The following is a 144,179-nucleotide window of genomic DNA, read 5'->3' as shown; positions in this document are numbered from 1 at the left end:
ATGATTGAGCCTCTAACCCACCTTTGTCCTAGCAAACCGTTGATTGACTATGTTACCGCTTTGCTCAGCCCCTTCTTATAGCGTTGCTAGTTGCAGGTGAAGATTGGAGCCGTTCCTTGTTGGAACATTTATTTACTTGTTGGGATATCATTATAAATCTGTTGCTCTCTCCATAGTACCGGAGAACGGTGTTTTAGTCATCTTGCCTATGAGGCACGGTTCGCAAGTACCAAGTGATTCATAATCAAGTGGTTCCAAAAGCCCATCAGTATGGAGTTTCTTCATGCGCTTTACACCGATATGACCTAAACGGCAGTGCCACAAATAAGTTGCACTATCATTATTAACTTTGCATCTTTTGGCTTCTACATTATGAATATGTGTATCACTATCTTCGAGATTCAACAAGAATAGACCACTCTTCAAAGGTGCATGACCATAAAAGATATTACTCATATAAATAGAACAACCATTATTCTCTGATTTAAATGAATAACCGTCTCGCATTAAACAAGATCCAGATATAATGTTCATGCTCAACGCTGGCACCAAATAACAATTATTTAGGTCTAATATTAATCCCGAAGGTAGATGTAGAGGTAGCGTGCCGACCGCGATCACATCGACTTTGGAACCGTTTCCCACGCGCATCGTCACCTCGTCCTTTGCTAGCGTCCGCTTATTCCGTAGTCCCTGTTTCGAGTTGCAAATATTAGCAACAGAACCAGTATCAAATGATGGGGAACGCAGTAATTTCGAAAATTTTCCTACGCACACGCAAGATCATGGTGATGCACAGCAACGAGAGGGGAGAGTGTTGTCTACGTACCAACGCAGACCGACTGCGGAAGCGATCACACAACATAGAGGAAGTAGTCGTACGTCTTCTTCCCGATCCGACCGATCCAAGCACCGTTACTCCGGCACCTCCGAGTTCTTAGCACACGTACAGCTCGATGATGTTCCTCGGGCTCCGATCCAGCAAAGCGTCGAGGAAGAGTTCCGTCAGCACGACGGCGTGATGACGATCTTGATGTACTACCGACGCAGGGCTTCGCCTAAGCACTGTAACGGTATGATCGAGGTGGAATTTGGTGGCAGGGGGCACCGCACACGGCTAAGGAACGATCTCAAGGATCAACTTGTGTGTCTTGGGGTGCCCCTTGCCCCCGTATATAAAGGTTGGAGGAGGGGGAGCTGGCCGGCCAGGGAGAGGAGGCGCAGGGGAGTCCTACTCCCACCGGGAGTAGGACTCCTCCCTCCAATCCTAATCCTATTAGGACTCCCGGAGGGAAAAGGAGAGAGAAGGGGGGCCGGCCCCCTATCCTAGTCCTACTAGGACTTGGGGAAAGGGGGGAGGCGCCGGCCAGCTTGTGGGCTTCCCTTTTTCTCTTTTCCACTAAAGCCCAATAGGCCCATTAGTCTCCCGAGGGGTTCTGGTAACCCTCCCGGTATTCCGGTAAAATCCCGATTTCACCCGGAACACTTCCTATGTCCAAACATAGGCTTCCAATATATCAATCTTTACGTCTCGACCATTTCGAGACTCCTCGTCATGTCCGTGATCTCATCCGGGACTCCGAACAACCTTCGGTACATCAAAATGCATAAACTCATAATAACTGTCATCGTAACGTTAAGCGTGCGGACCCTACGGTTCGAGAACAATGTAGACATGACCGAGACACGTCTCCGGTCAATAACCAATAGCGGGACCTGGATGCCCATATTGGCTCCTACATATTCTACGAAGATCTTTATCGGTCAGACCGCATAACAACATACGTTGTTCCCTTTGTCATCGGTATGTTACTTGCCCGAGATTCGATCGTCGGTATCCAATACCTAGTTCAATCTCGTTACCGGCAAGTCTCTTTACTCGTTCCATAATACATCATCTCACAACTAACATATTAGTTGCAGTGCTTGCAAGGCTTATGTGATGTGCATTACCGAGAGGGCCCAGAGATACCTCTCCGACAATCGGAGTGACAAACCCTAATCTCGAAATACGCCAACCCAACATCTACCATTGGAGACACCTGTAGTACTCCTTTATAATCACCCAGTTACGTTGTGACGTTTGGTAGTACCCAAAGTGTTCCTCCGGTAAACGGGAGTTGCATAATCTCATAGTTATAGGAACATGTATAAGTCATGAAGAAAGCAATAGCAACATACTAAACGATCGGGTGCTAAGCTAATGGGATGGGTCATGTCAATCAGATCATTCAACTAATGATGTGACCTCGTTAATCAAATAACAACTCTTTTGTCCATGGTTAGGAAACATAACCATCTTTGATTAACGAGCTAGTCAAGTAGAGGCATACTAGTGACACTCTGTTGGTTTATGTATTCACACATGTATTATGTTTCCGGTTAATACAATTCTAGCATGAATAATAAACATTTATCATGATATAAGGAAATAAATAATAACTTTATTATTGCCTCTAGGGCATATTTCCTTCAGTCTCCCACTTGCACTAGAGTCAATAATCTAGTTCACATCGCCATGTGATTTAACATCAATAGTTCACATCGCCATGTGATTAACACCCATAGTTCACATCGTTATGTGACCAACACTCAAAGGGTTTACTAGAGTCAGTAATCTAGTTCACAACTCTATGTGATCAATACCCAAAGAGTACTAAGGTGTGATCATGTTTTGCTTGTGAGATAATTTTAGTCAACGGGTCTGTCACATTCAGATCCGTAAGTATTTTGCAAAATTCTTTGTCTATAATGCTCTGCACGGAGCTACTCTAGCTAATTGCTCCCACTTTCAATATGTATCTAGACCGAGACTTAGAGTCATCTAGATTAGTGTCAAAACTTGCATCGGCGTAACCCTTTACGACGAACCTTTTTATCACGTCCATAATCGAGAAACATATCCTTATTTCACTAAGGATAATTCTGACCGCTGTCCAGTGATCTACTCCTAGATCACTATTGTACTCCCTTGCCAAATCAGTGCAGGGTATACAATAGATCTGGTATACAGCATGACATACTTTATAGAACCTATGGCCAAGGCATAGGGAATGACTTTCATTCTCTTTCTATCTTCTGCCGTGGTCGGGCTTTGAGTCTTACTCAACTTCACACCTTATAATACAGGCAAGAACTCTTTCTTTGACTGCTCCATTTTGAACTACTTCAAAATCTTTGTCAAGGTATGTACTCATTGAAAGAACTTATCAAGCGTCTTGATCTATCTCTATAGATCTTGAAGCTCAATATGTAAGCAGCTCCACCGAAGTCTTTCTTTGAAAAACTCCTTTCAAACACTCCTTTATGCTTTACAGAATAATTCTACATTATTTCCGATCAACAATATATCATTCACATATACTTATCAGAAATGTTGTAGTGCTCCCACTCACTTTCTTGTAAATACAGGCTTCACCGCAAGTCTGTATAAAACTATATGGTTTGATCAACTTATCAAAGCGTATATTCCAACTCCGAGATGCTTGCACCAGTCCACAGTTGGATCGCTGGTGCTTGCATATTTTGTTAGCACCTTTTGGATTGACAGAACCTTCTAGTTGCATCACATACAACTCTTCTTTAATAAATCCATTAAGGAATGTAGTTTTGTTTATCCATTTGCCAGATTTCATAAAATGCGGCAATTGCTAACATGATTCGGACAGACTTAAGCATAGATACGAGTGAGAAAAACTCATCATAGTCAACACCTTGAACTTGTCGAAAACTTTTGCGATAATTCTAGCTTTGTAGATAGTAACACTACTATCAGCGTCCGTCTTCCTCTTGAAGATCCATTTATTTTCTATGGCTTGCCGATCATCGGGCAAATCCATCAAAGTCCATACTTTGTTCTCATACATGGATCATATCTCAGATTTCATGGCCTCAAACCATTTCGCGGAATCTGGGCTCATCATCGCTTCCTCATAGTTCGTAGGTTCATCATGATCTAGTAGCATGACTTCCAGAGAAGGATTACCGTACCACTCTGGCGTGGATCTTACTCTGGTTTACCTACAAGGTTCGGTAGTAACTTGATCTGAAGTTACATGATCATCATCATTAGCTTCCTCACTAATTGGTGTAGGTGTCACAGAAACAGTTTTCTGTGATGTACTACTTTCCAATAAGGGAGCAGGTATAGTTACCTCGTCAAGTTCTACTTTCCTCCCACTCACTTCTTTCGAGAGAAACTCCTTCTCCAGAAAGTTTCCGAATTTAGCAACAAAAAGTCTTGCCTTCGGATCTGTGATAGAAGGTGTATCCAATAGTTTCCTTTGGATATCCTATGAAGACGCACTTCTCCGATTTGAGTTTGAGCTTATCAGGATGAAACTTTTTCATATAAGCATCGCAACCCCAAATTTTAAGAAACGACAACTTTGGTTTCTCGCCAAACCATAGTTCATAAGGCGTCGTCTCGACGGATTTAGATGGTGCCCTATTTAACGTGAATGCAGCTGTCTCTAATGCATAACCCCAAAATGATAGTGGTAGATCGGTAAGATACATCATAGATTGCACTATATCCAATAAAGTACGGTTATGACGTTAGGACACACCATTATACTGTGGTGTTCCATGTGGCATGATTTTGTGAAACTATTCCACATTGTTTTAATTGAAGACCAAACTCGTAACTCAAATATTTTACCTCTACGATCATATCGTAGAAACTTTTATTTTTCTTGTCACGATGATTTTCCACTTCACTCTGAAATTCTTTGAACTTTTCAAATGTTTCAGACTTATGTTTCATCAAGTAGATATACTCATATCTGCTCAAATCGTCTGTGAAGATCAGAAAATAATGATACCTGTCGCGAGCCTCAATATTCATCGGACCACATACATCAGTATGTATGATTTCCAACAAATCTGTTGCTCGCTCCATTGTTCCGAAGAACGGAGTTTTAGTCATCTTGCCCAATAGGCATGGTTCGCAAGCATCAAGTGATTCATAATCAAGTGATTTCGAAAGCCCATCAGCAAGGAGTTTCTTCATGCTTTTACACCGATATGACCTAAACAGCAGTGCCACAAATAAGTTGCACTATCATTATTAACTTTGCATCTTTTGGTTTCAATATTATGAATATGTGTATTACTATGATCGAGATCCAGCGAACTATTTTCATTGGGTGTGTAACCATATAAGGTTTTATTCATGTAAGCAGAACAACAATTTATTCTCTTACTTAAATGAATAACCGTATTACAATAAACATGATCAAATCATATTCATGCTCAACGCAAACACCAAATAACACTTATTTAAGTTCAACACTAATCCCCAAAGTATAGGGAGTGTGCGATGATGATCATATCAATCTTGGAACCACTTCCAGCACACATCGCCACTTCACCCTTAACTAGTCTCTGTTTATTCTGCAACTCCCGTTTCGAGTTACTACTCTTAGCAACTGAACTAGTATCAAATACTGAGGGTTTGCTATAAACACTAGTAAAGTACACATCAATAACATGTATATCAAATATACTTATGTTCACTTTGCCATCCTTCTTATCCGCCAATCCCTTGGGGTAGTTCCGCTTCCAGTAACCAGTCCCTTTGCAGTAGAAGCACTTTGTCTCAGGCTTAGGACCAGACTTGGGCTTCTTCACATGAGTAGCAACTTGCTTGCCGTTCTTTTGAAGTTCCCCTTCTTCCCTTTGCCCTTTTCTTGAAACTAGTGGTCTTGTCAACCATCAACACTTGATGTTTTTCTTGATTTCTACCTTCGTTGATTTCAGCATCACGAAGAGCTTGGGAGTTGTTTCCGTTATCCCTTGCATATTATAGTTCATCACGAAGTTCTACTAACTTAGTGATGATGACTAGAGAATTCTGTCAATCACTATCTTATCTGGAAGATTAACTCCCACTTGATTCAAGCGATTGTAGTACCCAGACAATCTGAGCACATGCTCACTAGTTGAGCGATTTTCCTCCATCTTTTAGCTATAGAACTTGCTGGAGACTTCATGTCTCTCAACTCGGGTATTTGCTTGAAATATTAACTTCAACTCCTGGAACATCTCATATGGTCCATGACGTTCAAAACGTCTTTGAAGTCCCGATTCTAAGCCGTTAAGCATGGTGCACTAAACTATCAAGTAGTCATCATATTGAGCTAGCCAAACATTTCATAACGTCTGCATCTGCTCCTGCAATAGGTCTGTCACCTAGCGGTGCATCAAGGACATAATTCTTCTGTGCAGCAATGAGGATAAACCTCAGATCACGGATCCAATCCGCATCATTGCTACTAACATCTTTCAACACAATTTTCTCTAGGAACATATCAAAATAAACACAGGGAAGCAACAACGCGAGCTATTGATCTACAACATGATTTGCAAAATACTACCAGGACTAAGTTCATGATAAATTTAAGTTCAATTTAATCATATTACTTAAGAACTCCCACTTAGATAGACATCCCTCTAATCCTCTAAGTGATCACGTGATCCAAATCAACTAAACCATAACCGATCATCACGTGAGATGGAGTAGTTTTCAATGGTGAACATCGTTATGTTGATCATATCTACTATATGATTCACGCTCGACCTTTCGGTCTCCGTGTTCCGAGGCCATATCTGTATATGCTTGGCTCGTCAAGTATAACCTGAGTATTCTGCGTGTGCAACTGTTTTGCACCCGTTGTATTTGGACGTAGAGCTTATCACACCCGATCATCACGTGGTGTCTGGGCACGACGAACTTTGGCAATGGTGCATACTCAGGGAGAACACTTCTTGATAATTTTAGCGAGAGATCATCTTATAATGCTACCGTCAATCAAAGCAAGATAAGATGCATAAAAGGATAAACATCACATGCAATCAATATAAGTGATATGATATGGCCATCATCATCTTGTGCTTGTGATCTCCATCTCCGAAGCACCGTCATGATCACCATCGTCACCGGCGCGACACCTTGATCTCCATCGTAGCATCGTTGTCGTCTCGCCAATCTTATGCTTCCACGACTATCACTACCGCTTAGTAATAAAGTAAAGCATTACATCGCGATTGCATTGCATACAATAAAGCGACAACCATATGGCTCCTGCCAGTTGCCGATAACTCGGTTACAAAACATGATCATCTCATACAATAAAATCAGCATCATGCCTTGACCATATCACATCACAACATACCCTGCAAAAACAAGTTAGACGTCCTCTACTTTGTTGTTGCAAGTTTTACGTGGCTGCTACGGGCTTAAGTAAGAACTCATCTCACCTACGCATCAAAACCACAACGATAGTTCGTTAAATAGACTCCGTTTTAACCTTCTCAAGAACCGGGCATAGTCACACTTGGTTCAACTAAAGTTGGAGAGGCAGTCTTCCGCAAGCCATCTGTGTGCAAAGCACGTCGAGGGAACCGGTCTCGCGTAAGAGTACGCGTAAGGTTGGTCCGGATCGTCTCACCCAACAATACCGCCGAACCAAAGTATGACATGCTGGTAGGCAGTATGACTTGTATCGCCCACAACTCACTTGTGTTCTACTCGTGCATATAACATCAAACCATAAAACCTAGGCTCTGATACCACTGATGGGGAACGCAGTAATTTCGAAAATTTTCCTACGCACACGCAAGATCATGGTGATGCACAGCAACGAGAGGGGAGAGTGTTGTCTACGTACCAACGCAGACTGACTGCGGAAGCGATCACACAACATAGAGGAAGTAGTCGTACGTCTTCTTCCCGATCCGACCGATCCAAGCACCGTTACTCCGGCACCTCCGAGTTCTTAGCACACGTACAGCTCGATGACGTTCCTCGGGCTCCGATCCAGCAAAGCATCGAGGAAGAGTTCCGTCAGCACGACGGCGTGATGACGATCTTGATGTACTACCGACGCAGGGCTTCGCCTAAGCACTGTAACGGTATGATCGAGGTGGAATTTGGTGGCAGGGGGCACCGCACACGGCTAAGGAACGATCTCAAGGATCAACTTGTGTGTCTTGGGGTGCCCCTTGCCCCCGTATATAAAGGTTGGAGGAGGGGGAGCTGGCCGGCCAGGGAGAGGAGGCGCAGGGGAGTCCTACTCCCGGAGGGAAAAGGAGAGAGAAGGGGGGCCGGCCCCCTATCCTAGTCCTACTAGGACTTGGGGAAAGGGGGGAGGCGCCGGCCAGCTTGTGGGCTTCCCTTTTTCTCTTTTCCACTAAAGCCCAATAGGCCCATTAGTGTCCCGGGGGGTTCTGGTAACCCTCCCGGTATTCCGGTAAAATCCCGATTTCACCCGGAACACTTCCTATGTCCAAACATAGGCTTCCAATATATCAATCTTTACGTCTCGACCATTTCGAGACTCCTCGTCATGTCCGTGATCTCATCCGGGACTCCGAACAACCTTCGGTACATCAAAATGCATAAACTCATAATAACTGTCATCGTAACGTTAAGCGTGCGGACCCTACGGTTCGAGAACAATGTAGACATGACCGAGACACGTCTCCGGTCAATAACCAATAGCGGGACCTGGATGCCCATATTGGCTCCTACATATTCTACGAAGATCTTTATCGGTCAGACCGCATAACAACATACGTTGTTCCCTTTGTCATCGGTATGTTACTTGCCCGAGATTCGATCGTCGGTATCCAATACCTAATTCAATCTCGTTACCGGCAAGTCTCTTTACTCGTTCCGTAATACATCATCTCACAACTAACATATTAGTTGCAGTGCTTGCAAGGCTTATGTGATGTGCATTACCGAGAGGGCCCAGAGATACCTCTCCGACAATCGGAGTGACAAACCCTAATCTCGAAATACGCCAACCCAACATCTACCATTGGAGACACCTGTAGTACTCCTTTATAATCACCCAGTTACGTTGTGACGTTTGGTAGTACCCAAAGTGTTCCTCCGGTAAACGGGAGTTGCATAATCTCATAGTTATAGGAACATGTATAAGTCATGAAGAAAGCAATAGCAACATACTAAACGATCGGGTGCTAAGCTAATGGGATGGGTCATGTCAATCAGATCATTCAACTAATGATGTGACCTCGTTAATCAAATAACAACTCTTTTGTCCATGGTTAGGAAACATAACCATCTTTGATTAACGAGCTAGTCAAGTAGAGGCATACTAGTGACACTCTGTTGGTTTATGTATTCACACATGTATTATGTTTTCGGTTAATACAATTCTAGCATGAATAATAAACATTTATCATGATATAAGGAAATAAATAATAACTTTATTATTGCCTCTAGGGCATATTTCCTTCAGTCTCCCACTTGCACTAGAGTCAATAATCTAGATTACACTGTAATGATTCTAACACCCATGGAGCCTTGGTGCTGATCATGTTTTGCTCGTGGAAGAGGCTTAGTCAACGGGTCTGCAACGTTCAGATCCGTATGTATCTTGCAAATCTCTATGTCTCCCACCTGGACTAAATCCCGGATGGAGTTGAAGCGTCTCTTGATGTGTTTGGTCTTTTTGTGAAATCTGGATTCCTTTGCCAAGGCAATTGCACCAGTATTGTCACAGAAGATTTTCATTGGACCCGATGCACTAGGTATGACACCTAGATCGGATATGAACTCCTTCATCCAGACTCCTTCGTTTGCTGCTTCCGAAGCAGCTATGTACTCCGCTTCACATGTAGATCCCGCTACGACGCTTTGTTTAGAACTGCACCAACTGACAGCTCCACCGTTTAAAGTAAACACGTATCCGGTTTGCGATTTAGAATCGTCCGGATCAGTGTCAAAGCTTGCATCATCGTAACCTCTTACGGTGAGCTCTTTGTCACCTCCATATACGAGAAACATATCCTTAGTCCTTTTCAGGTATTTTAGGATGTTCTTGACCGCTGTCCAGTGATCCATTCCTGGATTACTTTGGTACCTCCCTGCTAAACTTATAGCAAGGCACACATCAGGTCTGGTACACAGCATTGCATACATGATAGAGCCTATGGCTGAAGCATAGGGAACATCTTTCATTTTCTCTCTATCTTCTGCAGTGGTCGGGCATTGAGTCTGACTCAACTTCACACCTTGTAACACAGGCAAGAACCCTTTCTTTGCTTGATCCATTTTGAACTTCTTCAAAATCTTGTCAAGGTATGTGCTTTGTGAAAGTCCAATTAAGCGTTTTGATCTATCTCTATAGATCTTTATGCCTAATATGTAAGCAGCTTCCCCGAGGTATTTCATCGAAAAACTTTTATTCAAGTATCCCTTTATGCTATCCAGAAATTCTATATCATTTCCAATCAGCAATATGTCATCCACATATAATATTAGAAATGCTACAGAGCTCCCACTCACTTTCTTGTAAATACAGGCTTCTCCAAAAGTCTGTATAAAGCCAAATGCTTTGATCACACTATCAAAGCGTTTATTCCAACTCCGAGATGCTTGCACCAGTCCATAAATGGATCGCTGGAGTTTGCATACTTTGTTAGCTCCCTTTGGATCGACAAAACCTTCTGGTTGTATCATATACAACTCTTCTTCCAGAAATCCATTCAGGAATGCAGTTTTGACATCCATCTGCCATATTTCATAATCATAAAATGCGGCAATTGCTAACATAATTCTGACGGACTTAAGCATCGCTACGGGTGAGAAGGTCTCATCGTAGTCAACTCCTTGAACTTGTCGAAAACCTTTCGCGACAAGTCGAGCTTTATAGACAGTAATATTACCGTCAGCGTCAGTCTTTTTCTTGAAGATCCATTTATTCTCAATTGCTTGCCGATCATCGGGCAAGTCAACCAAAGTCCATACTTTGTTTTCATACATGGATCCCATCTCAGATTTCATGGCCTCAAGCCACTTTGCGGAATCTGGGCTCACCATCGCTTCTTCATAGTTCGTAGGTTCATCATGATCTAGCATCATGACTTCCAGAACTGGATTACCGTACCACTCTGGTGCGGATCTCACTCTGGTTGATCTACGTGGTTCAGTAGTATCTTGTTCTGAAGCTTCATGATCATCATCATTAGCTTCCTCACTGATTGGTATAGGTGTCGCAGAAACAGTTTTCTGTGATGTACTATTTTCCAATAAGGAGCAGGTACAGTTACCTCGTCAAGTTCTACTTTCCTCCCACTCACTTCTTTCGAGAGAAACTCCTTCTCTAGAAAGTTTCCGAATTTAGCAACAAAAGTCTTGCCTTCGGATCTGTGATAGAAGGTGTATCCAATAGTTTCCTTTGGATATCCTATGAAGACACATTTCTCCGATTTGGGTTCGAGCTTATCAGGTTGAAGCTTTTTCACATAAGCATCGCAGCCCCAAACTTTAAGAAACGACAACTTTGGTTTCTTGCCAAACCATAGTTCATAAGGTGTCGTCTCAACGGATTTTGATGGTGCCCTGTTTAACGTGAATGCGGCCGTCTCTAAAGCATAACCCCAAAACGATAGCGGTAAATCAGTAAGAGACATCATAGATCGCACCATATCTAGTAAAGTACGATTACGACGTTCGGACACACCATTACGTTGTGGTGTTCCGGGTGGCGTGAGTTGCGAAACTATTCCACAATTTTTCAAATGTACACCAAACTCGTAACTCAAATATTCTCCTCCACGATCAGATCGTAGAAACTTTATTTTCTTGTTACGATGATTTTCAACCTCACTCTGAAATTCTTTGAACTTTTCAAATGTTTCAGACTTATGTTTCATTAAGTAGATATACCCATATCTGCTTAAATCATCTGTGAAGGTGAGAAAATAACGATATCCGCCACGAGCCTCAATATTCATCGGACCACATACATCGGTATGTATGATTTCCAATAAATCTGTTGCTCTCTCCATAGTACCGGAGAACGGTGTTTTAGTCATCTTGCCTATGAGGCACGGTTCGCAAGTACCAAGTGATTCATAATCAAGTGGTTCCAAAAGCCCATCAGTATGGAGTTTCTTCATGCGCTTTACACCGATATGACCTAAACGGCAGTGCCACAAATAAGTTGCACTATCATTATTAACTTTGCATCTTTTGGCTTCTACATTATGAATATGTGTATCACTATCTTCGAGATTCAACAAGAATAGACCACTCTTCAAAGGTGCATGACCATAAAAGATATTACTCATATAAATAGAACAACCATTATTCTCTGATTTAAATGAATAACCGTCTCGCATTAAACAAGATCCAGATATAATGTTCATGCTCAACGCTGGCACCAAATAACAATTATTTAGGTCTAATATTAATCCCGAAGGTAGATGTAGAGGTAGCGTGCCGACCGCGATCACATCGACTTTGGAACCGTTTCCCACGCGCATCGTCACCTCGTCCTTTGCTAGCGTCCGCTTATTCCGTAGTCCCTGTTTCGAGTTGCAAATATTAGCAACAGAACCAGTATCAAATACCCAGGTGCTACTGCGAGCTCTAGTAAGGTACACATCAATAACATGTATATCACATATACCTTTGCTCACTTTGCCATCCTTCTTATCCGCCAAATACTTGGGGCAGTTCCGCTTCCAGTGACCAGTCTGCTTGCAGTAGAAGCACTCAGTTTCAGGCTTAGGTCCAGACTTGGGTTTCTTCTCCTGAGCAGCAACTTGCTTGCTGTTCTTCTTGAAGTTTCCCTTCTTCTTCCCTTTGCCCTTTTTCTTGAAACTAGTGGTTTTGCTAACCATCAACACTTGATGCTCCTTCTTGATTTCTACCTCCGCAGCTTTCAGCATTGCGAAGAGCTCGGGAATAGTCTTGTTCATCCCTTGCATATTATAGTTCATCACGAAGCTCTTGTAGCTTGGTGGCAGTGATTGGAGAATTCTGTCAATGACGCAGTCATCTGGAAGATTAACTCCCATCTGAATCAAGTGATTATTATACCCAGACATTTTGAGTATATGCTCACTGACAGAACTGTTCTCCTCCATCTTGCAGCTATAGAACTTATTGGAGACTTCATATCTCTCAATTCGGGCATTTGCTTGAAATATTAACTTCAACTCCTGGAACATCTCATATGCTCCATGACGTTCAAAACGTCGTTGAAGTCCCGATTCTAAGCCGTAAAGCATGGCACACTGAACTATCGAGTAGTCATCAGCTTTGCTCTGCCAGACGTTCATAACATCTGGCGTTGCTCCAGCAGCAGGCCTGTCACCCAGCGGTGCTTCCAGGACGTAATTCTTCTGTGCAGCAATGAGGATGATCCTCAGGTTACGGACCCAGTCCGTGTAATTGCTACCATCATCTTTCAACTTTGCTTTCTCAAGGAACGCATTAAAATTCAACGGAACAATAGCACGAGCCATCTATCTACAATCAACATAAACAAGCAAGATACTATCAGGTACTAAGTTCATGATAAGTTTAAGTTCAGTTAATCAAATTACTTAGGAACTCCCACTTAGATAGACATCCCTCTAATCTTCTAAGTGATCACGTGATCCAAATCAACTAAACCATAACCGATCATCACGTGAGATGGAGTAGTTTTCAATGGTGAACATCGTTATGTTGATCATATCTACTATATGATTCACGCTCGACCTTTCGGTCTCCGTGTTCCGAGGCCATATCTGTATATGCTTGGCTCGTCAAGTATAACCTGAGTATTCTGCGTGTGCAACTGTTTTGCACCCGTTGTATTTGGACGTAGAGCTTATCACACCCGATCATCACGTGGTGTCTGGGCACGACGAACTTTGGCAACGGTGCATACTCAGGGAGAACACTTCTTGATAATTTTAGTGAGAGATCATCTTATAATGCTACCGTCAATCAAAGCAAGATAAGATGCATAAAAGGGATAAACATCACATGCAATCAATATAAGTGATATGATATGGCCATCATCATCTTGTGCTTGTGATCTCCATCTCCGAAGCACCGTCATGATCACCATCGTCACCGGCGCGACACCTTGATCTCCATCGTAGCATCGTTGTCGTCTCGCCAATCTTATGCTTCCACGACTATCACTACCGTTTAGTAATAAAGTAAAGCATTACATCGCGATTGCATTGCATACAATAAAGCGACAACCATATGGCTCCTGCCAGTTGCCGATAACTCGGTTACAAAACATGATCATCTCATACAATAAAATCAGCATCATGCCTTGACCATATCACATCACAACATGCCCTGCAAAAACAAGTTAGACGTCCTCTACTTTGTTGTTGCAAGTTTTACGTGGCTGCTACGGGCTTAAGTAAGAACTCATCTCACCTACGCATCAAAACCACAACGATAGTTCGTCAAATAGACTCCGTTTTAACCTTCTCAAGGACCGGGCGTAGTCACACTTGGTTCAACTAAAGTTGGAGAGACAGTCTTCCGCAAGCCATCTATGTGCAAAGCACGTCGAGGGAACCGGTCTCGCGTAAGAGTACGCGTAAGGTTGGTCCGGATCGTCTCACCCAACAATACCGCCGAACCAAAGTATGACATGCTGGTAGGCAGTATGACTTGTATCGCCCACAACTCACTTGTGTTCTACTCGTGCAAATAACATCAAACCATAAAACCTAGGCTCGGATGCCACTGTTGGGGAACGCAGTAATTTCGAAAATTTTCCTACGCACACGCAAGATCATGGTGATGCACAGCAACGAGAGGGGAGAGTGTTGTCTACGTACCAACGCAGACCGACTGCGGAAGCGATCACACAACGTAGAGGAAGTAGTCGTACGTCTTCTTTCCGATCCGACCGATCCAAGCACCGTTACTCCGGCACCTCCGAGTTCTTAGCACACGTTCAGCTCGATGACGTTCCTCGGGCTCCGATCCAGCAAAGCGTCGAGGAAGAGTTCCGTCAGCACGACGGCGTGGTGACGATCTTGATGTACTACCGACGCAGGGCTTCGCCTAAGCACTGTAACGGTATGATCGAGGTGGAATTTGGTGGCAGGGGGCACCGCACACGGCTAAGGAACGATCTCAAGGATCAACTTGTGTGTCTTGGGGTGTCCCCTGCCCCCGTATATAAAGGTTGGAGGAGGGGGGCCGGCCGGCCAGGGAGAGGGAGGCGCAGGGGGAGTCCTACTCCTACCGGGAGTAGGACTCCCCCCTCCAATCCTATTCCAATTAGGACTCTCGGGGGAAAGGAGAGAGAAGGGGGGGCCGGCCCCTTATCCTAGTCCTACTAGGACTTGGGGAAAGGGGGGGCGCCGGCCAGCTATGGGCTGCCCCTTTTCTCTTTTTCCACTAAGGCCCAATAGGCCCATTAGTCTCCCGGGGGGTTCCGGTAACCCTCCCGGTATTCCGGTAAAATCCCGATTTCACCCGGAACACTTCCTATGTCCAAACATAGGCTTCCAATATATCAATCTTTACGTCTCGACCATTTCGAGACTCCTCGTCATGTCCGTGATCTCATCCGGGACTCCGAACAACCTTCGGTACATCAAAATGCATAAACTCATAATAACTGTCATCGTAACGTTAAGCGTGCGGACCCTACGGTTCGAGAACAATGTAGACATGACCGAGACACGTCTCCGGTCAATAACCAATAGCGGGACCTGGATGCCCATATTGGCTCCTACATATTCTACGAAGATCTTTATCGGTCAGACCGCATAACAACATACGTTGTTCCCTTTGTCATCGGTATGTTACTTGCCCGAGATTCGATCGTCGGTATCCAATACCTAGTTCAATCTCGTTACCGGCAAGTCTCTTTACTCGTTCCGTAATACATCATCTCACAACTAACATATTAGTTGCAGTGCTTGCAAGGCTTATGTGATGTGCATTACCGAGAGGGCCCAGAGATACCTCTCCGACAATCGGAGTGACAAACCCTAATCTCGAAATACGCCAACCCAACATCTACCATTGGAGACACCTGTAGTACTCCTTTATAATCACCCAGTTACGTTGTGACGTTTGGTAGTACCCAAAGTGTTCCTCCGGTAAACGGGAGTTGCATAATCTCATAGTTATAGGAACATGTATAAGTCATGAAGAAAGCAATAGCAACATACTAAACGATCGGGTGCTAAGCTAATGGGATGGGTCATGTCAATCAGATCATTCAACTAATGATGTGACCTCGTTAATCAAATAACAACTCTTTGTTCATGGTTAGGAAACATAACCATCTTTGATTAACGAGCTAGTCAAGTAGAGGCATACTAGTGACACTCTGTTGGTCTATGTATTCACACATGTATTATGTTTCCGGTTAATACAATTCTAGCATGAATAATAAACATTTATCATGATATAAGGAAATAAATAATAACTTTATTATTGCCTCTAGGGCATATTTCCTTCAGTTGCCGTGATGGCCTCTTCTCGGCGGAGTCTGGGAAGTGGACACGGTGTTGGAGTTATGTTTGCGCAGGTTGCTCTCCAGTTTCCCGCTCGTGCTTTGCCTCCTCTTCTCGCTCTCTTTTGCGAATAAGTTAGCCACCATATATGCTAGTCGCTTGCTGCAGCTCCACTTACATTACCCCTTTCCTACCTATTAAGCTTAAATAGTCTTGATCGCGAGGGTGCGAGATTGCTGAGTCCCTGTGGCTCACAGATTACTATTACACCAGATGTAGGGACAGATGATACAGCTCCAGATGGCGCGCTTGAGCTCAAGTGGGAGTACGACGAGGACTCTCAGCGTTACTATGTGTCTTTTCCTGATGATCAGTAGTGGTGCCCAGTCGGGTTAGATTCAGGGCCTTGTCGCATGTTGGGGGTCTTTTCTATTTTGGCGCCGTAGTCGGGCCATGAGTGATTTGTATGATGGATGTTATTTATGTACTTTGATGTGACGTGGCGAGTGTAAGCCAACTATGTTCATCCCCTTTATATTATTTATGTACATGGGATGTGTGATGATTTCCCGACTTGCGACATTGCTTTCAATGCGGCTATGCCTCTAAGTCGTGCCTCGACACGTGGGAGATATAGCCGCATCGAGGGTGTTACAGGAAGGCACCTCCTAGGTGCCTTGGGGAGGATGGACTCCTCCCTGGCCGCACCCTTCCTTGGAGGAAGGGCCAAGGCTGCGCCCCCCCCCCCTCTCCCTTGGCCTTATATATAGTGGGGGGAAGGGAGGGCAGCCGGACCAAAGCCCTGGCGCCTCCCTCTCCTTCCCGTGACACATCTCCCTCCTCGTCTCTTGCGATGCTTGGCGAAGCCCTGCTGTAGTACCACGCTCCTCCACCCCCACCACGCCGTCGTGCTGCTGCTGGATGGAGTCTTCTTCAACCTCTCCCTCTCCCCTTGCTGGATCAAGGCATGGGAGACGTCACCGGGCTGTACGTGTATTGAACGTGGAGGTGCCGTCCGTTCGGCACTAGGATCTCCGGTGATTTGGATCACGACGAGTACGACTCCTTCAACCCCGTTCACTTGAACGCTTCCGCTTAGCGATCTACAAGGGTATGTAGATGCACTCTCCTTCCCCTCGTTGCTGGTCTCTCCATAAATAGATCTTGATGACACGTAGGAAAATTTTGAATTTCTGCTATGTTCCCCAACACATGTACAGGTGTGGAACATATGCAGGAAACCCTTATACAACGGGATAAATACAAAGGGGTACATGACTTATATTATAACTCTAACACATGTGACCTGAACCGGTCTCTAAAAACTTGCGGCTGCTATTTTCCCTTTCACTAGAACATCATCTGAGCACACATGAATGAAGATTAAGGACGTGTTCTGAACTCCTCCCGCTCCAGGCTTTTCCAACTCCGCGAGCGAAGTTAGACCGAACGTCTGAGCTCCGTGGAGTGGGCTTCGCGAAGCGCTGCGGGCCTCTAGTGCAAAATATTGAAGCAGCCTTTTGCCAGCTTCACGAACCGGAGAAGCGAGGAGTCCGGCGTATTTACAGCGAGGATGCCACCGCCAAGTCGTGAAAAACGATTCGCACAGCTCGCGTGGCTCCTGTCCCCCGCAACAACCCGCCCGCACACATCGGAATGGCTGGGAAAAGCTGCCAAGCAAGCCGAACGCATCGGAATAGCCAGATGAAGTGAGAAGTTAGCTCAAAAAGCTGGATTTGTGAAGTTTTGAGAAGCTAGACAGGTTCAGAACACGCCCTAAGAAGGACAAATGGCTGACCAATTTGTACGCACCACGTATATATAGTAAAAACTTCACTTTTCTCAGGCGCCCAAGCAACAAAATCATCATCTAGACAAGTAGATTGTTTGATTTTTCTGGATTTCAATGATATCAACAGGGAGAAAATACAAATTTATTTTGTTAAGGTCCTAATTACCATGAATATTCAGTAGCTCCGAGACCCACTTCAGACGACACCTCCCACAGGGTGTAATTAGACCTCTAGTTGGCTCGCGTGCGATCCATCGGTCTCTGCATATATGTACATCTTGGCCATTTCCAATCACCAAATAACACCTTTTTTCAGAAGCTTGAGCCCATGCACAATGGACTGCCATGTAAGCGACGGGTTGCTTGTGAAAACCGTGTCAAGTAAATGCCCATTTGGAAAATACTTAGCTTTAAACAGCCTTACACATAAACTATTAGAGAACTCAAGTACTATACCAGTCACTTATTACTTCCTCTGTTTCAAAAATATAAAATGTCGTATTATACTTTTCATCGAAAAAAGGCCAAACGTTTCCATGCTTGACCAAGTTCATATCAAAATATATCAACATCTACTGTACTAATAAATAAGTAAAATACTTCGCTTTGACCAAAACATGGCATACACAGTACCGTAGAAACGATGGCGGCACCGGTATAAAATACAATAGAGTAAATGCCATCAGAAACATATCAATTTCGATCCAACCCGGAAGATCTGATCGAAACGGAGGCAACGGCGAAAACACATTGTGGTTTGGATGCTCCATTTGAGCGTCGTGCCTTTTTGAAGTTTCCATAATTTGGTTTGTCGCTTAGGGCATGTATAATGATTGATAAAATAGTCTTATCTTAAATTTTGCATGTAATTTAGAGATGACAAAAAGGATGTCTACAATAAATTATTTATTAGTCTTATTTTCAATAACTAATTATTTTTAAAAACATAGTGAGACATATTATGCTAAGAGATCATCTTGGGCTCTTCCGGTCGGTTTGGCTGGCTCGACCCGACCCGACCCGACCCACCCATCCACCCCTTCTTCAAGCCTCCCCCGCCTCTCCCTCTGCTAGCTAGGTCTCGTCCCGTCTCGTCAGCACGCCCGCGCCGCCGCCCCCTCCCGTCGCCACCGCCGGAGTGCGACGCAACTCCTCGCTCGCCGTCTCCACAGCCCCCGGCTCGCGCGGAGGCCCGTCTCCCCCAGGTACGGCAGCCCTGACCTAGCCCGCTCGGACCGGCAGAGCAGTCGAATCTGAGCCCCGTTTCCTCTCGCCGAGGACGCCGCGGCCCAGGGCTCGATTCGGCTGCTCTGGCAGCGGATTGTAGCTCGCCCTCCCCGAGATTTTTGGGGGCGCTTCATCGGTGACGTCTGAGTAGGTACTGACAGTGCTGCTTGTGTTGCTGGCAGGTTCGCCTCTCTCGCTCGCTGCTGCGCGGTCGGAGGATCCCGCGAGGATGTCGTGGTGCACCATCGAGTCCGATCCCGGTAAGCGTGATGTCTCACAGTTTACCCTGGTTTTATTACCTAGATTAGCTGTTTGTGCTTGGATTACATGCTTCGCTAGCTCTGGCTTATCCCATCAGTGCTGTGTTTACTTGTTTGGATTGGATGGCCGGCTTTTGGGATTTGATCAATCCAGCCGTGCAGGCAATGAACTTTTAGTGTCTGCTGCACTTGTGAGAATCAGAGTAGTGGACTAGTAAGTCTGTGTGTTCGACCTTCGACGGCTACTGCTATCTGTTGGCTTCGCATTAGTGTGAAGGCCTGCTCCTCTTTTATTTTATTTTCATCATAAATTCATAACTTCACCTGAATTCGATTCGGCTAGGGATCCTTGATTCCTTACCTCCCACTGTACATAACTAGTTGGGAAGAAAGCCCCAAGTCAGTTGTGCTGCTCAGCAACAGCAAATTGTATTTCTTACGGCTTGCGGGGAATAATCGGGTGCTGAAGTGTAAATAAAACATCCACCATGCTAGTTTGAGTAAACCACTGGTTATACCAGTGCTTAAGTCGTCGTCCTTTATGGATCAATCATAGGGAGCTCTGTATCTTGTTTGTATGCTATCTTTGTTCTTTGCTCAGACTAACAGTTGGGTGCAATCTTCTTGTCACTGTTTTGAACATCACATATGCATATCTTTGATCAGAGCATATGCCTTGTAGGTGTTTTCACCGAGTTGATTCAGGAGATGCAAGTAAAAGGTGTACAGGTTAGCTTCCAGGGGTCATTGTTTTCCTTGTCTGAACATGATTTAGCTATGAAACCTGTTATCGGTTAGTTTTGATATGTAGTCATGGAATGGTGTAAAATACTTGGTTGAAATTGCTTGTTGAGATTCGCAGTTTAAGAGTCTTCTTAGTGGGTTTGCCTCTCTGTTTTAAAGAATTTATGAAAACCTGATTGAATCTGCAACGAGGAACTACCTCTACAGCTCTGTACTATGTCTGTATAATAAGCAGAGTATACACTAGTCAAGGCTTATGGTGAACTCGTACTCCTATACTAGTTGTGATGACATGGGCCTGAATTTAAAGAACAAATCCTTTATGAATAGATACACTTGAGTTTAAATAGCAGTAACTTTCTAGGATAAGAGAACCTTTTGAAGAAAATGTTGTGGGACAGTCAAATGGCTTTGGATATAATGTGAAGACACAATAATCCTGACAGTGGTTGGGTTTTATATATGCCTGTATGCCACTGTTAAACCAATGCAAAATTAAGATACAGAGCTCCCTATGATTGATCCATAAAGGACGCCTGGAGGAAATGATGAACGGCCTGTTGGATGGAGATACCAGAATAATGTTCATATGAGCCTATGATTCAATTTTTCAGTTTGATTATGCATGTAGTTTTTATTACCATAATATATGTAGCATTAGGGGATTTTATAATTTTTATGGATAGCATTGTATCTGAGGTTTCCAGTTATATTTGAAAAAGGCTCCTACAAGCTTATGCCATTTTTGGGATGTACTCCCTCCGTCCCATAATATAAGAGCGCTTTTGACACTACACTAGTGTAAAAAACGCTCTTATATTATGGGATGGAGGGAGTATCTGTTAGCTGTCTCTTACGTTGTGATGCTATTATTAAACAGGTGGAGGAGCTTTACTCTCTAGACGTGGACTCTCTTAGTCAACTACAGTGAGGATGTTTGTTGTTAGTGTCATTAATCTCTTCTCTCTGAATGTCCTTAACATATTTTTACGTTCTACTTGTCATAGGCCAGTATATGGGTTAATTTTTCTCTTCAAGTGGATGCCTGGAGGAAATGATGAACGGCCTGTTGTCAGTGACCCAAACCCAAACCTGTTCTTTGCTCGCCAGGTTAATTTCGTTTTGTCCCTGAAGCTGCCTATGTTTAGTACTTAGCATTCAGTGCTTGGTCTAATTCATCAATGTTCAGGTGATCACGAATGCATGTGCCACTCAAGCTATCCTCTCAATCCTCATGAACCGCCCAGAAATCGACATAGGTCCAGAGCTATCAAACCTGAAGGAGTTCACAGGAGCTTTCGCGCCTGACATGAAGGGCCTGGCCATCAACAACAGCGACTCCATCCGGGCTGCCCACAACAGCTTTGCAAGGCCAGAGCCATTCGTCTCCGATGAGCAGAAAGCCGCCACCAAGGACGACGAGGTCTACCACTTCATAAGCTACATACCATTCGAGGGCGTCCTGTACGAACTGGATGGGCTGAAGGAAGGGCCGATCAGCCTGGGGCAGTACCCGGGCGGGCCAGAGGACCTCGGGTGGCTGCAGATGGTGCAGCCGGTGATCCAGGAGAGGATCGAGCGCTACTCGCAGAGCGAGATCAGGTTCAACCTCATGGCCATCATAAAGAACAGGAAGGACGTGTACACTGCCGAGCTGAAGGAGCTGGAGAAGAAGAGGGAGCAGATCCTGCAGGAGCTGAGCAATGAGGCCACAGCCGCCGCAGAAAAGGAGTCCCTGAACGGCACACTGGCGGAGGTGGCGTTGGCGGTGGAGGCCGTGGGAGAGAAGATCGCGATGGAGGAGGAGAAGTTCAGGAAGTGGAAGACGGAGAACGTCCGGAGGAAGCACAACTACATCCCGTTCCTGTTCAACCTCCTCAAGGCGCTGGCGGAGAAGAAGCAGCTGACGCCGCTCGTCGAGAAGGCCCGGCAGCAGAAGGCCCCCGCCACCGCCGGCGCCAGCGCCAGCGCCAGCACGAGCTGACCGTGTCCGCTGTAGTTGGTTGGGTAGTTGAACCTGGTCATCTTTTGAGAATGCATCATGTTATCAGACACTCCTACATACAGTACCTAGTTGGCAGCTTAGAGATGTTGTTGCTGCTGAGGCTATAAACCATTTTCTGCTGAATTCTTCTTTTGCGGTGTGCTGGATTATCGATATTATTGCTGGTTAGAGCTGTAGAAGGGGTCTATTTAATCTTAAATTAAAGGAGGGTGTGGCAGGTACTTTGTCTGAAGGATATAATGGTGTTGCCTGGTATGGATGGTATGGATAACAGAGTATGATATTCTCCAACTCTTGCATCTTTGCTGTATCAATGACATGTGGGATCATGTGCCATGGTGACGTTAGCTATGTGCCGGGGTACTCGGTAGTGCGGAGCAGCAACGTTCAGTTCAGTAACGCGTAATATAGCTTTGAGCGAGTAATCTGTTTTTGTATGGTGTGTTATTGACCTGTTGCATTGTTTTGTTTGCAATGCTGACAGGTTCTCTTGTAAATTTTCTGTTGCCTTTCATAAAGAAAATGTGGTGGCCTAATTTCTTGTGCAGTTACTTTGATTCTTGAGTATCGTGTGGCTTTCAGGGATGAAAAACGCATAGATAAGTTTCCGTTGCGTATTCGGTGACCGCTACTCATACTTTGCCTACATACAGGGAACAATGTGAGCGAGGGTAAAACCACGTGTTCTCCTGTGAGTTCATAGAATAGAGCAAGAGCAATGGAGGATGCTCAAGTTTCTCAGTTCATTCTTATTATTTGTAAGGAAATAGAAGGAGCAAATATCTTCCATACCATGCTTTAGAAGCTGGTAGCCCGTCTCTTTAAAAATAACTATATGATTAATCTAAAAAACCTACATGTTACCTCACATATTATTACGAGCAACGGCAGCAGTATATTTTAACATGAATATTTAAATTATTAGTATGATAATTAAAAATTAAAGTCTATATCATTTATTGCACTTGATTATATATAGTAATAAAATATAGAACATAAGCGGCGTCAATTAAAAAATATGCAGTATAAATTCTAAAAAAACAATAGCACAACAGAATGGAACCATGTATGTTTGCATGTTGAAAAAAATAGTTTCAGTGTGAATCATCTATTTAGATCTTTAGTTATATAGAATTAAACAACCACATGTCGGCACCAGATAAATATAAATTTTTGGTGCACCGGTATTTACATTTGTATACATGTAGGAAAATATATTTTTCAACATGACGGTTGTCCGAACAAAGAATTTTGTTGTGAGGCCATTCATGAGAAACCGGGAGTCTGGAACAAAATAAAGCATAGGCCCTAGTCATGTGCCTACAAGACTCCCATTACTTTAATTTATTAACCACATGGGAGTACATTTCATCAAGAAATTACAACTTCAAAGAAGGAAAATGAACACAAAGTACTCCGTCCATTTATAAACATAAGTGCATGAGACTCTTTCTAAACATCATAGAGAACTTCGAGTGTCTCGTGAGAGGTTATGCCTTGAGATGAATGCTTTAAGCTCAATCATGAGTGTCTCAAAGATCTCTATGCCAATCTTAAGAAGAAGAATGTTGCTCGCATTTATATACACCTTAGGGAGTCTCTCATTTCACCATAAGTGTCAACTAAGGTCACTTCAAATGACCCTGATCCTACTTACAAGTCCATCAATGCGATTACTGCTATTGCCTTATCATCCATGTTGCTTCCTCAAATGTTCATGTTAGTATGAGTTCCTCTAACCGCATGTCTAGCCAAGAACTTCTTGAGAAAAGTTACGCTAGGTTAAAGGAAATCATTAGTCAATGAATCTACAAAAGTGTGGAAGGTACCAACAAGTTCAATTGGACATGACGTAAACAAGGTCAAGTCCTAATAATGAAGTGTTGGGTTTGTTCGTCAATATCATGCTAATGGTATTGCATGAGAAGCTCACTGATACCCCAAGACTTAGTTTGTACTACTAGTGAATAGATGTGATTCATTCAATTGCAAAGTACATGTGGAAATAATGTTCACACTCCTCGCGGCTACAACAATACGATCAAGTTGTACAGGGCAAATAAGAACCAACCAACTACAATCAAGGTTGAACAATTGTGATGGCACCCGAAAAGAAATGGGTTGTCTAGCACCACCCTACCACTTCGACTACTCCAACTCCACGCAAAACCCTTGTTGCTACTAGTAACAAGATAGTTTGGGTACCCAAGAAAATGTGACACATACATGTTAGTGAAATATGCCCTAGAGGCAATAATAAAGTTATTATTTTATTTCCTTATATCATGATAAATGTTTATTATTCATGCTAGAATTGTATTAACCGGAAACTTGATACATGTGTAAATACATAGACAAAATAAAGTGTCCCTAGTATTGTCTACTAGACTAGCTCGTTAATCAAAGATGGTTAAGTTTCCTGACCATAGACATGTGTTGTCATTTGATGAACGGGATCACATCATTAGAGAATGATGTGATGGACAAGACCCATTCGTTAGCTTAGCATTATGATCGTTGAGTTTTTTTTGCTATTGCTTTCTTCATGACTTATACATGTTCCTCTGACTATGAGATTATGCAACTCCCGAATACCGGAGGAACACCTTGTGTGCTATCAAACGTTACAACGTAACTGGGTGATTTTAAAGATGCTCTACAGGTGTCTCCGAAGGTGTTTGTTGGGTTGGCATAGATCGAGATTAGGATTTGTCACTCCGTGTATCAGAGAGGTATCTCTGGGCCCTCTCGGTAATGCACATCACTATAAGCCTTGCAAGCAATGTGACTAATGAGTTAGTTGCAGGATGATGCATTACGGAACGAGTAAAGAGACTTGCCAGTAACGAGATTAAACTAGGTATGATGATACTGACGATCGAATCTCGGGGAAGTAACATAACGATGACAAAGGGAATGATGTATGTTGTTATGCGGTTTGACCGATAAAGATCTTCGTAGAATATGTAGGAGCCAATATGATCATCCAGGTTCCGCTATTGGTTATTGACCGGAGATGTGTCTCGGTCATGTCTACATAGTTCTTGAACCCGTAGGGTCCGCACGCTTAACGTTCGATGATGATGTGTATTATGAGTTATGTGATTTGATGACCGAAGTTTGTCCGGAGTCCCATATGAGATCATGGACATGACGAGGAGTCTCGAAATGGTCGAGAGGTAAAGATTCATATATACGACGATGGTATTTGGACACCGGAAGGGGTTCCAGGAAACCCCCGGCAAAGATATGGGCTTAATGGGCCAAGTAAGGGAACACATCAGCCCACAAGGGGCTGGTGCGCCCCCTATAGGGCCGACCACGTGGGGCGAAAGGAAAAAAGAGAGGAGGAAAAGGAAAGTATGAAGTAGGGCTCTACTTCCTTCCCCTCCCCCCTCCTTCCTTTCCCCCTTGTCCAAATATGGTAGGGGGGCCAATTGGACTAGGGGCCTCGCGCCCTAGGCTGCCTCCCTCCCTATCCCTCCTTTATATACGTCGGCAGGGCACCCCTAGAACACACATCAATTGTTCCTAGCCATGTGTGGCGCCCCCTCCACAGTTAACACCTCAGTCATATCGTCGTAGTGCTTAGGCGAAGCCCTGCGCCGGTAACTTCATCATCACCGTCGCCACGCCGTCATGCTGACAGAACTCTTCCTCATCCTCAACTGGATCAAGAGCTCGAGATACGTCATCGTGCTGAACGTGTGCTTAACACGGAGGTGCCGTACGTTCGGTACTTGGATTGGTTGGATCATGAAGACGTTCGACTACATCAATCGCGTTACTAAACGCTTCCGCTTTCGGTCTATGAGGGTACATGGACACACTCTCCCCGCTCGTTGCTATGCTTCTCCTAGATAGATCTTCCTTGATCGTATTTTTTTTGAAATACTACGTTCCCCAATAGTTAGAGATACTCCTCCCATGACCAAAGTCTAGATGTTTTCTTTCTCACGCAAATCATGAGAAACATCATTTTGAGGAGTCCACCTAGGTCACGGCAAGAGATAAGGTAAAAACACTCTATCCATAACCTATATTTGTTGTGCACTACACCTCTAGCCTTTTGGATGTACTTTATCCTGTGGCATACACAGAGTGATATTTTGACGCATAGTCTCTTCAGTTAAGCTTAAATGATGAACTTGACCCATGAGATCCAAAGTCATTGTTTGAACAATTGGTCATAAATTAGCATGTTTAAAAATGTTTCTTTTTTGTTATTTGTTTTGATTTTACTATTCATCGTGTGTGCAATGCACTCCTGGTGTAGAAATAAATGCATGCATACATAAGATCTATTTTGTACAAACACTATTCTGCAAACCCTGTAAGCCGCCAGATGATCAGTCCTACAGCCGACGACTAACTTTGCACTCTACCAAAATTCTCTATTTTGTTTAAAATATCCAATAATAAATATCAAAACTATATATACATACTTATTCTCAACCATATATTTAATTTCTCCTTTAATATTCATTTAAAATAAAGTCTCACTGCTACCGATAATTAGTTATCTATTTCCAATTAAGCACCTTTGTACTCATGAAACTTAGATCAAAATCAACTCGGGCTTTCTCTATGGAACCACTCATTAGAATTGTTGCTGGAACACATAATCGACTTAAAAAATTAAGTTTTTACCTATACACTAATATTTTATTTAACTAATCATATTAATTTTTTCAATTAGTACAATGGTTATTTTAACTTATACGCAATGCTTGACTTTGGTTTGAAGCGGTGTGTTATTTAGACTAAACTATTTTATCTTTACAATCACAAATTATCCTTTTCAACATATGATACTAACTAATTTTGATAAATTATCTTGACTTGCTAATTTTATTGCAATAACAACTATTTAATGACATAATTAAATATATAAGAAAGTAATATTATACAATCTTAATATCATTCATGAGAAATTTAATTACACTTAATTTGAAGCATTAAGTAAAAGGAATACAATATGGTTTTTGTTCAAAACACTTGATTTATTATTCTTTTTTTGTCTAACAACAAACATCAGACCAAATACTAATTTGTGCCACTTGAATGAATACAAATATATGTTAGTATTTATGCCTATTTTAGTTTACTTAGATACCATGACAGAGATCTAGAAAGTCTATCGATGTTTCTAGAATCATGCTTTATTTTTGGGGTGCAAATAAGTAAACCAGAGAATTATCTGCATATTTGTTTTGCAGGGAGTTAGTTCTAGAATATAAAAATATATGCATGGTTTGTCCTATGACTGTTATATTGCTTGCTTACTAGTTATTCTATCGCCAAATATGTCATCCATGTTTATGGATTCACCAATTAATATGCATCACATGCATACTTTGTGTTGGGTCTTAGATGAGCATCGTTCAGCTCAACCCTCATCAAATGCATTTTTTCTTGATTTGGTACATAGCTTACATAAAATTACTCTCCCTGTACTTGATAAATTATTATAACTTGTAGTATGTATGCATGTAATTTTGTATGTTATAGGTTTTCCTTGATTTTATCCGCAGTTGCATAAGAGCATCTACAGCTGGACCTCTCAAACCCGCCTCATACGCCTGGGCAGGCCGCCCGGTCGCTGCCCGGTCACGATTTTTTAACCCAGACGGGCCTTCAAACGGTTCTCAAACGCCTAGGCTGACCGACACCCCCCATATCCAGCCCAAATATGGGGCAGATATGGGGGCGCCCGGGCGCGCCAGGGCACGCCCGCCACGTCGGACTAACGAAGGGGTCCCAGCCGGAAACGCCCTCAAACCCAGCGTTCTGATGCTCGTCTCCTCCGTCGGACCGGTGGCACCGCGTGGCGTAGCTCCGGCGGGTCGCATAGTGTATTGCCCGGCTATTTAAGTCGACCGGCGGCACCGAAACCCTACCATCCATCCACATTTTCCTCCTCCTCTCTGTCGCCGCCGCCACTTTCCACTCCGCCCGTCAGCCTAGTAGCCATGCCCCCACGCCGCCGAGTGAGGAGCGAGCCCTTTTTGACGCTGGAGCGCCGGCTCGAGCTCCTTGAGCAGATCCGGGCTAGGCGCGAAGCCTGGATCACCGTGGGGATACCTCCAGATGCGGTGGATCTGGAGGACGAGGAGGACGAGGAGGATGAGCCAGAGAAGGAGGATGTGGGGGACGCTGGCGACGGGGATCTGCAAGTGGAGTAGCAGGCCATCCTCGATTCCCTCCGATCAGAGTCGGCTGCGGAGGTTGGACTGTTGGGGAACGTAGTAATTTCAAAAAAAATCCTACGCACACGCAAGATCATGGTGATGCATAGCAACGAGAGGGGAGAGTGTTGTCTACGTACCCTCGTAGACCGAAGCGGAAGCATTGACGCAACGTAGAGGAAGTAGTCGTACGTCTTCCCGATCCGACCGATCCAAGCACCGTTACTCCGGCACCCCCAAGTTCTTAGCACACGTACAGCTCGATGACGCTCCCTGGGCTCCGATCCAGCAAAGCTTCGGGGATGAGTTCCGTCAGCACAACGGCGTGGTGACGATGATGATGTTCTACCGACGCAGGGCTTCGCCTAAGCACTACAACGATATGATCGAGGTGGAATATGGTGGCAGGGGGCACCGCACACGGCTAAGGAATGATCACGTGGATCAACTTGTGTGTTCTAGGGTGCCCCCCTACCCCCGTATATAAAGGAGCAAGGGGGAGGCCGGCTGGCCCTATGGGGCGCGCCAAGGGGAGGGGGAGTCCTCCTCCTAGTGGGAGTAGGACTCCCCTTTCCTAGTCCAACTAGGAGACTTGAGGGGGAAGGAAAGAGAGGGAGAGGGAGAGGGAAAGGGGGGCCGCCCCCCCCCTCCTAGTCCAATTCGGACTCCCCATGAGGGGGGGCGCGCCACCTCTTGGGCTGCTGCCCTCTCTCTCCCCTCAGGCCCAATAAGGCCCATTGCTTCCCCGGGGGGTTCCGGTAACCCCTCCGGCACTCCGGTTTTATCCGAAATAACCCGGAACACTTCCGGTGTCCGAATATAGCCGTCCAATATACCAATCTTTATGTCTCGACCATTTCGAAACTCCTCGTCATGTCCGTGATCACATCCGGGACTCCGAACTAACTTCGGTACATCAAAATGCATAAACTCATAATAACTGTCACCGTAACGTTAAGCGTGCGGACCCTACGGTTCGAGAACAATGTAGACATGACTGAGACGAATCTCCGGTCAATAACCAACAGCGGGACCTGGATGCCCATATTGGCTCCTACATATTCTACGAAGATCTTTATCGGTCAGACCGCATAACAACATACGTTGTTCCCTTTGTCATCGGTATGTTACTTGCCCGAGATTCGATCGTCAGTATCCAATACCTAGTTCAATCTCGTCACCGGCAAGTCTCTTTACTCGTTCCGTATTACATCATCTCTCAACTAACTCATTAGTTGTAATGCTTGCAAGGCTTATATGATGTGCATTACCGAGAGGGCCCAGAGATACCTCTCCGACAATCGGAGTTACAAATCCTAATCTCGAAATACGCCAACCCAACATCTACCTTTGGAGACACCTGTAGAGCACCTTTATAATCACCCAGTTACGTTGTGACGTTTGGTAGCACACAAAGTGTTCCTCCAGAAAACGGGAGTTGCATAATCTCATAGTTATAGGAACATGTATAAGTCATGAAGAAAGCAATAGCAACATACTAAACGATCGGGTGCTAAGCTAATGGAATGGGTCATGTCAATCAGATCATTCAACTAATGATGTGACCTCGTTAATCAAATAACAACTCTTTGTTCATGGTTAGGAAACACAACCATCTTTGATTAACGAGCTAGTCAAGTAGAGGCATACTAGTGACACTCTGTTTGTCTATGTATTCACACATGTATTATGTTTCCGGTTAATACAATTCTAGCATGAATAATAAACATTTATCATGATGTAAGGAAATAAATAATAACTTTATTATTGCCTCTAGGGCATATTTCCTTCAGTCTCCCACTTGCACTAGAGTCAATAATCTAGATTACACAGTAATGATTCTAACACCCATGGAGCCTTGGTGCTGATCATGTTTTGCTCGTGGAAGAGGCTTAGTCAACGGGTCTGCAACATTCAGATCCGTATGTATCTTGCAAATCTCTATGTCTCCCACCTGGACTAGATCCCGGATGGAATTGAAGCGTCTCTTGATGTGCTTGGTTCTCTTGTGAAATCTGGATTCCTTTGCCAAGGCAATTGCACTAGTATTGTCACAAAAGATTTTCATTGGACCCGATGCACTAGGTATGACACCTAGATCGGATATGAACTCCTTCATCCAGACTCCTTCGTTTGCTGCTTCCGAAGCAGCTATGTACTCCGCTTCACATGTAGATCCCGCCACAACGCTTTGTTTAGAACTGCACCAACTGACAGCTCCACCGTTTAATGTAAACACGTATCCGGTTTGCGATTTAGAATCGTCCGGATCAGTGTCAAAGCTTGCATCAACGTAACCGTTTACGATGAGCTCTTTGTCACCTCCATATACGAGAAACATATCCTTAGTCCTTTTCAGGTATTTCAGGATGTTCTTGACCGCTGTCTAGTGATCCACTCCTGGATTACTTTGGTACCTCCCTGCTAAACTTATAGCAAGGCACACATCAGGTCTGGTACACAACATTGCATACATGATAGAGCCTATGGCTGAAGCATAGGGAACATCTTTCATTTTCTCTCTATCTTCTGCAGTGGTCGGGCATTGAGTCTGACTCAACTTCACACCTTGTAACACAGGCAAGAACCCTTTCTTTGCTTGATCCATTTTGAACTTCTTCAAAATCTTGTCAAGGTATGTGCTTTGTGAAAGTCCAATTAATCGTCTTGATCTATCTCTATAGATCTTTATGCCTAATATGTAAGCAGCTTCACCGAGGTCTTTCATTGAAAAACTCTTATTCAAGTATCCCTTTATGCTATCCAAAAATTCTATATCATTTCCCATCAGTAATATGTCATCCACATATAATATCAGAAATGCTACAGAGATCCCACTCACTTTCTTGTAAATACAGGCTTCTCAGAAAGTCTGTACAAAACCAAATGCTTTGATCACACTATCAAAGCGTTTATTCCAACTCCGAGAGGCTTGCACCAGTCCATAAATGGATCGCCGGAGCTTGCACACTTTGTTAGCTCCCTTTGGATCGACAAAACCTTCCGGTTGCATCATATACAATTCTTCTTCCAGAAATCCATTCAGGAATGCAGTTTTGACATCCATCTGCCAAATTTCATAATCATAAAATGCGGCAATTGCTAACATGATTCAGACGGACTTAAGCATCGCTACGGGTGAGAAGGTCTCATCGTAGTCAACCCCTTGAACTTGTCGAAAACCTTTTGCAACAAGTCGAGCTTTGTAGACAGTAACATTACCGTCAGCGTCAGTCTTCTTCTTGAAGATCCATTTATTCTCAATTGCTTCCCGATCATCGGGCAAGTCAACCAAAGTCCATACTTTGTTCTCATACATGGATCCCATCTCAGATTTCATGGCTTCAAGCCATTTTGCGGAATCTGGGCTCACCATCGCTTCTTCATAGTTCGTAGGTTCATCATGATCTAGCAGCATGATTTCCAGAACAGGATTACCGTACCACTCTGGTGCGGATCTCACTCTGGTTGATCTACGAGGTTCAGTAGTATCTTGTCCTGAAGTTTCATGATCATTATCATTAGCTTCCTCACTTGCTGGTGTAGGTGTCGCAGAAATAGTTTTCTGTGATGTACTACTTTCCAATAAGGGAGCAGGTACAGTTACCTCGTCAAGTTCTACTTTCCGCCCACTCACTTCTTTCGAGAGAAACTCCTTCTCTAGAAAGGATCCATTCTTAGCAATGAATGTCTTGCCTTCGGATCTGTGATAGAAGGTGTACCCAACAGTCTTCTTTGGGTAACCTATGAAGACACATTTCTCCGATTTGGGTTCGAGCTTATCAGGTTGAAGCTTTTTCACATAAGCATCGCAGCCCCAAACTTTAAGAAACGGCAACTTTGGTTTTTTGCCAAACCATAGTTCATAAGGCGTCGTCTCAACTGATTTTGATGGTGCCCTATTTAACGTGAATGCGGCCGTCTCTAAAGCATAACCCCAAAACGATTGCGGTAAATCAGTAAGAGACATCATAGAACGCACCATATCTAGTAAAGTACGATTACTACGTTCGGACACACCATTACGCTGTAATGTTCCGGGTGGCATGAGTTGCGAAACTATTCCGCATTGTTTCAGATGTACACCAAACTCGTAACTCAAATATTCTCCTCCACGATCAGATCATAGAAACTTTATTTTCTTGTTACGATGATTTTCAACTTCACTCTGAAATTCTTTGAACTTTTCAAATGTTTCAGACTTGTGTTTCATTAAGTAGATATACCCATATCTGCTCAAATCATCCGTGAAGGTGAGAAAATAATGATATCCGCCACGAGCCTCAATATTCATCGGACCACATACATCGGTATGTATGATTTCCAACAAATCTGTTGCTCTCTCCATAGTACCGGAGAACGGTGTTTTAGTCATCTTGCCCATGAGGCACGGTTTGCAAGTACCAAGTAAATTCATAATCAAGTGGTTCCAAAAGTCCATCAGTATGGAGTTTCTTCATGCGCTTTACACCGGTATGACCTAAATGGCAGTGCCACAAATAAGTTGCACTATTATTATCAACTCTGCATCTTTTGGTTTCAACATTATGAATATGTGTATCACTACTGTCGAGATTCATCAGAAATAGACCACTTTTCAAGGGTGCATGACCATAAAAGATGTTACTCATATAAATAGAACAACCATTATTCTCTGATTTAAATGAATAACCGTCTCGCATCAAACAAGATCTAGATATAATGTTCATGCTTAACGCTGGCACCAAATAACAATTATTTAGGTCTAATACTAATCCCGAAGGTAGATATAGAGGTAGCGTGCCGACCGCGATCACATCGACTTTGGAACCGTTTCCCACGCGCATCGTCACCTCGTCCTTTGCCAGTGTTCGCCTAATCCATAGTCCCTATTTCGAGTTGCAAATATTAGCAACAGAACCAGTATCAAATACCCAGGTGCTACTGCGAGCTCTAGTAAGGTACACATCAATAACATGTATATCACATATACCTTTGTTCACCTTGCCATCCTTCTTATCCGCCAAATACTTGGGGCAGTTCCGCTTCCAGTGACCAGTCTGCTTGCAGTAGAAGCACTCAGTTTCAGGCTTAGGTCCAGACTTGGGTTTCTTCTCTTGAGCAGCAACTTGCTTGCCGTTCTTCTTGAAGTTCCCCTTCTTCTTCCCTTTGCCCTTTTTCTTGAAACTAGTGGTCTTGTTGACCATCAACACTTGATGCTCCTTTTTGATTTCTACCTCCGCAGCTTTCAGCATTGCGAAGAGCTCGGGAATAGTCTTGTTCATCCCTTGCATATTATAGTTCATCACGAAGCTCTTGTAGCTTGGTGGCAGTGATTGGAGAATTCTGTCAATGACGCAATCATCTGGAAGATTAACTCCCATCTGAATCAAGTGATTATTATACCCAGACATTTTGAGTATATGCTCACTGACAGAACTGTTCTCCTCCATCTTGCAGCTATAGAACTTATTGGAGACTTCATATCTCTCAATCCGGGCATTTGCTTGAAATATTAACTTCAACTCCTGGAACATCTCATATGCTCCATGACGTTCAAAACATCGTTGAAGTCCCGATTCTAAGCCGTAAAGCATGGCACACTGAACTATCGAGTAGTCATCAGCTTTGCTCTGCTAGACGTTCATAACATCTGGTGTTGCTCCAGCAGCAGGCCTGGCACTCAGCGGTGCTTCCAGGACGTAATTCTTCTGTGCAGCAATGAGGATAATCCTCAAGTTACGGACCCAGTCCGTGTAATTGCTACCATCATCTTTCAACTTTGCTTTCTCAAGGAACGCATTAAAATTCAACGGAACAATAGCACGGGCCATCTATCTACAATCAAACATACATAAGCAAGATACTATCAGGTACTAAGTTCATGATAAATTTAAGTTCAATTAATCATATTACTTAAGAACTCCCACTTAGATAGACATCCCTCTAATCCTCTAAGTGATCACGTGATCCAAATCAACTAAACCATAACCGATCATCACGTGAAATGGATTAGCTTTCAATGGTGAACATCATTATGTTGATCATATCTACTATATGATTCACGCTCAACCTTTCGGTCTCCGTGTTCCGAGGCCATATCTGCATATGCTAGGCTCGTCAAGTTTAACCTGAGTATTCTGCGTGTGCAAAACTGGCTTGCACCCGTTGTAGATGGACGTAGAGCTTATCACACCCGATCATCACGTGGTGTCTGGGCACGACGAACTTTGGCAATGGTGCATACTCAGGGAGAACACTTCTTGATAATTTAGTGAGAGATCATCTTATAATGGTACCGTCAATCAAAGCAAGATAAGATGCATAAAAGATAAACATCACATGCAATCAATATAAGTGATATGATATGGCCATCATCATCTTGTGCTTGTGATCTCCATCTCCGAAGCACCGTCATGATCACCATCGTCACCGGCGCGACACCTTGATCTCCATGATAGCATCGTTGTCGTCTCGCCAATCTTATGCTTCCATGACTATCGCTACCGCTTAGTGATAAAGTAAAGCATTACATCGCGATTGCATTGCATACAATAAAGCGACAACCATATGGCTCCTGCCAGTTGCCGATAACTCGGTTACAAAACATGATCATCTCATACAATAAAATTTAGCATCATGTCTTGACCATATCACATCACAACATGCCCTGCAAAAACAAGTTAGACGTCCTCTACTTTGTTGTTGCAAGTTTTACGTGGCTGCTACGGGCTTTAAGCAAGAACCAATCTTACCTATGCATCAAAAACCACAACGATAGTTTGTCAAGTTGATGCCGTTTTAACCTTCGCAAGGACCGGGCGTAGCCACACTCGGTTCAACTAAAGTTGGAGAAACTGACACCCGGCAGCCACCTGTGTGCAAAGCACGGCGGTAGAACCAGTCTCGCGTAAGCGTATGCGTAATGTCGGTCCGGGCCGCTTCATCCAACAATACCGCCGAACCAAAGTATGACATGCTGGTAGGCAGTATGACTTACACTACAAGAAATATGTCAACTTGTGACCACCACTATTGGTCACTGAATGGTCACAAATTTCCATTTTTGACCTTTTTGTGACCAAAAACATAAGGTCAAAAGCTGGCCGTCGTAAACTGACTATAGCGACCTTTCTTCTGGAATGGTCGCAACGTTTATGACCAAAATACATCCACTATGGCGTTTTGGTCACTAGCAACCTCTCCAGGCCACGTAGGCATCCAACGTGGCAATCTGACGTGGCACAAGATTCAGCCCGGTCCAATTGGGTGTTTTACATGGGCCGAGCCCATTAATTCAGCCTTTTTAATATTTATTTTTTCTGTAAGTTAAGCGGGCCAAGCCCATTTCAGCCTTTTATTTATTTTTGGGCCGGGGCCTTTTAACATTGTTTGGGCCATTATATTTTGGAGCTGGTCCCACTTGTCATCATCTCACACATTGGGCCCACTTGACAAAAATTTCAAAACTGCTCAAATTATTTTCATAAGTGGGTCCCACGAGTTAGGTTTCCATTCCACACGTTTTCAAATCGCATACATAGTCAATATTTCAGACGGAACAATACAAATATAGTTCACCAAATACAACTAAGTCGTACAAATATAGTTTACCAAATACAACTAAGTCTACCACAATCTGTACATAGTGTATTACAACCCAAATATGCCTACTATTGCAATATTACAATATTTACAGTCTATACGGCTCTTTGCTGAGTAGGGCTATACAGCTTCGAACTTCAAATTTCATAGACCTGGAGCTCCTGTAAAAGAGTGAACACATAGGCTACCAGCATTAGAGTCGCTATTATTCCTGGAGTAGATTTGCAAACCTCCAGGTTTAGTGTACAGACTATTGAAAGAGATCTCATAGAAATGTAGATTTATGGGCCAAATATATGATAAATCAACAGATTCAGCCAACTTCAATGACCTAGATGTTTGTGATGCATCTTCACAGAACCACAAGAACACTAAATATAATATAATATGATTCCAGGAGTATAATGCTAACCACAAGAGCATCAATCAGCAGCAGGTAAATAACTAGCCAACTATCTACTAGACATCATCGACACTTGAACCATAACATATCCAGCATGGAAACAAAAAATGGGACAAGTACTAATTCTGTATAACATGTACAGGAAGTCATCCAATGGTTCCAGCCACATCCTAATAAACCAGCGGCACTCTAATACTACTAATTACCAGCAGCAAATAAAATAGCCAGATTAGGCACCAGTAGTTGATCATCGACACAACACTCGGCAAGGACTCAACCACGGCGCAAAAAGCATCGAAATCCTAACTAACCCATGAAACAGAGCATGATTGTATCATAGCAAAGGGAGGAGCTCACCAAGGACATATGCCCTAGAGGCAATAATAAAGTTATCATTTATTTCCTTATATCATGATAAATGTTTATTATTCATGCTAGAATTGTATTAACCGGAAACATAATACATGTGTGAATACATAGACAAACAGAGTGTCACTAGTATGCCTCTACTAGACTAGCTCGTTAATCAAAGATGGTTATGTTTCCTAACCATGAGCAAAGAGTTGTTATTTGATTAACGAGGTCACATCATTAGTTGAATGATCTGATTGACATGACCCATTCCATTAGCTTAGCACCCGATCGTTTAGTATGTTGCTATTGCTTTCTTCATGACTTATACATGTTCCTATAACTATGAGATTATGCAACTCCCGTTTGCCGGAGGAACACTTTGGGTGCTACCAAACGTCACAACGTAACTGGGTGATTATAAAGGAGTACTACAGGTGTCTCCAATGGTAGATGTTGGGTTGGCATATTTTGAGAATAGGATTTGTCACTCCGATTGTCGGAGAGGTATCTCTGGGCCCTCTCGGTAATGCACATCACTTAAGCCTTGCAAGCATTGCAACTAATGAGTTAGTTGCGGGATGATGTATTACGGAACGAGTAAAGAGACTTACCGGTAACGAGATTGAACTAGGTATTGGATACCGACGATCGAATCTCGGGCAAGTAACATACCGATGACAAAGGGAACAACATATGTTGTTATGCGGTCTGAGCGATAAAGATCTTCGTAGAATATGTAGGAACCAATATGGGCATCCAGGTCCCGCTATTGGTTATTGACCGGAGATGTGTCTCAGTCATGTCTACATTGTTCTCGAACCGTAGGGTCCGCACGCTTAACGTTACGATGACAGTTATTATGAGTTTATGCATTTTGATGTACCGAAGGTTGTTCGGACTCCCGGGTGTGATCACGGACATGACGAGGAGTCTCAAAATGGTCGAGACATAAAGATTGATATATTGGAAGCCTATGTTTGGACATCGGAAGTGTTCCGGGTGAAATCGGGATTTTACCGGAGTACCGGGAGGTTACCGGAACCCCCCGGGAATCATATGGGCTATAGTGGGCCTTAGTGGAAAGGAGAAGGGGGCAGCCCATGGTGGCCGCGCGCCTCCCCCCTCCCCTAGTCCTATTAGGACTAGGAGAGGTGGCTAGCCCCCCTCTCTCTCTTTCCCCCTTGATGAATCCTATTCCAACTAGGATTTGGGGGGGGGAGTCCTACTCCCGATAGGAGTAGGACTCCTCCTGGCGCGCCCCAAGGCTGGCCGCACCTCTCCCCCCTTGCTCCTTTATATACAGGGGCAGGGGGCACCTCTAGACACACAAGTTGATCCTTGAGATCGTTCCTTAGCCGTGTGCGGTGCCCCCTGCCACTATATTCCACCTCGATCATATCGTTGTAGTGCTTAGGCGAAGCCCTGCGTCGGTAGAACATCAAGATCGTCACCACGCCGTCGTGCTGACGGAACTCTTCCCCGACGCTTTGCTGGATCGAAGCCCGGGGATCGTCATCGAGCTGTACGTGTGCTAAGATGTCGGAGGTGCCGGAGTAACGGTGCTTGGATCGGTTGGATTGGGAAGACGTACGACTACTTCCTCTACGTTGTGTGATCACTTCCGCAGTCGGTCTGCGTTGGTACGTAGACAACACTCTCCCCTCTCGTTGTTGTGCATCACCATGATCTTGCGTGTGCGTAGGAAATTTTTTGAAATTACTGCGTTCCCCAACAGTGGCATCCGAGCCTAGGTTTTATGGTTTGATGTTATTTGCACGAGTAGAACACAAGTGAGTTGTGGGCGATATAAGTCATACTGCCTACCAGCATGTCATACTTTGGTTCAGCGGTATTGTTGGACGAGACGACCCGGACCAACATTACGCGTACACTTACGCGAGACCGGTTCCCTCGACGTGCTTTGCACATAGATGGCTTGCGGGCGACTGTCTCTCCAACTTTAGTTGAACCGAGTGTGGCTACGCCCGGTCCTTGAGAAGGTTAAAACGGAGTCTATTTGACAAACTATCGTTGTGGTTTTGATGCGTAGGTGAGATTGGTTCTTGCTTAAAGCCCGTAGCAGTCACGTAAAACTTGCAACAACAAAGTAGAGGACGTCTAACTTGTTTTTGGAGGGCATGTTGTGATGTGATATGGTCAAGGTATGATGCTAAATTTTATTGTATGAGATGATCATGTTTTGTAACCGAGTTATCGGCAACTGGCAGGAGCCATATGGTTGTCGCTTTATTGTATGCAATGCAATCGCGATGTAATGCTTTAATTTATTACTAAGTGGTAGTGATAGTCGTGGAAGCATAAGATTGGCGAGACGACAACGATGCTACGATGGAGATCAAGGTGTCGCGCCGGTGACGATGGTGATCATGACGGTGCTTCGGAGATGGAGACCACAAGCACAAGATGATGATGGCCATATCATATCCCTTATATTGATTGCATGTGATGTTTATCTTTTTATGCATCTTGTCTTGCTTTGATTGATGGTAGCATTATAAGATGATCTCTCACTAAATTATCAAGAAGTGTTCTCCCTGAGTATGCACCGTTGCCAAAGTTCGTCGTGCCCAGACACCACGTGATGATTGGGTGTGATAAGCTCTACGTCCATCTACAACGGGTGCAAGCCATTTTTGCACATGCAGAATACTCAGGTTAAACTTGACGAGCCTAGCATATGCAGATATGGCCTCGGAACACGGAGACTGAAAGGTCGAGTGTGAATCATATAGTAGATATGATCAACATAACGATGTTCACCATTGAAAACTACTCCATCTCACGTGATGATCGGTTATGGTTTAGTTGATTTGGATCATGTAATCACTTAGAGGATTAGAGGGATGTCTATCTAAGTGGGAGTTCTTAAGTAATTTAATTAATTGAACTTAAACTTATCATGAACTTAGTACCTGATAGTATCTTGCTTGTTTATGTTGATTGTAGATAGATGGCTCGTGCTGTTGTTCCGTTGAATTTTAATGCGTTCCTTGAGAAAGCAAAGTTGAAAGATGATGGTAGCAATTACACAGACTAGGTCCGTAACTTGAGGATTATCCTCATTGCTGCACAGAAGAATTACGTCCTGGAAGCACCGCTGGGTGCCAGGCCTGCTGCTGGAGCAACACCAGATGTTATGAACGTCTAGCAGAGCAAAGCTGATGACTACTCGATAGTTCAGTGTGCCATGCTTTACGGCTTAGAATCGGGACTTCAACGACGTTTTGAACGTCATGGAGCATATGAGATGTTCCAGGAGTTGAAGTTAATATTTCAAGCAAATGCTCGGATTGAGAGATATGAAGTCTCCAATAAGTTCTATAGCTGCAAGATGGAGGAGAACAGTTCTGTCGGTGAGCATATACTCAAAATGTCTGGGTATAACAATCACTTGATTCACATGGGAGTTAATCTTCTAGATGATTGCGTCATTGACAGAATTCTCCAATCACTGCCACCAAGCTACAAGAGCTTCGTGATGAACTATAATATGCAAGGGATGAACAAGACTATTCCCGAGCTCTTCGCAATGCTGAAAGCTGCGGAGGTAGAAATCAAAAAGGAGCATCAAGTGTTGATGGTTAACAAGACCACTAGTTTCAAGAAAAAGAGCAAAGGGAATAAGAAGGGGAACTTCAAGAAGAACGGCAAGCAAGTTGCTGCTCAGGAGAAGAAACCCAAGTCTGGACATAAGCCTGAAACTGAGTGCTTCTACTGCAAGCAGACTGGTCACTGGAAGCGGAACTGCCCCAAGTATTTGGCGGATAAGAAGGATGGCAAGGTGAACAAAGGTATATGTGATATACATGTTATTGATGTGTACCTTACTAGAGCTCGCAGTAGCACCTGGGTATTTGATACTAGTTCTGTTGCTAATATTTGCAACTCGAAACAGGGACTACGGATTAAGCGAACACTGGCGAAGGACGAGGTGACGATGCGCGTGGGAAACGGTTCCAAAAGTCGATGTGATCGCGGTCGGCACGCTACCTCTACCTCTACCTTCGGGATTAATATTAGACCTAAATAATAGGAGTAGGACTCCTCCTGGCGCGCCCCAAGGCTGGCCGCACCTCTCCCCCCTTGCTCCTTTATATACAGGGGCAGGGGGCACCTCTAGACACACAAGTTGATCCTTGAGATCGTTCCTTAGCCGTGTGCGGTGCCCCCTGCCACTATATTCCACCTCGATCATATCGTTGTAGTGCTTAGGCGAAGCCCTGCGTCGGTAGAACATCAAGATCGTCACCACGCCGTCGTGCCGACGGAACTCTTCCCCGACGCTTTGCTGGATCGAAGCCCGGGGATCGTCATCGAGCTATACGTGTGCTAAGAACTCAGAGGTGCCGGAGTAACGGTGCTTGGATCGGTCGGATCGGGAAGACGTACGACTACTTCCTCTATGTTGTGTGATCGCTTCCGCAGTCGGTCTGCGTTGGTACGTAGACAACACTCTCCCCTCTCGTTGTTGTGCATCACCATGATCTTGCGTGTGCGTAGGATTTTTTTTTTAAATTACTGCGTTCCCCAACAGCTCACAATAGTGGTTTGTGTAGCCGATGTCGAACAGCCTCCGTTCGTCGCTTGCGAGCACCATGCACCTTGGTGCCTTGCATACAGCCTCCTTCGAGTCTACGAGAGAAAGAACAAGGTGAAGGTTAGTATGCATCTGTTCTGGGTCAAGCTAAGTCAAGGGCATAAGAGATTTTAGTCAACAAAAATTAACATGTGAACATCTTGCACAAACTATCATCATTTATAAAAAATACAAAACAAATATGCAAACAGTTGTACCATAGCCGAGTGCTCATACTTATATTACATTGCTTTAACTCAATTGCTAAGCTAGGAAACAAAAAATCCCACTCTCCATGACGTTATCTCATCGCTCAAGATTTGGGGGCAGCAAGGGTATGAGTAATGGATGCGCTACAGGAGAGAGCTGAGTGGGATTAGTACCTGGAGCTTGCAATTGATGGAGTCATGGTCGTCCTGCTGCTGTTGTATCCCCATGGAACCCTTGTGCTGCACAAGGACAGATGATTGATCAGCTGAAATTGAAATCAACGGTTGCTGCTGCACAAGAGCCTATAATTAAGCTCAAGGATTGTGCTTACATTCCGCCGTGTCCTTCCTTCACAATGGGAAAACTAGTACCAGTCCATCTGATGTGTGCATCAGGATTTGCTGGATTCGAGAACTGATTAAGAACGTGTACGTTTGGTAATTCTTTCTTGAGCTGTTCGACCTTGTCGGTTATTCCTGGGAACCCAAGTGTTGGATCTGTCATGTGGTTACACAAAAGAAACAAGGTTACAGATACAAATCACAGCGGTTGCAAGGAAAATCAATCAGACCTAATCAAGCAAGCAAACATCTGTGCTTCCTTGAGCCAGGAAGCAACTATGCTGATGCTATCTATCTATCTCACCAGTTATGAACAACTCAGCACCCATGTATCTCAACAAGATCTGCTTATCAAGCGAGTATTGGCCCGGCATCACCGCGACGAACCTATATCCTTTGCTTAGGGCAATCAGAACCAATCCCAGGCCCAAATTACCACTGGTCGGCTCGACTAGAGTCGTGACACCTGGTGAAATCAGCCCTTTCTCTTCAGCATCCTCGATCATCCTGAAGAAAACAGGAAGAAATAGCACAACATAAGTTCATAATTCCCAACAGTTGCAAAATAAATTCTGGGAAGTGCAACAAAATATACTTGAAATCACCACCTCATCACACCAATCCCTACAGCCAAACAATGAAAATGATGGTTTACACTTTACAAGAAGCCTTAATCTTAGCATAAGTGGAAATTTAGCTCCTTTTAGCCCCCGTTGACTTTTCACAAATTGCTCAACTAGCAGAAATGAAACTAGCTCTATAAACTGATACCATCCCAAGATTTGTAAAAGTGAACGAGCCTGGTTAGAACGAGCTGACCGTACGTAAGAGCGCTGCGGTCCTTGACGGAGCAGAGGGGCTAGTAGGCCTCGATCTTGCCGACGATGCGGGCACCCACCCCCTCCTTCCCGGCGATCTGCCTCAGCTCGATCAGCGGCGTCCACCCTATCAGCTGAATCAAATCAACCGCTCCACATGAGCCTCCCCTTAATCCAGCTCACCTCAGTCTCCGTCAGAGTCGATGTACAGGGGAAGAGGTCGAGGCTTGCCTGGGTGACGTCGGACGTGATGTGCTTGTCCTGCCCGGTCCCGCCGTCCTGGAGCAAGGAAGGGACCACCCATAGTGGCCCTGAAGGTAGCAGTCCTCCGCCAGGACGACGGAGACCATCGGCGTGAGGTGCAAGATCCGCTCGCTGAGAGGACGCGCCGGCTGGAGAAGCCCCGTGGCCAGCGACCGAAGGCATGTAGCCATGGCCACGCACTGCGTAGCACCAACAGAAGGTTCGTCAAGCAGCGCCAAATCAAATCCAGAGAGAGGGGGGTCGAATCGGGGAGTTCCTACCTTGAGACGAAGGGGGACCAATAGACTCCAGCTCCAGGTAGTCGATGACGGAGCACACGAACGCGTCGTCCACCCGCGCCACCGCGCGCTTGATCCGCTCCACCACGAACCCCAGCGGCTGCGATAGCACGTCCCCCACGCGCACCGTCACGAGGTCCCGCACGATGGCGTTGCCGAAGTAGTTGGCCGGCAGCTACGGGCACAGGCGCTGCCGGATGTTGTCCCCTGCGGCGGGAGGGACGAGCGCGGCGGCCCTGCGGCGAAGGGCGCCAACTGAGGCCTCCGGGACGGGCGAAGGAAGAGCGGCGGACGTCCTCCGGGAGGCGAGGAGGAGCACATAGTGGCGCGTGGGCGCGGGCAATGGGGTCGGATCTGAATTAGGGAGGGATGGGATCGGCGGGGTGGCGGCGGCGATGTGGGAGACGAGGGGAGAGGGAGCGCGTGAGGGAGAGGGAGCGCTAGGGTTCGTGGGGTGAGAGGGTGAGGGAGTTTACTTTTTTCTTTTTTTTGAGACAAAGAGGGGGAGGGGGTGAGGGAGAAAGGGCTGCTGTCGGATCCGAGAGCATCCGACGGCGTTTGAGCACGATCCGCGTGACATGTCCATGGACCAATCAGAATCCAGTACACGTTATGACCTTCTAAATTGGTCGCAATCGACTAAAAATAAGGTGTTGAACCATATTTTTTCAAAAAAAAGTGTTGAATCATAGAAACAATTTTATGATATGAGAAATTCAAAAAGAAACATTCTCATTGTGTCACCAAATGTGACATAGTTTTTAGGAAAACTAACAAACTTGGAATTGGAATAAGACAAATATCTTTTAAAAATTGTTATGAGAAATGAGTTTTTAGGTGGGGGGTCATTTTCTACTTTTTCACATGAAAAATTAAAAGAAATGATCTCATATTGTGCACAAGGGTGCATATTGGAATGCAAAACAATGTTGCCTAAGGAAGTTTTCATTTTCTTTGGACGAAAAAACCATTTTCCATTTTTCGAGTGCCCAAAAGGAGGTTTTTTTGTGAAGGACCTCCCAAATAATTGTTGCAAAATTGGACCAAATCATTTTTCTAAAATACTAGGACATATTTAATGCACAATTGATAAAATGGTTGGGTGTAAAAAGTTTTGATCCACCTCTCGTGAAAAAGACAAATTTACGCCGATTCAGCTGGAAGCGGGTCAAATTTGAACTGCAGCTGCCTCGTAGTTTGCTATTTATTTTTTCCAAAAATCATTTCTAGGTACATAAGTATCTATTTAATCAGAGAAACACCAAAAAAAATCCAAGATTCAACCACTAGCTAGGAACGGTCATTCCCGCCGTTTTGACCGCATTTTGAAACGGGCATAAAAAATTCAAAAAAAAATCAAAAAATTGGGAAACCTTCGCATTGTGTCATCATATGTGGCCAAGTTCCTAGGAAAAATAACAAACTTGTAATACGGCAATTATTATAAAAAAGTGTTCTCAGAAACGAGCTATCATGTGTGGAGATCAATGGCTTTCAAGCCAAATGATCAATCTTATGGCCACATTCATGGCATAGTTTGTTCAAATGATCTCATATTGTGCACAAGGGTGCATATTGGGATGGCAAACAATGTTTCCTAAGAAAGTTTTCATTTTCTTTGGACGAAAAAACCATTTTCCATGTTTCGAGTGCCCGAAAGGAGGTTTTTTTGTGAAGGAACTACCAAATAATTATTGCAAAATTGGACCAAATCATTTTTCTAAAATACTAGGAGATATTTAATGCACAATTGAAAAATGGTTGGGTGTAAAAAGTTTTGGTCCACCTCTCGTGAAAAAGACAAATTTCCGCCGATTCAGATGGAAGCGGGTCAAATTTGAACTGCAGCTGCCTCATAGTTTGCTATTTATTTTTTCCAAAAATCATTTCTAGGTACATAAGTATCTATTTAATCAGAGAAACACCAAAAAAATTTCAATATTCAACCACTAGCTAGGAACGGTCATTCCCGCTGTTTTGACCGCATTTTGAAACGGGCATAAAAAATTAAAAAAAATCAAAAAATTGGGAAACCTTCGCATTGTGTCATCATATGTGGCCAAGTTCCTAGGAAAAATAACAAACTTGTAATACGGCAATTATTATAAAAAAATGTTCTCAGAAATGAGCTATCATGTGTGGAGATCAATGGCTTTCAAGCCAAATGATCAATCTTATGGCCACATTCATGGCATAGTTTGTTCAAATGATCTTATATTGTGCACAAGGGTGCATATTGGAATTGCAAACAATGTTGCCTAAGGAAGTTTTCATTTTCTTTGGACGAAAAAATCATTTTCCATTTTTCGAGTGCCCGAAAGAAGGTTTTTTTGTGAAGGACCTCCAAAATAATTGTTGCAAAATTGTACCAAATCATTTTTCTAAAATACTAGGAGATATTTAATGCACAATTGAAAAAATGGTTGGGTGTAAAAAATTTTGATCCACCTCTCGTGAAAAAGACAAATTTCCGTCGATTCAGTTGGAAGCAGGTCAAATTTGAACTGCAGGTACCTCATAGTTTGCTATTTATTTTTTCCAAAAATCATTTCTAGGTACATAAGTATCTATTTAATCAGAGAAACACCAAAAAAATTCCAAGATTTAACAACTAGCTAGGAACGGTCATTCCCGCCGTTTTGACCGTATTTTGAAACGGGCATAAAAAATTCAAAAAAAATCAAAAAATTGGGAAACCTTCGCATTGTGTCATCATATGTGGACAAGTTCCTAGGAAAAATAACAAACTGTTAATACGGCAATTATTATAAAAAAGTGTTCTCAGAAACGAGCTATCATGTGTGGAGATCAATGGCTTTCAAGCCAAATGATCAATCTTATGGCCACATTCATGCCATAGTTTGTTAAAATGATCTCATATTGTGCACAAGAGTGCATATTGGAATGGCAAACAATGTTTTCTAAGGAAGTTTTTATTTTCGTTGGACGAAAAAACCATTTTCCATTTTTCGAGTGCCCGAAAAGAGGTTTTTTGTGAAGGAACTACCAAATAATTGTTGCAAAAAGGGACCAAATAATTTTTATAAAATACTAGGCCATATTTAATGCATAATTGACAAAATGGTTGGGTGTAAATTTTTTTGATCCACCTCTCGTGAAAAAGACAAATTTCCGTCGATTCAGTTGGAAGCGGGTCAAATTTGAACGGCACCTGCCTCATAGTTTGCTATTTATTTTTTCCAAAAATCATTTCTAGTTACATAAGGACCTATTTAATCATAAATACATGGTTTGGTGATGATACGTCGAGGTTTGGGCGGCGGCCGAGGGCCCCAACTCTAGAGCACGTAAACTCGCATACCCGCCGCGTGGTCACCGCGCGACCGTGACGTTGCCATATGTTCTGCGCGGCCTAGGCATGTCTAGTGGGTTGGGCACTCCCCAGTTTGGTTCTAGGAAGAAAATTACAACATAAGATTCTCACGAGGAGACCAATCGATGCTCAAACATGAATTAGCAGCCAAGTGTTTGATTAGCGGTACGGGAAATGTACATGGCTAATGGGAGTGAGTTTTGGCTGAGGATGATCAGTTACTAAGATGACCGTGTTCACAAATTTTCAGCTCAAAAGGAGGAGCCTGGGTGGTACTTTCTTTGCAAACTACCACACTGGACATAACTACGAATGTTGAAGCTCGGCTCAAAATAATGAATGTATTGAGCTGGCATTTGGTGGAGGATGGTTATTTGGGCATAGGAAAGCACTGTAGAAAATGGATACTATTTGGACATGCCAAAGTGGTACTTCCTTCACAATGCTCTTCTATGGACAAAAACTTGGGAAAACTAGTGAGAGATATTGGATGAATGAAATGAGCTCAAAATTTGTGTAGGTAAGTTACTTTGGTATGGTCATGCGCTGGTAAATTTTCAGATCATTTGGGTAAGCCTAGCTAGTACTTACTTCACAAAGCTTCTCTCGAGGTAGAAACTTTGGAAATTTCCCGAGAAAGATTTACTAGGAAAATTGAGCTAAATATTATCACGTGGCAATGATTTGGGTATGGAAGAGTGCCTGAAAAGTTTGAGGGTAATAGGAGGGGTCTATATAACACTTGCTTTGCAACGTGCCAATTTGGCCATAAAATATAAATTGAACCTTGGCTCACATAGATGATTTGACTGAGCTGCAATTTGGAGGAGGGTGATAATTTGGGCATATGAAGGAACTGTATAAATTTCATCTCATTTAGAGATATAAAAAGGTACTTCCGTCACAATGCTTCTAGGTGGACAAAAACTTTGGAAATTTGCCGAGGAAGATTTGCTAGGCAAATGGAGCTAAATTTTGTCATGCGGTAATGATTTGGATAGGAAAGAGTGCCCAAAAATTCCGAGGGCAATCAAGAATATATAAATAGCACTTCCTTCATAAAGTGTTGTTGTGAACAGAATAGGAAAATGAATATTGTTGAATTAGTTTTGAACTAGGCAAGGAAGGATTTTTACATATTTGATGAAGATATGCCCCAAAGAATTTATGAGATTTTTTTGGGAATTTTGGGAATGATAGAAATATAGGTTGCTTCACAACCTAGGGCAAAAACTGCCACATGGACATGACACATAGGCAAAACTGATGAGATGGCGCCTAGTCATCACCACCCACCACAATCTACAAGGCTATGACCATCTATATTGGTCATTAACAACTAGAAATAAGGCAGCGGACTAGCACTGTTTGCTTTGTGACCATTTCGTGTAAGGAAATTACGACCTTTCTGACCAAAATGGTCGCAATGGTTTAGGGTTTGGAGCCCCCTGAACAGCTTTTGACCAATTGGTCTAAAATGGTCATAAATTTATGACCAATTCTTCGAGGGTCACTGACAGAAGGTCATAAGTTGACATATTTCTTGTAGTGTTATATCGCCCACAACTCACTTGTGTTCTACTCGTGCATATAACATCAAACCATAAAACCTAGGCTCGGATGCCACTATTGGGGAACGTAGTAATTTCAAAAAAATTTCTACGCAAACGCAAGATCATGGTGATGCATAGCAACGAGAGGGGAGAGTGTTGTCTATGTACCCTCGTAGACCAAAGCGGAAGCGTTGACGCAACGTAGAGGAAGTAGTCGTACGTCTTCCCGATCCGACCGATCCAAGCACCGTTACTCCGACACCTCCGAGTTCTTAGCACACGTACAGCTCGATGACGCTCCCCGGGCTCCGATCCAGCAAAGCTTCGGGGACGAGTTCCGTCAGCACAACAGCGTGGTGACGATGATGATGTTCTACCGACGCAGGGCTTCGCCTAAGCACTACAACGATATGATCGAGGTGGAATATGGTGGCAGGGGGCACCGCACACGGCTAAGGAACGATCAGGTGTATCAACTTGTGTGTTCTAGGGTGCCCCCTGCCCCCGTATATAAAGGAGCAAGGGGGAGGCCGGCCGGCCCTATGGGGCGCGCCAAGGGGAGGGGGAGTCCTCCTCCTAGTGGGAGTAGGACTCCCCTTTCCTAGTCCAACTAGGAGACTTGAGGGGGGAGGTAAGAGAGGGAGAGGGAGAGGGAAAGGGGGGCCGCGCCCCCCCTCCTAGTCCAATTCGGACTCCCCATGAGGAGGGGGGCGCCACCTCTTGGGCTGCTGCCCTCTCTCTCCCCTCAGGCCCAATAAGGCCCATTACTTCCCCGGGGGGTTCCGGTAACCCCTCCGGAACTCCGGTTTTATCCGAAATCACCCGGAACACTTCCGGTGTCCGAATATAGCCGTCCAATATATCAATCTTTATGTCTCGACCATTTCGAGACTCCTCGTCATGTCCGTGATCACATCCGGGACTCCGAACTAACTTCGGTATATCAAAATGCATAAACTCATAATAACTGTCATCGTAACGTTAAGCGTGCGGACCCTACGGTTCGAGAACAATGTAGACATGACTGAGACGAATCTCCGGTCAATAACCAACAGCGGGACCTAGATGCCCATATTGGCTCCTACATATTCTACGAAGATCTTTATCGGTCAGACCGCATAACAACATACGTTGTTCCCTTTGTCATCGGTATGTTACTTGCCCGAGATTCGATCGTCGGTATCCAATACCTAGTTTAATCTCGTTACTGGCAAGTCTCTTTACTCGTTCTGTAATACATCATCTCTCAACTAACTCATTAGTTGTAATGATTGCAAGGCTTATATGATGTGCATTACCGAGAGGGCCCAGAGATACCTCTCCGACAATCGGAGTGACAAATCCTAATCTTGAAATACGCCAACCCAACATCTACCTTTGGAGACACCTGTAAAGCACCTTTATAATCACCCAGTTACGTTGTGACGTTTGGTAGCACACAAAGTGTTCCTCCAGAAAACGGGAGTTGCATAATCTCATAGTTATAGGAACATGTATAAGTCATGAAGAAAGCAATAGCAACATACTAAACGATCGAGTGCTAAGCTAATGGAATGGGTCATGTCAATCAGATCATTCAACTAATGACGTGACCTCGTTAATCAGATAACAACTCTTTGTTCATGGTTAGGAAACACAACCATCTTTGATTAACGAGCTAGTCAAGTAGAGGCATACTAGTGACACTCTGTTTGTCTATGTATTCACACATGTATTATGTTTCCGGTTAATACAATTCTAGCATGAATAATAAACATTTATCATGATGTAAGGAAATAAATAATAACTTTATTATTGCCTCTAGGGCATATTTTCTTCATGGACGCCGTCGCCGGCAGGAGATGGAGGCGCAAGAAGCCGCAGAGGAGGCGAATGAGGTCGAGCAGGAGGAGAATGAGTCGGAGCCCTCCTACTCGCCCGTCCAGCCGGCGCCCAGCACCATTGTCGTGGACATCTCCAACGACGAAGAGTAGCTAGGGTAGTACATAGGATTACTTTTGCATGCCTGTTGTATGGACCTAGGGGATGAAATATAAGAGAGGCGGTTGCAAAGTGGCTAATTTGAGGCGTGCCCGGTCAATGCCCGCAGACACGCCCGGGTGCGTCCACGGGTGTTTGAGGGGACGGATTTTCAATGTCCGGTTGTAGATGCTCTAATAATGTGCAGTTTAACCCCCAAAATAACAGTGACTTTCATGCCTTATCATAACTCGCTCAGAACAAACCCAACTCATCAAGATTTGTGCATTACCAATTTGCTCTGGGGTGAAAGTAAATACACAAACTTCATGTATTTGTTGGCTCTATTATGACTCTTTGAAACCTTAAAGACACATAAACTGGATCCACTAACAAGAGGCTGTAGTTGACAGGCGCAAAAAAAGGCTCTAGTTGAGAGCGTCCTTATTGTGCAACCCTAGAGCCTGCCTTGTGTCATCTGTACCCAAGTGTCATGAATAAGCTTTACCGAAAAAGGGTTTTCCCCGCTTTATATTATAAAGCCAACATCATCACAACATGTCATGGATAAGCTTTGGATAGAGATCATGTTAATAGATAAGATTTCAACATAGCTCGTGGTGCTGGCCTCCCTTGTTCCTTGCGCCGTGAAACGTGATCAGAGTGTACACTAATAAAGTTGTCGGTGAAAAATAAATATGTCTTTCTTCAAAGGAAAGAAAGATAAATACACTATTTTGGATAGAGATCAAATTAACAGGTAAGATTTCGACAGAGCTAACGGTGCTGGCTTCCCTTGTTCCCTGCATTGCGAAACGTGATTAGAGTGTACACTAATAAAAGTTGTCGACTCAAGATAAATATGTCTTTCTTCGAAGAAAAGAAAGATAAATACACTTTTGGCCTCACCCATATTTGTATTTTGTATCCAGGAAAGTGTACTTTCCTGGCACGATTGGTTGGTTTTTTTGTCGCAGACCAGATGCTACAAATTCCGGCTATTGCGGTCGTGGTGGTATCCGAGCACGATAAGAAAACAATGACCTAAAAGAAGAAAAAAAACATGTGATGGCGGATGGATTGATGGATAGACGAGTCTTAAATGACTAATTTGTATGACTTAAATGAATTACAAATATATCGTTCTTTGTGTCTATTTTAGTTAACTTAGATATTCATGGTAGGCATCTATAAAATTTTGTCGGTGTTTCTAGAATCATGCTTGTCTATTTTGTGTGCAAATAAGTAAATTAGATAATTATCTATATATACCTTTTTTGCGGGGAGTACTAAAAATGTTCTATAAAGAAAAATATGAGTGTTTTGTCCTACAAACTATTGCGTTGTTTGTTTACCGGTTATTCTATCACCAAGGATGCCTTCAATGTTTACGGGTTCATTGATTAAGATGTATCACATACATACATCGCATTTGGTCTTGCGTGAGAATCGCTCAACTCAACTCGCATAAAAAATGTGGGTTTCTCTTAGTATGGTACGTAGTTCACACAAAACTTCTCGCTTTGAACTAAATAAGACACTATCATTTATAGTGTGTATGCATGGAGTGAGTTTTATGCATCATATGTTTTTCCTTGATTTAATATGCAGTTTGCATAATAATGTGCAATTTAACCCCAAAAAACAATAGTGACTTTCACACCTCACCATAACTGGCTCTACTCTATGTATTTGTTGGCTCCATTGTAACTATCTCAACCCTTTAATATGTTGGGGAACGTAGTAATTTCAAAAAAATTCCTACGCACACGCAAGATCATGGTGATGCATAGCAATGAGGGAGAGAGTCTGATCTACGTACCCTTGTAGATCGCAACGGAAGCGTTGACACAACGTAGAGGAAGTAGTCGTACGTCTTCTTCCCGATCCGACCGATCCAAGCACCGTTACTCCGGCACCTCCGAGTTCTTAGCACACGTACAGCTCGATGACGATCCCTGGGCTCCGATCCAGCAAAGCTTCGGGGAGGAGTTCCGTCAGCACGACGGCGTGGTGACGATCTTGATGTTCTACCGACGCAGGGCTTCGCCTAAGCACTACAACGATATGATCGAGGTGGAATATGGTGGCAGGGGGCACCGCACATGGCTAAGGAACGATCACAATGATCAACTTGTGTGTCTTAGGGTGCCCCCTACCCCCGTATATAAAGGAGCAAGGGGGAGGCCGGCCGGCCTATGGGGCGCGCCAAGGGGAGGAGTCCTCCTCCTAGTAGGAGTAGGACTCCCCTCTCCTAGTCCAACTAGGAGACTTGAGGGGGAAGGAAAGAGAGGGAGAGGGAGAGGGAAAGGGGGGCCGCCCCCCTCCTAGTCCAATTCGGACTCCCCTTGAGGGGGGGCGCGCCACCTCTTGGGCTGCTGCCCTCTCTCTCCCCTCAGGCCCAATAAGGCCCATTACTTCCCCGGGGGGTTTCGGTAATCCCTCCGGCACTCTGGTTTTATCCGAAATCATCCGGAACACTTCCGGTGTCCGAATATAGCCGTCCAATACATCAATCTTTATGTCTCGACCATTTCGAGACTCCTCGTCATGTCCGTGATCACATCCGGGACTTCGAACTAACTTCGGTACATCAAAATGCATAAACTCATAATAACTGTCATCATAACGTTAAGCGTGCGGACCCTACGGTTCGAGAACAATGTAGACATGACCGAGACACGTCTCCGGTCAATAACCAATAGCGGGACCTGGATGCCCATATTGGCTCCTACATATTCTACGAAGATCTTTATCGGTCAGACCGCATAACAACATACGTTGTTCCCTTTGTCATCGGTATGTTACTTGCCCGAGATTCGATCGTCGATATCCAATACCTAGTTCAATCTCATTACCGGCAAGTCTCTTTACTCGTTCCGTAATCATCATCTCGCAACTAACTCATTAGTTGTAATGATTGCAAGGCTTATGTGATGTGCATTACCGAGAGGGCCCAGAGATACCTCTCCGACAATCGGAGTGACAAATCCTAATCTTGAAATACGCCAACCCAACATCTATCTTTGGAGACACCTGTAGAGCTCCTTTATAATCACCCAGTTACGTTGTGACGTTTGGTAGCACACAAAGTGTTCATCCGGAAAACGGGAGTTGCATAATCTCATAGTCATAGGAACATGTATAAGTCATGAAGAAAGCAATAGCAACATACTAAACGATCGGGTGCTAAGCTGATGGAATGGGTCATGTCAATCAGATCATTCAACCAATGATGTGACCTCGTTAATCAAATAACAACACCTTGTTCATGGTTAGGAAACATAACCATCTTTGATTAACGAGCTAGTCAAGTAGAGGCATACTAGTGACACTAAGTTTGTCTATGTATTCACACATGTATTATGTTTCCGGTTAATACAATTCTAGCATGAATAATAAACATTTATCATGATATAAGGAAATAAATAATAACTTTATTATTGCCTCTAGGGCATATTTCCTTCATAATACATAAACTGAGTCCCACTGACAGGAGGCTCTAGTTTCCAGGTGTAAAAAAGGGAAAAATGAAGAAGAGCCGCTAGTCGAGGGTCCTTATTGTACAACTCTAGAGCCCGCTTAGAAGTTCCTCTCGCAAAAAAAAACTCTAGGTCCAGCCTTGTGTTCGTGACCAACTCAGGTCACCCAAGTGCCATGAACAAGCCTAGGATAGAGATCATGTTAATGGATAAGATTAAGATAGTGCCCACGGTGTTGGCCTTCCTTGTCTCTTTGCGCGGTGAAGCATGATTACAATGTACCACTACACTATTAAAAGTTGTCAACACCCGGTAAATGTGCTTCTCTTTGAAGTAAAACAAAGATAAATGCACTTTTAGCCTCACCGGGTTTTTGCATTTTGTACCCGGGAAATGCATTTTCCTGGCACGATTGGCTGGTATTTCTGTCGTGGACCAAGACAAAAACAAATGTTTCAGTTATCGTCGTGCTTGGTAGGATCCGACAACACGATACGAAAACTTTGGCCCAGAAGAAATAGAAAGTGTTTGATCTTTGTTGGATTGGATGGATAAAAGGCCCAAGGCGTGGGCGTGGCGCAACAAAACCCTCGTCTCAATCCATCCTTCGATGGCATAGCCCCACAACGATCTACCATCACTCCCATCTCCCCCTGCTCCCTCCTTCGCCCCCACCCACCCCACCCCAGTGCCCGCCTCCGCTGCACACCCTCGCTGCCGGCAGAAGATGGAAGCCCTGGGTACATATGAGTTTTATGCATCATATGTTTTTCCTTGATCTGATATGCAGTTTTGCATAATAATGTGCAATTTAACACCAAAGAGCAACAGTGACTTTCATACCTCATCATACCTTGCTCTACTCTATGTATTTGTTGGCTCCATTGTAACTATCTCAACCATTTAATACATAAACCGAGTCCCGAGTCCCGCTAACAGGAGGCTCTAGTTTCCGGTGTAAAAAAGGGAAAATGAAGAAGAGCCACTAGTCGAGCGTTCTTATTGTACAACTCTAGAGCCCACCTAGAAGTTTCTCTCACAAAAAAACCCTCTAGGGGCCGCCTTTTGTCAGTGACCAACTCAGGTCAGCCAAGTGACAATGAACAAACCTTGGATAGAGAACATGTTTAGCGGTTAAGATTAAGATAGAGCCCGCGGTCTTGGCATTCCTTGTTCCTTGCGCCATGAAGCGTGATTAGTGTGTATACTGATAAAAGTTGTGGGCATCAGATAACTATTCTTTTCTTCGAATCGAAGAGAAGAGAAAGATAAATGCACTCTCGAGTCAGTTGATATTTGTATCTTGTACCCGGGGAATTGTATTTCCCCAGCATGACTGTTGGTACTTCTGCCGTAGAGCAGACAAAACAAACAGAACCCGATGGTTGCAGTCGTGGTGGTATATGAGCACGGTACGAAAACAACATCCCAGAAGAAATAGAAAGTGTTTGGTCGCAGATGGATAAAAAGGCCCAAGGCGAGGGTGCGGCGCAGCCAAACCCTCGTTTGAATCCCTACTTTGATGGCGTAGGCCCACAACGATCTACCATCGCTCCACCCCATCTCCTCCTGCTCCATCCTTCGGCCCCCGCCCCCTGCCCTCGCCCCCTGTCACCGACAGAAGATAGAAGCCCCGGGTACATATGAGTTTTATGCATCATATATTTTTCCTTGATTTGATATGCAGTCTTGCATAATAATGTGCGATTTAACCCCAAAAACAACAGTGACTTTCACACCTCACCATAACCGGCTCTATTCTATGTATTTGTTGGCCCCCATTGTAACTATCTCAACCCTTTTAACACATAAACGGAGTCCCACTAACAGGAGGCTCTAGTTTCTAGGTGTAAAAAAGGAAAATGAAGAAGAGCAGCTAGTCGAGCGTCCTTATTGTATAACTCTAGAGCTCGCCTAGAAGTCTCTTTTGCAAAAAAAAAAACTCTAGGGCCCGCTTTGTGTTTGTTACCAACTCAGGTGACCCAAGGGCCATGAACAAGTCCGGGATAGAGATCGTGTTAACGGATAAGATTAAGATAGTGCCCGCGGCGTTGGCCTTCTTTGTCCCTTTGCGCCGTGAAGCATGATCACAATGTACTACTCCATACCCTAGTAAAAGTTGTCGACACCTGGTAAATACGCTTTTTCCTCCTTGAAGAAAAAGGAACACACTTTTGGCCTCGCCGGTTTTTGCCATTTTGTACCCGGGGAAAGTGCATTTCCCCTGCACGATCGGTTGGTGCTTCTGTCGTGGACCAAGACAAAAACAAAAATCCTTCATCAGTTGCCGTCTGTGTGGTAGCATCCGGCAGCACGGCACGAAAACGACGGCCCACAAGAAATAGAAAGCGTTCGATCCTCTGCTGGATTGGATTGGATGGATGGATGGATAAAAGGCCCAAGACGCGGCGCAGCCAAACCCTCGTCTCAGTCCCTCCCTTGATGGCGTAGGCCCACAGCGATCTACCATCGCTCCACCCCGTCTCCCCCCCCCCCCCCCCCACCCCCACCCCTGCTCCCCACCCCCGCCCCCGCCCCCGCCGCCCGCCGCCCGCCCCCGCCGCCGGCAGAAGATGGAGGCCCCGGGCTCCCCCTACGCCTCCTCGCCCGAGTCGGCGCCCAAGCGCGCGCCCCGCTCCTCCCCGCCGCCCCCTCCCCCGCAGGACCACCACGACGCCGACCACGACGCCGCCGACCCCGAAGGTAACCGACCGGCTGGCAAACGCCGCCCGCCTCCCCACGAACTCTTCTCCCCCATGCGAGCTGAGCGCTGTGCTCCGCCGCGTGCGAGCGCGGGCGCCGTGGCCTGACGGATCCGCGAGATCCGGGCCCTGGCGCCCCGCGGCGGGCCCGAGATCTGCGCGCGCGCGCGGGCGGCCGCTGTGGTGGCGGCCGGTTCCATTTCAGTCCGGTCGTTGTGGGAACGAGGGGCGCTCACGGCTGGCCAAGGATCATTCATGCTTAGCCCCTTTGTTTTGCACCTCACGCGCTGCTGCGCCCGGTTGGTTGACCGCGCTGCACTGCACTGCAAGGGGGGATGGTTTAGTAATTCAGTGGGCGGTTTGGCTAATGTGCTCTGGTTCGTTCGTTGGCTGATTCGGTGGTATTGCCTGCGCTCAAGTAGAGTTTAGTACACTTCGGCATGACTACACACTACTACTACAGCGCGCCTGATTGTGCACAGCTACACTTATTACTTTGTTTCAGATGCGCGATTGTCGTTTATTTCTAAACATGACATTCGTGGGCGGATGATTTTGCTCGCCACTTCCTAGTTCAGTTTGTTCCAGCTGTTGGCACGGTGAAAGTGTTAAGTGTTTTAGGAAGTGCACGCAGGAAAACACGTGTAGTAATCAAAACCTACTAAATTATGCTGGGCCTCACCATGGTGGTATTGCTATGTTTATTTACTACATTGCCTAAAAAAATGCTATGTGTATTACAATGCATCGTTAGTTGCTCTTTCTGCTTGACTTCAAAGCATTTATGAGTAGAATTAACGTACTTCTCAACTTGGAACTCGTAGTGGGATGCTTACTGCCATTCACCTTTCTAGTGTGACAATTCTTGATTTAATGGTCAGCTGTATCAGAACGCAAAGTAGGTGTGTGGCTGGAGTTGGTCTTTCTGTTTCATAGTGAAATTTGTTCCAGTCCTTGGCATTTTGAACTACTGAACTGTTTTAGGTGACCTACAACATGGAAAATGTCTTCTGTTCATAAAGCCCTCTAACTCACATGCGGGTTCTTTGGGCTCTAGGTGCAACCACATCACTGACCTATACAATTGCTATGTTATTTGTTGTGCATCATCGGTTGCTTCTGTTTCTGGACTTCAGTAAAGTTATGGAAAATATCCTTTTGTGATGGAAATCCTATACATTAAATGCGGGTTCTTTGGACGTTAGGTGCAATCACCATTTTAACCTATAAAATTGCTATGTTATTTGTTGTGCATCATGGGTTGCTTCTGTTCCTTGGCCTTGGTAAATATATGATTGAACTCATAATAGCATGGTTATAACTATTGCCATTCACCTTTCTTCCATATAATTCTGAATCTGCAGTTGTTTTTTCTCCTCAGATGACAAGGAGAAGCCAACGCATTTGAGGTTTCTGGTGTCTAATACAGCAGCAGGATGTATTATTGGCAAGGGTGGTTCAACTATTAATGACTTCCAATCTCAGTCTGGGGCTCGTATTCAATTATCGCGCAGCCATGAGTTTTTCCCTGGTACAAATGACAGAATCATCATGGTCTCTGGACTGTTTGACGAAGTAGTTAAGGCCATGGAGTTGGTTCTTGAGAAACTCTTATCTGAGGTAAATCAATTTATTTTGCAAACGGTCATGTCTGTAAGACCATGCTGCCATTGCTTGATAACTGATATTCTCCTGTTATTTTCCAGGGGGAAGAATCTAATGAAGCTGAAGCCAGGCCTAAATTTAGACTTGTAGTTCCTAACAGCTCATGTGGTGGAATTATTGGTAAAGGAGGAGCAACAATCAAGTATGCCTAATCAATAAACCTGTTCTAATCTCTGATACTGTCATTAAGTTTCACCCCCACTATGATACTTTCTTAAATTTCAATGTTGGTGTAATGTTATTGTTATTAAGAAAACTGATGAAGTATATGTGAACCGATGCACGATAATAGGAACTGTATGGTCCTTCTCTTGATAATACTCATGTGCCTGGTCTGATTGGACTTCTATGACATGCTTCATCGTTGTTCTTGTATTTATTTTATTTTAGTTTCTGTTGCCTGGAATATTGAGAGTTGGTGTTCCCTCTCTCTTCAGGTCATTCATTGAAGATTCACATGCTGGAATCAAAATTTCACCACAGGACAACAACTTTGTTGGTTTGCATGATAGGCTTGTTACTATCACAGGACCCTTGAACAGTCAGATGCGAGCCATACATTTAATATTAAGCAAGTTGTCTGAGGATGTTCACTACCCACCTAATTTGAGTTCCCCATTTCCATATGCAGGTAAATCCTAGAATTTTCACCACTTTCTAGTTCTAATGTTACCACTCTGCTTCATGCTTGCTTGAATGGGTGCCTTCTCATAATACCTTTCTTGCTTGAAGAATACATGTTCTGCATTTATTATCATGCTTCTCTAAAAAGAAGTCATAACACCATTTAAAAAAAAGTCACAACTGAGAATGCTGGGATATATTTGCATGTGCAGCTAGACATTCTCTTTGCATTCATGATATTTATAGATGGATTCACTTTTCAGATATGGCTTAACCATTCTCTCTTACTCATTTCCTTCACTTCAAAATATCCAGGCCTTGGTTTCCCTAGTTACCCTGCCGCTGTTCCTGTTGGCTATATGATTCCACAGGTGCCATATAATAATGCTGTGAACTATGGACCTAATGGGTATGCTGGTGGTGGTGGTGGTGGTGGTGGTGGTGGTGGAAGGTACCAAAACAACAAGGTTCGTGTTTGCTGTCCTGCATGGTGTACACCTTTTTTGTAAACACCTAGTCCATCTGTGTTGATAATGATCTACCATGTGTTCTCTTTTCGTTGTGCACCTGAGGAGAGATGTTGGAGTCAGGTGATATGTATGAGATGCTTTCTAATAGAATTGTTTTCTGTTTTGCATAGTCATGTAATACATTAGGAAGTGCATAGAACATTTATCCTATCCAAGTCTTTGAACTGCAAGAAGGCAAAATTTGATCTCGTGAATTTATTATGGCTATGTCCTGATAGCTTTTGTTGGCGCTACTAATATTAGGCAGTCCATAAAAAATAAAACGGTATATCACACTTCCAGATACCTGACAGTTTTTTTGTGAACGCTATTTTTCTTAGTTAGCGCACTGGAAATAAAATGTGTATTACACTAGCATTTGTTTTGGAGAAAGAGATGCATAAATGTGTATTACACTAAGCATTTGTTTTTGGAGAAAGAGAGATGTGTATGCTGGAACTTCTGATTGATGTTATGTGCGCTAACTCCTTGATGTTAGATTTAATGTGCCCAGTTTTCTTGCCTTCTAATGCTTCAGGCTATATTCTCTATGCATATATTTTATTATTTTGTAAAACTGTATGCTGAGGCAGCAACTTCTTTTTTGCTTTGTTTTTTGGGTAGTAGTGTTAACCTCATATATGTTTTCAAATTGTTCTAACCATGGTTTTCTGTTGAAACTTTTCAGCCTGGTACACCTGTTAGATCACCTGCTAATAATGATGCCCAAGAATCACACACCATAGGTGTTGCTGACGAACACATCGGTGCAGTTGTAGGGCGTGCAGGAAGGAACATAACAGAGATCATTCAGGTATCTTCATACACCATGTGAATCTGAACCTCATTAGTGTTGTTTTACTGCATATGGTCAAACATGTATGCTCATTGTATAGATAGGCGATGCTTCTGCATCATATTACTTCCTCCGTTCTATAATGTAATGCATATTGATTTTTTCCTGCAGCAATCTTGTTAAGATGTATCACCCTGCATTAGTCAGTAGGCACTTAGACAGCTGTTGTGGTAATAGTGCTCATTTGGTCATGTAGTTTCCCTGCAGCAGATAAATACTCCCTCCTTCCCATAATATAAGAATGTTTTTAGCACTACACTAGTGTCAAAAACGTTCTTATATTATGGGACAGAGGGAGTAGTTAAGAACATTGGAGCATGTTGTCTGCCCTCATTTTAGTTCAGAAAACATACTTATCTTTCACACTTCTGTGACTTGTGGCAAATCTGCATAAACCTGCTACTGCCTTGTATTGTGTGAGCGCACCATGTTTCGGGGAAACCAAACTCATGTAACTTTGTTGCGACTGCAGGCTAGTGGTGCCAGGATTAAGATATCAGATAGGGGCGATTTCATAGCTGGCACATCCGACAGGTAATTTCCTGTAATTCTGCGCCTGTAACATTAAGCCGCCATGCTTGGCTCTGTGATCACCTCTCCGACACTGAAGCTTATAAAATTTCCACTCGCTGGTGCAGGAAAGTGACGATAACCGGAACATCAGAGGCCATCCAGGCGGCCGAGGCGATGATCATGCAGAGGGTGACGGCCAGTCAGGAGAGGTGATGATGAATCCAATCTCCTGGAAAGATGGAAGGCGCCCTTGCGAGTGTTAGGTGGAATGAGAGAATTTGTTTTGTCTCCCTAGCTTTAGTGAGCTTGAGAAAAATTTGAAGATGATTGCTGTTATTTATTCCGTCCGGTCCGGTTGTGCTAGTAACTAGTCGAAATTAGCCGTGTTTTTTCCCGCCAGCCCGCAATAGAATCATCATATACTTTATGTCAACAGATTTGACAGTCTCCATAACACAAAAACAAACGCTACCTGTTTTGGGGACGCAGAGGTTGTTGCTAGGATGATCTCATCTGCTCTGCTTGTTTTGGTGAATTGGAAGGCTCGTTTTATCTTGTTCAACCTAGCTTTAGTGCTAGTATCTGCAAAATGGTGGGAATTTTTTTTACTAGTATTGTTGCTTCTCGTGTCCGTGCCCCTTTGTGACAATTCCAGTGAATAAGATGTGTACAAAATTTGGGATTTAGCTTCAATCATTAGCTAGACAAATAGTATTTGAGTTAAAGGTATAACTTAAATAATACACAATGCATAGTATTTTGTTGGTTAACAGCACAATTTCAAAGCTTAATTCTTGGTATTATGTAAGTCGCGTAACTTCCAAGTTTATACTATTGAAAGTCTTTTGTATACAAATTTAATGACATAATCGTCCATATGGCAGACATGTAAGTCATGTAACTTGAAATTTATGCTAATGAAAACGTCTTTTGTAACTTAAATTTTGATGATAATTTTTTTAATGAAATGTAGCTGAATTTTATTCGAATTCGAGCAAGAACTATTCCCTCTGTTCGGAAATACTCGTCAGGGAAATGGATGTATCTAGAACTAAAATACATCTAGATACATCCATACCTGCGATAAGTAACTCGGAATGGAGGGGGTATACCGCAATGAATCTTATACAGGAAAAAAAATCCTACATGATTCAATCATACGAGTCAAAGAGGCCATGTATTTCCTTGCCAATGCCAAAGCAAGCAAGTGTGACTGACACGTGGGGCCGATAAACACCCGCGCCCGACCCGGGTCGAACCCAACAGTCCAGTTGGGAGAGACAACCATCAGCATGGCCAAGCCTCACGGCGGCGCCAAGGCCGTCACCACCCCGCGCCCCCGCTCCTCCTCCGGCGCCAAGGCCGCCGCCGCCACCACCCCCGCCAACCGCAGCTCCGTGGGCTCCTCCTCGTCCGCGCCCCCCGCCCGCGACCTCGCCAAGGTAACCTAACCTCCTGCACCACCGCCTCCCCTCAATCACCCGCGCCGCGCGCCTGATCGATGACCTCCTTGAGGCTCTTCCCGCTGCTCTCCAGGAGGCCGGCAAGCTCCTCACCTACGACGACGACGCCGCCGCCTCCGCCGCGCAGCAGCAGCCGGACCCCGCGCTGCCCGAGGGCCTCGCCGTCGCCGACCTCGCGCCGCCGCTCGACCTCCCCGACCCCGACGACGGCGCCTCCTCCTCCACCGTCGTCGCCGTCCCAACCCACGACGCGATCCCCGCCCCCGACCGCTCCGCCCTCGCGCAGGTGCGAGCGCCTCGCCCGCTTCCCGGCCGATTCCGCTTCGCCGGCGGTTGAAAATTCAGTCCGCGCCGCGATTTTGGGCTCCGATTCGTCTGATCTCGAGCGCTCTCGGGCTCGTGGGGTTCGTCGGTCCTCAAGTCTAATTAATCTGAATTTGAGTTGGACTCGTTTGTGCAACTTGTTTCCTGAGATTCGAATTCCTCATCGTCGTCTTGCAGGTCGCACGTCCCGCCGACCCCGACGCCACCGCCACCGTCCTCACGGAGATGGAGCTGGTCCTGGCGGAGCTGCGGGGTGCCCGGGGCCTGAGCGCGCGCTCGAGATGCCTCCTGACGGCGCTCGCCGAGGCCGCCGCCGACGAGCTCGACCTTCTCCGCACGCGCCGCGCGGCCTTCTGGAGGAAGCTGCGCGTCGGGGTCCTCGCCGCGACGGTCTTCTCCGTGGCCGCCATGGACGCCGTCCTCCTCGCCGCGCTCCTGGGCGGCCCCCGCGGCAGCGGCAGCCACGCGCTGCCCCCCACCTGATCGCTCTGCTTCGCCGGTGCCGCCGGCCGCCTCCTGTTTTTATCCTCGTTCATCGAGACGACCAGTAGCTTGTTACGTCGTGATGATAAAATAATTACTGCACTTAATAGGAGTAGATCAGATGAGAAAGATGTGGTAATTTCGTTGTTACTCCATCATGTGGTCGGTACATTTCACCATTTCAGTTAAGAATTAGCTTCACTGGTATTGATTCGACGATCATTTTACAAGTGTAACATCCCGAAAGAACTCCACTATTCCCACCAAAGGAGGTGATTGGGTGAAGGTGGTGGTAAAAGCCGGCCAAGGATGGCAATAAGCGGCAATCTTACGGAAATACCAGTAATTGAAATAGCGGGCTATGGCAAATAGCGATGACCGTCGAAATCAGCGAAATGCTGTCGTGCTACAACACTAGAGTGCGGTGTTGGATTTATCGAATCTGTGTTGGGTTTGGCTCCGTGTATCATACACCTGTCTAAATTCAGATACAAACCCATAATGGGCACCACCCTATCTTCTCTACCGATCCGCCCACCACATTTTCTCCATAGCGCCCATTCTGTATTGTTGATAGCTATCGAGGCCCCCATCCCCCCTCCCCGTCAACTTCATAACTCGGGATGGGACCAACAGTGGCAGCATCGCTTGAATAGCAGCGGCAACCACTGATACCCTTCATACACCCTATGGTGGCGCTGAAGGCCGCCGTATCTCGATCCCCCTCTACGCCACAGGCAATGTGCCGTGAGAGGAGCAACAATGGCGTTGCAAGAGGGCGGCTTCCAACCCCATTCCGTGCTTGAGGTAGAACATTTTCTATGGTTCACACACTTCTCTCTGGCCATCCATCCACATGCTATGCTAGGATAGCTGTCCTTTTTTTAATTATTATTCATTGATTCAAACTTTTGCAATCTCTCCTGCAGACTCTCTTGCAATCTCCCCCCCCCCCCCCCAAGTTTTTGAGTGCCACAGATATCTTGCAGCCTTATCATACCCTGTTTTGAATATTTTAAAAGCACCAACTCTCAGATAAAGGGTCCAAATTAATCTTCAAAACTAGAACTCTGTTGGATATATCTCTATGAATATTCTCCATTGCATTTTACACTTATGTTTATTTCATTTTGTACTAATGTCCACAGTATTTTACGCCTATGTGTAATGTACATTATGGACTATTGTGTACTGCAAGTTTACACGTGTGTTGTGGAATGCACTTTCCACAATCCTCTGCAAAAACAATCAAATATGCAAGCTTGCAGCAGATAGTGCCGCATCTTGCAAGAAGATGAGAAATGTGGGAAAAGATACTAGGGCTGGTTCTTTTTGGAATGCCTAGTAGAAAGTTTCAGTTTTCTACCAACGCTGGAGCCACTGAGTTTCAACATGTCAACAGTTGGAAAGTGAGACCTCCTACCAATATCAACCTAATCAAGGCCTTTTCAATGGTTGAAATGAGGAAAAAATTGAGCAGGAGAAAGAACGAGGAAGTGCTAAAGCGCACGAGGCGGCCGCGCTAGATTACATTTTGGAGGAGGCTATCGGAAGCAGCGGAGGAGCAGCAGGTCGTGGCCTAGTGGGTTCGTTTGGGCTGGACCAACCAACATATTATCCCTATTTTTATTTATTATATCTATCTAGGAACTTCGATGGCTATTTTTGAATGCGAACGGTAAGCTATTTCGAACCAAAGATAGCAAGTTCACGAACCGGATCCCCGATACGCAAATCGGAAATGTATACCGCCTATTGAACCCGAGTCTCTAATGTAGCAAATTCGATATGTGAACTCAAATTGCGAATCAGGTAACTATGTGACAGACACATTCAACATAATGGGTGCATCAGATCCTTGGCTTTCAGATTCCATTCTTCCTAGACAAATACATATTTTGCACCTTACATTAGAAGGCTTTTACAAGTAAAAAATGAATGTACGTAGATGACATAATGTAAAAAACATAGCCGAGCGAATAATCAGAATGACCAACAACATCCTCATCATAGTTAGAAAAGCACAATCCCGTTATTCAATTACACCATAACATGATTCCCTTAAATGTGTTTGGTTGGTTTGGACCGTAAATGCACGGCACACAAACGGATAATAACCTAACTCAAGTAAGATTCCGCCCAACCTTCACCGTAAACATGTCATGCCAACCGGACGGACATAACTAATTAGCAAACTGGGTTGGTACAAATCAGCAAACCCTGAGTTATTGCATATCTAGATATGCCATAAGTATTGCATATCTAAGTCCAATCTTATTGATTTTAGGTGAAGATTCGTGTGGGTATTTTTTTTCCTTTTTTCCTTTGCTTTTTATGCTTGATCTTAGGGAATCTTAATACTGGGACAGCAAACGGTTAAATCATAATCCAAGAGAGATCATATTGAAAGAGAGACAAATTTATTCATTGAAATGACATCCTTTTATTTTCTCGAGGGACATCAAAATGCCACTCCTTAATTATTCCTAGCAAGGCAACCATTGGATGCATCGATAAAAATAAAACTTAATAAGTAGATTTTATTCTAGGCCGTCCTGCACTCCTTGCACGCTTCAATGGCCGGCGTCTCATCACCCGATGCGTTTCTGGGCCAAACACCACTGGACGAACTCATTGTCATCAGCGCGACGAAGACGGCGGTGACGGTAGTCACCGGAGCAGTAACGGGATGGCTTCAACCCGAACACATCATCGTCCGGAACTAGCTCGCTTTCGCTCTCCTCGCGAGCGAGGTATGTGGTCTCCAGCTCGGTGAAGCCGCCGACGTCGCAGCGGAACACCACGCAGTCGTCCTTGAGCAGGTCCTCGCGCCTCTCCAGGTCTTCCCGACGGATGAACTGCTCGTGACCGCATAACTGGGGTTCCTCGTCGTCGTCGTCGTCGGAGTCGTCGTCGTCACCGCTGCTCTTGAAGACGCTCGTCTTCGCGGGGAGCCCGTACGCGACGTTGCCGGCGTGGTCGAGGATGCTCAGCTTGTACTGCGCTTGCAGCTGACGCTTCTTTCTGTTGTGGTCGTAGAGCTGGAGGTAGAGGGAGATGTAGTCTGATTTGGTGGTGGTGTCGCGGCCGTTGGGGTAGTACTTGAAGCCCCACTTGTAGTTGCCGATGGAGAAAGGGGTGGAGACGATGCTCTGGCCGGCGGGAAGGTGGAACCCGCTCGCCGTCTTGCCGACGACGCGGGAGGCTGATCGCGAGAGCTGGCCAATGCCGCCGGCGGCGGACAGCAGCGACGCGGTGGTCGTCATAGCGTGATCGATCGAGCTGGTGATGGATGGGTACGCACCACGCAGAGAGACCAGAGGAAGATGGTGAGACCGTGAGAATGAGATGGGTGTTCTTGAGCGTTGGTGTAGTATACGTATATAGCAGTACTGGCATACAAGGTGGTCAAAAAATTCTTTCTTGGGCTACAATTTATCGACGTGTGGATTTATTTTATATTAGAGAGCAATCATATATACGATTGCTTTGTTTCCTTTCCTGCGAGTCAAATCTATATATTATCACCAAAAGATTCCATCTATAAACATAATGCCATGCCTATCAATTTCTTGAGATCCAATTTCCATTTCTTGGGCTCCAATTAATCTACCGTATGGAATCTGATCAGACACTACAAGAAATATGTCAACTTGTGACCACCACTATTGGTCACTGAATGGTCACAAATTTCCATTTGTGACATTTTTGTAACAAAAAACATAAGGTCAAAACCTGGCCGTCGTAAACTGACTATAGCGACCTTTCTTCTGGAATGGTCGTAGACGTTTATGACCAAAATATGTCTACTGTGGCGTTTTGGTCACTAGCAACCTCCCCAGGCCACGTATGCATCCAGCGTGGCAATCTAACGTGGCACAAGATTCAGCCCGGTCCAATTGGGTGTTTTACATGGGCCGAGCCCATTAATTCAGCCTATTTGTGTTTTTTTCTGTCAATTTTTGGTTGGGTTCATGGGCCAAACCCAATATTGCATCCTTTTTTATTGTTGGGCCGTGGCCTTTTTAATCCATCGATTCTCTAGTTTCAGCCATATATATTGGAGCTGGGCCCACTAGTCAGACAATCCCCACATATCATAATCTCATACATTGGTCCCACACATCAGATATTTCAACATTGCTCAGATATTTCAACATTGTTCAGATTACTTTGGTAAGTGGATCCCACTAATCAGGTTTCCATTTCACACATTTTAAAATCACTATTTCAAACAAAACAGAAGAAACGTAATTTATCAAATAACCCTAAATTTTTTACAATGTTACAATCTCTACAGCCTATTACAGTCAAACAGAACAAACAAATCTCTAGCATCACGGCTTTGCACTTGGCTTCATGGCTTTGCACTTCAAATTTGTCCTGGCGCTCCTGTAAAAGAGTGAACACAAAGACTAACAGCATTAGTGTACTGCTACTGAGGTCAGAACCAAACAAATGCAATGGCAACAGTAATGCAAAGACTACCCACTAGTATGTTCCAACTTCACCTTTCCCGTCCTGAATTTCAATACTAGAAAGGGCAAATAAAACAACATACTTACATAGTGAAATGTGTGCTTTTACAAATCTTATAGAATAATTTGTATAAATTATGCATTTAATATAGGCTTTATGAAGATGGGTAGAAAAAGAAGGTACTTCAACCACTTTGCACAACAAGATCACAAGCAAGTCTAAGTAAACACAAGTTTAATTTGCTGCATAATCATTGACAAGTCACACAAAATTTCAGTAAACTGTAGATGCTCAAAATTTCAGTAAACTTTGCATAAATATTACTGCTGCTGGTCAGTAATTGTTTCTTAAAAGTGAAAAAGAAATAGAATTTCATGGCAAACTGCTTGTAGTTTACACTATGCAAAAAATGGCATTCAACATCCAATTCAAATTCAATGAAGTTTTACTGAATGTACAGTTTCACCATAGACCAGTTTATACAACCCCAAGGTCAGAAGTTTACCTTAAATACAACCCAAATGAACCAGTTCCAACAGTGACCTAGCAGCATAAGAGTTGACAATAAGATTTCTCATTTTGAAATATGCAAGAAACTAAGTTCAGTTTGCAAGGAAGCAAATTCAGTTCAGTTGGCTTGCTTGCAACCAAACTGTACAATTTTGCAAGCAAACATACTGTACTAGTACTGAAACAGGAACAAATCGAGCATCAGATCCCACGCAGATCGGGAATACAACAATACAGTATCAAAAATAAACTACTAGAATACATAGAAATTCCATGCAGATGAGTAATTCCATAATACAGTTTCTTTTTTTGAAGAGTTGCATATCACAATAAAAACAGATACAATGTTTAATTGCCCTAGGCAAGAACAGTATAATAAAGAACACAGAACATACAAGGCATGGATCTATCTAGCAAACCGTTTTAAGAACAAATCACATCAAGAAATGGACAGTAAAGGCAACCATTTTAGAAGGCTTGGACTGCATACACAAGTTGATCATGGAACTAACAGAATTTAGCTTATGCAGGGCAAACATAAATAACAGAGTTTAGCTTATACACAAGTCAATTCTGCTTCACTTAAACTGAGAAGCAAAAACTAGAGTACAAAATAGTAACCAAAACAGTTACGTATATGGTATATCCCTAAGTATTGTTATATGTTAAAAAACTATCAAACAGGACCTATTAGGCTATTCCATTGTCTTCCAATTGGTTTCAACAAAGTGTTGTGATGTATGTGTCTTAATATAACTCCTAAGAAATGTTCACAACCTGAATTAACTACACTTTTTCTCATTGAAGTGAACACATCAGCAGTTTAATCAACAACCCCATACTTTACTATAGAATGTTTCTTCTGAATGCATAGCTTAAAGGCGGGGCGGGGCTGAGAATCATCATAACAGGATATGTATAAATATATGTAGAGAGAGAGAGAGAGAGAGAGAGAGAGAGAGATCACCTTAACAATAGATGGTGGGCATCCTCGCCGGATCGGAGCAGCTTGTCCCTGGCCCTCCCCACGGGATGGTACCAAACTACACACACAAAAAGCAAGAGAGCACGCATCAGATCATATGAGAAAATGAACAAAAAATAGAGAGGAGGAGGAGAGGGGTCACCTTGGCAACAGATGAACAAACTTTGGTCCTTTGGCTCTGTCCTCGCCGGATTGAAGCATCTTGTCCTTTGGCCCTGTCCACACACCAAGCAAACTGCAGAAAAAACACGCAATGGAAAACTGAAGATCATAGTGTGTGGAAAACTGAAGATCATAGTGATGATAACATACAAACAAAGGATCTTTGGCCCATCAAGTTTTAAGACAAAAAAAAGAGCAAAACCAACAATGCTACAAATCAGAGATTACAGGAACAGCAACAGAAGGTTGTTTAACAAGTTTGAACGGCCACTATATATAGCACAATGTATGTAATGTAAAATTTCTGGATGAACAAGCTTTAATGGCTACAGTATTTCTTTGATTGCAAATATTTTTTTTGTTGTTCTCGGTAATGGCTACAGTATTTCTGGATGAACAGAACAGGTTCAGTTGGTAGGATAAAAATAGCAGAGTGTAACAATACCATGACAGTGCATGACTAGAAATACCATGACAGAGGTAATTATGGGGGAAACCCAGACCAGAAATGTGTATGGCTAGAAATAAAGCAGCAAGTGTTGAAGGTACTAGCAAGGAAGCGTTAGTGGTGGTACCTCTTCTTGCAGCGTGATGAAGAACGGTGTCACCGTAGTCCTCTTCCTGGGTGAGATCGGCGCCATGGTCGAGGAGGTACCTGAGGGCGGGCAGGTTGTTGCCGTCCACGGCGTGCTCCAGGGGCGTCTTCTTGCCTGTCACATCCCATCCCAGGCAGCAGCATGCACACACACGATCCATTAGGCACATACTACTAGTACAGTTGATTGACCAAGTAATGTAATGCTGCGTCGCGTCGATCGATCTTGGGGATGCGAAGAAGGAAGTGGATTTAGTACTTACTTGGGGAGGAATCCCACATGTTGACGTCCATCCTGACGGTCTCGACGAGGTAGCGGCAGGCGGCGAGCCACGCTCGAGTGTTTGCGGTGGAGGCGGTGGTGTCGGAGGAGGAGGCTTCCTCTGCCAGTGCATGGCCGCCGCAGCCACGCTCGAGTGGATCTGGATCCTCCCTCGCCAGTCGCCAGGGAGAGGAGGAGAGGTTAGGGGCCGCCGGCGATGGGGTCGAGGGCGGAGGCCGCCGGGGATGGGAGACCACGGAAGTCGTCGGTGGGGCTGGCTGGGGAGAGGAGGTCGGCGGTGTTTGGTGGATTGGGGAATCGAGGCCGAGGGGAGGAAGACAGAAGAGGTGCGGGTAGCCCGCCACTCGCGACGACGCTGGTGCCCGCCGCCACCGGTCGCCCGCCACTTGGACGAGCCCCGCGGGTCGAGGCCCGCGTCGTCGGGGAGCAGCGCGAGGGGCGCGGCCCCGCAGGCGGAGAGGGAGCAAGGGCGCGAGCGGGCGGAGGGATTCAAAGGTGGCTGCGGCAGGGGACGGGGCGGCGGCGGAGGACGGGGCGGTGGCGGAGGACGGGGCGCTTGGGTTGGATCTGGATCGGGGAGAAGGGGAAAGAGAGAGGCGGCGGAGAGGGGAAGAGAAAGGCAGGCGCGGGCTGCTAGGGTTTGGATTGGGCTGCTGAGAGGTGGACGGCCAGATCATCTAGAACAGACGGTTCAGATCAGCTAAGGGGGGTGATCCGTGGGATGAACCCTGATTGGCTCAGAAAATTTATGGTTTAAAATAGTTTCTAAGTACTAAAACTATGGGTATTTTGTGAAGCAACTATCAAAATATTTTGCAAAACGGCACAACTAAAATTTTCTCTCAAGTTAGTCCACATTTTTTGGATGATCACCAATTTGCATGCATTTTTATCTTTCTATCTATTTTTAATCATTTTCCGAGTGCCCAAAATGAGTTTTTTTGTAAAGGACCTACCAAATAATTGTTTCAAAATTGGACCAAATCAATTTTATAAAATACTAGACCATATTTAATGCACAATTGACAAAATGGTTGGGTGTAAAAAGTTTTGATCCACCTCTCGCGAAAAAGACAAATTTCCACCGATTCACCTGGAAGCGGGTCAAATTTGAACTGCAGCTGCCTCATAGTTTGCTATTTATTTTTTCCAAAAATGATTTCTAGGTATATAAGTATCTATTTAATCAGATAAACACCAAAAAATTCCAAGATTCAATCACTAACTAGGAACGGTCATTCCCGCCGTTTTGACTGCATTTTGAAACGGGCATAAAAAATTCAAAAAAATCAAAAAATTGGGAAACCTTCGTATTGTGTCATATGTGGCCAAGTTCCTAGGAAAAATAACAAACTTGTAATGCGGCAATTATTTTAAAAAAGTGTTCTCAGAAACGAGCTATCATGTGTGGAGATCAATGACTTTCAAGCCAAATGATCAATCTTATGGCCACATTCATGGCATAGTTTGCTCAAATGATCTCATATTTTGCAAAAGGGTGCATATTGGAATGGCAAACAATGTTGCCTAAGGAAGTTTTCATTTTCTTTGGACGAAAAAACCATTTTCCATTTTTCGAGTGCCCAAAAGGAGGTTTTTTTGTGAAGGAACTACCAAATAATTGTTACAAAATTGGACCAAATCAATTTTATAAAATACTAGGCCATATTTAATGCACAATTGACAAAATGGTTGGGTGTAAAAAGTTTTGATCCTCCTCTCGTGAAAAAGACAAATTTCCGCCGATTCAGTTGGGAGTGGGTCAAATTTGAACTGTAGCTGCCTCATAGTTTGCTATTTATTTTTTCTAAAAATCATTTCTAGGTACATAAGTATCTTTTTAATCAGAGAAACACCAACAAAATTCCAAGATTCAACCACTAGCTAGGAACGGTCATTCCCGCCGTTTTGACCGCATTTTGAAACGGGCATAAAAAATTCAAAAAAAATCAAAAAATTGGGAAACCATCGCATTGTGTCATCATATGTGGCCAAGTTCCTAGGAAAAATAACAAACTTGTAATATGGCAATTATTTTAAAAAAGTGTTCTCAGAAACGAGATATCATGTGTGGAGATCAATGGCTTTCAAGCCAAATGATCAATCTTATGGCCACATTCATGGCATAGTTTGTTCAAATGATCTCATATTGTGCACAAGAGTGCATATTGGAATGGCAAACAATGTTGCCTAAGGAAGTTTTCATTTTCGTTGGACGAAAAAACCATTTTCCGTTTTTCGAGTGCCCGAAAGGAGGTTTTTTTGTGAAGGAACTACCAAATAATTGTTGCAAAATTGGACCAAATCATTTTTATAAAATACTAGGCCATATTTAATGCACAATTTGACAAAATAGTTGGGTGTAATTTTTTTTGATCCACCTCTCGTGAAAAAGACAAATTTCCGCTGATTCAGGTGGAAGATGTTAAATTTGAACTGCAGCTGCCTCATAGTTTGCTATTTATTTTTTCCAAAAATCATTTATAGTTACATAAGGACCTATTTAATCATAAATACATGGTTTGGTGGCGATACATCGAGGTTTGGGCGGTGGCCGACGGCCCCAACTCTAGAGCGCGTAAACTCGCATGCCCGTTGCATGGTCACCGCGTGACCGTAATGTTGCCATGTGTTCTGGGTGGCCTAGGCATGTCTAGTGGGTTGGGAACTCCCCAGGTTGGTGCTAGGAAGGAAATTACAACATAAGATTCTCACGAGGAGACCGATCGATGCTCAAACATGAATTAGCAGCCAAGTGTTTGATTAGCGGTACGGGAAATGCACATGGCCAATGGGCGTGAGTTTTGGCTGAGGATGATCATCTACTAAGGAGAATGTCTTCACAAATTTTTAGCTCAAAAGGAGGATTCTAGGTGGTACTTGCTTTGCAAAGTACCACGCTGGACAAAAATATGAATGTTGAAGCTGGGCTCAAAATAATGAATGGAGTGAGCTGAAATTTTGTGGAGGATGGTTATTTAGGCATAGGAAAGCATTGTAGAAAATTGATACCATTTGGACATGCCAAAGTAGTACTTCCTTCACAATGCTCTTCTATGGACAGAAACTTGGAAATTTCCCGAGAAAGGTTTACTAGGAAAATTGAGCTGAATATTACCATGTGGCAATGATTTGGGTATGGAAGAGTGCCCGAAAAGTTTGAGGGTAATAGGAGGGGTCTATATAACACTTGCTTTGCAACGTGCCAATTTGGTCATAAAATATAAATTGAACCTGGGCTCACATAGATGATTTTACTGAGCTGCAATTTGGAGGAGGATGATAATTTGGGCATATGAAGGAACTGTATACATTTCATGTAATTTAGAGATATAAAAAAGGTACTTCCTTCACAATGCTTCTAGGTGGACAAAAACTTTAAAAATTTGCCGAGAAAGATTTGCTAGGCAAATGGAGCTGAATTTTGTCATGCGGTAATGATTTGGATAGGAAAGAGTGCCCAAAAATTCTGAGGGCAATCAAGAATATATAAATAGCACTTCCTTCATAAAGTGTTGTTGTGAATAGAATAGGAAAATGGATATTGTTGAATTAGTTTTGAACTAGGCAAGGAAGGATTTTTACATATTTGATGAAGATATGCCCCAAAGAATTTATGAAATTTTTTTGGGAATTTTGGGAATGATAGAAATATAGGTTGCTTCACAACCTAGGGCAAAAACTGCCACATGGACATGACACATAGGCAAAACTGATGAGATGGCGTCTAGTCATCACAACCCACCACAATCTACAAGGCTATGACCATCTATATTGGTCATTAATAACTAGAAATAAGGCAGCGGACTAGCACTGTTTGCTTTGTGACCATTTCGTGTAAGGAAATTACGACCTTTCTGACCAAAATGGTCACAATGGTTTAGGGTTTGGAGTCCCCGGAACAGCTTTTGACCAATTGGTCTAAAATGGTCATACATTTATGACCAATTCTTCGAGGGTCACTGACAGAAGGTCATAAGTTGACATATTATTGGCAGAGACTAGACAGCAGTATTAAAAAGAAATATATTTTTCTTCAATCATTTTTCACCTTTCTTCTTTTCTCCCATTCAAAAATATTACTCCCTCCATTCCTAAATACTCCGTATGTAGACTACATAGTGAGATAATTTCTTGAGTATAAGTCTTTTTAGAGATTTCAATATAGACTACATACGGAGCAAAATGAGTGAGTCTTTTGCTCCCTATGTAGTCTATATTGAAATCACTAAAAAGACTTATATTTAGGAACAACTCACAGTGAGATAATTTTTATCTGCAAAGTGTTCAGTAAACTAACCAAAGGCAAATGATGCAGTACCTCTAATCATCAGCTCTTTTTAATGCTTCTAAAACAAGTTTGAGGCGTTCCTACAACTTATCCTTAACTCGTTTCCACCATCGAAATTGAAAATGACTACAAAAATATAAATTATCACGAATTAGTTTGCACCAACCAAATTCATGATTTAGATTTTTCAATACAAATACCAAGGATTTAGATTTTAATACCATGGAAGTAAACCCAAATAGCTACATAATTTGCATGATTATTAGATTATTTAGATTTTTTTCTCAACATTTATTTGCACCTTGTTTGCACTCTCGCTCCTTTGCAAGCCGGACTTCCTACCCATAACAACACATTTGCTTGTTTGCCTGAATTTTTTCCTATGTTGCGTGCGTACCTACGCTAATCATGTAAACATATACAGCTTGTTTTCTACTAAATGTCCAATCAGAACCTACATCGACAATCCTTTCTCTGTAACTGAAGAGCACTATTATTTTCACGCCGGTGGAGGCGATCTTTGATGCGTAGAGGCTGTGGGGCGTGGTGGTTCCGGCGGATGGCGCGGTGATCGATGCCAAGAAGAGCAAGACGGCGCAGGCTCTGCTGCTGGGCGCACTGTCGGAGGACGTCCTGATGGAGGTCGCGAAGAAGATGACGACGAGGGACGTGTGGGACAGTCTCAAGGTTCGTCGGCGTCGGCCCAGGGTATAAAGCCCGTGTGGGGTTCGTCGTAACGCAGTGTGGGTTGAGTTCGAGCTCATGCCGTTGCCGCCGGAACCACCATGTCCAGTCCCCCCTTCCTCCTTTCTTCTTTATCGGTTTGTGCCAGAGAGAGAGAGAGAGAGAGAGAGAGAGAGAGAGAGAGAGAGAGAGAGAGAGAGAGAGAGAGAGAGAGAGAGAGAGAGAGAGAGAGAGAGAGAGAGAGCGCTGGGGGTGAGCTAGGGTTCTAGGAAACCCAAACAACCCGCTCGTGAGTAAAACACAATAAATTGATATACGTTAGTCGTGGGAATGTTCCTATCCATATCTATAATTGGCGGGAACGGAAGAAACAAATCGGGTACATATGGCTGAATCCACTCAGTTATTATTGATACATAAATTGGAGCCCAAGAAATGCATATACTACAATTCCATTTGTTTCCTAAAAAGATTTTCTTGCCAACTTTCCGTATACTACCATATATACACCAGCAATCAAGAATATCCATCTCACCATCTGCACCGGTCTTAATTTCTACGTACGTACGTAGCCATCATCATCAGCTCGATCGCCATGACGAGTTGACGACCGCGTCGTTGCTGTCCGTCACCGCCGGCGTTGGGCGGCTCTCCCGCTCAGCGTCCCGCATCGTTAGCAAGGTGACGAGCGGGTACCACTTGCTCCGCGGCGAGTGCATCACGTCCCCTTCCTTCTCCATCGGCGGGCCTCGGTATTGCGGGATAAATTGGCGCGTCAAGTACTACCCCAACGGCCGCGACAGCTCCACCAACTCCGACTACATCTCCCTCTACCTCCAGCTGTTGAGCCAGCCTCACCTGCAAGTGCAGTACAAGATGAGCATCCTCGACCAGGCCGGCAATGTCGCTTACGGGCTCCCCGCGAAGACCGGCGACTTCGGGTATGGGAGCGGCGCCGGCGGCTGCGGCTGCGAGCACTTCATCCGTAGGGAAGACCTGGAGAGGCGTGAGGACCTGCTCAAGGACGACTGCGTGGTGTTCCGCTGCGACGTTGGCAGCTTCACGATCCTGGATACCTTATGTCTCGCCTACGATGACGACGATGACGAGTATGATTTGAAGCCATGCTCGCCCCGTCGCTCCCATGGCCTTCGTCGCCCGGATGACAATGAATTCATCCAGTGGTGTTTGGCCCAGAAACGCATGGGATGACGCTGCCAATTGATGCATGAATATCTTGTCTGCAGCAATGCATGCAGGACGGCCTACAATATATACTAGTAGCATATTATTTCTCTTTCATCGCATTTTGATGTCCCTTGTGAAAGAAAATACTATGTCATTTTGGATAATAAATTTTGTCTTTCTATATGATTTTCATTGTTTGTTCTCCTGCCAAGATTCATTGGATTGATCAGGACCTGTACTTTCAAGTCACAGTTTCTTTGCTCAAAACCACAAGTCACATGATTCATCGCATCTAACATGATGCAGCATGGGTAGTGAATTTTAACTCCGCAAATTATCTGTAGTACGGGCCGGTTAATTAGCTGGGTACTATCGCTCAGGTTTGTAGTAGATCTATATATAGGAATGACAATCAGTCAAACCACACTCTTAATAAATACAGCAGAAGATTTTGGGCACTTTGCTACTAATTAAGAACACAAAGGAAATTATATTTCAATTGCATAGAGGCAGACGGCATCATATAGTCCTTTTAAAATTATTGAAGAGGAATTCACGTTTTTGTCCCACACTTAGGGCATCTCCAATGCCTAGTCTCCATTCCGTTGGTGCGTCTTGGGTTGTCAGAGGGCGCATGGAGATGTGTCTCCGCTGTGGAATTTGGTCGGTGTTTGTCTATGTTATATCTGCATGGATCTAGTCTTCGTTCGTCTGCCTTCTTATGTCTACAGATTGAATCCTTCTGATCTTCTTCATCGGCCTCGGGTGTTGTTTTGGTGTGTTGATCTTTTGGGGCCTTAGCACGACGACTTTCTGACTGTCTACTATAATAAGGTTTGCCCAACTCCAGTAAGGGAGGGTTGATTTCGACGACACGCTTAAGGCTCACTACAGTGCTTGTAGCCGTCAGGCTAGGTGGTCTACGTATATGAATGTAATTTTTATTACTTATGATGTTCTTTGTACTGCCATAATGTTTGATGAATACATCGAAAGTTTTTCCCAAAAAGAAAAAAATGTCCGCGGATTTATGTCAATCGACATTCGGCCGGGACATCCACCCATGTCTGCAAAATTTCCTCTACTTATCCAACCTCTAATCTTTTTCCAAAGTTTGTAGATCAATAAAAATTTGACTATATATTTAAACCGTTGCAAACAAATGTAACTAATAGCAAAAGCACCAATGTTCTTCAATTGGCTTTATAAGTCCATCGAACCAAAAGCAAATGACCCAGATGTCCACACCAAATGCCTCTATTTTCGGCCTCCCCCTCCTTTTGTGCAAAGCGTGCGTACATGCTATCAGACAAGTCATGAATAAACTTGGCCGCATTGGGATACAAGTAGCAGGCCTTAAGGTACAAGTTCTTTTGCTTCTCACATGCTTTCCTAATCGCAAGCCTCCTCACCTCGATCTCAATCTTCTTCTTTTGGATTTCCATGAAGAAGCTAAAACTCTACGCTCTCCTTTCCTCCTTGATCTCATTGCGCTTGGTACATGTCTCCCCCTTCTTCGCCATGATGTCCTCGAACTTCCCGATCATCTTGGCTGCTACCCCTTCTCGCTTCAAGCCCTCCTCGAACTCAACTGCTTGCATAACCACATTCGTCGTTTGCTTTGGCATTGGTGGCCTTGACAGAATTGGTAATGTTGCCCCACTGGCTTTTTGCATTCAGCTTGTACTAACAATGCATAATCGTGAATGGCTTGCCCTCGGTCTAGTGGTACAAGTACAGTGCGACTGTGTGGCGCGGATAGCAAAGCGAGAGCAATATGATGCAAAATTTACGAGACACATGATGCAACATAGAGTAAATCAATCAAATGACCAACACGATGCAAAACTTACGAGCTCAAGGTGTGACATCCCATTTTGCCAGCGGTTTTCCATTTGTGCATACGCACCGCAATAATTATTGATGCTCTTTTGAATGGTGTATCATTGATGGCTTAGTGACTTTTGATTGTGGCGAGAGAGGGAGAGGCGTAGCCGCGCAGGGGAGAGAGAGTCGCGAGGAAGAGGGGGTTGTTGTGGCGAGGTGGAAGACGTGCGCGAGAGCAGGCGGGTAGAGGCAGACGACGTGCGCATGTATATTACTTAGCAGTTTTCGCAGTTGCATGCAATCTATCTATCACGTGCATGTGCCCATGATTATGCGTGTACAGCCTTGCCGTCATGTGTGGATCAAATTGGACGTGGAGTTAATTGCGGATGGCATGGTGATTCTCGGATCGAACCTATTCCTTTCGTTAGTCGCGATTAAAAGGAAACAACGGGTGGAGTCCATATACAAAACAAATAGAGAGATTTAGACTGAAAATTAAAAGGAAAAACCAGCGTGAATCATGGATGGCTGTTATTAGATGAGACTGAAAACAAACGGAGAGATTTCCGTGGGCAGTTATTTGTAGCAACAAATAATCGTGGGATGGCGCTGTGGCAGCGTGAATCTCGTTCTTTCTATTTTCTCTCGACTGAGTAAAAGGAAAAGAAGGCAGCGCGTAATGTGGGTCTTCATCTATCTCTTCCGCCGTCGCGTGAAGGAGGCGGATGACCGGATGAGCACGATCTGCTTGTGCTTCTTCTTCGGTCCGACCGAGCGGGCCGGGCTTTAACCGGACAGGATCGAAGATTTTTCGGCCCATATTTCGCAGACCGGACCGGGTGTTTTTTCAAGCAGGCCAGGACCGAGCTGGGCGGGACCGAGCGGGCCACGAGCGGGCCAAAAAGCCCGCTCGTGTCGTCCACCCTGAGTGCTGCGTCACCAGAAGGGGTTTGGAGCCACTGCAAGCAGCCCAGTGCGGCTGTACACTGAATATAAGAGAAATGTGCTAAGAAGCTATGAAAATATATTCTCTTATATTCAGTGTACAGCGCATTTCTTCTAGTTCATATGCAAGATCCTCTTATGTACACTGAATATATTCTCTTATTTTCCGTCACTGCGGCTGTACACTGAATATAAGAGAAATATGCTAAGAAGATATAAACCATGTTTTGACGGAGTAAGGACAGCCTTTTCCGTCAAAACATGGTTTATATCTCACTATTTCTTCTAGTTCATATGCAAGATCCTAAAATTGAGTACGGAGTAAGGACATGAATATGATGGCACTTGAATCATGCAAACAAGAAAGTCAAGAGAGAGTAGGCGAGGGATAGAGCATATCCCCAAACGACCATTGTCCTCGTTGTACTTGTCCAATAGAGCTTTAACAACTTCTCGGACAGGGCGACGGGTCTTCATGGCAGCAAAGGCTTCTGCAGAATTTCTCCTTGTGCCATCATGAGATGAAAGTCCATCCATGCACCTAGTTGACATATAGAGCACTGCTAATGACACAACTCATGCTGCGTAGTAATAAGCAACAAAAGGCAAAACAAAACTGAACTACCTACATGCTTAGAAGACTAAGTTCTCAGCGCATTTTTTTCCGTGAAAAGTAAAATCAATCTTTTGTTTCTGGATCCCCAAATAAGTGTGTCTAGCTAAAAACACATTGTTCTAGCTAGCGCCATCTTTATCATGGGAACGTGGGAAGGCTATTTATTAGCTACCCAATTGTACAAATTAAGAGTCGGGTTAAAAATATATCTTCTGAATTTTCAGATCTGCTTACTGTTTCAACTTTTTTACAACAGTAACAGAAAACATCCCTTAACTTTTAGAAGTACCCAAAACATTAATATTAATGTAGCCCCGTTATCTAAGTGAGAACACACACAGAGACAGAAATAGAAATCTAATATAAGGAAATTGATAGGCTTTACAAGTTTTTTCGCCCGACAACATGATACGAGTCAATAGCTTGCTGAGCTTCCTGTAAACTCTGAAATGGTCCACCTCGATCAGGATATATATGAAAAAAAATCCTCCTTATCAACTCTGACAATATATTTAATAAGTAAACCAGTAGGCGTCAAAGAAGAAACGCATGAAGACAACGAGGGAGTAGCGTTGAGCTCCAATTCTTCCAAGATGTCTGTCACCTCACACCTGAAGTGGAACACAAAAAGTTTGATTTCACCTAAGATCAGCAGAAATATGAAATAAAGTGGGACACGAACAAACTTTGCTAGCTAATTCATGCATTGCAAAATAAGTTCACCCGCTCCAATATCCAAGTAGTTGAACCAATTCGAAACCATCAATCGAGCTGAAACCCGTCCATCGATGGATGATGGCAGCTAGCTATGCACTGTTTTATTGGAAACCCGTGTCCATTGATGAATGATGGTTGGTGGCAGCTATGCATGTATCTCATCAACCGAAAAAGGGTTTTCCCGCTTTATATTATAAAGCAACTATCATCACAAACATCTGGACAAACCGATACAACACACATCACCACCGCACACAACCCACACACCCAAGACAAGATACAAAGGTGTCGGAAACCGTCCCTCAATGCCATCGCCTACCAAGCAAACTAAAGATGACGAAGGATAACCACTTGGAGAGGACGGAGACATCAACGAAGAAACGAGGAGGGGTGAGACGGTCCATGACCGAGCAGGGACTCCAAGACAGTGCCTCCTAGAAGGGGACACCTACGGAAAGCCGCCACTATCCGATCCGTAGATCAAGTTTTCACCCGGAGTCACATGAGAGGGGCCGGAGCACCGCCATGGCGCCTTCATGAAGGAAACGATGTCCACGGCCGCCGCCGCCATCGGCCAGTACGGATGTAACGCCAACTTGAGTTTTTTTTTTTTCAATTCATGCCATGCGTGATGGTTTCAGCGGCATTGGCACAAATAGCTCCGATAAAAAGCACATACCTTTGAGCCAGCTGCAAATCATGCGCTGGGGAGGGTCCAGGGTTAGAAGTGGGCGTTTGTTGAGGTGCAGGCAGGCTGATCTTCATCGGTGTATTGCGCTGGGGATGGTCCAGGGTTTGGAGTGGCTGTTTGTTGATCTTCCTCGGGGCGTTTGGAGTCAGAGTCTTCAACGCAGCGCTCTGGTTGGTCGTCGCGGTGGCGGCGTCCAGGCGGCATGGGTGGCGGCGGAGGAGGGGAGGAGCGCTGTGGTCCGGCCGCCATGACGGGGAAGGCACTAGGGCTTGGAGATTTCCTTGGGAGAGGAGGGGAAAGGTGCGGGCTTGGGCCGTGCCTCTGGACTGGACTGGACTATCGTGTTTTCCTTTCGAGTGAAAATAAGCTTCAAGTAGTAGTATTAGTTTTTTGGAAATGGCCAATACTATTTCAAGTAGTAGTATTAGTTAACTTAGCCAATACTATTTCTACACGATTACTGTCTCCTAGTCCAAGCCGGCCACAGAATTACATGTCGTGATTAACTCCAATACTTGATCCTCTACTGCGTGATGATGGTTCTTCTTGCGACTCACAAGGCGAAATCAAAGGTATGGTTCAACAGTTCGATAATCGTTTCACCTCCGAGCCTTGTGATGATCTTGATGTTGTTCTTGATGCTATTCCTCACAAAGTTACACATTAGATGAATGGTTTTCTTTTTTGCGTAAATATAGAATTTCATTAACCAAGGTGGTTCTTTACAATCCTCTTGACAAAGATTGCTAATCTCATCTGGTTCAGTAGAAGCTTTAGTCAACGCAACCAAACGGCCGACCTCATGGAAGAGACTAGGCAATACATTTATACGTCAACACTCCTCATGTGTGGCTTCTTCCGGCCTAAACGTGAATCGAAAGTGGGCTACAATTTAATTGCGCCAGCCGGGTCTTGAACTCAAGACCTCTTGGCTCTAATACCATGTAAAAGTGCATGCTCTAGCTAATGCAACTAAAAGACCGATCTGATGAAAGAGACTAGGCAATAAATTTATACGTCAAACAAGTCGTACGAGTAGATAATCTACCCATTTGAGCAAGTGTGTGAGCTACCTTGTTCTGTCCCCTACCCACATGGGTCACCGGGTCCTCTTATAGATAAAGCATAGACCAAGGTACACGGCTGAACAATATAGTGAGGTGAAAATTCATTTTCATATTTCAACCTCGCATTAATTAAAATATGTGGGAGATGAAATGGACGTGGTACTGAAATTGGTTTGGAAATTCAAATGGACGCGGTCTAGAAATTTCAATTTTAATTTCATATTTTTATCCCACATTATATATATAGTTGCATTTCAATTTCATATTTCGGTCCGCATTATATCTACAGTTCCAGATTCCAAATATTAAAAAAATCAAAAAACAAATTCTGGTTTAACAGATGCGGAAAACACAAAGAAAATTAATGCTACAATTTTCCATGGGAGAGGGATGGATAATGGCAGAGTCATCCATGCACATTACGTCCTTCTCTCTGGCACAAAAGGAGATGGGACCCTCCTCTTATGTGACATTCATTTTCTATACCACGTAAAAGGCAAAGCAAATCCACAAGCATATGAGTCCAAAAAGCAAGGACCTTGAAGCTAATGAAAGGCAGATGTTTACCGGACGAGACTTGCCTGCTCCCTCATCGTGTGCCCATCCGTGCTCCCGTCTACGTGGCTTGATTTGATTGGAACAAAATAAGCTCTGGTCCCACCCTGTTAAAATCAGAGGGGGGGGGGGGGGAGATGATTAGATTGGAAAGAAAAAAGGAAAAAAAAAACAGTTGTAGGATGAAGTGGGAGCACGGATGGGAGCACAGGAAGGGAGCAGGCAAGCCGAATCCGATGTTTACCCGGTACATGCTCCGCTAGAAAAGACTTTGGCTCCTCTTTTAGGTATATATAGGGTTCCCGCAAAAAAAAGGTATATATAGGATACATTACCATTAAGTAGGGCTGCTACATTTTTCACGTACTTTGCAGATTGTTAGTCCATTGCTAAGTGTATTTGGTGGCGTACCTGGCAACACTTGGTAGGTTCCAAGTGTCTTACTTTTGCCGGGTTTATTTTGGGAAGCACTCGCCAAATAAGCAAATACTCCCTCTGTCCAAAAATAAATGACTCGATTTTATACTAAAATTAATACAAAGCTGAGTCACTTACTTTAGGATGGAGGGAGTACTTATTTGACGAGTGCCCGCGGAAAAGAACTCGGCGAGCTGCCACGCACTTGGAGTAAAACATTTTTTCGGTAGTGAAGGTTGAAAAATCCAGTAAGAAAAAAAATCGGACCTCACCCAAGTTTCGAAATTTCAGAGATTTTTTTTGGGGGGGGGGGGATTCCATGTATCGAAATTCACATAATTTAAATGGATTTTGATTGAATTTGAATTTGGGTTGAAATTAGTTTAAAGTTGGCTCAAAATTCCAAGGCTACGTATATTTTGACGCCGACCGAAATCACCGGAATTTCTGATTTTGGTTGAAATTTTGACTCCTATGGTACTAGCTAGCTAGAATCGGAGGAGAGACTCCTTCCTATGCGAGAAAACTTAACGACTTTTTTTTTGACAAAGGAAAACTTAACAACTTAATCTCCCTCGATCGCAGACCAAAAATGCTAAAAGTACGGGGTCTTACATGCCTTTACACGCTCCTTTCTAACCAACTAAACATGCCCCCCCCTCCCCCCCCTGATTTTCAGGTGGGTGAGGCCCCTCCCTCCCCTTAGTCCAATCACAAATTGCCAGCTCAATCTCACCTTGTAAAACTCTGTAAATCTCCGTCGATGTAGCATTGCTGATCGCAGACTTGACCGAGATCGCAACCCTAATAAACCATGGCAACCTGTCGAACTGCCACGACGTAGATTATTCCCAAGACGATACGGATCCAAGAGCGCCCATCCCCAAGACTAGCTGAGAGAACATGAGCGCCTTGATGAGGAATCTGCGCCCCGCGCTGTCCGGGCTACTCCGGCCCAAGCCTGCCGCCCGAAGGACTGTTCCGCCGCCGCCCACCGCCAGGCGCTACTACCACGCGCCGTCAACACGGCGATCTCACAAGGCCCTGAAATCGCCCGGCCGTGACTCTCTCGTCCGTCGACCACCGCCGTCGCCGCAGGCACCAGCGGTCCCACGCCCACGGTACTACTCCTCCAGGCGACCAAGAAGTTCTAACGAGGTGAAAGTCCAGATAGTCATCGCGGGGGTCGTCATCGTCGGCGGTGTGGTGGTCACGATCTGCTACGGCACCTTCGAGACCGTGCCCTACACAAACCGCCGCCACTTCGTCGTCCTCACGCACTCGGGAGAGCTTGAGCTCGGCGAGTCGCAGTTCAACAACGAGAAGAAGGAGCTGGGCGACAAGGTCCTCCCTCCCTCCCACCCCAACTTCGTCCGCGTCAACGCCATCGCCACGGAGGTCATACGCGCCGCAGGCCGCACCCTTGCCACTGGCCAAGGCAACGATAAGCGCCTCCTTGACCAAGAAACATGTGTCGGGGACGCGGCGCCGAGCCCCAAGAAGAAGAAGGCTCGACAGCCGACGACCAAGCATCTCGACGGGTTCAAGTGGGAGGTGATCGTGGTCGACAATAAGCAAGTGAACGCCATGTGCGCACCCGGTGGCAAGATCATAGTCTACACCGGTCTGCTCGACAAGTTCAACACCGACGCTGAGATCGCCGCGGTGCTAGGGCACGAGGTATGTATGTACCGTGCTAGCTAGATTATATTGGGTGGTTATTTGTACCGTCTCCTAGCAGCCGGCCGGACGGTGGATTCCCTTGTAATTTGGCATCTTGTATAATTTTGCTTGTAGGTTGCGCACGCCATTGCAAGGCACGCTGCAGAGAAGCTCACCAAGCACATGTGGATTTTCATGCTCACGGTTTTCCTGCTCATCTTTATCGATTCGCCGGACCTTATTGATAAGCTGACCGAATACCTCCTCAGCCTGCCTTTCTCACGAAAGTATATACTCGGTTTCACATCATATATATCGTTCATGCTGATTTACAACTATTTTTCCCTGTAAAAGTTATTCTCCATGCATGATAAATACATGTCGCCTATATATCCTATGTAGGATGGAGATAGAGGCGGATCACATTGGAATCATGCTGCTCGCTTCCGCTGGTTTTGATCCACGCATTGCTCCTAAGGTCTACGAGAAGCTCGGAAAGGTCGGTGGGAATTCATCACCGTTGAAAGAGTACATGTCTACTCATCCTTGCAGCAAGAAAAGAACGCAGCTTCTATTGGATGCCAAGGTCATGGACAAGGCCATGGCGTTATATACAGAAGCAAGAGCCAGAAAAGATGAAATTGATCAATGATTATTCGTCATCTTTTTTATCAACACACATTCGAGACATTTGCCTCCGTGCACCCCCTTTAAAAACTTGTAAAGGATTTTTTTGTCCAAACATTTATATTATCTTAAAATAATAATTGAGATTATATGAGCAGTTAGGCCTTATCCCTACACATGATCACCGTATAGGCACATATATACGGGAGGGATTAGTATATAGAATCCGGGCATTGGGTGCAAAAAATAGAAAAAGGAACATGGAACATTGGATTGGAGTTGGAGATGAGTGGCCCAGATCCAGGTGGAGATATCACAGGCGACATGAGGCTAGTGGGGAGTAACATATACTAATATCATGCATATGATACTACCTTTATAGTGCATAGTATCATAAAATAGTATCATAGTTGACCATATTTATTGTCATGCATGACACAAAGTAGCATAACATTTAACATGATACGGTATCTATTTATGTTACTCTAACCCTCTCTTTCTTATTTAATTGTGTGCCACATAAGTATGTTTGCTAGTCCCAAGTGCATGTTACCGGTTATGTTACTCCCACTATGGCCAGCCTGATGTACATTTTATGAAAAAAACCTGACAATGGCATAGAACTTGACTTTTACAGTAACCACCTCACCTTTCTCGTATCCCATCATTTTGTCATTAATAAATAAGAGTATTTTTCAAATCCTGACAGCGTTGATGCCTCCTCTGTTCTATCCCATCACTAATTATACAAGAAAACTGAACACATCGGTCAACAAAAAGTATCTCAATATCTATCACAGATATTGTGTGCTGAGAAAATCGAGCCATCCCCTTCAGTTACATCTCAAACTAGACCATCCTGGGCACAAATATTTGAGTACATGTCAAGCTAGACCATCCCAGGCACAAATATATGGGTACATGTCAAGCTAGACCATCCCATGCACACACATATGGGTAAAAATTTGAGTACATGTCAAACTGAGCCATCTCTTGTACACATATTTGAGTACATGTCAAACAGGGACATCCCATGCACACAATCTGAGTACTTGTCAATATGGAGCATCCTGGGCATACACAAGAGACACACATACATATCCAGTGATACATTGCATGATAGGATCATTTCTAGTACATGACCAACAAGACTGGAAATGGACTGAAATGATCACCATTGAACAACCATTGCTATAAAAAAATCTACCTCCGGTTATAGTGCTTCTTGCTCATCGAGCTTCATGTGCTGAAAAGATCACACAAAACAAATACGATTCAGTTTGAGCACAAGACCATGTTAGTGTTGTACATCTATACTTAAACATTTACTCGTGAACTAATCAAATGAATATCCATAAACAATACATTTCGTTAGCAGGAACAAACCTCTAAATTGAACATAGTCATTTGAACACTTCACATAGCATCATCACTCCACTAACAATAAGAATTGATCAGATGAAACTTTTGTCGTGTGTATTTTTCTTAGAGCATGTCCATACATCATGGACACCACTCACAAATGCTACATTTGCGTGTGAAGAAAACATTAAAGGTTGCATGCATAGTTTTAAAGCCTTTTTGACAGGGTGCCGCTAAATGATCTTATGTACAAATAGCCTGCTATAGCCCGCTAAGCTGATTTTGAGGTCCACCGCTATTTGGCATGTCAAATAGGGAAACCCTCGGCCTTGGCGAAGGGCCATGTGGTGTAGCCGCTGTGTCCAGCAACTTCAGAAACAACGTCAGGAGGCCGCTAACCCTTCAGTGTGTCGTGAGGTTGCGGTAGAGAGGATGGGGGTGTGCTTCAACTGCCTAAGGAGGGAGGGTAAGTTGAAGAAAACAAATTACATTTTCTAGCGGAGCATGTATGTACAGGGAAAGCATCCATCGTTCAACACTTTTTAGGGATCTTTGCATGTATATGAGATTTTTTTCATCTTGTCAGGAAAGAGAAAGAGAGAGCGCAGAGAAGGATGGTGCATGCATGTTTTATATCCTTTGTCTCCCATACAAAAGCCAACCCTTTTATTTCACAGTGAGTGACGTTGTAAATCACTCATATCTTCTAAACCAAAATTCCATCTCCAATTTTTTTATATTTGAATCCGTGGCGACGAGATCATTAAAACAACATAAAATGTTGATAAATTTTGAAGTTGTTTAGTTTTCGCCATTTCAGTTTCACATTGATAGTCGTGAGGTGAAAATTAATTTTCACATTTCAGTCTGGCATTAATTAAAATATGTGGGAGATGAAATGGATGTGCAACTGAAATTGGTTTGGAAATTGAAATGGACACAGTCCGGAAATTTCAATTCCAATTCCATATTTCATTACCACATTATATATACAGTGGCATTTCAATTGCATGTTTCGGCCTCACATTAATTGAAACGGATGCAGTACATGAAAGTGGACTGGAAATTGAAATGGATGCGGTCTAGAAATTTCAATTTCAATTTCACGTTTCAGTCTCACATTATATATACCAATTGCATTTCAATCCCTCTGCTGGTACTAGATAGGCATGCAGGCGGACGGTGTCCGCGAGTCCGCGGGCGTCCATGAGATGGAAATTAAGCCTAGCACGCTTATTAATCCATCTAACTGCATCCCTAGTACTCTCTCCATTCCTATATATTTATCTTTCTATCGATTTCAACAAGTGATTACATACGGAGCAAAATGAGTAAATCTACACTCTAAAATATGTCTATATACATTCGTACGTGGTAATTCATTTGAAATCTCTAAAAAAACATTAGGAACGGAGGGAGTACTCCGTACTAGACTCGGAGGAGGAGACCCTATGAACCTCAGACTCCAGTACTTGTAGAAGAAGGTCGTACCACATTGGACAAAACATATAACAAGACCGAGACGGATATGGCTACAGGTATGGCGCAGCCCTAATAAATCATGGCAACCTGTCGACCGCGCCACGACGTAGACGACATTATTACGATATATACGGATCCAAGAGGCATCCCGGCGAGCGGCGCCCCGAAAAGATCCACCGTACCAATTCTAACTTGGACAACATGAGCGCCTTGATCAGGAATCTCCGCCCCGCGCTGTCCGGGCTACTGCGGTCCAAGCCCGCTATCCGAACGCCTCTTCCACTGCCGTCGTCGACCGCCCCGCGCCCGCGCTGCTACCACGCGCCGTCGACGCGGCGATCTCACGAGGTCCTGCAATCGGCCGGCCTTGGCCGCCTCTTCCAACGTGACTTTCTCGTGCGTCGACCACCGCCGTCGTCGCCGCATGCGCCAGTGGTCCCACTCCCACGCCCACGGCACTACTCCTCCAGCCGGCCAAGAAGTTCCAGCGACGTGAAATCCCAGATAGTCTTCGCGGGGGTCGTCATCATCGTCGGCGGCGCGGTCACCATCTGCTACGGCACCTTCGAGACCGTGCCCTACACCAACCGCCGCCACTTCGTCGTCCTCACGCACTCGGGAGAGCTCAAGCTCGGCGACTGGATCTTCACCGGGGAGAAGAAGAAGCTGGGCGACAAGGTCCTCCCTCCGTCCCACCCTGCTTTTGTCCGTGTCCACGGCATCGCCTCCGAGATCATCCGCGCCGCCGGACGCAGCCTCGCCGTCCACGATGACGATAAGCTCCTTGACGGCGAAATATGGGTCGGCGACGCGGCGCCGAGCCCCAAGAAGAAGGCTCGCTGGGGAGCGCCGCAGCAGCCGACGACCAAGCACCTCGACGGGTTCAAGTGGGAGGTGATCGTCGTCAACAATAAGCAGGTGAACGCCATGTGCGCGCCCGGTGGCAAGATCATAGTCTACACCGGGCTGCTCGACAAGTTCAGCACCGACGCTGAGATCGCCGCAGTGCTAGGGCACGAGGTACGTACGTTAGCTTGCAAAAACGTCTTATTATATTGTGAGACGGAGTACCTCACATTGGGTGCTCGTTTGTATCGCCTCGTATCGGCCGGCGGATTCTCTTGTAACTTGGTTGCCTCTTGCATCTTGTATAATTTTGTCTGTAGGTTGCGCACGCCATTGCAAGGCACACCGCAGAGGGGCTCACCAAGCACATGTGGATTCTCATGCTCACGGTTTTCCTGGGCATCTTTATCGATGAGCCAAAGATGATTGATAAGCTCGCCAAATACCTCCTCAGCCTGCCCTTCTCACGAAAGTATGTATCATGCAGCCTGTTGATTTAGGATTATATATTATTAACTTCCTTTTAAATGTTGTTCTTCATGCATGATCTTGTACAAGCTAGCTAATGTTACCTACATATAAATGCTACTTATGTAGGATGGAGATAGAGGCAGATCACATTGGAATCCTGCTGCTCGCTGCCGCTGGTTTCGATCCACGCATAGCCCCTAAGGTCCACGAGAAGCTCGGAGAGCTCGGCGGGAATTCATCATCGTTCAAGGAGTACATGTCTACTCATCCTTGCAGCAAGAAAAGAACGCGGCTTTTACTGGATTCCAAGGTCATGGACAAGGCCATGGCGTTATATACAGAAGCAAGAGCGAGAAAAGAAGAAATTGATCAATGATTCTTCATCTTGTATCAAATTAAGATGCAGTCTTGACATTTGCTTCCATACACAGCCACCCTTAAAAAATTGTAAAGGGTGATGGTTTTCTGTCCAAACACTTGTTATCCTAGAATAATTGAGATTGTATGAGCGTTAGGCCTTATCCCTACACAGTGATAACCGTATAGGCACATATATACATGACCTGGATATAATCGAATGTAATTTTGCACAACCTCTGTGTTGTACCACAACTCGCATTCTCTGCCGCCACCATATCCTACTCCTACTACATCGCCTTCTATCTCCAAATGCGCTACCTGGAAAGATACAAAAAACATCAGATGCAAGCACAATACCAGCTGAGCTTCCTCAACTAGGCTAGTAACGTTGTGTATAATCATACATGAATCCGGCCATATATAATGGATATCTTAAACAATGGTGAAGGAGATGAGGAAGCAAATAAAAAAAATTGCAGGGGGAAGAAGAAGCACAATTGTGTAGCCACGACCACTTTAGAAAGACTTCGAGAGACGCAAAAGGACTTAATCAAGGGTGATTGTGTGGTGTTCCAATGCAACATTGGTGGTTTCTTAGAGCTAAAGACATCATGCCACGCTCATGAGCATAGCTATGACGATGGCGGTAGGACCATAACGACAAGTACTAGTTGAAGCCAACCTCCAATCACCATTCCATTGTTCTTGCCATCAGTGTTGGCGCCTAGAAAGGAAGAATATTGTCCAGCGGTTTGTTTCTTTGTTTCTTTTGCTAATATAATCCTTTCAAGTTTCATCAGTTTGATTAATATGTACTTTGAGTAAGTTTTCTTTGTTGAACAAAAAGAAAATCTAATGCCGGAGTCCTCATCTAATATGCATGATGAAGCGCCGGTCAATTTCAACTATGCCCCATAGAAATTTTGGAGGGTTTCATTTCTTAGAAGATTTTCCTGTAGGCTTTGTTTGGTATGTAGGATTAGAAACCATCGGAACTATCCATATGGTCTCTTTGCATGCAATTCTACAAAAAAATTCATTGCTTTTGTGATAACTATGTCATGCACCTACTGTTGTAGAAAATTCCAAAAGAACAATCTAAGTGAGGATAAGGTGGTTTATGTTGGGGTCTGAGAAAGCAACTTGACATGCCAATCCTAAGCAACCAAACAATTTTGATTACAAAATCATGTGTTTTCTATTCCTATATAGGATTCAATATGCCATGTCATTCTAACCTGTGATTTTCCACTTCTTGTGTTTATAGAATCATGCGAACCAAATAAGCCCGAAATATTTTGTTAGATGTCGTCCACTTCTGAAACAATCGACCAAAAGAAAAACAGATATCGCCAACCATGTGAATGTGGATATATCCGGCATACCCACCTTTCTCTCAAATGAAATGCACCTTATAAGCTATACTTATAAGTATACTTTTAAGTAGGTTTTAGAGATGTTTAGAAAAAAATAGTACTTTTGTTCGAGAAGAAGGAACATTAATACTCACAAGTATTTGTCCACAAATTTTAGTTGGTACATCTAATACATATACCCGTGAATTGTCATGGGAGTTCCTAACTGAAAGGGTTACTTATGCAGGATTAGGAATAGTTTGTTTCATCGAACATCAATGGCAGACAACATTAAACCAAGTTGTGAAGGATTTTTTTGCGAGGGGTTAGAAAAACTCTTTTAGCTTCCATGCCCCAACACTCATATTTTGTCTCCCCCCCCCCCCCCCCCCCCAAGCTGTTTATGTCTAGCTCCGCCATGTTGAACATCGTTCGTAGAAATTAGTAAACATGAGTTAGTACCTAACTCAAAATGTGCACGCTTTTAATTTCTTTGAACCAAAGAATCCCTTCATATTATCTCTTCCTGAGACAACATGTTCCACGGGATTGCTCAATGGAGCTTTTCATCCAACAGTACGTGGAATTGCGGTCCGTTCAAGAACCAGACTGGGGGTTTCGGGACAAGAGGACTACTACAGTAAGCTTAACTTCATAAGATTAAAGTATTTTCTTCATGATGAGCTGAGACTAAGCTAGGATGAATTGTTGTTTCCATGCAGGGTGAGATTGTCCTGAGAACAAATCTGCCGATCGAAAAGCATGCCAGCGAGGTGTACACAATCAAGACCGGTGTACGAACTGTTTGTGCAAGCCATACACAAATCTGAACCTTATGTGGTGGAGGCAGTCATACCCAACCTGAGGTACATAGCACGGCATCCCAGCAATGAAGCAAGGGAGAAGTGGTCTAGGGTGGAATATGAGGTCAATGTTAGAGAAGACGGCGAAGTGTTCACGTGCGTGTGCAAGCAGTTTGAGCATGCGGGGTTGCTCTGCTGCCATGCCGTCAAGGTAAAAATTCTCTATCAATACTATCTTCCATCCATTGCTACTGCAGTATTCTTTTGCTCCTACCTTTATCTGCGACATATTGCTTGCATACACCCTTCAACACCTTCATGCTTTGAATTTTGTCAGGTAATGATCCACCTGGGCGTGCATGAGATACCAAGGCTACACGTCATGCCACGCTGGACTACCAAGCCGCTGCAGTGCCAGATGCACTGCCGTGGTGAACCGCAGGATGAAACGTGCCAGCAATGATAAGCTCTTCGGCCTAGCGCGCCGCGCCTGTGAGGATGAACGGTACTATGAGGTCCTCATGAGCGGCCTCGACAGAATGGGTCGAGGATGAATGTGTGTGTGAGCGCGTGTGAGGGTGTGGGGGTGGGTGCATGCGTGTGTGGGCGTGTGGTGTGCGCGTGCACCTCTGAATGACTGAACCTGACTGCGCATGAATGAAGTTGGGCAAACGAGTATTTTGCATGTTCTCCAATGGCCTGGCACCATGGTTGGTTTCCAAAGGGGCTCGCCCTTTGTGTAGGTGGTCCGTTTGTGTCCGTCGTGACACCTCCTGAATCCGCCAAACAAAACAGATTGCATAGAAACATTCAGTTTCGTACTATAATATCTAGTATAACACATCCTTTTGAAGGAATATGCTCAGGTTCAGAGTTTCTAATGGAACACAGAGCAGGTGCTGACTTACAGCTTCCTTCTCTGAACCTTCTTCAGTTAACTGAACCCCTTCTTCAGGAACAGATGCTTCATCGTCAGACACTTGTTCTGGAAGCACCGTGACGGACTGTGACATTATCATAGAAGGGAGACATGAAGAACCATAGATAATTAGCAACATTCGCATCCAGGACCTTAACCGTATCCATCAAGTCGCGGATGGATTGATAATGTGAGCTCCGTGCTTTCACTCCTGCTACTATTATTTTCTTGTCTAGTTACGATGGAGCGTCTGTTTATCCTGGTTCTCTATTTGAGATACGCTATATTCATTCAGTCAAGGATGATCATCATGTGCATTAGCATGCATGCAGGTGAATGGATTCTGCGGTAACAGAGGTTTAACAAATGGATTTTGAGTACTTCTGCTCATGGATGGATCGATAGTGTGAGCTCTGTACTTCTGGTGTTGCTGTTGTTATTTTCACGTCTATTTTCATGGAGCTTCTGTTTATCCGGTTGTCTATTTTAGATACACTAGATTCAGTTAAGGAGAACTGTAATGTCTTTAGATAGCTTAATTGGCGATGGGGGCATATCTGTTTTCAGTTCAGTCATCTGAAGTAGAAAAATTAGGGGTATGACAAGATTAGGCGAAATCGAAAAACAGCACAGTTTGTAGTATTTTGTCTTGTGAAGGTGAGTTGTTTATTCTGCTCTCTACTAATGAAAGTTTATTTCAGTGCATGTATTGAACGTTTTTCCTATGTATGACAAGATTAGGGGTACTTGAGCTTGCTATCAACACTACTTCCTGGATCACCTCCATTATCACCTGAATGGTCTCGCAAGCAGTCCCTTCCCTTCTTAGAAAAATCATAGAACTCATCGATTCAGTCCATCAGAATAATAAAAAACGGAGTAGTAGCCAATTTTCCTTCAGAAGTTAGATGTTAATGTTATATTGCCGCACTGTATAACATGGGTCGCAGAAGAGGAGGGTTGCATGAGTAAGGTTCAATGTGCCCTCCTGAATACCTAAGCAGTTTTTCTTGCTTTTACCTAGTCCCGAGTCCTAACCTTTTGTATATATTTTTTTCTGTTTGATTTGAATCAGTAGGGCCTTAGAACCCCGGGCCAAAAGGTTCTTTCTCATGGCGTCTCTGCCTCCTAGGGAGGCCCAGTCAAGAACGAACTGTCATTGCGCTCTTCATGGAGAACTAGATTTCGTGCTTTAAAGGCACACAACCATACAACTTCAATGAACAATCATCAGAAACATATACTTTCCAAAGTACAAATATGGTATGCTACAAAAGACAAATTGCATGAGTTATTTCTTCTGCTCATTAACCATCTGTTTCACCTTGGGCCAGATAGCATCGATGTCTGGGATGTAACTGAATATGTGGATGGATTATCTTGAACAGGCATGACTGAATTTGCATCGAAAGTTTCTATGCTAATTGCACCTTCCAATGCTTTGATCACGGTTGACATTGAAGGCCTTCGAATGCTGTCTTGTTGCAGGCACCATATTGCGAGTTTCATCATTTGAATCACTTCCTCCTTGTGTGAGACCATATCCTCACCATGCTTGTCAATCAGATCAACCAAATGGTTGTTTTGGGCCTTTTCTCGTAACATATTTATGAGCTGGACATCCTCCTCAGGCTGAGAGCTGTCAATATTTTTTCTTCCACTTACTATTTCCATGAGAACAACTCCAAAGCTGTAGACGTCAACTTTTTCAGTGATTCGCGAAGTTAACCATTCAGGTGCCAGATATCCAGGTGTTCCTCTCATCATAGTCACTACCTTACTTTGATCCCTATTTATTAACTTACAAAGCCCAAAATCAGCCACTTTAGCATTGAATTTGTCATCCAAGAGAATATTTTGTGGTTTGATGTCCAAATGAGCAATTATATGCCTGCACTCCTCATGAAGATAACATAGGCCTTTGGCAATAGCCAGAATGATCCTCCACCGGGTGCACCAATCAAGAGGGGCATTGTTATGGTGGTAATAGATCCACCTATCAAGCGACCCTCTTGACATATATTCATACACTAGAAGCCTCTCAGATTTCTCTGCGCAGAACCCAATCAACCTGACAAGATTGATATGTTCTATGCTGCCAATAGTCTCTACTTCTGCCAAGAACTCTTTCTTGCCTTGTCTGGCACCTTCCAAACGTTTCACCGCAACTTTCTCTTCACCTAATTCCCCTTGAAAAACTGAACCAAACCCACCGTCTCCTAGCTTCTTACTGAACCCTTCAGTGCATTCGCTCAGCTTTTCGAAAGAAAACCTTGTCAGCATTCCAGGCAATTGATCAAAATCAAATTCATCTTTCTCTTCATATTTCCCCCTCCTCTTTAGACAAAGACATATACCAGTGACAAGTAATAAAAGAGCACCAATAGCTCCAAGTGTAGCTCCTAACATCACCTTCGTTTTGTTTTCATCAATTTGCACCTTGAGGTAGGCAGTAGAGTTGTAGCCAACATCCTCATGCTTCATTGATTGCAAGGAGAAGACCTTTGTCACCCACACACATTCTCCATAGGAATCATTGTGGTAATAACTGAAGATGATGGCCCTACAGGAGCAGCTCTTCAAGCAGGCTTTCTTACAATGAGCCATGCTTTTGGCGTTCACTACCGTGTAGTTCTTATCAAAGTAAGAAATGGAGGGAAGGGCCAATAGTCGATGCCGTTGTTTTTCTTGACAAGAGATTGGAGTTAATGGTGTGCAACCAAGATGGGGCCGTCGTTCGTCCACCGCCTTGAAGAAAGTGTTCTCATATGGACAAATGCATTGGGCCCCGATGCATATGCCATACTCCCCACAAACTGTTGGGTAATCACAATCATCTATCTGCATTACTTCATACAAAATAGATCTGTCATCCCAGTCGTACAACCTCAAGTGTCCATTTGACTCTAGTTTCATGTATTGGTTGGATTCACTTGCTGGCAATGAGATACCACCAAACCTATCTGACTGCACAAAGATCGTGAGGCTTCCGTTCATGAATGTAACCCTTGTTAAATCATTTTCCTTCCTGTGATCGGCCACCGAGTAATAGAATGAAAAGTAGAGTTGTGGTGGTGTGGATTCAACATAAGCATATAATCCGTGTGGGAGTACTGTGATATAGAACTGATTCTTAGTCGTATTTGTTGCAGAGGCACTTGCTGTGAGCTTCATACCTTCTAGAAGTGACTGCCCACGGATCAATGTATCGGTAGGATGATCAAATGACTGCCACACTGTCGCATTTTTCTTGTCAAACAACATCAGATTTCCAGTCCCGCTGATCACCATGCCTGCTACAGACTGACCTGAGGTGCTGCTCGACCAGACGTGGCTACCATCAGCATCACGGAGGACTAAATTTCCGTGCGAGGTAAACTCGAGGGTGGCATTCTCCCTAACAGGGTGATCCCGGTTGGCAGACCAGACAACCTGCTCCAGAAAAAGCCGGTTCCTTGCATAGCTGACAACAGAAACAGCAAAGAGGGACACGTCGCACACGAGGGTGGAGGCACAAACGAACCCCGCGGCAAAGGCGAACCCGGAGCTAGAATTAGCTCCTTGTGGTACAAAACTGGTGACAGCTGGGTCCACGGTGGGTATATCATAGTAGGAGGAGGCGTTGTTGATCCACACCATCGAAGGTCTGGCCATGGAATAGTTAAAGGGCTGCGAGGTGGAGAGTAATGGCGCCGTAGTTGTAAGTACAAGGATGAAGAGATTGGCAGGACCCATGCCGCTTGGGAGGAACCAGAGTCTACAATTAAGAATAATCAGTTGATTCTCTTGGCTCATGATAAGCCGCCAAGAAACTGGGGAAGAACTAGTAGAAGATTAGAGCAAAATCACAAGGTCGCACCTTATGGTCCTGAGCTGCCGACGGAGAAGATCATGCCGATCACCGGAAAAAAGGATGGCCGGTGATCCCCGGGTTGCGTGCCCGGACTCGTTGGGAGCAATGTTTTGTGATTCTGGAGATGTCACTGATTTGCTCTGCTGACCCAAGACTTCCATTGGTAGTTGCCGAGTATGCAAGTCAACAAGTCTCTCTGTGGTGTACCGCTCACCACTTGCCTCTCTTATGATTAAGACAGGAAAGCGATGATGTGCTGTTCCAGTCAACAGAAACATTGATTGGTTGGCCCATTGCTAGGTAGTAGCCAGTACAAGTCTCTAATCCCTGTCGGCCAGGAAATTATTGATCTTCTCCAGTCGGCAAAACAGGTATGATTTATTATGGTAAGAAGAAAGAAAATCTCCATCATGCTTGACAAGTCTGAGCCCCTGCACTAGTACAAAATCAAGCGCATCTCTGAACTTCTTTCTGTGACAATGTGTAACTCTGAACTTGTTCGCTGCGTCGAAACCAATCTGCCCACAGGAATATAATCTTTTTATCCTCAAAATATACGTTTGATGACGAGGGCGTCTCCATCGTGCTTGACAGGTCTGAGCCTGGGCTGGTACAAAAATAAGTCTGCTAGATGCAGCTTGTTCAGAAATTCGGGTCGTGTTGGCCGTGGGTTATATATATCTGAACTTGCATACATGAGAAACCACCAAGAAACTGGGAATGAACTAGCACTTGCAGAGTAGAAATAAGATCACACGGTTGCACCTGATGATACCAAGCCTCTGGTGAAGAAGATGAGATTGCCGGAAAAAGATGCCGGTGTTGGGTGCCTCGACTCGCTGGGAAAGTTTTTTTTTTGGTGATTTTGGAGATGGATTGGTCTGACTAGTTCAGAAGTGTCGCTGACTGGCTAGCTGTACTCTACTGGGCCCAGTTTTCCATGGCAGTTTGTGGCCTGGATCACTAGTGTGTACAAGTTAGGAAATGTGTGCTCCAGTCAGCAAAAATCATTTTAAGGCAGAAGGGGTATCTCCATCATGCTTGCCAGGTCTGAGCCTGCACTGGTATGACTTCAGTTTGTGTCTGCCGTGTGGTGGGTATCTCTGAAGTCTGAACTCTGTTCTTCAACAATGGGTAACTAACTCTGAACTTGTCAACTGCGTTGAATCCAAACCAAATCAACAGATGTTTGATGAAGCTTTCACCTGTGAGGATGGCATGTGGGATCTGGAGCAACATGTCTCTTGGATGATGATGTCATATATACACACACACTTAATTGGTGATCGATCATCTTTTATGGTGCAGTACGTCTACTTAGGTGGCAATGCCACGAATCTTTGTGCCAAATTAATCGCATGTTTATGTCGAGCAACTATACACGCACGTACAGGTTCTCCCTGAGTGTTCATGATATTGATATGAGCTGAATACGCGACGAATTCATTGGTTGTTATTATTCATATATGTGACTAGTATATTACTCCCTCTATCTCAAAATAAATGTCTTGAGCTTAGTACAAATTTATACTAGAGTTAGTACAAAGTTGAGACACTTATTTTAGGATGGAAGGAGTAGTATATTATTACATTGTTATTTTTCGTAGTCTTTGTACATGTAAGTATGTAGCATTGCTACCGACCCAGGACGCGGTGTAATTCTTCAACTTGTCTTGTGAGGGAATTGTACGATTGTTTCAGCAGTAAATATTGCTCGTAACTCGAGTTATCATATATTTTTTCTTAGAACCAGTGATCATCATTTTTTCTATGAAGAATATCTAGTGATTATAAAATAATTAGTGAGTATCACTTTTTCTGAGGTAAATCGAGTGATCATATTTGTTTTCCTAAAAAATATTGGTTTTCAGGAAAATTGAGTGATATTTTTTTGTCAAACATCCTAGCCAAGAGGCAGGCCTCCCACTGGGCTGGGCTTCTGATCGCGACTCGCGAGCTCAGATGCCCATTCGCCGCAACAATTCCACAGGAAAAAAAAAGCTGTCACCTGGACGGCTCCTTCTCCCCTCCCGCGTCGCCGGCGCCACCGCAGACCCCAAAAGCTCCGACGACCCGCTGCCGCCACTACCCCGGCATGGTCACCCCGCGTGGCTTGATGAGCACTTCGACCTCCTGCCGCTGCGGTTCTACGCAGAACCGCGCACACTCCTCACCTCGCGCGACCGAGGGGTTCCTCCCGCGCGCCTGCGGCGGCGAGGAGCCTGCAGCACCGGTCGCCCGACCCTGCTTCTTCTCCAGGGAGCGTCTGCTACCCCAGGTTTGGTTCTGCATCAACCTCTGCCAGTTCAGTAAGTTCTACTGTACATCCCAAATGGAACTGTAGTGGGCTCTGAATCAAATTCGAATGATAATACTTATGCTGTTTAGTCTCAGTGAAAATCAAATTCGAACTTAGGGTTGTGTTTATCAGCCCTCCTGTAAGTTTGATTGCAGAAACCTTCATGGGTACATTGTCACTGCATTGGAAAGCACCGAAGCCTGTCTAGGCCAAATATTCAGAACACTAGGTATATCTTGCCTGCAATTCCAATTGTTTGTCAGTACATTGTGAGTTGCAACTTGCAGAAGAACATGGAGAAAGCCTCCGACCTCCCATTCTGCTCGGTTTAATGTAGCTGCTAACTTTCATCCCAATTCCCAGTTGAGTTTTATAAATTCAGCTAACTAAATGTCAGCTATTTTTTATGCCAAAAAATATGTCAAATGATTTCACTTCTTATGCATTTCCATAGAGTATGGTGTCACACCCAATCAAACATAATGGCAGGGGAGGGACACAAATCCATGTTGGACAGGAGAAGCATACTCATTGAGCGCCTGTCTCACCTTGGGACAGATAAGATAAACGCTGGAACAACACGGTGTTCGATATGTGGATGCATTATCTAGAATAGTCACTAACTAACACAGTTTCACCCTACCACAGCAGGCGCTCTCTCCTCTAAGCATTCTCCTTCCTTCAAACCATCTCCTGGCCGGTATCTTTTCTGGCATACGTCACATGGCACTACTGTTTTTTTTTTCAGCTCTAAAGGTATGAGTCGACAACGAGACACTTCACCGGACAATCAAACACACATATTGACTGCAAGTTGTTCTTTGACGCCATCCAAACATACTTCCAAAGTAGGACAAGATACAAAAGCAAAAACATACAAGTTAAATTTCTAAAGCACGTTAGCCACATGTTTCACCTTGGGCCGGATAATATGGATGCTTGAGCTGGGACCAAATATGTGGATAAATTATCTTGAACAGGCATGATTGAATTTACATCAAAAGTTTCTACGCTCATCCCACCTTCCAATACCTTGATCACAGTTGACATTGAAGGCCTTCGAGTGCTTTCGTTTTGCAGGCACCATACTGCGAGCTTCATCATTTGAATCACTTCTTCCTGACGTGACAACATATCGTTACTATGCTTGTCGATCAGATCAATCAATTGATTGTTTTGTTCTTTTTCCCGTAATAAATTTATGAGCTGAACTTCCTCCTCGGCATGAGAATTGTCAATATTTTTCCTTCCACTTACTATTTCCATGACAACAACTCCAAAGCTGTAGACATCCACTTTTTCAGTGATCCGCGATGTCAGCCATTCAGGTGCAAGATATCCAGGTGTTCCTCTCATCACGGTTACTACCTTGCTTTGATCCCTGTTTATTAACTTACATAGTCCAAAATCAGCCACTTTGGCATTGAAATTGTCATCTAAGAGAATATTTTGTGGTTTGATGTCCAGATGAACAATTTTTCGCCTGCACTCCTCATGAAGATAACATAGGCCCTTGGCAATATCCAATATAATCCTACAACGAGTGCACCAATCAAGAGGGTTGTTGTTATGATGGTAATAGATCCACCTATCAAGCGACCCTCTGGACATATATTCATATACCAGAAGCCTCTCAGACTTCTGTGCACAAAACCCAATCAGGCTGACAAGATTGATGTGTTCAATGCTGCCAATAGTCTCGACCTCTGCCAAGAACTCTTTCTTTCCCTGTCTAGCACCTTCTAAACGTTTTACTGCAATTCTTTCTTCACCTAATTTCCCTTCAAAAACTGACCCAAACCCGCCTTCTCCGAGTTTCTTATCGAATCCTCGAGTGCATTCAGTCAACTTCTCAAGAGAAAACCTTGTTGGCATTCCAGGAAATTGATCGAAATAAAATTCCTCATTTTTGTCTTCATACTTCCTCCTCCTTTGTCGATAAAGAGTGACCGCAATGATAAACAATACAAGAGTAGCAATAGCTACAAATGTAGCAACTAACAACACCCTTTTTTTGTTTGAAGTAGATGCAGAAATGGTGGGGCTAAGCTGCACCTTGAGGTAAGCAGACGAGCTGTAACCAAATGCTTCAGGCTGTATTGATTGCAAAGAGAAGACCTCCGTCAACCAATCGCATTTTCCAAGGGAATTGTTCCGGTGCCTAAATATAACAGCCTTGCAGGAGCAATTCTTCAGGCATGCTTGCTTACAGTCATCGATGCTTGTCGCATTCACAACTGTCGGTTTTTTGACAAAGTAAGAAATATTAGTAAGTGTGAAGAGTTGATGGTGTTGAATTTCTTGACAAGAGATTGGAGTTATTGGGGTGGAACCAAGATTTGGCTTCCGTTCCTCCACTGGCTTGAAGTGCCGTGAATTTGAATTGTTCTCAAGTGGATAAGTGCACTGTACGCCCATGCATATGCCGTACCGCCCGCAGACTGTTGGGTAAGCACAATAATCTATTTGCATTACATCATACTCCACGGGCCATGATATACCAGACTGTTCATACACCCTCAAGTGTCCATCTGAATCTAATCTCATGAACCGGGTAGATTTTGCTGGTGGCAGTGAGAACTGATGATATATATCTGACCGCACAGAGACGGTGAGGCTTTCATTCATGAATGTAACAGTTATTGGATCATTTCCTTTCTTGTCGATGGACGCCCAGGGTAAACGGTAGTATAGTTGTGGTGGTGTGGATTCAGCATAAGCATGTAATCCATCTGGGAGTACAGTGATATAAAACTGATTTGGATTCATCATATTTATTGCAGAAGTACTTGCTGTGAGCCTCGTACCTTCCACAAGTGACTGCCCAGGGACCAATGTGTCGGTAGGATGATCAAATGACTGCCACACTGTTGCATTTCTCTGATCGAACAACACCAAATTGCCTATATCGGTGATCAACATTCCAGCCACAGACCGGCCTGAGCTGCTGGTGGACCAGACATGGCTACCATCATCATCACAGAGGACCAAGTTCCCATCCGAGGTAAACTCAAGGGTTGCATTCTCTGTGACAGGGCGAGCCTGGTTGGCAGACCAGATTACCTGTGGCTGTGGAGTTGTGGCATTATTAAGGTTGAACCCAACATTCATGTAAATGAACACCGCAAAGAGGAAATCGTTGCATGCTGACTGACGGGAGGCACATGTGAACCCTGCGGCAACATCAAGTTCAGAGTCAGGGCGAGCTTGAGTTTCTGGTCCTAGAGAACGGGTGACGATGGTGCGGAGGCGGCTGCTGAAGCCGTGGCGTTGAAATTCGTTGTTGATCCAAACCGTCGAGGGTTTCGCCATGGAATAATTCAAGGTCTGTGCCGCCAAATGCAAGGGTGCTGCAGCCGCAAGCACGAGGAAGAAGAGAACGGCAGGACCCATGGTGCTTCAAACCGAAACTGTAACCAGTAAACCAGTCAGTTATTGGCCCTATGGTAAGCAAGCTCGAGATGAGCTTTGCCTTTGCGGAGTAGTACAAGCAAAGAACACAAGGTCTAACCTGTACTGCACCGCTGTGTAGAAGATGGTCTAGCCAGCGTGGGTGGCGCCTGAACTCTCTTTCTGGTTATCCGTTCTCTTCTCCAGTACTTCTCTGCAGTTTTTGTTTTGTTTTTGACAGTGCCCAGTTCTCAAGAGTTTGAAAGATGGATTGCACTTTTTCCGCTTTTTTAGAGAATAGATGGAGGTGACTAGTTCAAAAGCTTCACTGCCGGCCTTGTGCCGGCCCACGGTATGTCATTTGTTTACATGGTAGTTGCAGCTGCCGGCCCAAGGTATGTCATCAGTTTACATGGTAGTTTATGGTGCCGGCCTAAGTTATTTCCATTTCTTTACATGCCAGTTGATGGACCTGGACTGTGCATCAACAAGTGTCACCTGCAGCTCGTCCCTGTTGAAACATGACGCCATGTTATTCATCCAAAAGACCAAGAGAGGTTCATTACATTCTTTTGCTAGAGTGTAAGATATATATGGGAATTTATGTGAGTGGGTTCAGTGGAAATAAATGTGTTGCTCATGATCTCGAGCTACTAACAAAAGACCTAGTCTGGACGAATTCTACATGATTAAATTTGTAGGATGAAATTTCCATTGGTTGTTCCCTAGGAAAATCCAAAAGATTACATGCCAAAGTTTTGAGTGGGCGTAAATTTTTCTTTGGAATGTAGTGCAAAGGAATAATTAGAAAATTCTCTAGATCAGAGAGTCCCTAATGAGGATCTTGAATTCTTAGCGATTGAGTTTTAGTGCAGTTGAACCATGGTGTTTTAGCGGTGGCGCCGAAATACTACATTTGAACCTGCAACTAAAATGTATGAGAATGTGATGTATGCTCAAAAGAATTCAAACTCACCTTCTTGCCTACGGCACACTAGTTATGTTTTTTCCTTCATGGCCGGTATTGCACATATCTACTCCCTCCGAAATGTGTGTGTGCGGCGGCAGCCATTGATGCGATGGAGGCCGGCTCCCGCCGATCTCCGAAATGTGTGTGTGCGGCGGCAGCCATTAATGCGATGGAAGGCCGGCCAAGAAGGTAGCTCCCCCACATGTACAAACACAAAACACTTTTACTATTTTTCAGTCGTCTGAAAACAAATTCGTCTCAGGTCGTTTTTTAGTCCGTCCGATTCGCACCAATCTCAGTGATTTTCGTTTGTCCTCAGTTGGTTGTGGGTACGAGGCGGACCTTTTTCTGTGTTGTTGGGCTTTCGGGTTTGCGCGTCCATGGTTTACGTTATCCGATCCGCGAAGCGCCAGGTGTTTTTGAGTTTTCTATTCAGTCTGTGGGGCGGCGGCCTTTGTTGTATCTGAGGAGGGGATTGGTGGGGGGTGGGCCGAGGCGGGGCGGAGACGGCCGGAGGGAAGGCGGGGGCGGAGACGGCGGAGGGGAGGCGGGGGCGTCCTCGCCGGTGTTTAGCAACAGAGATGGCGTGCGCCGAGTCCTCCGCGAGGAGAGCTTGTAAGCAGGAGGCATGCTCCACAGTGCCGGCTGCACGCAGGTCAGATGTCGGTTTGGAGAGGAGCTCGGCGGAGCTGCGCCGCCATGTCCGCCACCAGCAAGCTTCAGTCGGTGGGTGCGACGGCAGTCGGCGGCGCCATCGGGGCGCAAGGTATCACGCTCCTTCCCGCTGCCCTTTTTCTGTTCTATATGTCTATGCCCTCTGAATTTCAGTTCGTCGTGTTTGTCACCGGTCACAGACCTCCATAGCAGGGGGTGGTTTAGTTGTTTGTAGTTTCGGCCAGGAAGGTGTGTGGTAGAACAGAAACGCCCATGAATCTCTTCAATCCTGGAGGAGTTTTTTGAGTGGTTCATCATAGAACGCCCCTGAATTTGCTGCAGGCACCTGTATGTGTGTCCTCCAATTTTCGTTCACTAAGTAGGCCTCAACTTTGTCTTAATGTAGTACTCTTTTGTTCTGGATGTAGACCTCATTTTCAGTATGATTGAATTTTCCACATATAGTGTGTTACCCTGTAAGATATTTTAGAAGCCCAAGGAATGTTTGTAGATGGTCAGAGATAGGTAACTGAATGTATGCGTTTTTTTCTTCTGCAGGAGTAGTAATGTGGAGAAATTGTAGGGTGCCACTTTTGTTGTCAGCATGATTTTGATGGCTTTTAGTTAGTAATGGATGTGATTTGTTTTCACAGAGTTGAGTGATTACGTAGAGAATGGCTTGGGGATCATCTGAATGTAGTGTTATGCACCAACTAACCAGGCAGTAGATTGTTCTGAAACTAGTGTACACAATGGAATTTGTTCTAGTTACCCTCTTTTAATCTGCATAAGTGAGAAATGGGAAGTCTAGTTATCTGTGCTCATACATGTGCTTTTGGATCGATGTTTTCTTTCTTATACACATGTCTTTTTTGAAAAAAAATCTTGTAATTCAGGATGCAAGTCTGTTTGGTTATCTGAACCTGAACGAATAACTTGCTCGTCTTTTTGTCCTGTGCATCGATGAGTTTGCAGGAACAGCAGACTTGTCCTTGGAATGCAAAATATTTTCTCCCCCTGATGATTGTTAGCTTAAAATATCCCTTGGCAGCGTCAAATTTCATATTCAGTCGTCTGTAATTTTTTCTTTTTCTGCCACCTCTGAAACTGAATGAATAGTTGTAAGGCGTAAAAAATACGAAGAATTTTTTTCCTTCCTCCATCGACCTGCATGAACAGAGCTTCTTGGCTTCCAATGCACATATCATGCATATCCTCATTCACGTAGCTGTTTACCTGTAAAATCCAGTCTCTTTTTCAGATACAGTATAGAAACTCAAGAACAAATATGTGACGAAGAAGTATAAAATCCAATTCTATCATTAATCTCTTTTTAGTCATATGTCACATTGAGTCAATTTGTATTTCAGTCATAATTATTTTAGTCTTGTTCTATGATCTTCTGTCTTATCCAGTCTTAGTTCTTTAGTTTATCTTTAGTCATATTCAGTGTTATTTTGTCTTTTAGTTATGTGTTTCACCTTGTCTTACATTCTGTCACTCTTAAGTCTATGCTTCTTCTTTCTTAGTTATCAGTCATTAGTTATCTTTATTCCTTAGTCCTATTGGTATTCTTCTCAGTCTTCTTGGTATTCTTTCTATTAGTCCTCTATTTTCCATCAGTTTTCTGCTTCGGATTCAGTAATCAAGTTCTTCAAGTCATATTCAGTGTGTGTTCGTCAGTATTATTTTTTCGTTCTATTATTCATCTGTTTCAGATTCAGTGTGCATTCTTGAGTACAATTTCAGTGTGGTGTTGCTTGTTGTTATTTCAGTATATATAGTTCTTGATCCTTAGTTATTTCAGTTTTAGATTTCTGTATTTTAGGTTCAGTGTCATTTAAGGTCTTATCCAGGTTTCAGTATTTGTCCTCAGTTTTCTTCCATATATTTCCTCAGGTTTCAGTATATATGTCCTCAGTTTTATCCCGAGTGTCCAGTTTTTGCCTCTTTGTTTAGTTTGTTCATGATTAACTCAGCAAGTTCCCACACTAGTGTTTATCAGTATATTAGTTCTAGTTTTCATTTTCCTCATGATTGCACAGTTTTAGTGTTAGTTTCTTCACTCTATGTTAAGTGTTTGTATATTCAGTGATTAATCGATTATCAGTTTTTTATGCAGGAAGGTGATCATGTTTTTATTGAGTTCTTCTCTGCCAAGTAGAACAACAGGGACACAAGCCTTATCTAACTATAGTACATTTTCTTTATGTATAGATGATTCACAAGTAAGGTGATCATCACATAAATGCAGCATGTATATATAAATGAAAATTTTAGGGAAGGGAGGGCAGTGTGTTGTTACCCAACGCAGCCCCCTAGACGGGTGAGAGAGAGGGGTGGTGGGGGTGGACAGTGTGGGTTCCTTCTGTTAGTCAACCTTCACGTTTTTGCATTAACGGGTCTGCTAGGAGGCCCGTTTCAGGGGCAGGTTCCTTTTACGTAAACTAAAAGGAGCCCAAGAGGCTTCGGCAGATTTTCGACCTGAAGCAGGAAAGGAAACAGACGTTTTTCTGTACTAATGAGTTTCTAGACAGAGTATATACTTAGACAGGTGTCAATCATTGAGTGGAATAAAAAACGACCTGACACCAATTTAAAATCAGTCGCCTGTTCATTAGTCACTCCCAACACAAAAACATCATGGACATGGGCTCGATGGGAGATGTATGTACGCACATCGGCCGTAAGCCCATAACTCAGTCCGAATTGGTTGAATACTTTCCAAATACGTACTTACATATAGATTGGACCGATGCACATCACAACTCGACGACAGACGGACACGATCTAGCTACGCTAAAGGTACTATTTCTACAACTCTGATCGGTCGACATCGATCCCTCGCCGCCTCCCCGAGTTAACCGATCTGCACCCCCCGCCGGCCGGCCAGATGGACAGCGACGGCAACGGCATCTGCTTCCCCTACGACGTGCTCATCGGCATCATCGGCCGCCTCCTGTGCCACGCGCTCGTGGAGTCGCGGCGCGGCTGCCGTGCGTGGCGCGATATCGTCGACACCCACAAGCTCCTCCTTCGATACTTCTTCCCTCAGGGCCCCTTCAGCGGCATCTTCACCAACAACTTCGGATCCAACGACGAGTCCTCCTTCTTTGCCCCGCCGGCGTCGCGATCGGAGCAGCCTCCCGTGGCTCGTGACAGGCCTGTGTTCTGGGCCTTCCGGCGTCCACTCTTTCGGCATGACTGGGCCTCGGTGCTCCACTACTGTAACGGTCTCCTTCTCCTCCGGGACGATTCATCCGAATTTTATGTCTGTAAGAGCATCTCCAACGGTCGCACAAAAATTCCGTGCCCAATAAACGTTATATCGCGCCATTGTAGCACTTTTAATGCGCCGGTACCAACTTTGCTTTGGCAGGGGCCCAAAAACACGCGTCCAAAAAGCAGACAGTTGTAAATTGTGAAGCGCGCACAATCCGGCGCCTAAAATATATTGCGCGCGATAGCGTTTTTCAGCGCGCGCCCAAAAACTTTTAGCGCTACAATTTCCGCTGGAGCTGCCCGGCGCCCAAAAAACTAAACTTTTAGCGCACGGAGCTCTTTTTGGACACCTGTTGGAGATGCTCTAACCCAGCGACAATACGATGCGCTCAGCTGCCACCCATGGGGTCGTATCACCACGGCATGTTCCTCGCCTTCGACCCCGCCGTGTCGCGGCACCACAAGGTATTCCTCCTTCCAAGAGGAAAGAGCCAACCATCCATGGAAGAAAAGATCCAAGCTTTGATGGAAGTAAAAAAATACCGAACCACAAACCTGGTTGGAGTACGTGGAGTATGAAGAAGAGCAGCTATCGGAAGGAGGCCAACATCAGATAGACACAAAAGAGCATGCTGAGTATGTCAGAGACTTGGATACATCATCACCATCAAGATTAGATGAATTGTCATTGGCATCACAAGAAGGCGAGGTTTCAACGCCGGAACAACAGGAGATGCATGTCCATGTGCCAGGGCTCGAGGTACCAAACCAAAAGGTGATCTCTGTACTGGTGTTCTCCTCAGAGAACGGTCAATGGGCAAGCCGGCAGTGTGTGCCGGGGCGTTGCGCCCCTGGGCACCTCTACGACATGTTGACCGCACCGCATCCTAGCTACGTGAAAATATGAAAGTCAGCTGAGTACTGGCAAGGGTCTCTCTATGTACACTGCTGGAATGACATTATTATGATCTTGCGGGAATTTGAGGGGTCATACGACATGGCCCAGTTGCCTGGTAAGCCTTACATCGAGAAAAGATATGGAAGTATGCATAAGTTGCCCGAGAGATCTGTGTTAATGAATTATGAGAGAGAGGTTCGTTATGTGGTGCTCGATAATTCCCAACTACAGGTTTGGACATTGACAGAATCAACTGATGACCAGATAGGGTGGATGCTAGCACACGAGACATGCCTTAGTCCTTATAATAATGGAATACTGTCCATGAAGCCCAAAGTGCCTTGGAAGGTGGTCGTAAACGATAGAACATTACTTAGTTTGTTTGAACTGCATAACATTAATGGGTTCATATATGACGAGAAGGATGACACAACTAATGACGACGTAGATGATGACACTGGTGATGATGAAGAAAAAGACATCGATGAGGCAGATGGGTTCGATGGCACTACCGGTGATCTTGATGATGATGGTGAAGAAGATGCACACGAAGATGAAGATGACGACTTCAAAAGCGAAGAGGATTCCGAGTACTCTTGGGAGTCAAATGAGCACAACTTTATAGATGTTGAAAGTGATGAAGATGATGACTTCAAAAGCGAAGAGGGTTCCGAGTACTCTTGGGATTCAAACGAGCACAACTTCATAGACTCTGGTGAAAGTGACGCCTACCTTGGGAAGTATGACTCTTTCAAGATCGTGGGGTTACATCCACACAAGGATGCAGTCATGGGCGGATTTAGGCCCCAGGCAGAAGGGGCGGCGGCCTGGGGCGTGAGGTCCATGTCCTTCATATATTTGTGTGTTGTGGCTACAGTAATTTGCTACAGTCAACAGAGCTGCCTGGGCCTTGGCTCATTCCTGGGTCCGCTACTGGATGCAGTGCTCCTCAAATTCTCCGGTGCCGTTGTGGCATACCATCTTGGGACCTCGAGGATGCAATGTCTAGGACGGTGCCTCTTGAGAAACACTAACACGCAAGATAATGGTGTCGACGCTGCGTTTCCTTATCGTCCGTGCTTTGTCGACGCACTTCCGGCAACTAAACTGTCTTATAGTCCATAGGGTGATCCGTAGCTGTAACTACTTTTTTTTGAGGATCTGTATCTCTAACTACTTGAAAGGAAGAAAGAGCGTGATAAAAATAGAGCGTACGTACCGAATTACTCATGTGGTTAGCGAACTCCAAATTAGCACTGAGAGCGTACGTACCATTCAATATGTTGCACGGTATCTTTTACTAGCCTGCTTGTCTTTACCAGGTAGGTACTTGTGGGACGTAGAAATTTATATACTGTACTATATAAGATTTCTTTCAAAAGGTTTCAATGGATGTAAATTGTTCTTTGTAATGTAGTGCAAAGTAATCATCATTAGAAAATTTTCCCATAGGATTCCATACTACAAATCAAAGAACCCACGCAGAAAAAATCTCAAGGATTCTGATTCTTCAGAGTTCATATCAAAATCGTTTGAATCAAAGAGGCACCAATAAGGCTCTTGATTGGTCGAGTTTTAGTGCAGTTGAACCCACGGTATATTTATGTTGATGCTGATATGCAAGATTTGAACCTGCAAATAAAAAGTATGACAATGTGCCGCATGCCCAAAAGAATTCAAATCCAAACTCTTGCCTAAGCCACACTAGTCATGTTTTTTTTTATGATCCGTATTGCACATTTCTATGTTATAAGCACACAACGCATCTATATTTCTTTCCATGATTTTCGATAGACATCGGACAATTTGGTAGGGAGGAGTCGGTTTGCTCTAGCCTCTAGCATATCAGGTAGCATTAACGCAAAAATATGTGCCTCCGAAATATGTGTGTGCGGCGGTAACAGCCATTGATGCGATGGAAGGCCGGTCATGAAGGTAGCTCCATCACAATTACTACGTCTATATATAGCTCGTTATGTACGCCGGCCGTATATGGGAATTGGATGAATAAGTTCCAAGTACGCACATACATAGATTGCATCGATGCACAACTCGACAATGGACGGACACGATCTAGCTAGGCTAGCTAGAGGTACTGTTTCTACAACTCGATCCATCGCCATCTATGACCTAGCCCGTACTTGTCTTGGTCGCTCCGATCCCCATGGTCCCTGGATCCCTCGATCGGCGCCGCCTTCTCCGAGCTAGCTGATCTGCGCCCGGGAGGCCGGGCAGATGGACGGCGACGGAGACCACAACGGGCTGTGCTTCCCCTACGACGTGCTCGTCGATATCCTCGGCCTCCTCCCCTGCTAAGCCCTCGCATGAGTCCCGGCGCGTCTGCCATGCGTGGCGCGCCACCGTCGACACCCACAAGCTCCTCCTTCCACATTTCTTCCCCAAAGGCCCCTTCCCCGGCATCTTCATCAACAACTTCGGATCCCACGAGCTGTGTTTTGATTTTCTGCCGAGAAAAACAGATTTCGGCCGAATTTTGGCCATCTCGGCCTAGGGCGAAAAGTCTCTTTCGGCCGAAATTGGTCAAATTTGACAAATTTTGGTCAAACATCAGTCAAATATTGGTCAAATTTCAACCAAAATTTTTGAAAATGACCGAAATTCGGCCATCTCGGCCTGGGGCGAAAAAAATCCCAAACCAAAATCCAAAACGCAGCCCACGAGGAGTCCTCCTTCTTCGCCCCGCCGCCGCCGCGCTTGGAACAGCCGCGTGGGGCTCACGACGGGCCCATGTTCCAATATCCTCTCTTTCGGCATGACTGGGTTTCCGTGCTCCATTGCTGCAACGGCCTCCTTCTCCTCCGGGAAAAATCATTCTTTCTCCAAAACAAATCGTCCGAACATTATGTCTGCAACCCGGCGACTGTGCGATGCACTCAGCTGCCACTACCGCCAGAGGAGGAGGACGAGGACGAGGAGGAGGTTTGGCTGTACCATAGGGGCATGTTCCTCGCCTTCGATCCGGCTGTGACACTACAGTATGAGGTATTCCTACTTCCAAGAGGAAAGATCCAACCGGCAGTGGAAGAAAAGATCCAACCGTTGATGGAAGTAAATAATACCGAACCACAAACCTGGTTGGAGTACCTCGAGTATGAAGATGAACTACCAGAAGAAGACGAAATCAAAGACCATGTTGGGTACGTGAGAGAGTTTCATACATCGTCACCATCAAGATTAGATGTGTTGGCCAAGGAACTGCCATTGCCATCGCCATCGCAACAAGGTCAGGTTTCGCCACCGGAGAAACAAAAGATGCATGTCCAAGTGATGGGGGCCGGGGAGCCAAAGGATAAGGTGATCTCTATACTGTTGTTCTCGTCAGAGACCGGTCAGTGGGAAAGCCGGGAATTTGTGCTGGGGCGTTGCGCACCTGGGCACCTCTACGACATGGTGACTGCGCCGCATCCTAGCTGCGTGAAAATATGGAAGTCAGCTGAGTACTGGCAGGGATCTCTCTATGTACATTGCTGGAATAACATCATTACGATCTTGCGCAAATTGGAGGGGGAGTATGACATGGCCCAGCTACCAGGTGAACCTTACATCGAAAAAAGACGTCAAGATATGTATGAGCTGCCCGAGAGATCTGTAGTATTGAGCTACGAGAGAGGGGTTCGCTATGTGGCACTTGACAAATTGCAACTACATGTATGGGCACTGACACAATCAGTCGATGGGCAGATGGGGTGGATGCTAGCACACGAGGCTGATCTTAGTCCTTATAAAAATGAAGTGCAATTTTTCATTACGCCTAGAGTGCCTTGGGAAGCGGTTGCAAAGAACAAAGCATCACTTAGCTTGTTCGAAAGGTATAATAGTAAGGACTCCATATCTGATGAGGAGGAGGATCAATGTGACACAACTGATGACGTTGATTTTTATGCCGGCAAGGAAGAAGAAGAATGCATCCATGAGTCAGATGGGATCGATGGCACAACTAGTTACATTGACGATGATGATGACGGTGAAGAAAGAGATGCACGCGAAGATGAAGATGCTGAATTGGAAAGTGAAGAGAGTTCCGAGTACTCTTGGGACTCAAACAAGGACAACTTCATATTCCCAAATGAATTTGACGACAGCCAGTTTGGGGAGTATGACTTTTTTAGGATCATGGGATTACATCTTCGGACCTTGAGGATGCAATTTCTAGGAGGGTGCCTTGTGAGAAACCCTCACTCACACGGCCATGGTATGTCTACTGCATTCCCTTACCGCCCATGCTACATCGATGCGCTTCCGGCAGCTAAGCTACCCTCCAATTCACATATAGCATATTGTGGGTGGTGATCCGTAGCATGTAACTATTTGGAAGCAAGAACGAGTGCGATGAGGATAGAACATATGTTTAATACGATTTATGCAGCTGTGTTATTTAGTTTCACGTGCCATGGTTGTTCGGATAGAAATAACTAAGTTTATGTCAATCACCAGTCTTCATGTATTCTAGTTTTTGAACGCACACTGCCTTTTCAACAGCTGGATGGGTTTGAGGGGATCATAGAATTTATAAATTGTATAGTTATGAGTAATTAAGATTTTGCATGGATTCCTTTATTTTACAGCTGTATTTATCCTTGTTGCACATAAGCTGTATTTATCTGTAGCATGTAACTATTTGAAGGGAATAACGAGCGTGAAGATAGAACATAAGATCAATACATTTCGTGCAGTGGTGCTATTTAATTTCACGTGCCATGGTTGATCAGACGTTGGATCAATATCAACCAATCGATCGGTCAGAGAGAAATAACTAAGTTTATATCATTTACCAGTCTTCCTGTCCATGAGTTCTTGAACACACTGTCTGTCTGTTCAGCAGCCGGGTGCTTGTGAGGGGGTCATATAATTTATATTAGCCCCCCCCCCCCCCCCCCCCCTCAAAATATAGGATATGTTTCGTCTAGATTTATACCAAAAAGTTGTATATTTTGATACAGAGGGAGTATATAGTTACGAGTAATTTTTTGCATGGATGTATGCCCTTTATTGTACTGCTGGATATACTTGTTGCACGCATGCATAATCTGCTTGCAGAGGTGGTATGCGATATTCTTCCAGGGCTTCACAGGCTAGCTCTAGTTGCTTGAAGCTGCTTAAATTAATTAAATGCTATGTTTCACTAAGCATCCTACTTCCTCCGTTCCTAAATATAAGTCTATTTAGAGATTTCAATAGGAACTACATTCGGATGTATATAGATATATTTTAGAATGTAGATTCACTCATTTTACTCTGTATCCAGTCCGCATTAGAATATCTACAAAGACCTATATTTAGGAATGGAGTAGCAAAAACAACTAGCTGTAACAAACTATAGTACATGAGTTTGAATCGATCCACCCGTTGAGACTGTTGTTTTCCTTTTTTGCAATTTTTTTGTGGGGTTCCTTTTTTGCAAAATTGTTCTTGTATTAAGGAAAAGTTAACCATTACACCGCTCAAGACTTCCTCACGGGCAGAGCCAAGCCAAACAGCTGTTGGGCCTTGCGTCCTACCAAAATTGGCCATAAAATGAGTAGCACTGTTACCCTACGAAGAATGTGAGTAATACAAGAATAATTACGTTACTCCACATACACTATCCTTGATCTCACAGATCAGAAAAGAATATCTCTATTTGTTGCCCTCAATGCTCTTGATTCAATTTCAGTCGGAAGTTTACTCCACTGTGCTGTTGCTTATATGCATTTTTGGTGGCCGGCTGCCTATCACAGCCCGACCTTTTCTTTCTCTATTCTCTTTCTTGCCACTAACACCACGTCTCCATGCACAAACTCACGCCCTAACTCTTGACTTGATCTTCTCCTAGACTCTCACTCTAGTAGGATCCACCCGACTCAGGACACATGCACATGCAGCTAGCACTCACGCACGCATGCAACCTAGACTAGACTCCACGTACTCTTCTTCTGGGACAAAAACAAAAAAACTTAGACTCGACTACGGAAGGCGCGCTCGCCGCCTATCGATCCAATCCGATCCGATCTATCCTCGACTACTCGTACTTCGTTGCCCTCCCTTGGTCCCTGCATCGGCGCCTTCTCCGAGTTGGGCGACCATCGCCGCGCGGGCCAGATGGACGGGACCAACAGCGACGGCGACGGCGACGGCATCTGCTTCCCCTACGACGTGCTCCTCGTTATCCTCCGCCAGCTCCCCTGCCGCGCGCTGGCCGGGTCCCGGCGGGTCTGCCGCACGTGGCGCACCATAATCGACGCCCACAAGCTCCTCCTCCCCCACTTCTTCCCTAGAGGGGCCCTTCCCGGGCATCTTCACCAACAACTTTGGGTGCTGCAACGAGTCCTCCTTCTTCGCGCCGCCGGTGCCGCGTCAGGAGCGGCCGCGTGGAGCTCACGACGGGCCGGTCTTCCGGCGGCCTCTCTTTTGGCATGACCGGTGCTCCGTGCTCCACTACTGCAACGGCCTCATCCTCCTCAATGAGGGGGCATTTGATTATTACATTTGCAACCCGGCAACGCTACGATACGCTTGCCTGCCACCATCACCAGGCCAGGAGCCGATGTGGATGTCCGCTGAGTACATGTTCCTCGCATTCGATCCGGCTGTGCCGCTGAACTACCAGGTACTCCTGCTTCCAAGAGAAAAGATCCAACCCACCAAGGAAAAGATCCAACTAGCAGCCAAAGAAAAGATCGAACCCGCCGAAGAAAAGATCCAACTAGTAGCCACCGAAGAGAAGATCCAACCGTGGAACAAAACGTGCAAACGAACGAACCACAAACCTGGATGGAGTACCTGGGGGATGAAGAAGAGCAACTATCCGAAGAAGATCAAGAAAAGATAGGCATCCAAGAGCATTTTGATCATGCGGGAGAGCTTGATACATCATTACAATCAAGATCAGATGTGTTGGCTGAGGAATTGCGAGTGCCATCACAGCAAGGCGAGGTTTCGCCACAGGAGCAACAACTGATGCATATCCATGTGCCAGTGGTCGAGGAGCAGCCAAAGGACAGAGTGATCTCTGTACTGGTGTTCTCATCGGAGACCGATGAATGGGCAAGTCGGGAGTTTGTGCCGGGGCATTGCACTCCCCGACATCTCTATGACATGGTAAATGCGCCACAAGCTAGTTATGTCAAAATTTGGAAATCAGCTCAATACTGGCAGGGGTCGCTCTATGTACATTGTTGGAACCACGTCATTATGATCCTGCGCAACTCAGAGGGAGCATACGACATGGCCCAACTACCAGGTGAATCATATGTCAAAAAAGGATATGAATGCTTGTTTGAGCTGTCCCAGAGGTCTCTCTTAGTGAGCTACGAGAGAGGGATTCACTTTGTGGCACTCGATAAATTTCAGTTACACGTATGGACACTGACAGAATCAACTGATGGCCAAATAGGCTGGATGCTAGCACACGCGACTGACCTTAGTCCTTATAATCATAAAGTACAACAACATATGGATTATGGAGCCTAGAGTGATGTGGGAGGTAGTCAAATACACCAAAGGATTACTTAGCTTGTTTCAATCACGTAACATTGAGGAAAACATATACGATGAAGATGATGGACGGAGCGATACAACTGATGACGTTGACAGTGATAGTGACGACGACGAAGAAGAAGACATACATGAGGTAGATGGTTTTGATAGCACAACAGGTGATGTTGGTGTCGGTGGTCACAGTGAAGGAGGAGATGCACACGAAGATGATGATGGTGGAACCAAAAGGGAAGAGGTGTTCGAGTACACTTGGGACTCGGATGAGGACAACTTTATTGACCTGGATGAAGGTGCTGCACACCTCGGGGATGAGGAGTATGGGGGTTACAGGATCATGGGTTTACATCCACACAAAGAAGTGGTGCTCTTTCAAACCTACAGCGGCGTTGTGGCATACCATATTAGGACCTCGAGAATGCAATGTTTAGGATGGCACCTTGTGAAATACCCCCACTCGCACTCCCATGGCGCCAATGCCACGTTCCCATACCGCCCGTGCTATGTTGATGCGCTTCCGGCCAGCAACTAAACTGCCCTATCATGGTTGGTGATCTATGGACTGTTTGAAAGGAAGAACAAGTGTGATAAAGATAGTGTACGCATCCTATGATACGTTGGGTTTGTGCTGTGGTTGATCAGATTCTAGATCGATGTCTGTTGATCGGTCAGAGGGAAATAGTTTCGCATTTTTACCAGTTTGCTTGTTTATCAGCTGGATGCATATGAAGACAGATGGATGTATGCATGCATTGTTCTGATTGTGAGAGGATATGAAGATTTATATAATATATAGTTATGGTAAAATTTTGCATGGATTTATATTCTTTCTTTTATAGCACGATTTATCCCTGTTGCATACAAGCACACTATCAATTTGTTTCAATTTATTTGCCTTGCGTATATTCACCAGTAGCATGGATATATGGAATTGGCCGACACTTGACAGAGAGTGCAGATCAATCAAATTATTCTGTATATATCCCGTGAATCAGGGCATAGATTGACTCATGGACAGGACAATGGTGGACCGGATCGTCAAAAACTGCAAATGTTCCAAATTAATTTCTGAATTGGCTCCAATGGAAAAAATCTTCAAGTGTTGAGACATACTTGTCCCAACACTGATCATTTTTCTTCAACTTTTCTTTTCCTTCCCTCCCGCTCCAATGATGGAGCATTGGTAGTGTCATTCTGTACTCTCCTTTTGTGTGTGTGTGTGCGCGCGCGCGCCCATGTGAAAATTGTCATTCTGTACATTAGCAGCCTCCACTTCCATTTGCTTTTTCTCTTCTCCTCCTGAATGCATTTTTCGTATTGTCTTCCATTTGGCTTGCAAACAATCATAGATTGATCCGCAACAAACATCACCTCTAGAAACTGTGCGGAACAACTTATCACGTTACAAAGCATCATCCTCCTGGACAGTGTACTGAGAATCTGAGATCTCGTCTGCTGCTAGTGTTGTGGCATCTTCGAAGTGATTCTTTACTCAATTCCTAAGGTGAAGCCATGGAGCTTGAACTCACTACCATGGAGGCCCTGCTTGGTTAGGTAGCACCGGGTTACTTGTGGGTTCAGGTCGCCGGCGAACCCAGCAGGATGAGGTTGCCGGCCGCCGAGCTCAACCAGGGCAGGATCAGCCACGTACGCATAGTTTTAAATAGCACGCTAAGTCTCTTAGCGACGGATCTTTTATAAATGTTATAGCATGGTATAACGGAGCTATAACGCACTATTTAAAATATTTGTTCATTTGTTTGGATCAATGTTTTTTAGCGTAAAATACTTCCTCCGGTCTTTTTTACTCTGCACATTGAATTTGCCGAAAGTCAAACTTTGCTAAGTTTGACCAAGTTTATATTAGAAATTATTAGCATCTATAATATGTAATAAATATAATATATATTCTAAGATGAATCTAATGATATTGGTATTGTTATGTGAATGTCTAATTTTTTGTACAAATTTGGTCAAAGTTGAATGAGATTAACTTCAGTCAAACCTAATATGCAGAGTAAAAAGGACCGAAGGAAATATGTTGTAAATGCTATAGCGTGCTATAATAAAACTATAGCGGGCTATTTAAAACAGTGACGTACGCGTACGCGTTGGTCTCCGCCGCCCCACCGAGCGTTGAGGAGCAGAACTGCAGCAAAGCAGAACGCAGAGCCTGTCAGTCTGGCTAGCAAGCTACGATGCTTCGTCCCGTTTCCCTGCTTAATTATACAAACATTTTGAGAAGTTGCGGAGCAAAGCAGAACGCAGAGCCAGTCAGTCTGGAAGCAACATATTATGATACTCCATCCGTAAAGAAATATAAGAATATTTACTCCCTTATCCGACAGTAAGGGAGTATATTTGGCTTTTTTCCTCTCCTCTAAACCGCACCTAGCCGATCTGTTATAACGGTTAGTGCAGTGAACTTTTTACTCCATCCTCATTCTTCTTCCGTATTTTACTCCGGCTTGCGGCAGCCGAGTAAAATTTTCCCACTCTCTCTTTCTCTCTCCCGCCTCCTCTTCTCCCCCTCGCCCCGCCGCTGGTATGACCCCCACCCCGATCCGCTGCCCTCCCCTCTCCCGATGGCCGGACGCGGTGTCCGCCTGTCTCCTCCGCCGATCCGCATCGCGGATCCATGCCGCCACGCCCGCGGGTCATCGTCCACAGCCGCTTCCTCGAGCCACTGCCGCTTGGCTGATCCGCCCGCCGCCGCGCCACTCACGCGATTTGAGGACTTCCCGGACTTCCCTCTGCCGTGGCCGCCGGCGAGGAACTACATGGGCTTCCGACAGTGCTCGTGGGGGATGTGGGTGGCCGAAATCACCGACCGTGAGACCCACAAGCGGAAGTGGGTCGGATTGTTCCACACCGCCGAGCTCGCAGCCATGGAATACGACCGGTGGCAGGTCTGATTCCACGGCCGTGATGCACAGCTCAACTTTCCCTTCAGCACGGCTCCGGTCCACCTCATCCCGCCGGAGCCGGGGGTGCTGACTGCAAAGATCAGGCGGGAGGACAGGGAGGTGAGGGAGCGTCTCAAGGCCTACATGGACGAGCTCCGCCGGCAGTACCCAAAGCTAGTGGAGGCGGAGCGGGCGATCTTCGCCGTCAATGACAGCGAAGTTATCGTCATCTCCGACGACAAGGGCGGCAACGATGACGACGAGGAGGGCGGCAACGCAGGCAGCAAGGTGGGCGGCGACGACGAGATCGACGTCCAGGAGTGGTGGACTGTCTTCCCCGACGATGAAGACGAGGGCACCGGCCCGGACCCGGCTCTCACCGAGGGTGTCCTCACCCGCAAGGATTGGCTCGACCTCCACTTCGGCCAAAACTAGTTTAAGTTTAGTATTAGTTTAAATTTATGTTTAATGTTCGCTTGCTATAACTTTATGTGTTGGACTTACGTTTAAATGCATCATCTTTCGATTCAAATTTGATTGCATTTGTGCAAATCTCGTCTTACTCCGCTAACTTTAAGAGATCGGCTAGGTGCGGTGAAATTTTAGTGTAGTATATATACTCCAGTAAAAGTTTTACTATGCTAACTTTTAGGGGATCCGTTAGAAATGCCCTTAGCGATCTAAGCGCTTTTATATTTTTCTTCCCAGAGTAGTAGTATATATTCATGTAAAAAGAGTACTATGCGTATACTAGAATAGAAGTTCGATTGGATGTTACGTGGCTCCGGCTCGGACTAACCTAAGGACGGACTCCATCTACCTAGCCAGCGGTACTATTTCTGCAACTCGATCCATCGCCGCCACCTAATCCTGTACTCGTCTTCGTTGCTCCCCATCCATCCCTAGATTGATCGCCGCCTTCTCGAGTTGATCTGCACGCCTGGACGGCGGCCAGATGGACCGGACCGATGCCGACGGGAACGGAATCTGCTTCCCCTACGACGTGCTCCTCCACATCCTCAGCTGCCTCCCCTGCCGCGCGCTCGCCGAGTCCCGGCGCGTCTGTCGCACGTGGCGCTCTATCGTCGACGCCCACAAGCTCCTCCTTCCTCACTTCTTTCCTCGGGGCTCCTTCCCCGGCATATTCACCAAGAACTATGGATGCGACAATGAATCCTCCTTCTTCGCCCCGTCAGTGCCGGCACGTTCGGCACAGCTACGTGGAACTCATGACCGGCCTGTCTTTCAACGTCCTCTCTTTCAGCACAACAAGTTCTCGGTGCTCCACCACTGCAATGGTCTCCTTCTCCTCAAGGGCGATTTTAACTGTTATTACATCTGTAACCCGGCGACGGCATGATGTGTTGAGTTGCCACTACCGCTGAAGGAGGATCGGTGGTGGTACCACAACTCCATGTTCCTCGCCTTTGACCCGGCCGTGTCAGCTCACTATGAGGTATTCCTGCTTCCAAGGGGAATGATCCAAGAAGCCCAAGAAAAGATCCAGCCGCATAATAAGGAAGTATCAAATGTCGAAGCACAAACCTGGATGGAATATTTGGAGGAACCGCACTTGCCCAAATTGTTGGAGGAAGAGCAAATATCCAAAGAAGACCGTGAGTTTATGCCAGCTAAGGTGATTTCTATATTGGTGTTCTCGTCACAAACCAATCAATGGGCAAGCCGTGAGTTTGTGGCAGGGTGTTGTGCCCCTGGCCCCCTCTATGACATGGTGTCTGCGCCACACCCTAGGTGTGTGCGGATATGGAAGTCAGCTGAGTACTGGCGAGGGTCGTTCTACGTGCATTGCTGGAACAACATCATTATGATCCTTCGCAACTTGAATGGGGTGTATGACATGGCTCAGTTGCCGGGAAAAGCCTACGACAACAAAAATTCTTTAGGTCTTTCTGAGCTGCTCGATAGGTCCATCTTAGCGAACTACGATGGAGGAGTTCGCTATGTGGCTCTTGACAAATTCCAACTACATGTATGGACATTGACAGAATCAGCCGCTGGCCAGATTGGGTGGATGCTAGTACATGTGGCCGACCTTAGTCCTTATAATTGTGAAGTACAACGGTCCATGGAGCCTAGAGTGCCGTGGGAGGCGGTCGAAAGCAACAAAGCCTTAATTAACTTGTTCGAACAATCTAACTATAACAAATTCATAGATGACGAGGGGGATGACCAAAGTGACACTATTGATAATAGTGATAGCGGAAGTAAGGATGATGAAGAAGGCATACATGAGGCAGATGGGTTCGATGGCATAGTAGATGATGGTGACAGTGATGGTCATGGTGAAGATGCACGCGAAGATGAAGATGAAGAAAGCGAATTCAAAAGTGAAAAGTGTTTCGAATACTCTTGGGACTCTGACGAGGACAACTTCATTGACCTGGATGAAAATGCTACACACCTCGGCGACAAGGACTGTGGGAGTTACAGAATTATAGGATTACATCCGCATAAGGAAGTGGTGCTCTTCCGAACCTATGGCGGCGTCGTGGCATATCATCTTAACACCTCAAGGATGCAATATTTAGGATGTCGGCTTGTGAAAAACCCGCTTCAAAATTTCTATGGCATCGACGCTGCGTTCCCTTACCGCCCATGCTACGTCGATGCACTTCCGACGACTAAACTACCCTCCAGTTTGTGCGCATCATTTCATGGTTGGTAACCTGTTTCACGCAACTCTTGAGTGGAAGGAAGAACGAGAGGACAAAGATAGAGCGTACATGTCCTTCAATACGACGCAGCCAGAATCATATAGGCTATATACGACTCTTTTACCAAGTCTTCCTTTCTTCCATTTATTGAACACACTGTTTATCACCTGGGCGCTTATGCGCGGATATAACTTTATATATATAGCCTATATGATTATGGCTGGGTGTGTTTGTATCATTTGGTTTATTTCGGGATTTATCCTTCTCGTTACACACACGCTAATCAGTACCGTACCCTGTTATCTTTTATTGCCATGCATGTATTTATCAACAGCAATGCAACATGGACAGCGTGCAGACTAATCAATTATTCTGCGTCAGGGCAGAGATTGAGATGATAATGGCTGGCCGGATCATCAAAAATAATGTACAAAACTTCAATTAGCTGTTTCTGTACACATGCTAATATGTGGTATTGTCCACAATACCACAAGTAAAACAGTGAAGAGTTCCGCTACAATCAGCAGAGATTCTGAGAATTCAAGAGGTGACTGGTAGCATTGTTGTTTATGATGCTCCACTATTCAGATGGATAGCCGATGATTTGCATAAATCTAAAATATCTTTGTTTATTGCCAAGAAAGAGCTCATATTTGATTGGGCATACTTTTGAAAGAGTGGCTTGAACATATGCCTGATGAAACATTCAAAAAACATATGTGGCTTTATCATGTTCCTGTCCAAGGTACAAGACCATGGCTTTATAGTGTTCCTGGCCGATGTACATGACCCATCGTTGTTACAAGAACAAGTATCCTTGAACAAACATACATGACCCATCGACGTATCTATCGGCCGCATGGAGGTCGAGCTGTACTGATGGATGGATGTATGATGATCGGATGGTGGCAGGCATCATCACAATTTTGATATCTTATTAGGTTTCTATATGCACCCAGACCCAGCCTTATGAACAAAGGCGCGCACACACACAGATACGATCATATTATTATTGTACATACATCGGCATCGGAGTGCTCCACCGTACCGATCTCCAAAAGGCGGTGTACGGCGGCATGCAGAGCTATTGATGCGCGCGTGCGGTGGACATGCATATTACAGTAGTATCACACACAAACACTGAAACATGCATGCGTACTGGACTCGATCGATATACACGTACGCGTAGACGCGCATGACTCCGGCTCGGAGTCCACTCACAATTCAACCTAGACTCGACTACGGACGGCCGGACTCGGCCGCCGACTTTATTTATACAACTCGTGTCAAAAGAAATTACAACTCGATCCGATCCGATCGATCGCCGCCTATCCTGTAGACTTGTGCTACGCGTCTTCGTTGCTCTGCGTCGATCCCTCCCTCAGCACCTTCCCCGACTTGGTCGATCTGCACCCTCGCCTGCCTGCCGGCCGGCCGCCTCAGATGGATGGGACCGACGGCGACAGCAACGGCATCTGCCTCCCCTACGACTTGCTCCTCGACATCCTCCGCCAGCTCCCCTGCCGCTCGCTCGCTCAGTCTCGACTCGTCTGTCGCGCGTGGCGCGCAATCGTCGACGGCCACAAGCTCCTCTTTCCACACTTCTTTCCTCAGGGACCTTTCCCTGGCATCTTCACCAGGAACTTTGATTGTGATGATGACTACGATAAGTCTTCATTCTTTGCACCATCGATGCCGGCGCGTTTGGGACAGCTACGTGGAGCTCACGACGGCCCTGTCTTCCGGCTTCCTCGTACGGTTGGGCCTCCGTGATCCATCATTGCAACGGCCTCATTCTCCTTGCTAGTGGTTCATATTATGTCTGCAACCCAGCGACGATACGTTGTGCTACCCTGCCAATACCGGAGGACGAACGGTTGTGGCTGTTGGATAGGATCATCATGTTCCTCGCCTTTGATCCGGCCGTGTCGCTGCACCACGAGGTATTCAGTCTCCCATCAGGAAATACCCTAGAATATACCAAGATTGCTAAGGGAGGGGCGCAACACCCAGAGGATAAGGTGATTCCTGTGCTGGTGTTTTCTTCGCAGACCAACCAATGGGCGAGACGGGAGTTTGTGCCTGGGCATCTCTATGACATGGTGACCGCACCACACCCTAAGAGTGTGCGAACATGGAAGTCAGCTGAGTACTGGCGGGGGTCTCTCTATGTACACTGTTGGAACAACATCATCATGATCCTGCACAACTCGGATGGGTTGTACGACATGGCTCAACTACCGGGGAAAGCTTACGATGATGAAAACCAATATCTAGAGTATTTCTAATCTGCTTGATAGGTCCGTTGTAACGAGCTACGAGAAAGGGATTAACTATGTGACGCTTAACAATTTTCAACTACAGGTATGGACACTGACGGAACCAGCCGATGGTCAGGTGAGGTGGATGATAGCACATGAGGCCAACATTGGTCCTTATGATCTTAAAATACGACGGCTGTGGAACCCCAGAGTGCCGTGGAAGACGGTCCACTGGTAGAAAACGAGGCTTCCATACGCCCCTATTAGTCCCCAAAACAATCGAACCGCGACCAAAGGGGTCTTTAGTCGCGGTTCGGGAGAAGACCCGCGACCAACTACCTGGGCCCAGCGGACGGGAGGGGCTTTAGTCCCGGTTGGCGTGGCCAACCGGGACTAAAGGTCCCAGAAGGCCTTTAGTCGCGGTTGGCCAGGCCAACCGGGACTAAAGCCCATCCAGCTGGCGGACGGGAGGGGCTTTAGTCCCGGTTGGCCTGGCCAACCGCGACTAAAGGCCCTATATATACTCAGCTCACTTCACTTCACTCGGCTCACTTCACAATTTTCAGAAGGTGGTGGTGGGGTGGTGGTGGGTTTGCTTTTGGTTTCTCCTAGGCACACAAGGTGTTTGATGAAATGCCCGAGAGCCTGAAACAAGCCACATTTGAGCTTTCTCATTTATTTTTCCTCCGCGATCGCGGTTAGCAACTCGAACCTTTCATGTGTCATTGATAAAATACGCATGTGTGTAGTTCATTGTTTAATTTGTATTATTTCTAGCTAGTTAGTTTAACAAATGCATGATGGTTAATTATATACTTTATATAATAATAATGCAGATGAATCGGCAATGGATGTACGGTTCCCGACTCTCCGGCGAGTTCACTACGGGTTTGAAAGATTTCCTCGTAGTGGCAAATGCGAACAAGCAGCAAGGTTTTATTATCTGTCCATGTGCTGTCTGTAAGAATGAGAAGGGTTACTCCTCCTCAAGAAGAGTTCACATGGACCTGCTTAAGCATGGTTTCATGCCAAGCTATTATTGTTGGACCAAGCATGGAGAAAGAGGGGTTAGAATGGAAGAAGATGAAGAAGGGGATGATATCGATGACAACTATCGTGATCTTTTCGGTGATACTTTCATGGAGGATGATGCTGAAGGTGTGGAAGGGTTAGGTGAAGGTGAAGAAGAGGCACATGATGAGCCCGCTGATGATCTTGGTCGGACCATTGCTGATGCACGGAGACGCTGCGAAACTGACAAGGAGAGGGAGAATTTGGATCGCATGTTAGAGGATCACAAAAAGTCGTTGTATCCAGGATGCGATAATAGTCTGAAAAAGCTGGGCTGCACACTGGATTTGCTAAAATGGAAGGCACAGGAAGGTGTAGGTGACTCATCATTTGAAAATTTGCTGAAAATATTGAAGAATATGTTGCCGAAGAATAATGAGTTGCCCGCCAGTACGTACGAAGCAAAGAAGGTTGTCTGCCCTCTAGGTTTAGAGGTTCAGAAGATACATGCATGCATTAATGACTGCATCCTCTACCGCGGTGAATACGAGAATTTGAATGAATGCCCTGTATGCACTGCATTGCGTTATAAGATCAGAGGCGATGACCCTGGTGACGATGTTGAGGGCGAGAAACCCAGGAAGAGGGTTCCCGCCAAGGTGATGTGGTATGCTCCTATAATACCACGGGTGAAACGTCTGTTCATGAACGAAAAGCATGCCAAGTTGTTGCGATGGCACAAAGAGGACCGTTTGTCCGACGGGCAGTCGAGACACACCGCTGATGGAACGCAATGGAGAAAGATCGACAGAGTTTTCAAAGATTTTGCAGCTGACGCAAGGAACTTAAGATTTGGTCTAAATACTGATGGCATTAATCCTTTTGGCGAGCAGAGCTCCAACCATAGCACCTGGCCCGTGACTCTATGCATCTACAACCTTCCTCCTTGGTTGTGCATGAAGCGAAAGTTCATTATGATGCCAATTCTCATCCAAGGCCCTAAGCAACCCGGTAACGACATCGATGTGTACCTAAGGCCATTAGTTGAAGAACTTTTACAGTTTTGGGCGAAACCTGGTGTACGTGTCTGGGATGAGCACAAAGGAGAGGAATTTGACCTACGAGCGTTGCTTTTTGTAACCATCAACGATTGGCCTGCTCTCAGTAACCTTTCGGGACAGAAAAATAAGGGATACAATGCATGCACGCACTGCTTACATGAGACTGAAAGTGTACGTTTGGTTAATTGTAAGAAGAACGTGTACCTGGGTCATCGTCGATTTCTTCCCCGAAATCATAACGTAAGAAAGAAAGGCAAGCATTTCAACGGGAAGGCAAATCACCGGCCGAAGCCTGCGGAACGTACTGGTGCTGAGATATTTGATATGGTCAAGGATTTGAAAGTCATCTTTGGAAAGGGTCCTGCCGGACAATCAGTTCCGCGGGGAGTTGACGGGCACGCACCCATGTGGAAGAAGAAATCTATATTTTGGGAGCTAGAATATTGGAAAGTCCTAGATGTCCGCTCTGCAATCGACGTGATGCATGTTACGAAGAATATTTGCGTGAACCTGCTAAGCTTCTTGGGCGTGTATGGGAAGACAAATGATACAAAGGAAGCACGACAGGACCAGCAACTTTTGAAAGACCCAGATGACCGGCATCCGGAATGGTTTCAAGGTCGTGCCAGCTACGCTCTTACCAAAGAAGAGAAGGTCATTTTTTTTGAATGCCTGAGCAGTATGAAGGTCCCGTCTGGCTTCTCGTCGAATATAAAGGGAATAATAAACATGCCGGAGAAAAAGTTCCAAAACCTGAAGTCTCACGACTGCCACGTGATTATGACGCAATTGCTTCCGATTGCTTTGGGGGGGGGCTCCTACCGGAAAATGTTCGAGTAGCCATTGTGAAGCTATGTGCATTCCTCAATGCAATCTCTCAGAAGGTAATCAATCCAGAAGATCTACCACGGTTACAGAACGATGTGGTCCAATGCCTTGTCAGTTTCGAGTTGGTGTTCCCACCATCCTTCTTCAATATTATGACGCACCTCCTGGTCCACCTAGTCGAAGAGATTTCCATTCTCAGTCCTGTATTTCTACACAATATGTTCCCCTTTGAGAGGTTCATGGGAGTATTAAAGAAATATGTTCGTAACCGTGCTAGGCCAGAAGGAAGCATCTCCAAGGGCCATCAAAATGAGGAGGTAATTGAGTTCTGTATTGACTATGTTCCTGACCTTAAGCCGATTGGTATTCCTCAATCGCGGCACGAGGGGAGACTAAGTGGAAAAGGCAAGATCGGAAGGGATACCACGATATGTATGGATGGTCATTCTATGACTGAAGCACACCACACAGTTCTGCAAAATTCCAGCTTGGTGGCTCCGTACTTCGAGCAATACAAGAATATTTTACGCTCGGACAACCCGGGGAAGCCTGAATCCTGGATTAGAAAGGCCCACATGGAGACTTTCGGCAGTTGGTTGCGAAAACATTTAATGAATGACAATGATGTTGGAGATCAGCTGTACATGTTGGCCAAGAAACCATCTTCGACTATAACGACTTTCCAAGGGTACGAGATAAATGGGAATACATTTTACACCATCGCCCAAGATAAAAAGAGCACCAACCAAAACAGTGGTGTCCGCTTTGATGCAGCAACCGAGAATGGGCAAAAGGTCACATATTATGGTTACATAGAGGAGATATGGGAACTTGACTATGGACCCTCCTTTAAGGTCCCTTTGTTCCGGTGCAAATGGTTCAAGCTAACAGGAGGTGGGGTAAAGGTGGACGAGCAATACGGAATGACAATGGTGGATTTCAACAATCTTGGTTACCTTGACGAACCATTCGTCCTTGCCAAAGATGTCGCTCAGGTTTTTTATTTGAAGGACATGAGTAGCAAACCGAGGAAACGGAAAGATAAGAAAACGATCAGTACATCATGCGATGATCCAAAGCGCCACATTGTTCTTTCAGGGAAAAGAAACATCGTGGGAGTGGAGGACAAGACAGACATGTCAGAAGATTATAATATGTTTGGTGAAATTCCGCCCTTTAAAGTGAACACTGACCCAAGCATTAAGTTAAATGATGAGGATGCTCCATGGATACGGCACAATCGTAAGCAAGCAGGGACGTACAAGGGAAGAATTGATGTGTAATAATTTATTGTACCAAACTTTGTATTTGGTCGAACCTTCAAGGGATTTTAAAATGAATTAGTTTTATTTTTCTGATTTTTTTGATATATAATTGTATTTTTAAGATTTTAAAATGTCAGAAGATTTTAAAAAAGGAAAAAGGAAGAAAGAAAAGAAGAAAAACAAGAAAAAGGAAGAAGAAAAAAACAAAAGAAAACAAAAAAACAGAAGAAAAACAAAGGAAGAAGAAAAAACAAAAGAAAACAAAAAAACAAACAGAAGAAAAAACAATAAAAGGAGGAAAGAAAGAATAGAAAGGAAGAAGAAGAAAGAAAGAATAGAAAGGAAGAAGAAGAAAGGAAGAAGAAGAAAGAAAGAAAGAAGAAGAAAGAAAGAAGAAGAAAGAAAGAAAAAAGAAAAAGGAAGAAGAAGAAAGAAAGAATAGAAAGGAAGAAGAAGAAAGGAAGAAGAAGAAAGAAAGAAAGAAGAAGAAAGAAAGAAGAAGAAAGAAAGAATAGAAAGGAAGAAGAAGAAAGGAAGAAGAAGAAAGAAAGAAAGAAGAAGAAAGAAAGAAGAAGAAAGAAAGAAAAAAGAAAAAGGAAGAAGAAGAAAGAAAGAAGAAAGGAAGAAGAAGAAAGAAAGAAGAAAAAAAGGAAGAAGAAAAAACAAGAAAGAAAAAGGAAGAAGAAAAAAATGAAAACCAAATAAAAATCAAATGAAAACCAAGAAAAAGGAAAAAGGAAGAAGAAGAAGAAAGGAAGAAGAAGAAAGAAAGAAAGAAAGAAAGAAGATGAAAGAAAGAAGAAGAAAGAAAGAAGAAGAAAGAAAGAAAAAAGAAAAAGGAAGAAGAAGAAAGAAAGAAGAAAGGAAGAAGAAGAAAGAAAGAAGAAAAAAAGGAAGAAGAAAAAACAAGAAAGAAAAAGGAAGAAGAAAAAAATGAAAACCAAATAAAAATCAAATGAAAACCAAGAAAAAGGAAAAAGGAAGAAGAAGAAAGAAAGAAGAAGAAAGAAAGAAAAAAGAAAAAGGAAGAAGAAGAAAGAAAGAAGAAGAAAGGAAGAAGAAAAACAAGAAAAACAAGAAAAAGGAAAAACAAACAGAAGAAAAAAACAGAAGAAAAAAGGAAGAAAAAACAGAAGAAAAACAAGAATTTAAAATGAATTAGTTTTATTTTCTGATTTTTTTTTGATATATAATATAAACTTTAATAAAATAAAATAATTATCATAAAGTAAAATAAATAAGTAATTATCATAAAGTAAAAATAAATAAGTAATTAGAAACAAAATAAAATAAAATAAATAAGTTTTTTGTTGTAAGTAGAAACAAAACAAAATAAATAAAGCAAAAATGAAAACAAAAAACAGGCAAAAAAAAAGAATATGCCACCTACTGGGCCACCACGGCCTGAATACGACTAGAAACCCATTAATGGGCCAGGATTCAGGCCCGCAGAAGGCCCAGTAGGCCCACAGGCACATAGTAACAGAATAGGCCCGTAAGCCTGCATTCGAGAGGAGCTCGAAGTGGTGAGCGCAGCCGCGCTTATAAACCACTGTCGAAGCCTCTCGGCTAGCGAGGTGGGACTAAACATCCCACCGCACCGCGCCAGTTCAGCGAGACCCTTTAGTCCCGGCTGGGGAGGCGGACCGCGACTAAAGGGTACCCTTTAGTCGCGGTTGTTGTCCCCAACCGCGACTAAAGGGTCTTTCTGCGCGGGAAAGGAAGCGGCGCCAAAACCCTTTAGTCGCGGTTGGGGAGGGGGACCGCGACTAAAGGGTACCCTTTAGTCGCGGTCCGCCTCCCCAGCCGCGACTAAAGGGTACCTTTAGTCGCGGTCCTCCTCCCCAACCGCGACTAAAGGTGCGTCTATATATACACTTAGCCGATCGATCTCCTCTGTCTCCCCAAACGCCGATCGACGCCGACGCCCTGCCGCCCTGCCCCGACGCCGACGCCGCCGCCGAAGCCCTGCCCCGACGCCGACGCCGAAGCCCTGCGCGCCGCCGCCCCCGTCCCCAGTGAGCGCCGCCCTTGCTCGCCGCCCTTGCTCGCCGCCCTTGCCCGCCGCCCTGCCGCCCTTGCCCGACGCCCTGCCGCCCGCCGCCCTTGCCCGACGCCCTGCCGCTCGCCGCCCTTGCCCGCCGCCCTGCCGCCCTTGCCCGACGCCCTTGCCCGACGCCCTGCCGCCCTGCCGCCCTTGCCCGACGCCCTGCCTGCCGTCCTCCGCAGGAAGGAAGAAAGGAAGAAGAGAAGAAAGGAAGAAGAAGAAAGAAAGAAGAAGAAAGAAATAAAAAAGAAAAAGGAAGAAGAAGAAAACAAAAGAAAACAAAAAACAGAAGAAAACAAAAAACAGAAGAAAAACAAAGGAAGAAGAAAAAAACAAAAGAAAACAAAAAAACAAACAGAAGAAAAAACAATAAAAAGGAGGAAGAAGAAAAGAAAGAAGAAAAAAAGGAAGAAGAAAAAACAAGAAAGAAAAAGGAAGAAGAAAAAAATGAAAACCAAATAAAAACCAAATGAAAACCAAAAGAAAGAAGAAAGAAAAAGGAAGAAGAAAAAAAGAAGAAGAAAGGAAGAAGAAAGGAAGAAGAAGAAAGAAAGTAAAAAGGAAAAGGAAAGAAGAAGAAAGAAAGAAGAAGAAAGGAAGAAGAAGAAAGAAAGAAGAAGAAAGAAAGAAAAAAGAAAAAGGAAGAAGAAGAAAGAAAGAAGAAAGGAAGAAGAAGAAAGGAAGAAGAAGAAAGGAAGAAGAAGAAAGGAAGAAGAAGAAAGAAAGAAGAAGAAAGAAAGAAAAAAGAAAAAGGAAGAAGAAGAAAGAAAGAAGAAAGGAAGAAGAAGAAAGGAAGAAGAAGAAAGAAAGAAGAAAGGAAGAAGAAGAAAGGAAGAAGAAGAAAGAAAGAAGAAGAAAGGAAAAAGGAAGAAGAAGAAAGGAAGAAGAAGAAAGAGGAAGAAGAAAGGAAGAAGAAGAAAAAAAGAATTTTTACTTAAAGAATCTTATTTTTTAATTCCTCCTCCTCTATGTCCCCTTAATCTTATTTTTTAATTCCTTTATACTTAAAGAATTTTTACTACATGCAGGAGTGACATATGGCGGACGACAGAACCGAGCCGCTTAGGGATCCGGAGGCTGAACGTTATTTAATGGACATCATCAACAACGAGATTCCTTATGTGCCGGGCTCAGAATATGAGCAACAAGAGGATGTAGTCTCTTCTTATATGAACCTTGACGGTGACGATGATCGAGAAGGTGAAGGAACGGACATTGTCGACGGAGGTCAACCGTCAACAACCGACGATCTCCAATTGCAAGAAGCAACCACCTCCGGCGAGGTATATATATACATTGAGAGCCTCTCGTGATACAAACTTACTGAAATGTGAATACATATGTATTAACGCGCGCGACTCTCTTTCTTTTTTTAGCCCTCCGGATCGAGTACGACAAAGCAGCGTGGCAAATCCAAGGCGATGAAAACAGGAGAAACATATGCCATTGAGTCTGTCAGTGAAACCGGCAAGCCCCTACAGCACACCTCAAAGTTTGTCAACCAATGCAGAGTCGTTGTTAGAGACAACGTCCCGATCACCGTCCAGGAATGGAAAGAGCCAAAGAAGGCACGTCTTGGTTTCAGTTTTGTCGACAAGAGAACGAAAAAGGATTGCTGGAGAAAGCTTATGGAACATTTCATTCTACCTCCGGAATACAACAAAGTCGATGAATTCGGTAACGAGGTTCCGGGTGGACGTCAGAGGAGGAGGCTAGTTAAAGAGTTCGCTCTTCAGAAGATGGCCGATGCATTCCGGAACTTCAAGAAAAATTTAACCCGTGACTATGTCAACAAGGGCAAGACTCCGGATTTCAATGGACAATATGAGAAACTGAAAGATGATTGGCCAGAATTTGTGAGGCAAAAGCAATCGGACCATTTCAAGGAAATATCGAAAAAAAATAAGGATAATGCGGCTAAGAAAAAGTACCATCATATTATGGGGCCAGGAGGATACCGCCTTGCGGACCCTAGGTGGCAGAAGATGGAGGAGGACCTGAGGGTGCGAGGAATCCCTCTAGGTACAGAGGGATGGGACCCAAGGGCCAAAAGCTGGTGGTACGGGCATGGGGGATCGCTAGACCCGGAGACAGGGGTGTGTGTTCACCGGCATCGACGCTTTGCTCCGACCCAAGCCCTTATTGACGCAATGACCCAAGCTCAAGCGGGCTTGATCAAGTTCAATAAAGAGAAAGACGCACTGACTTTAGCCCTCGGGAATGATGAACACGGAGGACGTGTACGAGGCAAAGGCAAAGTTTCGTGGAAAGTAGGGTTTTCCCAAGACAATGACCCGTACGGTTACAGAAGCCGTAAGAGAAAGACGGACCGGGATGCAGATCTTATGACGAAGTTTGCATCGGAACTCCATGAGTTGAAGCAGAGCGTGCATGAACTATTGAAAGAAAAATCGGCTGCAGGGCCGCATGAAGATCATGAAGCGGATTGCGGAAGCCAGCAGCGGAGAAGCAGCGTGGCTTCCACGGATGCCCCGCCTGGTGCTAGTGCACCGATGATCGAGATTCGTGCACCGGAGCCTCACTACCCCGTGGATGATGTAAAGAAGATGAAAGACTGTGATCTGCATTATCCCGTGGGGAACATTTCCATGAAGGTAGCTAGCGGCAGTGCTTTACCCTGTAAACCTGGAGCACTCCACCACAACAACCCCATTCCATATGGCTATGCTTGTGTCACGGTGGAAGACATAGTCCAAGGGTTTGAGGACCTGGAGATTGACAAACCTACACCCGAAGGGGATAGCAGACTTGGAGATGTCAAGCGCCAGTTCATTCTATGGAAAAAGAAGTACATAGTGTTTCCAGACGAGGCGCCAAGGCTAGCAAGTCCACCCCCCTCCGATGGTGGTGGTGGTGGTGGCGGTGGTGGCGGTGGTGGTGGTCGTGGTGGTTCACCTACACCTCCTTCACGCCATTCGACGCCGTCCCCCGATCCACAACCTCCGGCGGGTACGACGCCCCCCAATCCTCCTTCGGCGGGTACGACGCCCCCCAATCCACCTCCGGCAAAGAAGCAGAAGCAGGCGGACAGCAAGGAAACCTGCTCCTGGACTATTAACCCGGACCCTTATGTACCTAAGACCACAAGGGTACCGGAGCCATCGCTGAAGCCTCTCCTCCCAAGGCCTGGGGAACTTAGTGAAGCTGACCTCACATTGGCCGCGTCTACTGATTATGAGAAATGGAAGGCGGATATGAAGGCGAAAAAAGTGCCTGAGCCCAAGCAAGTATTCACTGAGAAGCAAAAGAAGTGGGCTAAGGATTTTTTGACGACACCGTCCCAAGCCGAGCTGAATATGCCTGACGACTATGGACATGAACTTCGTAGGCAAGCAAAAATATTGAAGGAGGAAGAAAGTAAAAAAAGCGGGAAACAAGTTGACCAGCTCGGGATGCAGAAGAAACAATCGATCCCCCCGCTCATAGTGAAAGCCGGTCCGGAAGAGGACCCCGAGATCATAGCAGTTGCGGCAGCACTTGGATTGACTGTAGCGGCTGCCATGAAACAAGCGTCCGAGATGGGTTTGACTGTTCGTGCCTTCTTAGGCCTTGAGGAGGCGCCTGTAGGTGAGATAGCATTCCAATATGTGCGGAAGGGGCCTCTCGTCGAGCCTGAGAAGGAAAATAGTCTACCAACACAAATGCGAAATCTGCTACGTTGGTACAAGCAATTCATAACATGGGCCGACAAAGAATATGTTTATGCGGATGTTACACATGAGCATCACATCAAACGGTACTCTGTAGAAGTTCATATGAGTGAATTATTCCAGCTGTTCAATCTGCGCGCCCTCGACAAATCTATGCTGAGTTGCTACGTTCTGTAAGTGATTTATTTCTACCTCATCTCGTTCTTCATTGCCTGCACTATATATATATATTGTCCTAACTATATTGTTGCGTACGCTATTATGCAGATTGAAGATTTGGGAATGCAAAATAAGAAACATCCATGATGTTGGGTTCATTGACCCACATATCGTTAATGGACATGTGTTAGAACATCACCCCAAAGACATGGAGAAAGACCTGTACAAGTTTCTTAAAAAGCATCAACTCAAAAGTCATATTCTATTTCCTTATCATTTTGGGTGAGTGTTTCTCTCTTGTGCCCATTCTATTTTGTTTACTCCATGCATGGTATGTCTAATCGATGAGTTATGCATGACTGTGCATGTAACGTGTCCGCAGATTCCACTGGATTCTGCTAAATATTGAACTTCACACCTCCACAGTTCTAATCATGGACTCTAAGGATTCGGATCCAAAGCGTTGGGCCGACATGAGAAAAATGCTGCAAAAGTAATTATTTTCAATCATTTGAGCTCTATATCGATCGGTCTCTTCATTTCCTAATATCAACTAACTAATAAATCCCTTATTCATTTAATTTTCTTTGCCCTGTAGGGTTTGGAGACGGTTCTCAGAAGAAACTGTCGGTGAATTCAAACATGAGCTAGATTTCAGAAAGTTAGTTAATGTGGATCAGCAGCCATCGGGGACCGATCTATGTGGATACTATGTTTGTGAGAACATCCGGAGACAAACCACTGAGCGGAAGGCATCAGCTAGCGTGCGGAACGCGACGGATAACTTGCGGAGGAGGCTTAGTCCAGAAGCTCGCTTCCGACCAATTCAAGAAGAATTAGCAGGATTTTTCATGAGGGAAGTCATCAATCCTAAAGGACAACACTATACCGAGGACGAAGAAATTTATATGCATACCCGAGGTTGAAACTTGTTCGAAGTTGTATATGGTCATCCATCCTAATTGTGTATGGAAACTTGTTCGAAGTTGTATATGGTCACCCGAGATTGAATATATATTATATATTCCTCTTGAATTCTTCTTGTTTGAAATTTCATATGCATGTATATAGAAGCGTAGAATATGTGTACTGAAACTTCATCCAAAATAAAATAAAACACAAAATAAAATATAAAACAAATAAAACACTACAAATTAAAAAGAAACCAGGTTTAGGGGGGCTAAAACCCTAAACCTGCGGAGGAGGCCTTTAGTCCCGGTTGGCCACGAGAGCCGGGACTAAAGGTCCTCGGCCCCGACGGACCACGGGCGCCCACGTGGTGGGCCTTTGGTCCCGGTCAGCCACAAGAACCGGGACTAAAGGCTTTTGTCGCGGTCCGTAAGAGCCGCGGCTAAAGGGGGGGGGGGTCTTTAGTCGCGCTTATTTAGTCCCGGTTGCACAGCCGGGACTAAAGGCTGTTGCGAACCGGGACTAAAGGGCTTTTTTCTACCAGTGGTCGAAAACAGGAGAACATTAGTTAGCTTGTACGAACCCTGTAAAATGAAGGAGACTATATATGACGAGGAGGATCAGGAGGATGTCCAGAGCAACATGAAAGATGACGTGGATAGAGACAGTGATGACGATGAAGAAGAAGACATCCATGAGGTTGATGACTTTGATGGCAGAACCAATGATGTTGACGACAAGTCTGACAATGATAGAGGAGATGCACATGAATATGAAGATGGTGAATTCATAAGAGAAGATGGCTCTAAAGTTTCCTCAAAGGACTTTTCCATCGATCTCGATGAAGACGACAAACTCAAAAGCGAAGTGGGCTTTGAGTACTCCTGGGACTCAGACGAGGACAACTTCATCGACCCTGATGAAAGTGCCGTCCACCTCGAGGAGGAGGAGCCTGCAAATGATTACAGGATTCTGGGACTACACCAGCACAAGGATGTGGTGCTTCTGCTCAATCAAGTGTTTAACCAGATCGTAGCATACCATTTCAAGACCTCGAGGATGCAATATTTAGGATGGTGGCTTGTACGTGGTCGTGATGACGGCGTCCACGCTGCATTCCCTTATCGCCCGTGCTACGTGGATGTGCTTCCGTCAACTAAAATACCCTGCCGTGGATGGTGTTGTTATAGTGGGGTGTGATCCGACCAGTAGCGTGTAACACTTTTGGAAAGGAAGATGAAGCGTGATCAAGATAGAGTGTGCGTAAGTATCTTTGGATGCGTTGCAGCTTTGCTATGGTTTTGAGTTCAGTCGATGGATAAGAGGGCAATGGTTAATTCTGATTCGTTCTGCCTGTTTGTTAGCTGGATGCATAATTGCATATGACATATATATGCATGGTTCTGATAGGTTTTAATATTATATAGTTATGGCTAATTAATTAGTTCTACTCTCGTCGCTTGTACTACATATCATACTTGCCGTGCATGCATGCGTTAATCAGGACTAGGAGTAGCATGGAAATACAGTCTGTTGAGGGTTAGTTGCTGACAGGGCACATAAGTACGCCCTCTTTAAAGAAATATAAGATCGTTTATACTCCCTTCGTTCGAAAATACTTGTCATCAAAATGAATAAAAAAGGATGTATCTAAAACTAAAATACGTCTAGATACATCATACGTCCCCTTTTATCTATTTTGGTCACAAATATTTCCGGACGGAGGGAGTATTTCTTTACAGAGGGAGTACATGTTATTATTATCAGGTCAGTCATGGCTAATACTAGTTCAGAACTGCTGCTCATTTTTGGTTCTCCGTAGGTTTGCAGAACATGAGGCAAACAAAAATGCAACTTAACACCTCTTGTTTCGCTTTTTCAAACATCCAGATCTTAGCAACGAGATAGAATAGACAGATTCCATCATAACAGAACAAGTTATGTGTCCAAGCAAAAAATATAATCACTAGGAGAGCACTAACCAGTCCAAGAACTGAATAAAGTCAGCAACCAAAAGTGTAATAGGATAGAACCATGTCCCACAACGAACTGGATGATCTAAGTTCATAAGTAATATACTGGGGACTGTACACCGTCACTTTGAGTACAACTGGCATATGATGCGCGCACAAAAAAACAGCAGAAGAGGAAACTACACAGAAATGAAAAGATTATGTAATTGTTTTTTTTGAGCAGTTTTAACATGGTCCCTCTTACCCCCTCTTTTCACATGAGAGGTAAGAGTATAAAATAGATCTTAGCCGTTGATCTCATTAATGAATGGCTTGATTAACTCTTACCTTCTTACCTCACATGTAAAAAGAGGAGGTAAGAGGGACCATGTTAAAATTTGCCTTTTTTTTGCGGGGAAAAGATTATGTAACTGTCTACTGTATATCTGCACAAGTAGAAAATGCTCAGTTATTTGGCAGTTGAAGCCTAATTCATTCAAGTGTGGAGTTAGGGTATATATAAGCAGTACAAGGACGGACTAACTGCAGCTATACTGGTCATGGACATGAACTGCTACAAGCGTGCTACAAGAACCAACCCATCCCCTTGCACTCCAAAAATCCTAACTCTACTTAGATTATCATGTATATGGTGCAATGGATGGAGGGAGCACTGGCGCTGCAGTGAAGCATCGCCGACGGCGTCCGGTGCTGTGATGGAGAGCCAACACGCCAGAAGGAAGGAAAGCTCCACATCTACCACACACGGACACAAACACCAAAACTTGCCTGTAGCCGCCTACGTACATGACGCTGGCTCGGAGTCGATCGACGCCAGTCATACTCGACTACGAAACGGACGGACTTGATCTACCTATATACAAAGTCGATCCGATCGATCGCCACCGATCATGTGGTACTCCTCTTCGTTGCTCTCCATCGGTCCATCCAACGGCGCCTTCCCCAACTTGATCGATCTGCACCGCCGATATGGACGTGACCAACAGCGACGGCAACGGCATCTGCTTCCCCTACGAGGCTACGACGTGCTCGATCCATAACTGAATCTGTATGCACTACATTACGGAACAGATGGAGTGTAAACTGATAATCAGATTCTCCATAACTGAAGAAGATCCCCCCTCGAATCGGGTCCGTTTTGTGGAAGCTCGTCATGCCTTGCTCGCGTCCATCGACGATCGTTCGCTCCCTCCCAACGGGAGAGAAGCGCTGGCCTCCCATCAATCCCCTCCATCTCCCCTTCCTCACCCGTTGCTGACCAACGGATCTCCTCCTCCCACAGCATGCCCTCGCTCCTCTGCGCAGCTCGCCTTCTACCGCAGCTCGCTGATAGCTATGCTTCCTTGATCGCCTACTCATCATCTTCCTGTTGCGTTTGCACAATGGAGAAGTGATAGCGACGTAACAGACAAGGAAGGTTAGCTACAACACATTAAGTATCTATGCATTGGGGCCTTTGGTTGCTAAACATTATAATGTGCTTATCACCTTATCTAAGCACCCGTTCATTGAAAGAGGCCTAGCACAATCAAGACCTCGTAGGAATCCAAGCACAACGCAGAGTCTGTCTGTCTGGCTGGGTTTGGCTAGCAAGGTACAATGTGTTCGTCTCATTTTTTTCCCTACTTAATATTGGGATGAATTCCATACATGTCATTGAAAATCTGCGTGTATCCTCATATGCCTTTCGGATTTCCCTATCTCCCAAATATGTCACTGAAATTTTGCACCGTATCGTGTATACATATGCCACCTCCGTCAGTTGATTGGTTGTTGACTGTGTAACAGAATAAACACTTTGTCAGTTTTTCCAAAAAATATTGAACGGACGTTTTGGTTAGTTATTTATAGGAAAAAGTTTATTTTAAACCTTGAATTTGTAGAGGTCGGGCGAAACAAACCCTCAAATCAAAATCCCGGTCGATTGCACCCTGAACTCTGCAATCCCGGTCTAAATCAAACCTTCGGGTCATTTTCCAAAGAGGTAATATCACCGGTGGTGTCTAAACTTGCCCCGGATGTTCACTTTGGTGCCTCAACTTGTAAAATATACGTAATGAGTGCTAAAACTTGGCAATTTGGTTCAAATACGGTGCCAAACACGTTTGTCTACGGATTTGCTGCTGACTGGGCTTGACAGCGTGGCGTGGGGCCCCTTGTCAGCCACTGGAGAGGCGTGTGCCCGTGCCGCCGTTGGCCTTTTTCCGAAATAACCCTTGGACTAATGTTTCCCGCTCAGAAAAGCTCCTGGCTCGGCGGGACAGGGAACCCCGCACAACTTTTTCCATATCACCTCCTGTATCATTGCATCTGGCAAATCAGTACATGCTTGTTCGTCTGCCTCGAGCGCTCCTCCTCCTCTGTCTCTCCCTTCTGATTGTGGGAAGGCGCCGCCCCCGTGGATCGTGGCGATCGCATTGATCGTCGCCGGCGAGGATGGCGGAGCCCCGCCGGCGTGCTCCTGGAGATGCAGCCCCTCCTTATGGTGAGAACCGCCTCGCCTTTCTCGACCCAGCTTTCCCCTGTTCGCGGTAGGGTTAAGATTGATTTCGCCTTCTGTTAAAAGCCTGCAATTTCTAAGTTTCTGGTGTGCACTGATGCTTTGTAGATGATTATCAGTTAAAACCCCTATGCGCAATGACTTGCAGGCTTTTCAAACTGGGTTTTATATGAGAAGGTTTGGTCGGGTAAGAAGTGTCTTTATTTGGCTAATTTTGGTGACGAAGAAGAATCTGAAGTGAGGGCATATCAACATTACTTAATATTTGCTTGTGTTAGAAGGATTAGGTTATCTGAAAAAGAAAGTACGTTTGCTGAAATTTTGGACAGTGGGTTCTCTGAATATTTTGACAGTAGCTCTATCTGAATCTTTCTACAGTACCTTAACTGAACATGTGGATAGTAGTTGAACTGAATTTTTGAACAAATGCAGGCCAGCAGTGCTGCATACTGTTGGAAATAAAATTATAGAATTAATGTAGTAGGAGATCAACATTGCTGGCAAGTACCCAAACAACATTGCTGCATTTTTTTTTTGAACTCCACTCAAACTGAATTTAGTTTGAGTGAACTATTTGTACTGTATTATGAAGTGTTGCATACTGTTGAAAATGTATTATTCTTAACTAAAATTATCTTACAGCTCCTCAACTGAATTTTAATTTCAGATGCTTTTGATGGTCTTTTCTCGGTTGAGATACATCACAAAGGTTTCTTTTGTGGAACTGACAACAACAACACCTACATGGATTATGAAGTTGCATGGTTTGACAACTGTGAGAGTGATACATGGTCCTTGTTATGGATTGATGACTTTTTGCAGCAGCTAGGTTATGACAGAGATTGTTTGAAGCTTGATGTGTACTGGTGTCAACCTGGAAAGACATTGGTTGATGGGCTAAGAAATTTGACATGTGATGCAGATATCCTTGCAATGATAGCAGCAACTACAGAGCACAAGAACTTGTTATTGATTGTAGACCATGGAGAGAGACTTGACAGTGCTCTCAGAGATGATATTTTACTTGATGGAGTTCCTGTACTTTCAAAGGTCATTACTCCAGGAAAAGAAAGCAAGGGAAAAGAGCAATATAGCTGTCCCGAGGAGAGAAGTGTGCCAAATAAGAGGAGGTCTAGGAGGTTATTTGGGGAAGGTTCATCCTCAGGTTGTGCTGATGAAGAATTGGAGGAACAAGATGGAGTAAATGCAGCTGAATCAGAGACAGATGAGGATTTCTATGATAGTGACTATGACATAGAAGATGGGGATGACGATCTCTATGTAAAAAATGTTGACAAAGAAGTGGATGATCATAGAGAGAAGGACACAGCTTGTGACTATGAAGCAGAGTTAGCAGAGGATGCTCTAGATGATTCACACTTACATTTGTCCAATGAACAAAGGGAGAAGTTGAAGTACCACTTCAAGGGATTTAATCCAGAAACTGATTTGAATAACCCTATTTTCAAGCTTGGACAGGTTTTTGGTAATGTGCAGGAGCTGAGACATGCTATTACATCGTATAGCATTAGAAATAGAGTTCAAGTGAAGAAGACAAGGAACACATCCAAGAAAATAATAGCTGTGTGCAGTGGTGAGTGCCCGTGGTATCTCATGGCAAGCAAGGACAACAGAACATCCAGTTTTGTTATTAAAAAGTACTGTGACGAGCACACTTGTACTAAAGCCTGGAATCTCAAGGGATTGACAGCTCCGTTTCTCACCAGAAAATTCAAAGACGAGTTCAGGGACAATGAGAAGATGCCATTGAAGAAATTTTCAGAGAAGGTGCAAACAGAGTACAACCTCATACCAACCAGGAGCAAATTGGGAAGAGCTAGAAGATCCTCGGTGAAGGAGATAAGGGGGGACGATGATAACCAGTACATGCAGTTGTGGGATTATGGAGAGGAGTTAAGGAAAAGCAATCCTGGTAGCAAGTTTTTCCTATGTACAAAGGAAATAGAAGATGAGAAGACAAAAGAGATAAAAGAGCACTTCTCCACATTGTATTGGTCATTGGATGCATGCAAGAGAGGATGGCTTAATGGTTGCAGGCCAATAATTTTTATTGATGGATGTCACTTAAAGACCAGATATAAAGGAAATCTACTCACAGTTGTAGGTATTGACCCAAATGACTGTATCTTCCCCATAGCATTTGGCATTGTGGAAGTGGAGTCAACTAGCAGTTGGGAGTGGTTTCTGGCAAGCCTAAAGGATGTACAACAAGCAGAAGGAGGTGGCCACTGATAGAAAATGGGGTAAAAGACTGTGCCCAAAAATACAGAAGAAGCTTGACAAATTTACTGAATGGGCTGCTTTCTGCATGGTTCAAGCGGCTGGTCAGAAAGTTTTCAAGGTGTCATCAATGAACCATTCATACATTGTTGATTTGAACTGTGAGAGTTGTGACTGCAAAAGATGGGAGCTGTCTGGGATTCCATGTCATCATGCCATAGCTTGTGCTAGAGAGGAGAGGATAGATCCCGAGAGCCTGGTGCACGAATGCTACTCAGTAGCTACTTACAAAAAAGCTTATAGTTTCAATATCAAGCCCATGAGAGACCAAGAGCATTGGACAAATATGGAAGGAGTGGACGTGTACCCACCTGTGTACACCAAGGTGATGGGTAGACCAAGGAGAAATAGAAAGAAAGATCCAGAAGAGAAGCTTGACAAGGAAGGGGGCAAGAAACTAACTAAACATGGTGTAACCATGCACTGTTCTGTTTGTGGAGCAGCAAATCACAATAAGAAAGGTCATAAAAAGTGGGCAGAAACAAATAGAGAGGCCCCAGTAGTTACAGATGATGATTCAGAAGAGGAGTTTGATGATCCATCCATAATTTCAGTAAGTTAAATATGTCCTGCTACATATGGTGACAAAAGTTTATCAATTGCGCAATTGCTAATTGTTATATTTGCAGAACATCATGCCACACACAGTTCATCCATCTATGGATCCATCTCAAACACCAGGATCAATGGTTTACCTCATGCAGCAAATGGTAAACTTATGAACCTGCTATGTTTATATTTGAGGCCTCTTTATATTCAACTCTACCCTCAAACATTGTTTGCAATATACAGGAGAGGATGTCATATCAACCAGTCATGGACCATGGTCCTCTTCCTGAATCTTCATTTGTTACACAAGCCAGAGCTAGCATTCCTCCACCAAGAGTGACAACTGCTATGGCAAGTGGAAGAGATAGGAGGAGGGGTGTTACTGAAGATATTCCGGAGGATGTGCCTCAATCCAGCCACCAAACAAGTGATAATACAGGAGGCAGGAAGAGGCAAGCTAGAGGAGGTGGTAGAGGAAATGCTACAGGAGGTGGGAGGAGAAATGCTACAGGAGGTGGGAGGGGAAATGCTACAAGAGGTGTAATTTTTGTTTAAATCTACAAGTCGGCAAGAATGAAATTGTTGTCATTTGTTATCAGTTCTAATTTTCTCAATTGTCATGCTTGCAGGAAATGGAAGGACAAGAGGAGGAGGTGCAACAGGAGGAACTGGAAGAGGAAATGGTGGAAGAGGAACTCTATATGACAATGGAGGAAGGACTGGACCAGGGGCTGAATTTTGGAACTTGATGTTTGGACCTGATTCAGATAGGTCACATGTGGCAGCAGAGGAAGAGCCAATCACGCAAAATGCACCAGGAGGGGACGAGTGGGATGATGACTTCATGCACATGTAGATGCCCATCGTGGATGCAGAAGTTCATGACTGAACTTTATGGAATGAACTTGGTCTATTTGTTTAGAGGCCTCTTTTGATGTAATGAACATGTCAGTTTACACGTACTGCACTTAAGATGTTTTATAGCTCCAGTGTTCATGTACTGTCAGATTCTAGTCTTGAAGTGTTATATGAATGTGCTGTCATTCTTGCTGTTAAAATTCTTTCTTGCCGTTAAAATTCAGTGCAACTTGTTACTGATGATTAGTTTCTCATGATGTCAGAATTTATAAGTTTATGTGTTACTGGAGAACAGTTTATGATGTTGTTAAATTCCAGTGATTATATTGTTCACAAACTGAACATGTTGCAAAAAATATGCAGTTCTGATGCTGTCAAATTCTAGTGATTATATTGTTCACAAACTGAACATGTTACAAAAAATTCCAAAAAAGGGTGTCCTGAGATTCGAACCCAGGACCTGGGTGTGCAAGTCTTGTGCTAGTAGCCAGTGGGACAGTCAAAGACAACTGATGAGTTGGCCTACTACTATGTACTTAACACTATATTCAGTATCCAGTGCGGTCGACTCTGTCCCGCCGAGCCAGGGGCTTTTCCGTGAGAAATATTAAAGCGAGGGTGTTTTCTGGAAAAAAGACAATGGGCACGCCTCTCCAGTGGCTGACAAGGGGCCCCACGCCACGCTGTCAAGCCCAGTCAGCAGCGAATCCGTAGACAAACGTGTTTGGCACCGTAGTTGAACCAAATTGCCAAGTTTTAGCACTCATTACATGTATTTTACAAGTTGAGGCACCAAAGTGAACATCCAGGGCAAGTTTAGACACCACCAGTGATATTACCTCTTTTCCAAACAGGGATTGCTGATGTGGCAAAGAATGACTGGGATTGGGGAGGAAACGCCCACAGGTGGGCCGGCCCAGTTCGCGGCAGCCCGTGCTGCGTGTTGTTGCTTCAGTTTTTTCGTTTGTTATTTGTTTTTTTTCGGTTTTTCTTTCCTGGTTCTTTTTCTTTTCCTTTTTATTTTTATTTTTTTATATTTATATTTATAATCTTTTCCTTTTTTCCTTTTATATGATTTATTTTTTAATTTTTACTGTTTCTTTTTCCCTATAGTGTTACAAAATGTTCATTGTATATTTAGGAATGTTCACGGTATATTACAAAAAAGTTCATCATGCATTATAAAATGTTCATTGTATATTAAAAATTTCTCAATGAATACAAATTGTACCTTATGTTTTTAAAATTTGTTCAGTGTATATTACACAAATTTTTAATGTGTATTCGAAAATTGTTCAACGTATATTACAAATGTTCAATGCATATTCGCAAATTGTTCAACACGTATATTCATAGTTTTCCCAAAATGTTCATTGTGCATTAAGAAAATGTTCAATGGATATTAAAAAATCCAGGCGCATGAAATTTTTTCGCTTGAAAATTGTTTCAATGAATATAAATTGTACCCTATGTTTTTAAAATTTGTTCAGTGTATATTACACAATTTTTTAATGTGTATTCGAAAATTGTTCAACGTATATTACAAATGTTCAATGCATATTCGCAAATTGTTCAACACGTATATTCATAGTTTTCCCAAAATGTTCATTGTGCATTAAGAAAATGTTCAATGGATATTAAACAATTTGTTCAGTGTATATTACACAATTTTTTAATGTGTATTCGAAAATTGTTCAACGTATATTACAAATGTTCAATGCATATTCGCAAATTGTT

The 144,179-nt window shown here is 44.5% G+C and overlaps 8 protein-coding genes, 1 long non-coding RNA gene and 1 pseudogene across 10 annotated transcripts; 6 read left to right on the top strand and 4 right to left on the bottom strand.

Annotated features, from left to right (window-relative positions):
* Positions 1–19,060: 19,060 nt before the first annotated feature.
* Positions 19,061–22,583, top strand: LOC123129070 (ubiquitin carboxyl-terminal hydrolase 2). Its single transcript, XM_044549217.1, has 6 exons — positions 19,061–19,251; positions 19,456–19,533; positions 20,216–20,262; positions 21,158–21,204; positions 21,285–21,387; positions 21,467–22,583. The coding sequence occupies exons 2-6, from the start codon at positions 19,503–19,505 to the stop codon at positions 22,259–22,261; spliced, it is 1,023 nt and encodes a 340-aa protein (XP_044405152.1). The 5' UTR covers positions 19,061–19,251; positions 19,456–19,502; the 3' UTR covers positions 22,262–22,583.
* A 19,362-nt stretch (positions 22,584–41,945) lies between these two features.
* Positions 41,946–55,225, bottom strand: LOC123129817 (cysteine synthase-like; annotated as a pseudogene).
* Positions 55,226–56,181: 956 nt separating this feature from the next.
* LOC123129069 (protein BTR1) lies at positions 56,182–61,078 on the top strand. Its single transcript, XM_044549216.1, has 8 exons — positions 56,182–56,350; positions 57,731–57,969; positions 58,056–58,156; positions 58,452–58,645; positions 58,954–59,105; positions 59,836–59,961; positions 60,476–60,537; positions 60,642–61,078. Exons 1-8 carry the CDS (start codon positions 56,221–56,223, stop codon positions 60,727–60,729), a joined length of 1,092 nt encoding a protein of 363 aa, XP_044405151.1. The 5' UTR covers positions 56,182–56,220; the 3' UTR covers positions 60,730–61,078.
* Positions 61,079–61,691: 613 nt separating this feature from the next.
* LOC123131389 (4-O-methyl-glucuronoyl methylesterase 1) lies at positions 61,692–63,068 on the top strand. 2 transcript variants are annotated; one of them, XM_044551078.1, is made up of 3 exons: positions 61,692–61,958; positions 62,053–62,265; positions 62,481–63,067. In XM_044551078.1, exons 1-3 carry the CDS (start codon positions 61,809–61,811, stop codon positions 62,784–62,786), a joined length of 669 nt encoding a protein of 222 aa, XP_044407013.1. In that variant the 5' UTR covers positions 61,692–61,808; the 3' UTR covers positions 62,787–63,067. The 2 variants fall into 2 exon arrangements, with proteins under 2 accessions (XP_044407013.1, XP_044407012.1); XM_044551077.1 differs by having other exon boundaries at positions 61,787–62,383; positions 62,481–63,068.
* A 16,628-nt stretch (positions 63,069–79,696) lies between these two features.
* Positions 79,697–81,088, bottom strand: LOC123131388 (uncharacterized). The gene is made up of 2 exons (XR_006464165.1): positions 80,751–81,088; positions 79,697–79,965 (listed from the first exon to the last, which is right to left on the bottom strand). It is a non-coding gene; the product is annotated as an uncharacterized lncRNA (long non-coding RNA).
* Positions 81,089–83,527: 2,439 nt separating this feature from the next.
* Positions 83,528–85,247, top strand: LOC123131387 (mitochondrial metalloendopeptidase OMA1-like). The gene is made up of 3 exons (XM_044551076.1): positions 83,528–84,481; positions 84,599–84,750; positions 84,866–85,247. The coding sequence occupies exons 1-3, from the start codon at positions 83,705–83,707 to the stop codon at positions 85,113–85,115; spliced, it is 1,179 nt and encodes a 392-aa protein (XP_044407011.1). The 5' UTR covers positions 83,528–83,704; the 3' UTR covers positions 85,116–85,247.
* Positions 85,248–88,023: 2,776 nt separating this feature from the next.
* LOC123131386 (mitochondrial metalloendopeptidase OMA1) lies at positions 88,024–89,896 on the top strand. Its single transcript, XM_044551075.1, has 3 exons — positions 88,024–88,954; positions 89,101–89,252; positions 89,378–89,896. The coding sequence occupies exons 1-3, from the start codon at positions 88,136–88,138 to the stop codon at positions 89,625–89,627; spliced, it is 1,221 nt and encodes a 406-aa protein (XP_044407010.1). The 5' UTR covers positions 88,024–88,135; the 3' UTR covers positions 89,628–89,896.
* Positions 89,897–93,899: 4,003 nt separating this feature from the next.
* LOC123129068 (G-type lectin S-receptor-like serine/threonine-protein kinase SD2-5) lies at positions 93,900–96,720 on the bottom strand. The gene is made up of 2 exons (XM_044549215.1): positions 96,548–96,720; positions 93,900–96,445 (listed from the first exon to the last, which is right to left on the bottom strand). Exons 1-2 carry the CDS (start codon positions 96,700–96,702, stop codon positions 94,009–94,011), a joined length of 2,592 nt encoding a protein of 863 aa, XP_044405150.1. The 5' UTR covers positions 96,703–96,720; the 3' UTR covers positions 93,900–94,008.
* Positions 96,721–99,752: 3,032 nt separating this feature from the next.
* On the bottom strand, positions 99,753–102,233 carry LOC123131385 (G-type lectin S-receptor-like serine/threonine-protein kinase SD2-5). The gene has a single exon (XM_044551074.1). The coding sequence runs from the start codon at positions 102,231–102,233 to the stop codon at positions 99,753–99,755; it is 2,481 nt and encodes an 826-aa protein (XP_044407009.1).
* A 36,032-nt stretch (positions 102,234–138,265) lies between these two features.
* LOC123131383 (uncharacterized) lies at positions 138,266–142,097 on the top strand. Its single transcript, XM_044551073.1, has 4 exons — positions 138,266–138,719; positions 139,402–141,588; positions 141,665–141,745; positions 141,828–142,097. Exons 1-2 carry the CDS (start codon positions 138,671–138,673, stop codon positions 140,985–140,987), a joined length of 1,635 nt encoding a protein of 544 aa, XP_044407008.1. The 5' UTR covers positions 138,266–138,670; the 3' UTR covers positions 140,988–141,588; positions 141,665–141,745; positions 141,828–142,097.
* Positions 142,098–144,179: the final 2,082 nt, after the last annotated feature.

Source organism: Triticum aestivum, chromosome 6A, assembly GCF_018294505.1.
Source record: "Triticum aestivum cultivar Chinese Spring chromosome 6A, IWGSC CS RefSeq v2.1, whole genome shotgun sequence".
NCBI lineage: Eukaryota > Viridiplantae > Streptophyta > Magnoliopsida > Poales > Poaceae > Triticum > Triticum aestivum.
Note: the sequence above shows the minus strand (reverse complement) of the source record. Positions and strands in the feature narration are given on the sequence as shown.

Coding starts and splice junctions, on each gene's coding strand:
- LOC123129070 (XM_044549217.1), top strand. CDS start 19,503: ATGTCGTGGTGCACCATCGAGTCCGATCCCG. Junction 21,205..21,284: donor GACTCTCTTAGTCAACTACA/GTGAGGATGTTT, acceptor TACTTGTCATAG/GCCAGTATATGGGTTAATTT. Junction 21,388..21,466: donor ACCTGTTCTTTGCTCGCCAG/GTTAATTTCGTT, acceptor ATCAATGTTCAG/GTGATCACGAATGCATGTGC.
- LOC123129069 (XM_044549216.1), top strand. CDS start 56,221: ATGGAGGCCCCGGGCTCCCCCTACGCCTCCTCGCCCGAGTCGGCGCCC. Junction 58,157..58,451: donor AAAGGAGGAGCAACAATCAA/GTATGCCTAATC, acceptor CTCTCTCTTCAG/GTCATTCATTGAAGATTCAC. Junction 59,106..59,835: donor GAAGGTACCAAAACAACAAG/GTTCGTGTTTGC, acceptor GAAACTTTTCAG/CCTGGTACACCTGTTAGATC.
- LOC123131389 (XM_044551077.1), top strand. CDS start 62,018: ATGACCTCCTTGAGGCTCTTCCCGCTGCTCTCCAGGAGGCCGGCAAGC. Junction 62,384..62,480: donor AGCGCTCTCGGGCTCGTGGG/GTTCGTCGGTCC, acceptor GTCGTCTTGCAG/GTCGCACGTCCCGCCGACCC.
- LOC123131387 (XM_044551076.1), top strand. CDS start 83,705: ATGAGCGCCTTGATGAGGAATCTGCGCCCCGCGCTGTCCGGGCTACTC. Junction 84,482..84,598: donor CCGCGGTGCTAGGGCACGAG/GTATGTATGTAC, acceptor TTTTGCTTGTAG/GTTGCGCACGCCATTGCAAG. Junction 84,751..84,865: donor AGCCTGCCTTTCTCACGAAA/GTATATACTCGG, acceptor TATCCTATGTAG/GATGGAGATAGAGGCGGATC.
- LOC123131386 (XM_044551075.1), top strand. CDS start 88,136: ATGAGCGCCTTGATCAGGAATCTCCGCCCCGCGCTGTCCGGGCTACTG. Junction 88,955..89,100: donor CCGCAGTGCTAGGGCACGAG/GTACGTACGTTA, acceptor TTTTGTCTGTAG/GTTGCGCACGCCATTGCAAG. Junction 89,253..89,377: donor AGCCTGCCCTTCTCACGAAA/GTATGTATCATG, acceptor CTACTTATGTAG/GATGGAGATAGAGGCAGATC.
- LOC123129068 (XM_044549215.1), bottom strand. CDS start 96,702: ATGGAAGTCTTGGGTCAGCAGAGCAAATCAGTGACATCTCCAGAATCA. Junction 96,446..96,547: donor CGGCAGCTCAGGACCATAAG/GTGCGACCTTGT, acceptor TCTTAATTGTAG/ACTCTGGTTCCTCCCAAGCG.
- LOC123131385 (XM_044551074.1), bottom strand. CDS start 102,233: ATGGGTCCTGCCGTTCTCTTCTTCCTCGTGCTTGCGGCTGCAGCACCC.
- LOC123131383 (XM_044551073.1), top strand. CDS start 138,671: ATGGCGGAGCCCCGCCGGCGTGCTCCTGGAGATGCAGCCCCTCCTTAT. Junction 138,720..139,401: donor AGATGCAGCCCCTCCTTATG/GTGAGAACCGCC, acceptor TTTTAATTTCAG/ATGCTTTTGATGGTCTTTTC.